Source organism: Amphiura filiformis, unplaced genomic scaffold, assembly GCF_039555335.1.
Source record: "Amphiura filiformis unplaced genomic scaffold, Afil_fr2py scaffold_174, whole genome shotgun sequence".
Classification (NCBI taxonomy): domain Eukaryota; kingdom Metazoa; phylum Echinodermata; class Ophiuroidea; order Amphilepidida; family Amphiuridae; genus Amphiura; species Amphiura filiformis.
This window is the reverse complement of record NW_027305638.1, coordinates 15,001-138,411: the sequence shown is the minus strand read 5'-3', so window position 1 is coordinate 138,411 and position 123,411 is coordinate 15,001. Positions and strand designations below refer to the sequence as shown.

The 123,411-nt window shown below is 37.2% G+C and overlaps 5 protein-coding genes across 7 annotated transcripts; 3 read left to right on the top strand and 2 right to left on the bottom strand.

Annotated features, from left to right (window-relative positions):
* Positions 1-1,050: 1,050 nt before the first annotated feature.
* LOC140145218 (acetylcholinesterase-like) lies at positions 1,051-17,063 on the top strand. 3 transcript variants are annotated; one of them, XM_072166990.1, is made up of 11 exons: positions 1,051-1,127; positions 1,570-1,647; positions 2,024-2,142; positions 3,731-3,907; positions 6,421-6,636; positions 9,061-9,243; positions 11,324-11,338; positions 12,725-12,918; positions 13,458-13,627; positions 13,779-14,595; positions 14,654-17,063. In XM_072166990.1, the coding sequence occupies exons 1-10, from the start codon at positions 1,055-1,057 to the stop codon at positions 13,910-13,912; spliced, it is 1,359 nt and encodes a 452-aa protein (XP_072023091.1). In that variant the 5' UTR covers positions 1,051-1,054; the 3' UTR covers positions 13,913-14,595; positions 14,654-17,063. The 3 variants fall into 3 exon arrangements, with proteins under 3 accessions (XP_072023091.1, XP_072023092.1, XP_072023093.1); XM_072166991.1 differs by having other exon boundaries at positions 13,779-17,063; XM_072166992.1 differs by lacking the exon at positions 11,324-11,338 and having other exon boundaries at positions 9,061-9,258.
* A 7,214-nt stretch (positions 17,064-24,277) lies between these two features.
* On the bottom strand, positions 24,278-32,915 carry LOC140145214 (uncharacterized). Its single transcript, XM_072166986.1, has 4 exons — positions 32,808-32,915; positions 28,578-31,485; positions 26,274-27,476; positions 24,278-24,498 (listed from the first exon to the last, which is right to left on the bottom strand). Exons 1-4 carry the CDS (start codon positions 32,913-32,915, stop codon positions 24,278-24,280), a joined length of 4,440 nt encoding a protein of 1,479 aa, XP_072023087.1.
* A 14,549-nt stretch (positions 32,916-47,464) lies between these two features.
* Positions 47,465-61,646, bottom strand: LOC140145215 (probable pyruvate dehydrogenase E1 component subunit alpha, mitochondrial). Its single transcript, XM_072166987.1, has 9 exons — positions 61,490-61,646; positions 59,620-59,688; positions 59,000-59,173; positions 56,640-56,766; positions 53,043-53,134; positions 52,300-52,548; positions 51,275-51,346; positions 50,054-50,230; positions 47,465-48,942 (listed from the first exon to the last, which is right to left on the bottom strand). The coding sequence occupies exons 1-9, from the start codon at positions 61,535-61,537 to the stop codon at positions 48,781-48,783; spliced, it is 1,170 nt and encodes a 389-aa protein (XP_072023088.1). The 5' UTR covers positions 61,538-61,646; the 3' UTR covers positions 47,465-48,780.
* A 122-nt stretch (positions 61,647-61,768) lies between these two features.
* Positions 61,769-94,245, top strand: LOC140145217 (uncharacterized). Its single transcript, XM_072166989.1, has 5 exons — positions 61,769-61,941; positions 80,803-80,901; positions 81,375-81,584; positions 89,693-89,901; positions 90,762-94,245. Exons 1-5 carry the CDS (start codon positions 61,908-61,910, stop codon positions 90,930-90,932), a joined length of 723 nt encoding a protein of 240 aa, XP_072023090.1. The 5' UTR covers positions 61,769-61,907; the 3' UTR covers positions 90,933-94,245.
* Positions 94,246-100,407: 6,162 nt separating this feature from the next.
* Positions 100,408-109,533, top strand: LOC140145216 (glutathione S-transferase 3, mitochondrial-like). The gene is made up of 5 exons (XM_072166988.1): positions 100,408-100,533; positions 103,494-103,558; positions 106,078-106,135; positions 106,747-106,819; positions 107,897-109,533. Exons 1-5 carry the CDS (start codon positions 100,408-100,410, stop codon positions 107,995-107,997), a joined length of 423 nt encoding a protein of 140 aa, XP_072023089.1. The 3' UTR covers positions 107,998-109,533.
* The last annotated feature ends 13,878 nt before the right edge of the window (positions 109,534-123,411 follow it).

Below are 123,411 nucleotides of genomic sequence, written 5' to 3'. Positions count from 1 at the left end.
TATTATTATTATTATTATTATTATTATTATTATTATTATTATTATTATTATTATTTTTTATTGTTATTGTTGTTGTTGTTGTTGTTGTTGTTGTTGTTTTGTTGTTGTTGTTGTTCTTGTTGTTGTTGTTATTATTATTTGATTATTATTATTATTATTATTATTATTATTATTATTATTATTATTATTATTATTATTATTATTATTATTATTATTATTATTATAGATTATATAAAACAGTCAGTGATATTTGCTAAATGATGAATAGTTCAGTTTTAAGTTTAATCTTAAAGACATTTTGATTGCACTACAGAGGTATTAATGTCATTCGCGATACTAATTTATCCTTTTCTTGCTATTTGCTTGCTTGCTTGTTTATTTGTTTTGTTTAGATAAATAACGCAGCTGTAATGGTATGGATTCATGGTGGTGGTTTTATAAGAGGCTCGGGATCACTGTCCAACTACAACGGGGCACACCGACACCGCCTGGCTAATAATTATTTGGTGCAGAAGGGACACTAAAATGAATACACGGGATCGATACACGTGAATTGCTATGCACGATTTTGATATCAGACGAAAATCTTCTGATACCGGGTTAGAAAATGATGAATATCTCCCGTCATGATTTTTTTCTCAAGAAACCAGATTTGGTCTCATAAACTTGGAAATACGTGTTGAACAGATATGATAGTCGCTAGAATGCGCTTTGAAAATTGGCCGTGCGCTTTGAACTCAAAATTTGACCATTTTATATTGCGTTGGTCCTGTTATGGACTACAGCGTGCAGCGTGTAGTACAGCTGCACTCACTGTAGGCAGTATAAAAGTCGATGACCATTGACCTCAATGGGGTATACAAGCTTAATCACGCACAACCAAGATCGATTACCCGGCTATTGTGAGTAGCCTTAGTTATGTCCCTCGACTAATTATTAGTTTAAAAGAGCTTTAAAGGTTTGAACCAAATGGCTAATCGTGGCTGTGGATTTAACCTACCATGGCGATTCCTGCCATGAAGATATAGGGTCGAAGACACTGTGCGGGGAGCCAATGAGTGCGATTGGTGACGTCATACGCGTCAATATCAATTACCGTCTGGCAACGTTTGGCTTTCTCACCACAGGTATTTCCATATCAAATGAAACAAAATATGCAAAAAAAAAAAAAAAAACAAGTGACAAAGAACCAAATAAAGAACACCGTGGTTTCTATGCTTAGAGACGCACCATTAGATTCTCAGGGTGGGGGTAGGAAGTTTTCAACAAAAAAAAACTTCACCCACTACAAAAAAAACAAACTTTCCCCACCAATACTAAAAAAAAAAAAAAAAAAAAAAAACTTTCCCCACCTAACTGTGTATAATGCATAAAAAAATTTCTTCCCCCGACCCCAACTTCCTACCCCCCCCCTGAGTATCAAATGGTGTGCCCCTTAGTGAGTGACAAAGAACGAAAATTAAGAACACCCTTAAGAACCCCATTGTTTCCCTACATTAATCAGAACATTTCTATTCGAATAGACCTGTGTCACATAACGCCAATGTCTTTGTCATTGTGTTGTAACAGGTGACGATATTTTACCAGGCAACTATGGAATGTTGGATCAAGTTGAAGCCCTCAAATGGATACAAACAAATATCCACGGTAACAGTTTTTCTCAAGAAATAAAATAAAGAAGACAGTAATTCAATTCTTCTTCTTCTCCTTCTCCTTCTCCTCCTCCTTCTTCTTCTTCTTCTTCTTCTTCTTCTTCTTCTTCTTCTTCTTCTTCTTCTTCTTCTTCTTCTTCTTCTTCTTCTTCTTCTTCTTCTTCTTCTTCTTCTTCTTCTTCTTCTTCTTCTTCTTCTTCTTCTTCTGCTCCTCCTCCTCCTCCTTATTATTTTTATTATTTTTATCATTATTATCATTATTATTATTATTATTATTATTATTATTATTATTATTATTATTATTATTATTATTATTATTATTATTACTTTATTTTTCTTATTATTATTACTTTATTTTTCTTTGTATTAAGCATTTGGTGGTAATAGAGAAAAAGTTACGATATTTGGCCAAAGTGCAGGGGCTGTCAGTGGCAACTACCACATACTCTCCAAGCAGAGTAGGGGCCTCTTCAACCAAGTTATAATGCAGGTATTTCATTTATACGGTGTGTCCCAGAATACACACAACATATGTTTCTTTTTGCATAATTCCACGTTCAAGGTAAGGGTAATTCACAGAGCACAGTGCATTTTTTATAGTCACGATAATCGCACGAGAGAAGAATCCATAACGGTGAATAGAAATAGGTACTAGAAGTACAGGCTGAATCAAAAAGAAGTAAACTCATGTTTGAGAGGCTGTAACCCGAGATCTGCAAAGAATCTGCTAAAAATAAACTGCTAAAAAATACCACTGGAAAGAGCAAATTCTACACATCTAAATAAAAAAAGAATTGTTGCAATTGCTCACAGCAAACTAAAGTTATACTCATTTGAATACAACCTCCCATTTTTGTACACGGCTGGTTGATTTCCATCCATTTCAATTTCGACGAATCAGCAAAGTGCAAACAGGATTTATTGTTGAAAAGACAACTGTTGCTTTTAATTAATATTCAACAAAGTCCATGACGGTACTATAGTTTGTAGGGATACCAATTCAAGTCTTTACAAACGATCTGGCAGAAGCTTGATCGGGGAATGTTGGGCACAGGATTGAGTTTGGTCTTGCTGTAACGCATGTCTAACTCTAGCAATGTTCACTTGTGATCTAGCAGTTCGTGGTCTGCCTGAAGCTTCAGGCTCTCTGTTCCTTAGTGAAGTGTCCCATGCACATTGAGCTTGTTCACATTCTTATATACTGCTCCCTTACATGAAACCCGGTTAGCTGTAGGAAATTGAAGACGAAAAAGACGCTGAACTTCAGTGGGACTCTTAGTTTCATGATACTTCGTCGACAGAGACGTGCGCTCCCTTGTGGTAAATTATGGTGCCATGTTGTTATTTGGCCCGTTTTATTATAATGTAGTGCAATGAGGCAATGAGGTAAAATTCATATTGAAAAGAGCCCTTTAACATGTAGGAATTGTTGATCGAAACCACACCTGCCACATAACTTGATTTGCATTTGAACATCGCGCCTTACCAATCAATATGATAGGTAGGCCCCTACTTGGGAAGTGAAACCGTGTGCAGCTACAAAAATGGGTGGTTGTATTCAAATGAGTATAACTTAAATTTGCTGTGAGCAATTGCAACAATTCTTTTTTTTAATTAGACGTGTACAATTGTTCTTTCCAGTGGTATTTTCATTTTTAGCAGATTTCTTACAGATCTCGAGTTACAGCCCCTCAAACATGAGCTTACTTCTTTTTGACTCAGCCTGATTATTTTAGAACAATGTTGTAACATTCCTATATTACATAATGTCTTGACTCTTGTAGTTCTATCTGCTCAACATCCTTTTCAAATGGGAAGAACTAGTTTACAAGTTATTTCGTGATTACACAATACATGTTAGGCAAAACTTCAACCAATTTACGGTAACTCTGCCGAATCAGTACAATAACAATTACATAATGCTTGCAGCATGTGCAGTAGAAATTGAGAAAAAGTTAAAAATCATTGGACCGCCGACCATTGCCTGAAGTTAGAAGCATAGTTAACTAAAGCAATCATCTCTTCCTAACGTATGACTTACTAAACTTAAACCATATATTTTTGGATTCTTTTGACAGAGTGGAGCTGCTGTAGCGCCTAGAAATTTCCAAGAAACCAGTGTAGGACGAGAGATAGCGTTTAAAATTGGAGCTGAATTAGGATGCACTGCCACTGATACTACTCAACTACGTCAATGTCTGCGAGATGCTACAGCAGAGGAACTTAATGATGCTGGAGTAGCTGTAAGCCGGGCTGTAAGCAAATAACACACTTGGCATTTAGTATGGAATTTTTCTTCACAAAGTGTCAAGACTAATCTGAAAGGTGTCTGCATAAACCGGACGGATTAAATGTTTATTGGGGTGTGTCCGGGGATGGTGTAAAATGATTTTTGATAAAAAATGTGATTTCCACGATGTTTTATTGAAGTTTGAGGTGATATGTACTGGACCTAAATACCAATACTGCAATGAACTTGTAAGGTACTAATTGTGAATGTGGGAGGCGCTTTTGAAAACAAATTGCTCTTAAAAGTGGTACGTACTCATCAAGTTAAAATTTTTAAATATTAACAGTGTGAGTTCATTGGACAACCAGTAATCCGTACAGTTGTTTTTGTAACGTAATTCTATAACATTTGACTCCTGTGGCGAACTTTCTGAGTAGGTACCACTATAAGAGCCATTATTTAAGCTCCTCCCATTTGCAACAAAATGGTACATTGCATTTCAGCTCTGATGAATAGCAATTGCTGACGAAGTTTAGGAAATATCACCTCAAACCCAAATAAATTTGACAATAAAAGATCAATGTTGCATAAAGTCTGAAATTGTGTTCCCCCAAAGCTCAAATTCAGCCTCTTTTCAATCCGCCATTTTAGGCAAATACACTGCATTAGAGCACCATATTTTAAACTCGTGGAAAGCATATTTTCTATCAAACTATTATTTTAAACCATCTCCCGACACACCCCAATTAATATTTAGCCCGTGCGGTTTATGCAGAGCCCTTCCAGATGAGTCTTGGCACTGCGTGAAGATTTATTCCATATTAAATGCCAGGTCTGAAGTATACACCTGTAATTTATTACTTGAAGAATTAGAAAGATGATTGCGTGATTACCACCCCAACTACAGCCTGTCTAAAAAAAATTTGTGCAAGTAAAAAGCGCCCTCTATGGCAATTATAAAATACCGTTTTGACATGATGCTCACATTAACGTCAAGGGCGCAGTCTTAGCTCTCAAATACCGTTTGATCTGTTCAATTTGCTTATTTTAAATTTGAGATATGCTTATTTTACAACGAAGGGGTAAAATCACAATTGTGCCACTTTTACTAGGGAAGAGAGCTGTACATGTAAATCAATGATAGCTGATGTTGATGCGTCTAATGCACTCCCCCTTCGGGGCTCGTGCATTAGACGCCTCAACATCAGCGCGCGTGCATGATATTTTGTCTAATTTCTCTTCCAGCAAGTAATACGCGTTCATTGACCTATAAGTGTGCAATATTTGTTTGTAATTTAACATGTCTTAAGTGACTAAGAGAACAGTATTTACCATGATAAAATCAATCATTGACATGCACATGTATTTAATTTTACAGCAGAATGTGAAATATTTATTTATCTTTTAATCTGTTTTAAGTGGAAAAGGAGAATCATTATTCCCGCATCATGAATAAACAGTAAAAACAGTAAAAACAAATTGATACTATCACTGATATACATGTAAAGCCCTCTTCCCTAGTAAGTGGCACAATTGTGATTTTACACTTTCGTCGTTAACTAAACATATCTTGAGATTAAAACGAGCAAATTGAACAGAACAAACGATATTTTGAGAGCTAAGACTACGCCCTTGACGTTGATGCAAGCATTATGTCACAACGATATTTTCTAATTACCAAAGAGGGCGCTTTTCACTTGCACAATTATTTTTGAGACAGGCTGTATAATCTGACTCTAACCATAATATCTTAATCCTGAGCCTAATTTATAATCATAATCCTATAACTCTACAACCTAAAAATGGCCTAACCAGATTTTTTGAGCAGGAAAATGGCCTAACCAGATTTTTTAAGCAGGAAACTGATGGTGCACACTCTTGCGAACACCGCTGTTCAATAATGATTAAAATCATTTAAAAGACTTGACCATCAACACATTTTAATATGCTACTTTGCATGAAAAATATCATATCAAATCTGAAGGAGCCAAAGCTTTTTAAAAAATGACGCTTGAAAACAAATGGATTGTCTGAAACAGGAAATACGTGGATCATGGGAAGAAAAATTGTCATGGAATTAAGCTCAGAGCACAGAGCAATCGGTGTATTTTTAGTTGCTTGCTGCATTGTTAGGTTAATTTAGACTATAGCGTTATTTATCTCCGTAAGATGTGGTTTCATTGTCCACGCTGCACGTCAATAGGAGAAAATAGTCCAAATTTTAAAACCAAATCCGACAGACCGATCCTCTTAATATTTTTCCCTAATTGCGACAACCCCCGCAAAATATTCCGATGGGATCGTGATTTATGAGGGCACACGTGACACATATCCCTACCTACACTTCACCATAATCTCCACCAACTGGCTACGTCACGAAAACCGAGCCCTTATTCTGATTCTAAAACACAATCCTAATATCTTTGGCGGTTTAATACATTTATTCGCAAGTCTTGTTGATGAATTTTCATGAATTCACATTGTTCCAGTAATTTAGTTTCAGTAATTTAAATATATTTAAAAATGTCTTTTCTACAGTCTGGATTCATGTGGGCTCCTTGTATCGATAACCAGATTGATAACAACTTCTTGGATGATTCTCCTCTGAATCTGATACAAAGGCAAGACTTTCAGAGGACTACATTGATGTTAGGATCCAATGCTGCTGAAGGGACACAGCGGATACTACGCCTGTTTCCACCATACGCTACTAGGGAAGATCCGCCATTCGTTAGTGAACAGGTGTACAAGTCGGTAAGGGGTATGTTTTTATACAGCGTACACACAACACTCTGGGATAAGCGTTATAAAGAGTGTGGGTCTGATATATAACTCACCTTAGGTGTAGGCTGTACGGAGTTATTTTTCAGAGAAGAGCAGATAACTCACATCAAAATATATAGGTATCTGGATAGTCTCGGATACTAATACCGGAATTGTAACCGCTAACTAGTGGGATATATCTAAACTGAGCTCAAAAAGAAACTTATAATTTTTCACAAGGTCATATCTTGAAATCCCGTCCATCAAATTGAACCAAAATTACACACAGGTTTACTTCAATACTCTACTCAGTAACCAAGCAGTTATCCAACTGACACAACAGCAAAATGCACTGACATGGAACAGCTTCCTGGACCACATTCACAGCCCAGCCCTGTTTCTTGAAAAAGTGTATGAAAAGCAGAAAGCAGCACCGTTTTATCATCTGTGCAAGGATCTTGTGTGCATTCTCACAGATTTTTTGTGCTGGGTGCCAAATGTTGGGCTGTGAAAGTGGAGGAAGTCCAGGAAGCTGTCCCATGACAGTGCATTTTGTTGTTGTGTCAGTTGGACAACTGCTTGGTTACTGACATGTGTTTTGAGTAGAGTATTAAAGTAATCCTGTGTGTAATTTTGGTTCATTTTGATTGACACTATTTTAAGATATGACCTTGTGATTCACAAGTTGTAAAAAATTATAAGTTTCTTTTTGAGCTCAGTTTATATAGCTCATAAAGAGCTCATTCTTTGACAAGTTGGCTCCAAGCAGAATGGTAGTTATTCTAATTAAGTCATGTGACAGGGTGTAGGAGGGCAGGTTTTGGGAAATGTCCTGGTACTATAATTCCATTGGCTACTGTTCAGGACAATCCCACTATAGCGGCTTCTTAGTGAAACCTGTCCAACTAAGTAACCGTAAGTGGTGCTATTCCGAAACTACATTAGTATAAGACTAGCGCATACAGGTCCCCCACTGTAAAAAACGGACCAGCCAAATTTGCACGCTACAGAGCCTGAAAATAAAATCCCGCGAATCACACGTATGGGAGCTGCCATAGGGTGCTAACGGGTGCTAACGGCAACGCGGGGGTCGCCGGGGTGCTAACGAACGCGTCGCCAGCACAAGCGTCCTACGCGATCAATAACGCGTATAGGGCGCATTCAAGTGCGCCTTTCGCGACCGGTAGTTCCTGATACGCGATGACAGGGTCAATGGCCGCTTCCACGCAGTAACATACTTCTGAACTCACTGTCAGGGTCCTGTTGATACCTGCACCAATACCGATACCGAGGCAACTAGGCATATTTGATAATTTCTAGCAATGTCATACTACATAGTGCTCTCTCCATAGAACATGTAAACACCACAACAATGAACATTAAATAAAAGCACCCTTTGTTTTTTGCTCAAGTGATGTCGTTGCTTCATTTCTAAATTCATTTCCCCCGGGCCAAGCTGTACTGCATACAATGTTCGTTTCGAATACTGCAGTTCACAGAATCTGCTTCTCAAAATATCATTAAGGTAACATCCGAGTTGATATGAATTAATGTGTTTTTTTGTACTTAAGGTGGTACTACATACCCCCTGATAAACATTGGGACTAATTTTGCATTTTTCTCAAAAAATAACTACACACTGGTAGCAAAAGGTATGTGTATTATAGGGGCAAGGAATCCAATTACTTCACTGAAATTTCAGTGATTCAAGACAAGTGGTTCATTATAGGCCTATATGTTAAAAAATAAGATACATTCTAGCGGTACCTCTGTTCTTATCATAAATTATGTACCGCTTGTCTTGAGTAACTGAAATTCCAGTGTAGTAACTAGATTCTTTGCCCCTATAATATACATAACTTTAGCTACCAGTGTGTTATTATTTAATGAGAAAAATGCAAAAATAGTCACAAATTTATCAAGGGTGTAGTACCACCATAAGGTTAGATATTTGGGCTTGAGAGAGATTTACTTCCATTGTATATAGAAACCTGTTCAGATACGGATTTTGGTCCCATTACTTACAAAATTTTCAACTCCCGGAGGGGAAGTGCGTCGGACTCCCCACAGAATGGATGCCAATACACGTACGACTCTACCATTTAGGCGCTGGAGGCGACCTTAAAATGTTTGAAGCTTCCCTCTTTCATAAAGCTGGACCGTAACTTAATTTAATGATAATATTGCTTCATATTTGTCACCTATTTGTATGACAACTTTAATTTAGCGAGACCCTGTTTGTACCATGTTTACTGGTTATATTTCGGACCCAAGATAAGGACCTTTCCTTCGACTGACGTTGATATTTTTATATTTTTCAAACGGTATTTCTTAATAAAACGTCTTATTAATCAATTGTTCTTCTTGTTTCATTAAATTCAAATTTCTGGTATTACCATCTCATTATAACTTTAGTTTGTAAGTGAAGCAATAGGAAATCCCATCATTGAAGATTCAATCTACCAGCACTATTTAGATTGGACCATCCAGGATCAAGACAACGTGGATTTCTTCAGACCTTATGTTGACTTCGTCACAGATCCCTTTGCCGCGAATAATGACATCGTCGCTAGAGCTCATGCAATGGCAGGGGACCAGGTGTACCGTTATCAGGTACGTTGCTAGAGTTCATTCAATGGCAGGGGACCAGGTGTACCGTTATCAGGTACGTTGCTAGAGCTCATTCAATGACAGGGGACCAGGTTTACCGTTATCAGGTACGTAGCTAGAGCTCATTCAATGGCAGGGGGCCAGGTTTACCGTTATCAGGTACGTTGCTAGAGCTCATTCAATGGCAGGGGATCAGGTTTACCGTTATCAGGTACGTAGCTAGAGCTCATTCAATGGCAGGGGCCAGGTTTACCGTTATCAGGTACGTAGCTAGAGCTCATTCAATGGCAGGGGACCAGGTTTACCGTTATCAGGTACGTAGCTAGAGCTCATTCAATGGCAGGGGACCAGGTTTACCGTTATCAGGTACGTTGCTAGAGCTCATTCAATGGCAGGGGATCAGGTTTACCGTTATCAGGTACGTTGCTAGAGCTCATTCAATGGCAGGGGGATCAGGTTTACCGTTATCAGGTACGTAGCTAGAGCTCATTCAATGGCAGGGGACCAGGTTTACCGTTATCAGGTACGTAGCTAGAGCTCATTCAATGGCAGGGGACCAGGTTTACCGTTATCGGGTACGTAGCTAGAGCTCATTCAATGGCATGGGATCAGGTTTACCGTTATCAGGTACGTAGCTAGAGCTCATTCAATGGCAGGGGATCAGGTTTACCGTTATCAGGTACGTTGCTAGAGCTCATTCAATGGCAGGGGACCAGGTTTACCGTTATCAGGTACGTAGCTAGAGCTCATTCAATGGCAGGGGACCAGGTTTACCGTTATCAGGTACGTTGCTAGAGCTCATGCAATGGCAGGGGACCAGGTTTACCGTTATCAGGTACGTAGCTAGAGCTCATTCAATGGCAGGGGACCAGGTTTACCGTTATCAGGTACGTAGCTAGAGCTCATTCAATGGCAGGGGACCAGGTTTACCGTTATCAGGTACGTTGCTAGAGCTCATGCAATGGCAGGGGACCAGGTTTACCGTTATCAGGTACGTAGCTAGAGCTCATTCAATGGCAGGGGACCAGGTTTACCGTTATCAGGTACGTAGCTAGAGCTCATTCAATGGCAGGGGACCAGGTTTACCGTTATCAGGTACGTAGCTAGAGCTCATTCAATGGCAGGGGATCAGGTTTACCGTTATCAGGTACGTTGCTAGAGCTCATTCAATGGCAGGGGACCAGGTTTACCGTTATCAGGTACGTAGCTAGAGCTCATTCAATGGCAGGGGACCAGGTTTACCGTTATCAGGTACGTAGCTAGAGCTCATTCAATGGCAGGGGATCAGGTTTACCGTTATCAGGTACGTAGCTAGAGCTCATTCAATGGCAGGGGATCAGGTTTACCGTTATCAGGTACGTAGCTAGAGCTCATTCAATGGCAGGGGGCCAGGTTTACCGTTATCAGGTACGTAGCTAGAGCTCATTCAATGGCAGGGGATCAGGTTTACCGTTATCAGGTACGTAGCTAGAGCTCATTCAATGGCAGGGGGCCAGGTTTACCGTTATCAGGTACGTTGCTAGAGCTCATGCAATGGCAGGGGACCAGGTTTACCGTTATCAGGTACGTAGCTAGAGCTCATTCAATGGCAGGGGATCAGGTTTACCGTTATCAGGTACCTTGCTAGAGCTCATTCAATGGCAGGGGACCAGGTTTACCGTTATCAGGTACGTTGCTAGAGCTCATTCAATGGCAGGGGACCAGGTTTACCGTTATCAGGTACGTAGCTAGAGCTCATTCAATGGCAGGGGACCAGGTTTACCGTTATCAGGTACGTTGCTAGAGCTCATGCAATGGCAGGGGACCAGGTTTACCGTTATCAGGTACGTAGCTAGAGCTCATGCAATGGCAGGGGACCAGGTTTACCGTTATCAGGTACGTAGCTAGAGCTCATTCAATGGCAGGGGACCAGGTTTACCGTTATCAGGTACGTTGCTAGAGCTCATGCAATGGCAGGGGACCAGGTTTACCGTTATCAGGTACGTAGCTAGAGCTCATTCAATGGCAGGGGACCAGGTTTACCGTTATCAGGTACGTTGCTAGAGCTCATTCAATGGCAGGGGACCAGGTTTACCGTTATCAGGTACGTAGCTAGAGCTCATTCAATGGCAGGGGACCAGGTTTACCGTTATCAGGTACGTAGCTAGAGCTCATTCAATGGCAGGGGACCAGGTTTACCGTTATCAGGTACGTTGCTAGAGCTCATTCAATGGCAGGGGATCAGGTTTACCGTTATCAGGTACGTAGCTAGAGCTCATGCAATGGCAGGGGACCAGGTTTACCGTTATCAGGTACGTAGCTAGAGCTCATGCAATGGCAGGGGACCAGGTTTACCGTTATCAGGTACGTTGCATGCGCGTATTTTTTTTGGGGGGCTTTGGGGCGCCAGCCCCCGGGGTCAAAGTAGGGGCGGCAAAAACGAAGGGCGGCGGAAGAAGATGGGGGCAAAAACAGGGCAGCAAAAACGAAGGGGTGGCAAAAGAATTAGCAATGAAAAAAGGGCGCCAAAAATTGAAAAAGCATAAAAAATTTTGAAAAAAGGTTGCTTTTAGGGCGCTAGCGCCTAAAATCCTTTTTTTTGTTTTTTTTTGCTCTTCACTTTTTCAAACGACCGTGAAAAAAATTGGGTCAACCTTTTCGGGCTGTTAAGGAAGGGGCGGCAAAATTGTTTCTTCTTCAGCCCCCCGGGGTTGGGGCGGCCACGGTACGCCACTGCGTTGCAACGTTTTATTAATTGCTAAGCAACTTGTGTTTTATTTATTGTAACTTCACTTTGATACCTTGGATTGAGTAACCACGATCAAGACAACTTAACCTTCATTTAATCTAACCTCAATAATATCATTCAAAATGATAAATGTACAGTATATGCAGGAAACCCGGCCGTGAGTTATATTGTACGTGTAATGATAATTAAAACAAAGACACGTGGAAGCAAATTAAACATAAAATTGATTAAGGGTGCTTGCAGCCAGTGGCGTACCGTGGCTGCTCCTTCCCAGGGGGGTTGAAGAATATCATAGTTTGCTGCCCCTTCCTCAACAACCCGAAAAGGTTGAGCCCATTTTTTTTCGGTGGTTTGAAAATGTGAAGAGCAAAAAAAAAAAAAGCAAGGTATAGTACCATTTTTTCACAGTTCTTCAAATTTGTTCGCCCTTTTTTCTTTACTAAGTCTTTTTGCCGCCCGTACTTCTTTTTGCCGCCCTTCTTTTTGCCACCCCTTCTTCTTCCGCCGCCCCTTCGTTTTTGCCGCCCCCTACTTTGACCCCGGGGGGCTCGCGCCCCCCCAAGCTCCCCCCAAATACGCGCATGGCAGCTGTGGTACCAATGTAATCCATTGTCCCACTGACGACTCTAACAAGTCAAACAACTATTTGATAAAGAGCTATCAAAGAAAACTTGGAGTTGACTTTTATAGGTATTCCATACTGCATTACTATATACATGTACGTTCTATTGTTTTTAATAGATGACACATGCGCCAACAGTTTCTATTCGCTGGACTCCGCGTGGGAATCCCACGTGGCTCGAAAGTGGACATAGTGAGGAAATCCAATTTGTCTTTGGCTTTCCTTTCATTGAAGGAAAGCCGGAGCTGAGTGGACCGGAGATAGAATTGAGCGTCAAGATCATTCGATTTTGGACTGAATTTGCCAAGACAGGGTAAATCAAGATCTAGTTGTTTCCTTTACCATAGTATGTGTTCACTTAACGACTTCATTGTTTATATTTGAATCCAATAATGGCTGTTATGAAGTTCAACTAGAATCAAATTGAATAGAGGGACATTAAAGGCCACTTTTAGTAATCTCGGTGAGAGTGTAAAAAAAAAAAGTGTGTATAAACTGCCAAAAGGACAGTTTGTCATTAGGTCATTGTGAAATGAAAATATTTGGCAATGCATAGGCCTAAAACTTGTAAAACTGCAGTATTGAAGAAGTTGAAATCCCATTGAAATAAATTCCTCAACAAAATTTTTGAAAGTTTTATCAAACTATCAAACTATTTTGTCAGATTATTTGTGACATATCGTGTTGCATTTCAAGGGATAGCTACTTTCAATATCATTATTCCTCTTCACAGTGACACCACATTTGAAACAATCACTTTTTCTTTGCGCGGATAATATGAAACCCTTCCCTTCTGCTAGTGTTGTCAAAATAATACACTTATTATTTTATTTATACTTTGTAATTAAACAGGACACCGAGTATGTCAAATGACCCAGAGAATGAGATGTATTGGCCTACGTTTACCGTTCCCGAACTCAACTACAAAGTATTGGATCTCAATTTGACTACAGACAGAGCTCTTAAAGCAGACTCTGTACGATTTTGGAATGATCTTGTACCAAAGTTGGAAATTTTCACTGGTAATTACAATTATTGTTTGTAAAAGTTTCTTATGTACGTTGAAGCCGTTACTCAACCTTAGGCCTCGCCTGCGCTGGCGTTTGTTGTTGTTGTTTTGTTTTGTTTTTAGAGATAAAATACTGAGATAAAAAATCTTTTCATCATTTTCAGAGGATCTTCCGGAAGTTGAACGTGAATGGAGGAATGCATTTTTCAACTGGAAATACACTGCTATGACAGACTGGTGGGATGCGTTCAACGCATATAAACGCACTACATGTGATGAAAATGAATGCAATGAATGACTGGTTCGAAACTGAAGTAAACTGTCATGTCAGTCATGTTGGCCATTCGTTTAGACTCAAAGGTCCGATTTCCCGAAGCTTGGCTAGTGGTCTGGCTAAGCCAGTAGGCTAGCCCTATCAATGTGGATCCATTTGATTGATTTATCTTTCTAGGTGATGTACAATGTGAAATTGTAAGCACTGATACATGATATGTTGGGTTCAGGAAGCCTGATCACTAGCCATGCTTCGAGAAACCGGCCCTAAACGAATTGCCACAATCAGACAATAGAGAGGTTGCGATTACAATACTCCTTGATGGTGCGTACGTCTAACTATTTACTCTCCTGTGAGGTTGCGATTACAATACTCATTGATGGTGCGCACGTCTAACTATATTCACTCTCCAGTGAGGTTGCGATTACAATACTCCTTGATAGTGCGCACGTCTAACTATTCACTCTCCAGTGAGGTTGCGATTACAATACTCCTTGATAGTGCGCACGTCTAACTATTCACTCTCCTGTGAGGTTGCGATTACAATACTCCTTGATGGTGCGCACGTCTAACTATTCACTCTCCAGTGAGGTTGCGATTACAATACTCCTTGATAGTGCGCACGTCTAACTATTCACTCTCCAGTGAGGTTGCGATTACAATACTCCTTGATAGTGCGCACGTCTAACTATTCACTCTCCTGTGAGGTTGTAATTACAATACTCATTGATGGTGCTTACGTCTAACTATTCACTCTCCAGTGAGGTTGCGATTACAATACTCCTTGATAGTGCGCACGTCTAACTATTCACTCTCCAGTGAGGTTGCGATTACAATACTCCTTGATAGTGCGCACGTCTAACTATTCACTCTCCAGTGAGGTTGCGATTACAATACTCCTTGATGGTGCGCACGTCTAACTATTCACTCTCCAGTGAGGTTGCGATTACAATACTCATTGATGGTGCGCACGTCTAACTATTCACTCTCCTGTGAGGTTGCGATTACAATACTCCTTGATGGTGCGCACGTCTAACTATTCACTCTCCTGTGAGGTTGCGATTACAATACTCATTGATGGTGCGCACGTCTAACTATTCACTCTCCAGTGAGGTTGCGATTACAATACTCCTTGATAGTGCGCACGTCTAACTATTCACTCTCCTGTGAGGTTGCGATTACAATACTCATTGATGGTGCGCACGTCTAACTATTCACTCTCCAGTGAGGTTGCGATTACAATACTCCTTGATAGTGCGCACGTCTAACTATTCACTCTCCTGTGAGGTTGCGATTACAATACTCATTGATGGTGCGCACGTCTAACTATTCACTCTCCAGTGAGGTTGCGATTACAATACTCCTTGATAGTGCGCACGTCTAACTATTCACTCTCCAGTGAGGTTGCGATTACAATACTCATTGATGGTGCGCACGTCTAACTATTCACTCTCCAGTGAGGTTGCGATTACAATACTCCTTGATAGTGCGCACGTCTAACTATTCACTCTCCAGTGAGGTTGCTTATATAGCTGAATTGAATATTATGCACGTACTAAAGGGAATTTCCATAACCTGACCACCTTTTCTGACTACCTTTTCTGACCCCTTTTCTGACCATCTTTTTTGACAACCTTATTTGACATTATTTGGATGTTTTGCTTCATTGTTATTATCTTTACACTTTGCACATAAAATTGAAATTATCAAGTGAAATTTGTTTTGTTTTTCCATACTTCCATGGTTTTTCACAGGGCAGTTAACTTCTCAGTTTAGAGAGGAGTTATCATTTCAGGTGCTGGGTCAATAATCAATAAAGTAAACACAATTACCACTACACAAGGTCATATTCATGATATTTGTCAAACATGCCCTGCATGATATATTAAGGGTGCAGCATGAATGTGAATATGGGTTTAAGGGTATACGAGGTATTGTTCGTCGAAGCAGATTTTCATTATCTGAATCAATATATTATTGAAAAATAACACTTTGGTGTTTTGCAGAAGTTCATTATACAAATCATATACTTGGGAAAACTTGCTTAATTTTTTGTTAATGAGTTATGTACGTTTTACAAAAGTGTTGTTGTTTCAGCCCTCTCTACAACACTCAGAACCACAGGACCTAATACAAAAGTATATCTGTGATATTTGAATTATTCTACACGCTCGCTATGAATAAGCCCAATCGCCATAACTTTCAGGTTTTTGGGACACTTTGACCTCTGACATATCTGGAAAATTGCTGTAATCATTAATTTATTATTGTAATAATGTTATCATTATAAATAATAAAATAATTAATTTATACAATAATCAAATTTTTGGGATTGTTTTTATTCTAGTAACACGTTTTAAATTATATTTTGTACGCTCAAAACCCCAATTTTTCTGAATTTTCCCGATAGGTCAAAGGACAAAGTGTTCCAAAACTGCAAAATGTGCCCCACAATGCATTGCAAACTTCCAATGCCGATTGGGCTTATTGAGCAATGCAATTTTTGCTAAAGCTCACTACCATTTGCAAGGTGCTGTGAACTACTTTGTTTTCTGCTGCTTCGACCAACAATACATCGTATACCCTTAATTGTCCATCAGACAGACAAAGTCTGAACAGGGAAGTGCTGAGGGTAACACTAGGGAGCACTCGTTCGAATGAAGTCAGGAAAATTGGATGTGTGTGCAAAATTTTATTTTATTTGTTTTAAATAATTTCATTTACAATGAAAGTGATGTAGTTTTTAAGTTTCAAGTTTTTATTAGGAAATTGCTTTTACATCAGTGGCACTCGATCCGATGGTGCATCCAAGACATTAAATATACAAACAAAACTGTATTAAACAAAACAAAATCAAAGGATACTCGACAAGCAAAAGGTACAAATAAATAATCTAAAGTGAGAAAGAAATAACAACCATGTACCCTTAAAAATGTTGTTTATCTATTAACAAGTCCCAGAGAAAAGTTGCAAATTATCACCCAGCAGGACTATCTATGATTATGGTGTAAAACACTAGGATCCAAAACATTCTCATCTATTAGTGCACAGTTCTTTAACTCCGATACATTTGTACATTCATTGAATGACCTTTGAAAATTGGGGTACAAAAACCTCATGCTCTGCAACTTCAGGTCAAATTTTGCACTATGATTGTTTAGTTAATGTTATTGGACTATGGGGTCACTCCATATCAAATCAAGGAGGCGCCCCACCTGACCCCCTCAGATTTGCTTTATATTTTAGTCATATGTTGTACCTGTAAAAATATTAAAACCTGCAAATTTGAGGTCTGTAGCTCTTACGGATTTTCTGTGGCAGCCATTTAAAGTTGGAGTAGGGGGGGTCTACATTTGGACCCAAAAGTTGCCCTTTAAATAAATTTCATCTTTGGGCGTTTGTGCCTTCTTTATAAAAAGAAAGAGAGGTCTGAAACTTTGCATACACACTAACTGCATGCCCAATTTGTCAAAAAATAAAAAATAAAAAATTCTGTAATTGCGCGTTGTGTCACGGGCTCATTAAATATGCAAGCAAAAATGTAATGTTTTGTAAACTGGCAAGTTTAGCCGCCCTAAATTCACATTTTTGTCAGATTAATTATTTTTTGTTGTCACCGATGCTATAAATAACTTAACTACAATGCATATCTATCCAATTGGGGTCACAACTCATTTACATTTCGAACAGCGCCCTCACGAAGATGGAATTTATTGCACATTCAACATTTTCAGGGGCCCAAAGTCGATGTGGTCCACCTTCAAAGTTTATAAAACATCACTTTTATATAACAACAAGTCTTAAATTACAACTTTGCTAAGTCCCAGTAATTGTATAGGTTGACTTCATATAAAATGACAAGCCCAAAGTTAACCATTTTCTTATGATTGCATGTAGTGCAAAAAGGGTGCAAATGTGCCGAATTCGGAAGGTTGAAAGTCAAATTGACCCCAATATTGAAAATAAAATGGAAATAAAAGTAAATAGGGCCAATAACTATGCATCTAGTCATTTATTTTCAATATTGTGGCCATTTTGACTTTTAAACCTTCCGAATTCGGCACATTTGCAGTACATGCAATCATAAGAAAACGGTCAACTTTAGGCTTGTCGTTTTATATGAAGTCAATCTATAAAATTAATGGGATTGAGCAAAGTTGCAATTTAAGACTAGTAGTCATATAAAAGTGATGTTTTATAAATTTTGAAGGTTGACCACATCGACTTTGGGCCCCATGAAAATGTTGAATTTGCAATAAATTTCATCTTCGTGAGGGCGTTGTTCGAAATGTAAATGAGTTGTGACCCCAATTTTTTGGGTATGCATTGTATTTATCCTATATATAGCATCGGTGACAACAAAAAATAATTAATCTGACAAAAATGTGAATTTAGGGGGCTAAACTTGCCAGTTTACAAAACATCTTCGTGAGGGCGCTGCACTCCAACTTTAAATGGCTACCATAGAAAATCTGTATATATTGAAAACGAAATGGAAATACAAGTAAATAGGGCCAATAACTACTCATCTAATCATTTATTTTTAATATTGTGGCCAATTTGACTTTCAAGCCTTCCGAATTCGGCACATTTGCACTACATGCAATCATAAGAAAATGGTCAACTTTAGGCTTGTCATTTTATATGAAGTCAACCTATACAATTACTGGGACTTAGCAAAGTTGTAATTTAAGACTAGTAGTTATATTAAAGTGATGTTTTATAAACTTTGAAGGTGGACCACATCGACTTTGGGCCCCCTGAAAATGTTGAATTTGCAATAAATTTCATCTTCGTGAGGGCGCTGTTCGAAATGTAAATGAGTTGTGACCCCAATTTTTTGGGTATGCATTGTATTTATCCTATATATAGCATCGGTGAAAACAAAAATAATTAATCTGACAAAAAATGTGAATTTTGGGGGGCTAAACTTGCCAGTTTACAAAACATTACATTTTTTCTTGCATATTTAATGACCCCGTGACACAACGCGCAATTACATAATTTTTTTATTTTTTATTTTTTGACAAATTGGGCATGCAGTTAGTGTGTATGCAAAGTTTCAGACCTCTCTTTCTTTTTATAAAGAAGGCACAGACTCCCAAAGATGAAATTTATTTAAGGGGTAACTTTTGGGTCCAAATTTAGACCTCCCTACTCCAACTTTAAATGCCTGCCACAGAAAATCCGTAAGAGCTACAGACCTCAAATTTGCAGATTTTTAATATTTTTACAGGTACAACATATGACTAAAATATAAAGCAAATCTGAGGGGGTCAGGTGGGGCGCCTCCTTGATTTGATATGGAGTGACCCTATGGCATTGGGATAATGCCATTGTGGTCTATAGTGTAAGAATCAAATATCACACGGCTCACTGTAAAAGCTGGTCAGAAAAGGTAGTCAGAAAAGGTAGTCAGAAAAGGTGGTCAGGTTAACACCCCGTACGAAATGAACCTGCAGACGAATTTGTATGATATTAATAGAGCATTTTCTAGTTATATTAAAATATAACACTTGCGGCAAAATTATGTAATATTCATATGCTTTTATTAAATAAATGTTTTAAAACAAAATAAAATAGTTTAATCCTAAACATATACACCTAACGTTACAAGGTAACAATTTATCATTCTGTTTATGTATACAAGCAATTATGATAATATATGTATGAGAATTTATTATACACCTATATATAAAATTATATTTTCTCTTTCCTATAATAATTACTTTTTACGTCGCCATTTTGTTTGTGTTTTGTCTTTTTTACTGTCTACGTTTTAATTATTTAATGCAGGCGCGTATTTGGGGGGCTTTGGGGGCGCCAGCCCCGGGGTCAAAGTAGGGGCGGCAAAAACGAAGGGCGGCGGAAGAAGAAGGGCGGCGAAAACAGGGCGGCAAAAACGAAGGGGCGGCAAAACGAATTAGCAATGAAAAAAGGGCGCCAAAAATTGAAAAAGCAAAAAAAAAATTGAAAAAATGGTTGCTTTTAGGGCGCTAGCGGCTAAAATCCTTTTTTTTTTTTTTTTGCTCTTCACTTTTTCAAACGACCGAGAAAAAAATTGGGTCAACCTTTTCGGGCTGTTAAGGAAGGGGCGGCAAAATTGTTTCTTCTTCAGCCCCCCGGGGTTGGGGCGGCCACGGTACGCCACTGTAATGTATTATTCGCCTTAATCCTCTCCACGCTGGGGTCGACTGCAGATGACATGTTTCAAATTGTCTTTAAAAATTACCATATTTAGAATGTGCAAATGAGTACAAACAAGCCTAGTATTGCTTAAGATGGCTGTTGATATTCTGAAAAAATATCTTAAAACTTTGACTTTTTATATTGAAACCTATGGCTAGCACGCAGAGCACATAACTCCTATACATAATTATAATGTAATGTTCACCCCTTTTATAGTCGAGTATATATACACCCCCCATACACCCTATATACACCCCACCCACCTACACACATACGAGGGGGTATCCAAAAGTTTTTGACATCACCCAGAAGTGAAGGAGCTATATTGATGAAATTTTGTCAGTGTAATTACTGGTCCTTATGTACATTATGGTCCAAAAATGGTCTCATAAGTATGTTTACTTTTTTTACAGGTGGCGCCAGATGACTTTTGTTTACGATTTTACCGTGATAGTGAAAATATTTATGAGGTATAGTAAAACAAATACAACATGTTTTATTTCGGTAAAGTAGTCAAAACTACTGGTCCCTCAGTGTCAGCGGAGGGAAGTAGTCATATCATCCAACACCTCGGGACCAGTAGTTTTGACTACTTCCCCTCAAAACATGTTGTATTTGTATACTGTCAGATATATCCCCTTTTATTTTTGAGCCGAACAACTACGGCAAAGCAAAGAAAATTGGAATTTACTACCAGCGTACATGTCGCCAATACGTACCACTGCTTCGGTCATGTTGTGGTACGACCCTTTGTTGTGTATATCACCGTCCCGCACGCCGTGTACGTACTGTGTGTCATGAACATCGTGTATGCGTTCGACTAATAATTCCATCGTAATAATAAAGTGCCGAATCCGGATTTTGACAAAACTACAGCACCTACAGTTTTGATTTTTGCAGGGTATATTGGTTTAATAAAGTATAATTTAATCGTGTAAAAAAAGGAATTTTAAAAAGTCAGTGAGGGCGTCTTCCTCAGCAAATGTTATAATCAGGCGGCATAGGACACGCAACACGGACGTACGAGGCTGGCGAAGATACAGGGCTGACAGCCCCATTCACAATACACGGTTAGCGATTATAAATGGACAATTAACATACTTGCAGTGGGGTACTTTGCAGAACCCCAACGGTTTTAGAGTAAGATAATTTTGCTTTGACACCACATAACAAATTTAGAATTGTTTGTGAAGATTTCATGATTATGTGTTAATCCAATGGCGACGTCAAAATAGCGATATCGCATCCACCATCATCTGGTTATAATATGGCTTTAACTAAATTGTCCATAAATCGAGCTGGGCAACTGTTGACATTTAAGGGATCGGATTGCAACTTTTGCACAGTATTTGTTGTAGGACATGAGTGCACATAAAATAAATATCAATTGTTAATAATTTGCCATAAAATTTGTATTATATCACCAATTTAAAAAAAAAAAATTTAAAATCAGACGGACATTCCTCGTATTTAGACTACAATTCGATATGCCTGATGTACTCATGTTCCACAAAATACTGTGTAAGCGTTGTTACCGGCCTATATATACCTGAGCCCTTAAAGTCCCATTCATTGATTGGCTCATCCGGACCATCGTAAAAATCATCAAAATTCAGATTTTGGTACATTTGTCATTGTAATAGATGACGTGTTAACATAGCCTGCTATACTGATTTCGACTTTGCAGATGACATAGCACTCCTTCAAATTCAATAAGTTCTGTAGTTGCTGAGCTGAGTTGAGTCTCAATTCATGGTGTACAACTGACAAAAAACCCAGCAAGACCCAGAGCTTGAGGAGGTACAGGAATTCAAAGTATCTTGGAGCCTGGATGGAAAGCTCAGAGAAAAATATTAAGATACGCATTTAAATACTGTGCTTTGCTGTACTATAAGAGGCTGTGTTGCTCTCTGTGGTTGTGAAACATGGACTGACCAAGAAAACACTGTGTTTTGGGCCAAAATAGGGTACAATTGCAAAATAGTCTGAAATTGGCAACTATTTGTGTGCGTCCAAGTAAAACAGGAACAAACATACTGCAGTTACTGTCCGTTTTTCTATAGGCCTACATAATACACAGTACTCTCACCATTGACGCGTGACCTCTACAAACAGTGTATGTTATAGGTATATGGGCATTGCCTAGTTAACGTCACTGTGTGAAAAATAACCGGCCAATATTTAAAGTACTCTCTGAAATTCTAGAAAATATAGTTTTGTAACATGTCCTAAATTTTTAGCTAATTTAGGTGTTTGGAAATATACACACTTTGGTGTTTTAGGAAGGATATGTAAACAACAGCAAAACGATACCAAAAAATATGAAGAAATCATTTCCAAACCGTGTTAAGGTTAGCAAACATTTTAAACTGTTGCAATTTGGTACTTCACAGCATCTTGCGAATGGTAGTGAGCTTTGGGAAAATGCATTGATCATTTCATAGCGAGTGTGTAGGAGAATTCAAATATCACAGATATACTTTTGTAGGTCCTGTGCTTCCTGAGTTATATTGTAAAGAGATCTGAAACAACAACACTTTTGTAAAACGTACATAACTCATTCACAACAATAAATCAAAATAATAATAATGACGATTTAATATAGCGCCGGTATCCGCCTTTCGACGCTCAATGGCGCTTGACACAACAAGTTCAAAAGATCTGAGAAAAGTATATCAACATGGTGAAACAGTTCATTGGAAAAACAGTCAAATACTAATACCAAGATTTGTTTGAATCATTTTATTCATACACTATATCAACTTGCCTATTGTATGCATCATCATTTTATTCATACACTAATGTATATCAACTTGCCTATTGTATGCATCATCTTTTTATAAGCATTTTATTCATACACTATATCAACTTGCCTCTTGTATGCATCATCTTTTTATAAGCATTTTTGCATTTTGACCAATACATCATCATTGTTTACACACATTTTAATTTTCACGCTTTTCTCAACTTTCTTTATACATCATTAACTTTAGAAACAATAGATACAGCTATGAAGACAAATGCAAGGAATCCTTAAATATGTAAATCACCTAATGTTGCCATGTTGTCCAATGTTTCCTATACGACTTATTTTATCTTTGTAAGTACATGTCATTATGAATTCGGCAGACAGCCAAATCCTGATTCAGCTTTTGGTAAATTCAAGTTACGCATGCATTACTTTTGAGAGAACGAAGGATCAATGCTTTACATGATAGAGGGCAGCATATCAAATTTTGTACGGAGATTATTATTTCTTATTTCAGGTATATTTATTAAAACACTCAAATAGCAGCCAAAATGGCTGAATTGCATGGTGAATTACAATAATTACAATCAAATTTATATAAAGAAATGCAAATAATAATAAAAAACCCTTGAATTATTGCACAATACATACTCAAACCAAATCACTAGATGGACAGGAGAACACTAAGCATGATTCAGGAGTTCAGCCATGTATGGAACTGAGCTTTCCTTGAATCTTTTGGTTTTCCACCTGTAACTCTTGACTTTAGGGGGCTTTCTTAGGGTCATTGAGGATGAATAGTCAGTGGCAGGGAACCATCTGGAGAATTTTTCAGATGCATATGCTTTGGAGGCATACTCCTTGCAAATCTGCAGTCTACGGGAGTGTAGAGGCTCAAGATCCAGAGTTGCAAGGGAGTCGGAGTAAGATTTATACTCCTTTCCAAGGAGCAGCTTACATACACGTTTCTGAATTCTCTCCAAACGGTCCTCCTGGCTCTGAGCGAGACCTGCATGCCATAAGGGGCTGCATACTCTAACACTGGTCTCATATAACCTTTGTAGACAGAGAGTATTTCACCTGCGTTGAGACCTGCTTCTTTAAGTTTGCGTAACATGAACATTTTTCCATTAGCTTTGGAATGCATATTGTCTACCTGGCCTTGCCATTTCAAATCATTTTGGATGATAACTCCCAGCAACTTGACTTTCTGGACTACTGCCAGGGAGTGCTCAGAGATGCGTAGATCAACATCTGGGGGATTATTTTTACCAAAGTACACACTCATGGCTTGGCATTTACTTGGATTCAACTTAAGTTTGTTACTGACAGACCACTCATGGAGAGATTCCAAGCACTGCTGTACCTCAGTGACATCATCAATGGCTCTATTTTCACCTATTATAAGGTCGTCAACATACTTCCAAACCTTCATTCTGTTGTCATCAAACTCAGATCATGCCTAAAAAGGCAATAGGGCCAATGATAGTGCCCTGAGGTACACCACCATGTACTTCAACCCACTCAGAGTAAGTGTTTTTGTACTTAACTCTTTGTTTCCTACCAGAAAGGAAGTCCACCACCCACTGCACACGGGAAGGAGAAACACCAAGCTTGAGAAGCTTTGTGACTGTGATCTTATGGTCAATTAAATCGAAAGCCTTTAAAAAATCTGTTAGCACAATATAAAACATGCAAATACAGACAGCAAACAAAATCAGGTACCAGTTATGTTCACCCCTGTATACCCTAAACAAAGACAAATATGTTAAAAATAAAACCAGCAGCCAATTACTGCATCCTTTAGCTCCGATTTAAAACCTCATTTGTTGCAATAGGTTGAGAAATGCTGATTGAAAACCCAATGAAGGAACGGTACCAAAGGTTACATTTAAAAAAATGTTCTAATCAATGGAAAGCATGGCGCTACTTTATGTACAAATCACTAGGGCATCCAACTTTTGAAGTTACATCTTCCTTGTGATTTTGGATCACCATTGAACAATTTCAATGAATGGGGTCTTAAAGCCGAGCTAAATGATGCAGCTGTTGGCTGCTGATTCTACTATGACATATCTGTCTTTGTTTAGGATATACAGGGTGACAATACCTGAATGATATAATGTAACCCTTTTTTGGACACACGGTACCTTAATTCTTTTGCTGTGAATGCTGTCTATATTAATGAAATGGACTACAACATTGTCTCCATTTCATTGTAACAATTTGGTCGTAACCGATTTACAAAATGATTTGAAACACGATCTACAGTAGCATACAGAAATGGATTAAGTACAGAATTAATTGGTAAAATAAATGCTGTGATCCATGGAAACAATTCAGGAGGGAGTTCCTCTACTCCAGTCTGTGCTAGAATACCCAATGTAACTATAGGAAGCCAACACATGAGGTCAGTCAATGCGACCGCGCCCATTTTAATGGCCATTTTCAAATCAGTTTTGAGCAAGGAGAATCCTGATTTACAAATATATACAAATAGGAGTAGATAACATATTGCAATCAACAAACACAACAGAAAGTTGAGCCCAAGGAAAAGTCCAATTGAGAAATAGTTTCCCAGTTTTGAGCCAATTTCTGTAAATGTCTGTAACTGAAGATGGTCATCATATCTGTCAAAGTCATATAGAATTGTAATGTTTTCATAATTGTCCTCATATATTTTAGTTTTAGCCAATGGTAACCCAATACACACATCAGAAAATTGATACAATTTATCATCTTGAAGGGTAATAGTTACAATACTTAAAGCAAAAGCAATAGCCCATGCAATTATTGTCATTAATACTTGTGTCAATTTGCCAAATAGCTTGCGTGTTATAAAGATTTTTCTAAATGTCCAAAGTCTATCTACAGCTATGAGGGTTAGAAAGAGAAGGGATGCTTCACTTGATAAGACTGACAGAAAACCTGCAATTTTGCAAAGTACGCTGTTTCTCCAATGTTCAGCAAATGAAGGAAAATACTCACTGTAATATTGATCTACAGATGCAATAACTAACAAATACACACCCATAAGTAAGTCTGCCAGAGCTAAATTGGTTATAAAACAACTTGTTTCACTTGCTTTTCATCTGTTGATGTAGACTTCATTTTTTCACATCCCCAAATGAATACCACAATGTTGGCAAACAAAGCACAAAATCCAAAAATCCATGTACAGCATTAAAACTGTTGTAGATGGGAGGAGCTGCTTACACGTTAAGTAAGGAGATTTCTCATTTCTTGGAACACACTGAGGCTGACTTACTATTTCAAGAAAACAGCATGTGGCTGGGTTGTCTACTTTGATGTAACTATTATTTTGCAAATTCAATCCCACAAAAGATTTTTTTGTAATTTTTGTTAGATTATTATATTCAAAGTTTATGTATTTTAATTTGGTTAAACCTGACAGTGCTTTATTAGGATTTTGTGTCAATTCATTACTTGACATTTCCAAAAACATCAAATCTGTCAAATTTGCAAACTGATATGGATAAAGTCTGACCAGTTTGTTTGCACTGATAGTTAAAATCTCTAAAGGCATTCCATAAAATTGGTGAAAAACATCTTTTGGTATTTCAGTCAACCTGTTTTCATAGAGATGAAGACCCTTTAAGCTTTCAAGGTCTTTAAAAACAGCAGAAGGCAAAGATTCAATTTCATTGGCACTAAGTCTTAATTCCTCTAACTTGGTCAACCCACTGAAAAGGTCAATTGGAATTACACTGAGTTTGTTTCCAGTCAACCAAAGCTTTTGCAATCGCTGGAGATCTCTGAATACGCCTGATGGTAATGATTCAATGTTATTGTTTTCCAGACTCAATAAACCTATCTTTGTCAAACTATTGAAAAGGTTACTTTGTATCACACTGATTTTGTTCCTATTCAGGTAAAGCTGTTGTAATTGATGAAGATCCCTGAATACACCTGGTGGTAATGATTTGATGTCATTTTCATTCAGAACTAATCCCGCTAGCTTGGTCAAATTGTTGAAAATGTCAATTTGTATCACATTGAGTTTGTTCGCATTCAGTAAAAGCCATCCTAATTGATGGAGATCTCTTAATACACCTGATGGTAATGAACCAATGCTAGTATTACCTAAATCTAATCTCTTTAACTTTTTTAAGTTAGTGAAAAGGTCACTTTGTATTACATTGAGTTTGTTCCCATACAGATAAAGCTTTTGTATTTGATGAAGATCTCTGAATACACCTGATGGTAATGAATCAATGCGATTATTACCTAAATGTAATAGCTCTAACTTTGTCAAGTTATTGAAAAGGTCACTTTGTATCACATTGAGTTTGTTCCCATACAGTGCAAGCACTCGTAATTGATGGAGATCTCTGAATATACCTGATGGTAATGAATCAATGCTATTATTACCCAACTGTAATAGCTCTAACTTTGTCAAGTTATTGAAAAGGTCACTTTGTATCCCATTGACTTTGCTCCCATGCAGATAAAGCTTTTGTAATTGATGAAGATCTCTGAATACACCCGATGGCAATGATTTGATGTTATTTTCATGCAGAGCTAATATCTCTAGCTTTGTCAAACTATTGAAAATGCTACTTTTCATCACATTGAGTTTGTTCCCATACAATTCAAGCACTCGTAATTGATAGAGATCTCTGAATATACCTGATGGTAATGATTCAATGCTATTATTACCAAAATTTAATATCTCTATCTTTGTCACGTTATTGAAAAGGTCACTAATGTAACTATAGGAAGCCAACACATGAGGTCAGTCAATGCGACCGCGCCCATTTTAATGGCCATTTTCAAATCGTTTTTGAGCAAGGAAAATCCTGATTTACAAATATGCACAAATAGGAGTATGTAGCAAATTGCAATCAACAAACACAACAGAAAGTTGAGCCCAAGGAAAAGTCCAATTGAGAAATAGTTTCCTAGTTTTGAGTCAATTTCTGTAAATGTCTGTAATTGAAGATGGTCAACACCCCTGTCAAAGTCATATAGAATTGTAATGTTTTTATAGTTTCCCTGGTAAATTTTAGTTTTAGTCAATGGTAACCCAATACATACATCAGACAATTGATACAATTTATCATCTTGAAGGGTAATAGTAACAATACTTAAAGCAAAGGCAATAGCCCATACAATTGTTGTCATTAATACTTGTGTCCATTTACCAAATAGCTTGCGTGTTATAAAGATCTGTCGAAATGCCCAAAGTCTATCTACAGCTATAAGGGTTAAAAAGAGACGGGATGCTTCACTTGATAAGACTGACAGAAATCCTGCAATTTTGCAAAGTACGCTGTTTCTCCAATGTTCAGCAAATGAAGGAAAATACTCACTGTAATATTGATCCACAGATGCGATTAGTAACAAATATACACCCATAAATAAGTCTGCCAGAGCTAAATTGGTGATAAAAACAACTTGTTTCACTTGCTTTTCATTTGTTGATTTGGACTTCATTTTTTCACACCCCCAAATGAACACCAGAATGTTAGCAAACAAAGCACAAAAGCCAAAAACCCATGTACAACATTTAACTGTTGTAGATGGGAGGAGCTGCTTACACGTTAGGTAAGGAGATTTCTCATTTCTTGGAGCACATTGAGACTGACTTTTTATTTCAAGAAAACAACATGTGGCTGGGTTGTCTACTTTGATGTAACTATTGTTTTGCAGATTCTATGCCAACAAAGATTTTTGTAATTTTTGTTAGATTATTATATGTAAGATCTATATATTTCAATTTGGTTAAACCAGACAGTGCTTTATTAGGAATTTGTTTCAATTCATTATTTGAAATGCTCAAATACATCAAATCAGTCAAATTTGCAAACTGATATGGATACAGTCTGTCCAGTTTGTTTGAATCGATAGTTAATACCTCTAAAGCCATTCCATTAAATTGGTGGAAAACATCTCTCGGTATTTCATTCAACCTGTTTTCAAAGAGATGAAGCCCCTTTAAACTTTTAAGGTATTTAAAAACAGCAGAGGGCAATGATTCAATTTCATTGGCATAAAGTCTTAATTCCTCTATCTTGGTCAACCCACTGAAAAGGTCAATTGGAATTACACTGAGTTTGTTGCCACCTAGCCAAAGCTTTCGCAATTTCTGGAGATCTCTGAATACACCTGATGGTAATGATTCAATGTTATTGTATTCCAGACTCAATAACGCTAGCTTTGTCAAATTATGGAAAAGGTCACCTTGTATCACATTTAGTTTATTCCCATACAGGTAAAGTTGCCATAATTGATGAAGATTTCTGAATGCACCTGATGGTAATGATTTGATGTTATTTTCATACAAAAATAATATCTCTAGCTTAGTCAAGTTATTGAAACGGTCACTTTGTATCACATTGAGTTTGTTCCTATACAGATAAAGCTTATTTAATTGATGGAGATCTCTGAATACACCTGATGGTAATGAATCAATGCCATTATTACCTAAATGTAATATGCCTAACTTTGTCAAGTTATTGAAAAGGTCACTTTGTATCACATTGAGTTTGTTCCCATACAGATAAAGCACCCGTAATTGATGGAGATCTCTGAATATACCTGATGGCAATGAGTCAATGCTATTTTTACCTAAATATAATTTATTTAGCTTTATCATGTTATTGAAAAGGTCACTTTGTATCACATTGAGTTTGTTGTCATACAGATAAAGCTCTTGTAATTGATGAAGATCTCTGAATACACCTGATGGTAATGAATCAATGCAATTATTACCTAAATGCAATAGCTCTAACTTTGTCAAGTTATAGAAAAGGTCACTTTGCACCACACTGAGTTTGTTCCCATACAGATAAAGCTTTTGTATTTGATGGAGATCTCTGAATACACCTGATGGTAATGATTCAATGTTATTTTCATTCAGACCTAATATCTCTAGCTTGGTAAAACTGTTGAAAATGCCACTTTGTATTACATTGAGTTTGTTCCTATACAGGTAAAGGTTTTGCAATTGATGAAGATCTCTGAATACACCTGATGGTAATGATTTGATGTTATTTTCATTCAGAACTAATATCTCTAGCTTTGTCAAGTTATTGAAAATATCACTTTGTATCACATTGAGTTTGTTCCCATACAGATCAAGCACTCGTAATTGACGAAGATCTCTGAATACACCTGATGGTAATGATTCAATGCTATTATTACCAAAATTTAATATCTCTATCTTTGTCAAGTTATTGAAAAGGTCACTTTGTATCACATTGAGTTTATTCCCATACAGATAAAGTACCTTTAATTGTTGGAGATCTCTGAATACACCTGATGCTAATGATTTAATGATATTGTTACTCAGATCTATTAGCTCTAGCTTGTTCAAATTATTGAAAATGTCACTTTGTATCACATTGAGTTTGTTCCCATACATAGAAAATACTCGTAATTGATGCAGATCTCTGAATACACCTGATGGAAATGATTCAATGCTATTATTACCAAAATTTAATCTCTCTAAACTGTAAAGATGACTGAATAAGTCGCTTGCAATAACAGATAAATTATTGTGTGATAGGACTAGTGATATCAATGTAGGTTTACCATATAGTATTGTTTGATTCACAAAGGATAGATGGTTGTTATCTAAGGATAAATGTGTTAAATTCTTTGGCAGACTTGTGGGAAAGCTTGAGAAAATATTTGATGCAATATCCAACAACATAAGTTTATTCGGAAGGTTTCCTGTTTGAGATAAATGGCAATCCGGGAAAGACAAGACCTTTAACATTCGCACCTGTGAAAATATATCTGGTTCTACTTCCTTAATAATATTTCCACCTAAATACAGTATCTGTACATTGACCAACCCATCTAACCAACTATGTGAAATATACTTTAGATTATTTACATTTAATAGTAGCTGTTTTAATTTGTACAAATGTGAAAATGAAGCAGCTTCTATACTTGAGATTTGGTTGAAAGACAAGTCCAATGTATGAATGTTTTCTAAACCTTCAAAAATATCAGGTCCGATTCTTGACATCTTATTGCGGCTCAACAATAAAATGATAACATCTGATCGGTTTAGGAAGCATTGGGGTTCAATGTGAGTGATTTTTCTCTTAGAGAGGTCCATTGCAGTAGAGTTTGCATGAATAAAAACAGAAGATCCGTGTATTAAAAGAATGTTCTTGCTGACATACATATCTGGACAGTCAATATAAAACATTTGGATCTGTAGGGTACAGAAGCACTCATTAGGACATTCTGGGAATTCAGCTAGAAGTATATCATCTGGAAGGCCAAGATCAAATCCAGGTAGCTCATTTGGTTTGAAGTATGGATCACCTTCTAATGTTATCTTGAGAGATGGGTTTAACTCTTGTATTTGTGAAAATATATCTGGTTCTACATGTACTTCCTTAATAGTATTTTCACCTAAATACAGTAACTGTACATTGACTAATCCATCTAACCACCACCAAGGTGTCTTCTTTAGCTTATTTTCATTTGGGCTGAAATACACGTATGGATCACCATCTAAGGTTATATTGAGAGATGGGTGTAACTCTTGTAGTCTGACGTAGGGAATGTCTTGATATGGCCTTTGATAAATCTCATCAACAATGTGAACATTTCTACACTGTTGGAACTTGAAGGTCTCAAATGTACGAAGGTTACCTGTATCAAACCAATTCGTCGGCTGTATTCCATAGTGGCGTATAGTGATTTTTGGTCATTTTTTTGAAAATTGGCACATATGTTTTTAATTATGTTCTCTTTCATTTTTTCTAAGTCTCATTAGTCATAATTAGCTAATTAATTAGTAATTAATTAATTAAATGTGGCGTATAGTTACAAAGTGACATTTTTCGTATTCCATAGTGGCGTATCGACCATACGCCACTTTTTATACACATTTTATAATTATGAAATATCGGCAAAAATGAAAAACATCGTATGTCATAGTGGCGTACACGTATCGGACCTATACGCCACTATGGAATACGAACGACGAAAAGTAACGCCATAGGGATTACACGGCGACCGAGGTGGCGTACGGTTAACGTTAGGTTAGGGTATTGCGTTTTGTTCGTTTTCCATAGTGACGTATAGTTTTATTTTCAGTTTGCCAGCAATAGTATGTATTTATTTCTTTTGAAAAATATATAACAATAAAATCTATTTAGTTTACTACAGAAATTTCACATCATTTACAAAATATAATGAATGTCTGATTTACACAACTCGATTTTAAATTGGCATTTCTTCAAACCCGATTTTCTCGAAAAGTTGTTTATTCGCGGCGCCCCACTATACGCCACTATGGAATACGGACGACGAATTGACATATTCAAACTTAGTTGTTGATGCAATCACGCTGTTCTCCTGTATTTCCAAAATAGACAAAACTCGCATGTTGATATGAATTGTACTACAATTAAGAACTATTGCGCATGGTTGAACTGCCGCCGTAAATCCAATCCAGCCAAAAGATTGATTCAAGCATTCTGCACCCGATTCTACCACGGTAAAATAGTTGAAGATGGACCAAGACGACATCCAAAGAACATTCACAGTAATTCAATGGTAATTAGAGGAGGACACCACAGTGTTGCAAGTTTCGTTATTATATGTATGAATTGTAAGCGAATCATTCTGAGAAAGAATGACATGTTGATTTTGACATCCATCATTCCATCTTATAGTATCACTGGCTTCAATCACCTCAGATGATGCTAAATCAAAACAGATCATCACAAATGAAAGCAGGAGAAGGCACAAATATAATCTGTGTGCCATTGTGATAACTGTCAGATCACAAACAAGATGAATTTAGATCATTGGTTTCAAGAATTGAGTTCACTATAGGTTTTTTTTTTTTTTTTTTTAAGTTCTCTTTAATTCAGTGCCTTTCTTAGCTATAAAAGATGATTAGGTGGTATGTTCACTCCAAGCCTTTAGTACGTTGGACAAGTTAACTTCCACGCTTCCAGCAAAACTCGTATAATGACTACACTTTACAAACAGTATGCCATTGATTCCATCAATAGCCCCATGCATTTGTTGGATACTCTCTGCAGATATGTGAAATCTTGCTGCTGCATTCACTGATCCTGATGTTAACCACATTCCATTCAAACTGGCTGCTTAAAGTAACATCTCTTTCTCCAGTTGGAAACAGTATATAAAATCTTTGATCTCAAAACAAATTTCACAATAACAGTTCCAGCTTTAATATCATTCCAGATCCAGTGTGTTAAATTGTTACTTCCTCGTAAATTATACCTTTCAAATCTGATTCTTGTTTGTGTAGAAACTTTGACTTGCAAAACGTATGTCCTATAGTCTTCTTTACACATCCAATGCAGTCATCACTGCTGTGGTCGGCCCTATAGTCTTCTTTACACATCCAATGCAGTCATCACTGCTGTGGTCGGTCCTATAGTCTTCTTTACACATCCAATGCAGTCATCACTGCTGTGGTCGGTCCTATAGTCTTCTTTACACATCCAATGCAGTCATCACTGCTGTGGTCGGCCCTATAGTCTTCTTTACACATCCAATGCAGTCATCACTGCTGTGGTCGGTCCTATAGTCTTCTTTACACATCCAATGCAGTCATCACTGCTGTGGTCGGTCCTATAGTCTTCTTTACACATCCAATGCAGTCATCACTGCTGTGGTCGGTCCTATAGTCTTCTTTACACATCCAATGCAGTCATCACTGCTGTGGTCGGTCCTATAGTCTTCTTTACACATCCAATGCAGTCATCACTGCTGTGGTCGGTCCTATAGTCTTCTTTACACATCCAATGCAGTCATCACTGCTGTGGTCGGTCCTATAGTCTTCTTTACACATCCAATGCAGTCATCACTGCTGTGGTCGGTCCTATAGTCTTCTTTACACATCCAATGCAGTCGTCACTGCTGTGGTCTACGCACTTCTTGCAATACCCGTTGAGATTCAATATTTTTACAAATTGCTTTCATGTGCACAGTTTCTTCGTACAGTAGAAGTAAGAGACGAGGAAATGTAGATGTTTTATGCCTGTCATTTCAGTTAATATATAGTGGAAAGTCCTCAAAGTCTGGCCTTTACATTCAGCAGATACATTTTGCAAGATTCAGATAATAGTGAATGTCAAAACAGGTGATTTTAAGGGGAATTACGACTGTCTATCTCTAGTAATAAATATAGTGTAAAGTCCTAATCATCAAGATAAAATGTCTGGCCTTTTCATTCAGAAAGATACAACTTGCAAGATTCACTAATCACAGATAATAGTGTATGGCAAAACAGGTGATTTCAAGGGGAATTCCGACTGTCTATCTCTAGTAATACATAGTGTAAAGTTCTAATCATCAAGATAAAATGTCTGGCCTTTTCATTCAGAAAGATACAAATATTGCAAGATTCACTAATCACAGATAATAGTGTATGGCAAAACAGGTGATTTTAAGGGGCATTCCGACTGTCTATCTCTAGTAATACATAGTGTAAAGTTCTAATCATCAAGATAAAATGTCTGGCCTTTTCATTCAGAAAGATACAAATATTGCAAGATTCACTAATCACAGATAATAGTGTATGTCAAAACAGGGAATTTTAAGGTGAATTCCGACTGTCTATCTCTAGTAATACATAGTGTAAAGTTCTAATCATCAAGATAAAATGTCTGGCCTTTTCATTCAGAAAGATACAAATATTGCATGATTCACTAATCACAGATAATAGTGTATGGCAAAACAGGTGATTTTAAGGGGAATTCCGACTGTCTATCTCTAGTAATACATAGTGTAAAGTTCTAATCATCAAGATAAAATGTCTGGCCTTTTCATTCAGAAAGATACAAATATTGCAAGATTCACTAATCACAGATAATAGTGTATGGCAAAACAGGTGATTTTAAGGGGAATTCCGACTGTCTATCTCTAGTAATACATAGTGTAAAGTTCTAATCATCAAGATAAAATGTCTGGCCTTTTCATTCAGAAAGATACAAATATTGCAAGATTCACTAATCACAGATAATAGTGTATGGCAAAACAGGTGATTTTAAGGGAATTCCGACTGTCTATCTCTAGTAATACATAGTGTAAAGTTCTAATCATCAAGATAAAATGTCTGGCCTTTTCATTCAGAAAGATACAAATATTGCAAGATTCACTAATCACAGATAATAGTGTATGTCAAAACAGGTGATTTTACGAGGAATTCCGACTGTCTATCTCTAGTAATACATAGTGTAAAGTTCTAATCATCAAGATAAAATGTCTGGCCTTTTCATTCAGAAAGATACAAATATTGCATGATTCACTAATCACAGATAATAGTGTATGGCAAAACAGGTGATTTTAAGGGGAATTCCGACTGTCTATCTCTAGTAATACATAGTGTAAAGTTCTAATTATCAAGATAAAATGTCTGGCCTTTTCATTCAGAAAGATACAAATATTGCAAGATTCACTAATCACAGATAATAGTGTATGGCAAAACAGGTGATTTTAAGGGGAATTCCGACTGTCTATCTCTAGTAATACATAGTGTAAAGTTCTAATCATCAAGATAAAATGTCTGGCCTTTTCATTCAGAAAGATACAAATATTGCAAGATTCACTAATCACAGATAATAGTGTATGTCAAAACAGGTGATTTTAAGGGGAATTCCGACTGTCTATCTCTAGTAATACATAGTGTAAAGTTCTAATCATCAAGATAAAATGTCTGGCCTTTTCATTCAGAAAGATACAAATATTGCAAGATTCACTAATCACAGATAATAGTGTATGGCAAAACAGGTGATTTTAAGGGAAATTCCGACTGTCTATCTCTAGTAATACATAGTGTAAAGTTCTAATCATCAAGATAAAATGTCTGGCCTTTTCATTCAGAAAGATACAAATATTGCAAGATTCACTAATCACAGATAATAGTGTATGTCAAAACAGGTGATTTTAAGGGGAATTCCGACTGTCTATCTCTAGTAATACATAGTGTAAAGTTCTAATCATCAAGATAAAATGTCTGGCCTTTTCATTCAGAAAGATACAAATATTGCATGATTCACTAATCACAGATAATAGTGTATGGCAAAACAGGTGATTTTAAGGGGAATTCCGACTGTCTATCTCTAGTAATACATAGTGTAAAGTTCTAATCATCAAGATAAAATGTCTGGCCTTTTCATTCAGAAAGATACAAATATTGCAAGATTCACTAATCACAGATAATAGTGTATGGCAAAACAGGTGATTTTAAGGGGAATTCCGACTGTCTATCTCTAGTAATACATAGTGTAAAGTTCTAATCATCAAGATAAAATGTCTGGCCTTTTCATTCAGAAAGATACAAATATTGCAAGATTCACTAATCACAGATAATAGTGTATGGCAAAACAGGAGATTTTAAGGGGAATTCCGACTGTCTATCTCTAGTAATACATAGTGTAAAGTTCTAATCATCAAGATAAAATGTTTGGCCTTTTCATTCAGAAAGATACAAATATTGGAAGATTCACTAATCACAGATAATAGTGTATGGCAAAACAGGTGATTTTAAGGGGAATTCCGACTGTCTATCTCTAGTAATACATAGTGTAAAGTTCTAATCATCAAGATAAAATGTCTGGCCTTTTCATTCAGAAAGATACAAATATTGCAAGATTCACTAATCACAGATAATAGTGTATGGCAAAACAGGTGATTTTAAGGGGAATTCCGACTGTCTATCTCTAGTAATACATAGTGTAAAGTTCTAATCATCAAGATAAAATGTCTGGCCTTTTCATTCAGAAAGATACAAATATTGCAAGATTCACTAATCACAGATAATAGTGTATGGCAAAACAGGTGATTTTAAGGGGAATTCAGACTGTCTATCTCTAGTAATACATAGTGTAAAGTTCTAATCATCAAGATAAAATGTCTGGCCTTTTCATTCAGAAAGATACAAATATTGGAAGATTCACTAATCACAGATAATAGTGTATGGCAAAACAGGTGATTTTAAGGGGAATTCCGACTGTCTATCTCTAGTAATACATAGTGTAAAGTTCTAATCATCAAGATAAAATGTCTGGCCTTTTCATTCAGAAAGATACAAATATTGCAAGATTCACTAATCACAGATAATAGTGTATGGCAAAACAGGTGATTTTAAGGGGAATTCCGACTGTCTATCTCTAGTAATACATAGTGTAAAGTTCTAATCATCAAGATAAAATGTCTGGCCTTTTCATTCAGAAAGATACAAATATTGCAAGATTCACTAATCACAGATAATAGTGTATGGCAAAACAGGTGATTTTAAGGGGAATTCCGACTGTCTATCTCTAGTAATACATAGTGTAAAGTTCTAATCATCAAGATAAAATGTCTGGCCTTTTCATTCAGAAAGATACAAATATTGCAAGATTCACTAATCACAGATAATAGTGTATGGCAAAACAGGTGATTTTAAGGGGAATTCCGACTGTCTATCTCTAGTAATACATAGTGTAAAGTTCTAATCATCAAGATAAAATGTCTGGCCTTTTCATTCAGAAAGATACAAATATTGCAAGATTCACTAATCACAGATAATAGTGTATGGCAAAACAGGTGATTTCAAGGGGAATTCGATTCAAGTTTTAATATCCTTATATTGCACAATACTTACCGGGGTTATATGCTTATTATAAATTTCTTGTAGGGGATAATTTGTCTATCTCCTTCATACTAATAGCTAGTGGAAAGCCCTATTGTCTGTCTTTTCATTCAGCAGATACATTTTGCAAAATTCGCTAATCACAGATAATAGTGAAATGGCAAAACAGGTGATTTCAAGGGGAATTCCAATTCAAGTTTTAATATCCTTATATTGCACAATGTTTTAAGGGTAGACGAGGTATTGTTGGTCGAAGCAACCAAAAAAAAAAATCGATTTTCATTATCTAGGGTATTATCGAAAAATAACACCTTGATGATTTGCAAAAGTCAATTCTACAAATCATACATATATACTTTGAAAACTTGCTTGATTTATTGTTGTTAATGAGGTATGCACGTTTTACAAAAGTGTTGTTGTTTCAGCCCTCTTTACAACATAACTCAAGAACCACAGGACCTACAAAGGTATATCTGTGATATTTGAATTCTTCTACACACTCGCTATGAAATGATCAATGCAATTTTTGCCAATGCTCACTACCATTCGCAAGATGATGTGAACTACCAAATCGCAACATGTTTAAAATAGTTGTTAACCTTAAGGGATGGGGTATGAACGTTTGGACAGTATTTATTGTGGGGCATAAGAGCACATCAGAAATATCGAATTGTAATTCTGAATACGAAGAATGCCCTTCTGATATCAAATAATTTTGATTTTTTGAAATTCGCAATGTATAAATACACATTTTATAGCAAATATTTAACAGTATTCGAAATAAACTTTATAAATCTGATGATTTATACTTGAAGTGTATGTAGGTGGGATGAAAAGCCGACGGTCAATTGAAAATTTTGACCTTTCGTACTGAAGATATGGATTTTTTCCCCAAAACACCAAAAAATATTAGGTCTTTTGGGGAACAAAATCCATATCTTCAATATAAAAGAGTCAAAATTTTCAATTGATCATCGGCTTTTCCTCCCAGCTACATACACTTTAAGAATATATCATTAGATTTATAAAATTTACTTCGAGGACTGTTATATATCAAAAATGATTTTGTCTTGATACCAGATTTTATCTTGACCAGATTTTGTCTTGACCCAATTTTGTCTGGACCAGATTTTTTCTAACACCCGATTTTGTCTAAACTAGATTTTGCTTACACCAGATTTGGTCTAATACCAGATTTTATCTTGACCAGATTTTGCCATTAGGAGATTTTATCTGTACTAGATTTTGTCATGATCAGATTTTGCCTTGATCAGATTTTGTCTTAACCAGATTTTGTCATTACCAGATTTTGTCTTTACCAAATGTTGTCTTACCTGATTTTGTCTTGACCATAGGCGTAGATCCCAGGGGATGGGGGATTTATACCCCCCAATATTTTGCCAGGGGGGATGGCCCATACAATCATCCCCCCAATATTGACGCCTGTATATGGGTTTCTGATCAAATTAGCCCCATATTTGGGGATTTTAACCTAAAAAGTGTACAATATTTCACCAGTTAATAGCTTCAATATTGCAAAAATGTTCGTGCGCATTTGTACCATAAATAACCTTATTTTGTCGCCAAAAGGTTCTCGCTTTTGTGCTCGGGGCCCATGGACTTCGTCCACCCTGTCCCCCCGCTGCTACGCGACCATAACCTTATTTTGTCGCCAAAAGGTGCTTACTTCAAGAACATTTTCCAATCCCATCCCCTCCAATGGCGAAAAGAAGGTCTTGACCAGATTTTGTATTTACCACATTTTGTCTAGACCAGATTTTGTCTTGACCAAATTTTATCTAATACCAGATTTTGTGTTGACCCGATTTTGTATTTACCTGCCAGATTTTGTCTAAAACCAGATCTTGTCTTGACCAGCTTTTGTCATTATCAGATTTTATCTTCACCAGATTGTCTTGACCAGATTTTGCCTATTATCAGATTTTGTCTGGACCTGATTTTGTCTAAACCAGATTTTGTCTTAACCAAATTGTGTCTAATACCAGATTTTGTCTTGACCCGATTTTGTCTTGATCATATTTTGTGTAACACCAGATTTTGTCTAATACCAATTTTTTGTCTTGACCAGACTTTCCAATTAGGAGATTTTATGTATACTAGATTTTGTCTTGAGCAGATTTGGTCATTACCACATTTTTGTCTTTACCAAATTTTGTCTTACAAGATTTTGTCTTGACCAGATTTTGTCTGTTACCAGATTTTGTCTAAACCAGATTTTGTCTAATACCAGATTTTATCTTGACCAGATTTTGTATTTACCAGATTTTGCTTTGACCCATTTTGTCTGGACCAGATTTTGTCTAACACCCGATTTTGTCTATACTAGATTTTGCCTACACTAAATTTTGTCTAATACCAAATTTTTGTCTTGACCAGATTTTCCATTACTAGATTTTACCAGATTTTGTCATTACCAGATTTCGTCTTTACCATATTTTGTCTTACCAGATTTTGTCTTGACCAGATTTGGTCTAATATCAGATTTTGTCTTGAACAGATTTTGTTTAAACCAGATTTTGTCTTGACCAAATTTTGTCTAATAGCAGATTTTGTCTTGACCAAATTTTGTCTATTACCAAATTTTTGTCTTGACCAGATTTTCCAATTAGGAGATTTCATCTCTACTAGATTTTGTCATTACCAGATTTTGTCTTGACCAAATTTTGTCTTGACCACATTTTGTCTTGACCAAATTTTGCCTAATACCAGATTTTGTATTCCCAGATTTTGCCTTGACCAGATTTTATCTTGACCAGATTGCTTTCACCATTGGCATTTGTATAATATAATATTATCACAATGTTCTTTCCAAAAATGCAAAAATCTGAATTTTCAGGTGATCTGGTCTATCAAATCACCGATGTGTCTATCAGGGTATTTATATAATTGTCTGTAACCAATTCAAGCATTCATTTCCTTATATTGCACAATAATTTAACCTGTTGGCACTTGTCTTATTGTCCATCATGATTGTGATTTTTGTGAATTCCCCAATTTTTTGTGTAAAAGGGGTAATGAACTTGCAAAGTGTTTGTGTGTCAACCATGCATGCACTGCAGCAGCCAGGTAGCTTGGTTGGTAACTGATACATTGCATTGTCATGCTATTTCTAATTTAAGTCCAAATAACAGTATTATTCTGGTACAAGTTGCAAGGTCTAAAACCCAAAGACAGTGCTTAAGGGCTCTGAGAGTACATGAGACCCTAAGGTTGCCATAATTCCAGGGTTAAGACCAACCTTAACATGTCCAATATAATCTGCTAGTTGTCCAGCGGTTGGGGGCAGTGGCTAGCTAGGGCTTGTGGCACCCAGGGCAAGGATATAGAATGGCGCCCCAAACTTGTAAAAATATTTTTTGCCAACTGAAATTGTTAACTATTGACCCCAGAAGGGTGGTTTTGGGGCTTTCCTGTTTGTTAAAAAATTAATTTTTTAAAATCAAATATGCAAAATGACCTTGTGACCACTAGATGACCTTTGACCTCACACCTGTTACAGGGGTGTGAGTGACATCTATGAACTTTGTTCAAAAAAGAGGAAAAGCGCTGAAATATGCTCAAAATGGGCTGAAAGTGAAAGAAAAAGATCAATTTTGCCGCAAAGAAATTTCCAAAAAAGAGGAATTCAGCTTAAATGAGGAGATTTCACACCCCTGCTGTTAACATCACACATGTTGTGTACCCAAGGTTGATTGTGTCCAAGTCCCACTGGAAAATCAATCAAAGCATGTGTGAGAAATCAACAAGGTGAGGACCAACATTTTTTTCACAAATGGTTAACATTTTCTACACATACACACCCCCAGTGTGTGTTTGCCGCCAACCGAGGATGCTGTGTATTGCTATCTAACCGCAAATGTGTGTATTGTGTTTTCATCACCTAACCATCAACTGCCGACTGTATTTTTTACACACATAATCCACGGTTTTGAGCAAGTATCGCTCAAATGCATTTAGCATGCATTTCAGGTCTATTGCAGCAGTTTGAGCCCGAGGACTGACTGTTCTCGGTTGCAGGTAAGTTCGCAGTTTAGAGTGAAAAATCTTGTGTGTGTCCTCGTTTGCAGACAAACACAGATGCATCCCCACACAGACATCAGAGCTCATCTTATAGTCCCTTTTCTTTGGCAGGGACAATACGCTGGTTACCCATTTACGCCTGAATTGTCCAAAATAGAACCAGTCAATAACAGAATTTTTTGTACACAGTAAAGTTTTCTGGACTTGCAAAAAAACCCATTTCTTTACAATGTATCAATTAAAATAACAATCTCTTTATTATTACAATTTAAAGACATTCACATCCAGGAAAGCACGTCACAAAAAATCAGGAATACATATTGTTATTAGGTTCGCATACTGACAAAACCAAGATAACTATAAAATGGACCTGTATAAAATGGCTCTATATCAATATGAGTTTGGTAGATGGCAGAATCTGGATTAGTCTTTTGTTAAATTCATGTTACGCATCATATCAAATTCTTTTACATTGATCTGCAGCGACCATGCTGTGCTGTACTGTTAGCTTACCCTGTATGCCATCCTAGTTTGCTTGCTTATCACGCTGAACTACACTAAACTAGAATTACGCGGTTCGTAATTAAGGTGGCCCCCACAAAACTATACACCACATGAGGCCACCATATACTATCACAATACCAAGTTTGATATAATATTGGATGGCTGAGCATGATACCATAACATATTGGATGAGTCATAAAAATATCGGACGAGCCAACGGCGAGTTCGATATTTGTATGACGAATAAGCCATCCAATATTATCATTATTAGGTTTTCTTAACTCCTAATAACCCTGAAAACATAATGAAATTGATCGGTGATTGCGTTTGTGCTGCAGAGTGGATTAATGACAATGTAGGCAAAATATGCTAATGAGCTCATTAAATAAATATGCAAATAATGCAACACAAAACTATACAGCACATGAGGCCACCATACCCTATCTCCGTACCAAGTTTGAAGTTGATCGGTGATAGCGTTTAAGCTGCAGAGTGGATTAATGAATTTGCCTCCGCCCGGACAAACAAACAAAGAAACAAACAGGGGAACAAACAAACAACCATCTGGATGATAACATAAGCCCCACATATATGTGGGGGCCAAAAATTGATATGCTGCCAACTAGAGCTAAAGCACTTGGTTCTTTGTTCTCCAATTCAACATAATTCATGCGTTAAATGAATTTATCAAAAAGATAATCCAGCCGGCCATCTGCAGAATTCATAACGATATCACTTGTGAAATGCCTTACACAATTTACTGAGAGCAGGTAGCGACCACCGTGACAAATATGCCTATGAAGGCATATAATTTGATTAAGTCACCCGCTATTGTAGGCAGTAAAAAATGAAGGGCATTGAATGAACCTGGTGAAGGGACGGATTAAAGCTATCTATGGTTTGTCAGTACGAGAAAACCACAACACATTAGGCTATTCAAGCTGAATTCCATACACCCCTTATGGAAGACATGACCTTAATCTCTCACACATGGGAGTATAGATTTCAACTGGAATCACCCATTCAGGTAACCCCAAATGAAATTCACACTCCTTGTGTGGAATATTAAGATCATGTCTTCCACAGGGGCCATATGGATTTCAACTGGAATAGCCCATTTATCTACACATTTGTATAGTGATGTGCCCTTAAGGTGCAAGCGTTGGATTAGCATGCGCACTACTCAATAAATGGCTGACATTTATGGCTGACCTCGTGACATGAAATACTCATCTTCTTCTATATTTATTGACTCAATTATTGACTCTAATGTTCCCTAGAACATATCGTTAGAACATTTATTAAATTGGTGAGATCATACATGCAAATAAGAACATCAACCAAGGCCAATTTAACATATTTTTTGTTTTGACACAATCATGAATGTAGAACATAATTTTAATGTCATGAGTTTGGCAGAGTTATAGAATATTTACTTCCCTCTGTTAAATTTATGTTCAGCATGAATTCTCTTGATTAGAACAAGGGATCAGCCATACACTACTGCAGTGTTAACTAACCATAGACTTCTGAGCGACCATCCCTAACCACGGTGGTAGGTGAAGCTACATACCCATGGTGAATTTGACAGGATGACCAGAGTTACCATTCGCGGAGAAATAGAAGCACCTCAACACATACATGTCTAAAAAGAAAGTCACATGTCGCTATGCAGTGTCGACTTTACTTCGCACACTTATGTTGGTCTAGGTACTTGTTTCTATAGGTAACTATTCCTATATGCTGTCCTCTTTCGCTCACTTACCACACTGCTATCATTTTTTATGCCATTATTTTAACTTGCTACCAAAACGAGGTTCTCCCTTCACAAAAATGTGCATTTTTGTTTCTTGCGCTTTTCTAGCAATGCGCCAGAAGGCTTTTGCAATGCGTACGTGGTAATTAAAGCATGCGCACGCACACACAGCATGCACTTTGCGGTTAGAACTACAACTCTGGCGGAAATTCGTTGCCACACCAGCACGTTCTGGTGTTAAAAGCACGCAATCGAAGCTAAATATGTGATAGTTCCGTATTATTTTGTATAATAGTTGCAAATGCACATTCAGATTACACTCGCCCCTTCCCCACCCCCCATTTTCCAATGTTGGGAGACTGTAATGTAGAAATGATGACGATTTTGTCCAAATCAACATTGCAATAGGGGGAGCGGGGGAAGGATGTTGGCCAATTAACGCTCAGGTGTGGCAACCTTTTTCGCCAAGGTTGTCTCTGCCGAATGCAAAATATTTCATCTAAATTTCGTTTTTGTCTCATAACTCAAAAACGGAATGTCGTATGATCTTCATATTGCACACGATTTGGGAGTAGATAACATTCTTTTGAATCATAATGACATTTTTGACAAAGTACTTTGTTTATTTAGGGAGTGGTCCCTCAAATCACCATTTATGCTAAATTACACACATTTCGTAATTAGGGCTCTAAACTGCATGATTTTCTGTTAAATATCAGTAACGGAAAATCGTATCAAGTTGCTGCTACACACAGGTTTTTAGTGGATACTGTCCGTTTTATCCATGTTACAATTAAGCGTAAATAACTTTTTTCATATCATTTTCACGCGGACCGGCCTATGTATATTATTAATTATTAAGATGCCAAAATAATGCAAAATGTGTCAAAAAACCTTCTCATTTGCCATTACATGCTGTCTACTGAATATAGTACACGAAAATGTCATCATTTTTGAATGATGATGAAATAGCGCAAGTTTAACTATTAGACCAACAATAATACGAAGGATTAAGAGAGGAAAAATATTAATTTTAACAAAACTAACAGCGGGGTTCGAACCGTGGCCTGTAGTTTAGAAGTCGGCGCCTTTACCGCCGAGCCACGGAGAAGTGAATGAATTCCAAGCCATATCTAATATATTAATGTTAGTTTAAAATTATGCAATGCATATGGTATCAAATTGACCTGAAACGTCTCCAATACACATAATTTCATCGATTTACAACGATTGTATATGTTGGCAATGTATTTAGGGTTATAAAAATAAAGTTGGAATTTCGATTCACCACCTTTCTCCACGATGGACAAATCTTAAATAAAAGAAAATAATCTAAATTTCTTTTAATTTGTTTGTGTCGACCGTCGACCGTTAAATCATCAACCTCATCTCCATATGTGGAATGGGTTACTGATCTTAAATGCATTTGTATGACATGTTAATTCTACTATGAGGTTATAACATCTCTGTATTAGGTTAAACCAACCAGAACGGCATAACAATTGAAATTGTAGGTGAATGAGAATTAAATCCCCTGTTTTACTGTACATATACGCATTGCATAATTTTAAATTAACATTAATACATTAGAAATGCTCACGAATTCAACGACTTCTTCTTGGCTCAGCGGTTAAGTCGCCGCCTTGAAATCTATAGATCAGTGAGATCAGGGTTCGAATCCCTCTGATGACTTTTCTATGATTATAATTTTCCTCTTCTGATCCTTGCTATTATTATTATTAGGTCTAATACTTAAACTTCACGCTATTTCGTCATCATTAAAATAGTTTTAAAATTTTGCGTGTACTATCTTCAGTAGACAGCATGTAATGGCGATTGATGTTTTTCACATATTTTGCATTATTTTGGCATCTTTATAAATAATAGGACACATAGACCAAGCCATGTATAAATTACATGAAAATAATTATATTTAGTACAGAGTACATAAACAGGCTAAGACTTTGTGAAAATTGCACGTGAATCCGGCATTCCGTTCTAAAGATATGAACGAAACGTAATTTCAGATGATTTTTTATGTTATTAGAGACAACTCTGGCGGAAATTGTTGCCACACCAGCACGTTCTGGTGTTAAAAGCACATAATCGAAGCTAAATATGTGATAGTTCCGTATTATTTTGTATAATAGTTGCAAATGCACATTCAGATTACACTTGCCCTTCCCCACCCCCCATTTTCCAATGTTGGGAGACTGTAATGTAGAAATGATGACGATTTTGTCCAAATCAACATTGCAATAGGGGAGCGGGGAAGGATGTTGGCCAATTAACGCTCAGGTGTGGCAACCTTTTTCGCCAAGGTTGTAGTTTTGAGATGACCCTGCAATATCTGATCCCATGTTCACTATTTCAACAGAATTCTTGCATAAAATGACAAACAGATGAATCGATATTTGGCACTCTGTCAAACTCATATCAACAAGTAATAGGTATTCTATTCACATACTAGAACTCTCTGTTCATTAACAGAATGGTCAGATTTGAAAGTATTAATTCCAAAACTAAATCAGTCCGCCCATGGTCTGCCACTCATGTTCCTTGTTAAAACATCGAAGATTGAGCTTTTCAGTTGAAATCCATACACCCCCTATGGAACACATGACCTTATCTTCCAAACAGGGAGTGTGAATTTCAAAAGGTTTATCTAAATGGGTGACTCCATTTAAAATTTACATCCCCTGTGTGGGACATTAACCCTAACCATGCTAAATCTTAAAACAATCTAACAAAGCAAAACTACTTCCCATGCACGCATCCCACGTGATGGGGTAGGCACAGTTGCATTGGCCAGGCCAGCGAAACACCTGTGTGGGCGATGCACTGCTTGGCATGCGAGGCGTTCTTGGGTCAAATACTAAATTGTGACTTCATATTCCAAAAACCCAGGGGTACCAAGCAACTTCTTTGTTTATATTCTCTCCATTTTTGTTCCTTCTTTCCTTTTTGATAGCCCAAAACCACTTGTAGCATTAGGGTTAGGGTTTTTGAATTGGCAAATACTAAATTGTGACTTCATATTCCAAAAACCCAGGGGTACCAAGCAACTTCTTTGTTTATATTCTCTCCTTTTTTGTTCCTTCTTTCCTTTTTGATAGTCCCAAACCACTTGTAGCATTAGGGTTAGGGTTTTTGAATTGGCAAATACTAAATTGTGACTTCATATTCCAAAAGCCCAGGGGTACCAAGCAACTTCTTTGTTTATATTCTCTCCTTTTTTGTTCCTTCTTTCCTTTTGATAGCCCAAAACCACTTGTAGCATTAGGGTTAGGGTTTTTGAATTGGCAAATACAAAATTGTGACTTCATATTCCAAAAGGGAAAATTACAATAACAAATGCTGTCTTTATGTATTTTGTTGCTGGGCCAATGTGACCATTTATTATTGAGATTTCAGGCCCCTGATGATTTATACTTAGATTTTATTTTTAAGTATGCCATGATCACAATGATATATCAAGATCTATTTAATTTTACTCAGTTTACTCAAAATAAGCTTGACAATATCAGGCACCACTTATAGTGAGTTTATAAAGGTTGCTGAACCCTGTTTTGAATAGTTGCTAAAAATTAGAGTGAAACTGAAAGTTGATATATGAAATAAATAAAACATTTTAGGATTGGGTGCACATTTTTTACATATTTGGGGGAATCAGGGGTTTTAAGAATCCCTAGTTTTAAAACCTAATGTTACCCCTGCATGTTAAGTAGTTATTTTACAGTTATCTTTTTCAAATGATGGAATACTCAGCTACTGGGGGGGTGCACCTCACAAGAAGATATGGGCTATTCCAGTTGAAATCCATACACCCCTGACCCCCTATGGAAGACATGACCTTAATTGTCCACACAAGAAGTGTGAATTTCAGATGGGGTTACCTGAATGGGTGACTACATTTGAAGCCCTGTGTGGTAGATTTTTTCTGCCATCCATATCCGTATGGATTTCAAATGCAATAGCCCAATGTATCACCTTAATAATTATTGCATAATTTAAGTCACTACATCACAAACTAACCAACCTGGGGTCAATTTCACTAAACTTTATGAAGCTTTGTAAGTCTTAAAATCAATCATAACTTGCCAACGTATCGTAAGTTCCATTTCACTAACATGACTTACGATCGCTACCCTTCATAAATACAGGGACCCTTCGTAAAGTTATGTCTAGTAAAAGAGTATTCATAACTTACGAATGGTTACTTGAGTTGTGAAGGGTTAACAGTTAAGTGAAATGGAACCCAGATCTCATACACCTTCAGTTTGACTGGTTCATACCGCCTCCTTGACCGGTTGACATTTTGCATGCACCACAGGAATTGTTATGAGCCATGTACGGCCATGTTGTGGACGTACACTGTGCTTGGGGGACAAATTCATTATTGCAACATACACCACAATTTGATACAATCATTACTATATGATCAACTCATAATAGGTGAGAGTTATTCAGTTTTTGTTATTGTTCGAGTCAAAAAGTTCCACCTTATGACAGCGTAAATCCACAAAAGCTGGCGTCAGTCACATACACAAAGCACAGTTCATGTAGGTGATGTGTCCAGCTGTGTGTAAACCATTCTATATCAATCAATAAGCCTTGCCCATTACAAGCTGATCAGAATATAACACCATGCTTACTATGTGACAAAGTCAGACATTATTGCATGAGCAAAGTTACTTTGCCCTCTGACCAGCCTGTGTGATATAAACCACAGAGGATTTTGCCACCAAATGAGTCACAGCCCAGCTGATTTGCCGATCCCAACATGCTTTGCGGTACCATAATAGAACTGCATGTGCCATAGAAAGTGTACACAATATCCATCGTTTCAACTTTCAATTACTCGCTTTAGACAGAGGTACTTACACTTTTGTTTGAAAAGATATGACCTCTGAAGTATTGTGAAACTATCTATAGCTCAATATTTGATCGGCTCTTGCTACTTTTTGTATGTACTTGATATGGAGCAAGCAGATAGATTGCAATGCATGATGGGATACTCCATTCAGATGCTGTGTGCTAGAGTTGATTTAATTTGAGGCATGATATGACATCGCATCACATCCCCTGACAGACATTTCTGGTGTATTATGGTAGATATCATCAAAGGTAGCAGACACTGGTAACTCAGTATCTTTCTTGGCTTTCTTAACAGCATCATCCACTTCTGCTCTCACACCCTGGTCAATCTCCTACAATAAAGGAAACATATACAGCATAATATTTGGCAGCATTTCACCAAGATTGTTGTCAATAGTTAATTAGGAAGTTTAAATACTTAACTTCATTTTGGGCAATAGAAAATTGTAGCAGTATTGACTTCATTAAATTTTCATAACAAGCTCGTTTTTGATTAACACAATCTACAGACTACAGTCTCTGAAGGAAAAAGAAATGTAGTCTTGAAATAAGAACACTGGGTTAAAGAAAATTAACTTCAAATTAATTTATCAGTTTATCAGAAAAATTCATCACATGAAAATGTGTACTCTTCCGGTACTACAAGCGGATCCATACTAACCTTGAATTGTTCTTGAGAACCTCTCTTAAGATCAGTAATGGGAGTGTCATTTGATGTAATGAGGTGATGCATTATGTTGCAAAGGATTCTGGGAAGGGTAAGGTATCTTCTCCTACAAGTAGATCCATACTAACCTTGAATTCTTTGTGTGAACCTATCATAAGATCAGTAAGGCCAAAAAAAAATTGTTTGTTTGTCCTCCACAGCTTTGAAAGAAGGCGATTGGTATGGCGAGGCGGATTAAAAAACAAAAAAAAACAACAAAAAAGCGGATTTGGCGTATTCCTGGACCTTGCTAGAGCTAAATGCTACAATCATTCATGGTGACTTAAAAAAACCAACATTTTGTTTCTTTAATATGCAGTTAAAGTTATAAATTGTGTTCATGTCATAGTCTTTTAATGATTTCAAATCCAATGTATTTTGAAGTCACTAAAAATAATAGACTATGACATGAAGTTATAACTTTGCATATTGAAGACACAAAATGTTTTTGGGGAGCTTTTTTAATTTTCAATCATGAAAGATCTTAGCATTTAGCTCTAGCTAGGTCCAGAGATACTCCAAATCGAAAAAAAAATTGAATTTTACTTTTTATTTAAAAAAAAAAAATAGAAAAAAAAAAAATATTGGTCAGGCCTTAATCTGAGGAGCGGGCGGTGGAGGACAAACAAACAACTTTGGCCTAATGGAGGTGTCATTTGATGTAATGAGGTGATGCATCATGTTGCAAAGGATTCTGGGAAGGGTAAGGTATCTTCTACAAGTGGATCCATACTAACCTTGAATTCTTCTTGTGAACCTATCCCACAACTCATCAGTTTTTCTCTGAAGCTTGTGATAGGATCACGCTGTTGTCTGATTTCCTGTATCTCCTCACGTGTCCGATAGCTAGTACCTGGATCACTCATACTATGGCCGCCATAACGATATGTCTCAACTTCCAAGACTATGGGACCCTGTTATATAAGGGAAATATAAATTAATGCTCTGTATGGTAGCCATAGGCTTCAACATAAAATGTCAAAGTTTAGAAATATATTCTCAAAATATCAAGAGCTATCTTAAGAGCCATTGAACCAATACTAGGGTTGTTTGTACTAATTTCAATGCATTTTTCATTCTAATTCCAAATATGGTCATGAAAATTTACAATTCTGAAATTGAACTTAAAAATGATTGAAACTTGTCTTCTGCAGTCGACACCCATGAGAGATTAAAAACTAATTAACTCTCTCCACATGGGTGTCGACTGTGAAGTGGACGACAAGTTTCAAATTGTTTTAGAAATTCAAAAAGTTCAGAATTATACATTTTTAAGACCATATTTGGTATCAGCATGAAAAATGCATTAGAATGAGTACAAACAAGCCTGGTAAAGGTTCTTAAAAGCAAGATAAACAACCAAAACAAAAACAATAAACATATTGAATGACTTGCAATTTGGTATCAAGTGTGCAATATCAGGACAGATATTTTACACTTCACATAATACATTGTAATTTTTTGTACTGATCGACCAATGTTTAGCCAGTCTATTCTCAACATGAAAACAAAGGGAACCTTTACCAAGTAATACGCTGGCGAAGTTACGTAATTAATCGGATTAACTACCATAGCAATAGGTACAACCATTATTTTGAATATACCGCGCTGCACTACAAGCAGGTTGCACTCATCACCTGTCTTCAATCATATAACAGATTGAATACAATACCGCTCTTTTCAAAGAGACTAATCTTACAGGTGCAAGTGATTAGCATTTCTTTGACATCTATGGTTCAATGCAGAGGTACCGCATGAACGTAGTAGTGCAGCGCGATATAATCAAAAATTGTATGTACCTATTGCTATGGTAGTTAATTCGATTATTACATAACTTCGCCAGCGTATACAAGTGTCATTTCATGTAGTGAGGTGATGCATCATGTTGCAAAGGATTCTGGGAAGGGTAAGAAATGCCCTCTCAGGTGCAATATGATCCTGCTCATGTCAAATTTTACCTTTTCTGAATTGCAGTAGTCAACAGCCCATTTGGTAGCCTCTCGCACAGCCAATACATCCATACCATCAACCTATATGCAAAATATACAGACATCTTTAAAGGACTGTTTAGCTAACATTTCTGGTGCATTCTGGGAACTTTTATCACGCTTACAAAATGTTGTCAATTGCACTTCATTGCATCAAGGTCAATAACTCCCATACTCAATTTACCAGAGAAAATTGCACACATTTCAAAATGAATGTTCTCACAGAAGACAAAAATAAAGGGATAAACATAGGGAAATGTTGGAGAAAAAAAATAGAGGGAAAAAGGGTAAAATTTATAGGAATAATATAGGACTTTCAAGCATTTATCCATATCTGTCACATCGGTAGAGTCTCCTTCATCAGGTAACATCACCAACCTAAGCAACAGATGTAAATCATATTCATTACTTTAACAGTTTTGCTCATATGGTAAGGACAGGTATTTGTCTCTCTCAAGAAGCATGTTGAAGAAATAAAGTTTCTTCAGGTAACCTCATTTGTAATTTACACTCCCTGTGTGGAAGATTATAGTCATGTCTTCCATAGGGGGTGTATAAATGTCAACTGGAATAACCAAATATGGAACAGATGACAATGAATGGGTGGCTCCATTTGAAATTCACACCGCCTGTGTGAGAGATTAAGGTCATGTCTTCCATAGGGAATGCATGACTCACCCAGGTCCCTGGTACATTAAATTCACACCCCCTGTATGGGAGATTAAGGTCGTGTCTTCCATAGGGAATGCATGACACACCCAGATCCCTGGTACATTAAATTCACACCCCTGTGTGAGATTAAGGTCGTGTCTTCCATATGGGATGTATGACTCACCCAGATCCTTGGTACATTAAATTCACACCCCTTGTGTGAGAGATTAAGGTCATGTCTTCCATAGGGAATGCATGACACACCCAGATCCCTGGTACATTAAATTCACACCCCTTGTGTGGGAGATTAAGGTCATGTCTTCCATAGGGGATATATGACTCACCCAGATCCCTGGTACATAGTCTCCTCTTGTGTAGTAATCTGTACTTGCCGATGCTCTTTCTACAGATGTCCCCATACCATACTTGTTGTTCTCACATACAAATATTGCTGGTAGATCCCAGAGCTTAGCGATGTTATACGCTTCAAATAACTGACCCTGATTGGCTGCACCATCACCATAGAGGGCGACACATACATTCTTCTTTCCTTGATTCTTTAAAGCAAGGGCTATGCCAGCACCTAGTGGAACCTGTAGTTCAACAAGAGAAAATTAAACCTATGGTAAATGCATTATTAGGCTAAAAAATAATATTGTTTGTTTTCTGAATGATTTTTTTGTGTTGGCAAACCTTGGGTGTATTCTTGGTGCTGTGGTGGCGCCAGTTTTTTTTTTTTTCGGGGACCATGGGGGGAGGGGAAGTTGAATCTTTCATATATTTTATTACTTTCATGAAAGATTAAGTGACATTGCTTTGTGCATGCCGTCTATTACATGGTATACTGCAGTGTCTGCATTGTCAATCAACAAAGTGTCGCTCAATTTAGAATAAGGAGCATTTCATGACGGTTAGTTTTAGATATTACAGGCATGAGATTGGCTTTACTTCAAAAAAGCGTAAGTAACACATAAAAGCAGTGTGAAATTGGCAAACACAAAAGGCTCAAAATAAATAAAAACATGCCAATTTGAGCAGTCAAAAAAGCTGAATTCAACTGATCAGCTATTGATTATTTTCTAATTACCTGTGCTCCTACGATGCCATTGCCACCATAGAAGTTATTGCCGTACATATGCATGGAACCTCCTTTGCCCTTGGCACAACCAGTTTTTCGACCTGGAAAACAATAAACATTTTCCTAATGTCACAAAAGAGATGGTCAAAAGAACAATGAACAAAACCAAGTAAAGGAAATCAACAACTTGACCATGTAACTAATTTACGATCAACAACTGGACTAATACGAGTTGTTTCTGAGACAATGCCCGTTGATAGTGCATTGAACCAGCTCCTCCTCTGTATTGATAAGCAAATATGACTGTCTATATCTATTGCGCTAACCATTCAGTCCAATAACGCATAACGTCAATTTGAGTTTTGTGGGCTATTTGAAAATGAGTATTGTTCACACCTGTATGCCATTTGTCGAAATAACCTTAACAGACCAAATCCAGAAAACGGGGGGAATCAAAAAGGGACCTGCCCCATCATTCAAAACAAACGGTGACTGCGCCCCATTTATCGAAAAACAGGGACATAGCATACGTACCCGTGAGTTCAGCTAGAATTGAATGAACTGTTATGTTTCTTAAAAATAAGACCATCCATGGGCCCTTTATGCTGTGATGACTACATACAGGGTGTCCCAAAAACAAGAGGCCCCTCATTGTGCCCTCTTTTTCTCCTATTTACGAAAAGTTGATTAAATATATTTTGGTATGTAAAGAAACCTTTACTCATTAGCTTTAATAAACCAAAACAATTATTTCAATCGGCTCACAACTTTTGAAGATATGCCCTTTTGAATAAAAGTACCCTTTTTCACTCTGTCCACGGATAGCAAACAGAGTGGTTGGGATGGCTCATGCTGTGGAGTGGCCTGCACGATCACCAGACCTCACACCAATTGATTTTTTTTTCCTTTGTGCCAAAATCCAAGATCTTATAACGTATTACTGAATGCATTTGCAAGTATCCGGCGCACAAGGATGGTACGCAACGCAATTGATGTAATGAGGACCAGGGCTGAAACCTGTATTCGCCAAGGATGTAACCAGGTAGATGGCAGAGCAGCACAGTATAGGCCCTAAACTCACTTCAGAAGAACCAAAGACAAACCAAACAGCCTTTTAGGGCTACCTTTTATCCTAAAAAGAGAAATGACATATGTTGTAAATAAAAAAAAGAAAGCAAGAAACTACAAAGTAAGAAAGTAAGAAACCTAATAAAACAAAAAGGCATAAATAACCAAGAAAAAATAAGTAATTGAAGTAAAGTCCCATTCGGCATCCAATTTACCCACAAATTAATGACAATATTAACAAAATCCATTGCCCATAAAGCCACCGGTAAATCCCATTCCATAAATAAAGTTATTTTATAAAGTTATCATTGAGGAATGTTTGATATTCATGCATGGTATGTGTACTCCTTTTCAATCTTTAAAGTAGTGAAACCTTCTCCATGGACAGAGTGAAAAACGGGTACATTTCTTTAAAAGAGCATATCTTTAAAAGTTGTAAGCCGATTGATATAATTGTTTTGGTTTGTTAAAGATAACGACTCAGGGTTTCTTTACATACCAAAATATATTTGATCAACTTGTCAGAAATAGGAGAAAAAGAGGGCGCAATGAGGGGCCTCTTTTTTTGGGGACACCCTGTACCTGTGAGTTCAGCTAGAATTGAATGTACTGTTATGCCTCTTAAGTAAGACCATCCATGGGCCCTGTACGCTGTGATGACTACATACCTGTGAGTTCAGCTAGAATTGAATGTACTGTTATGCCTCTTAAGTAAGACCATCCATGGGCCCTGTACGCTGTGATGACTACATACCTGTGAGTTCAGCTAGAATTGAATGTACTGTTATGCCTCTTAAGTAAGACCACCCATGGGCCCTGTATGCTGTGATGACTACATACCTGTGAGTTCAGCTAGAATTGAATGTACTGTTATGCCTCTTAAGTAAGACCATCCATGGGCCCTGTATACTGTGATGACTACATACCTGTGAGTTCAGCTAGAATTGAATGTACTGTTATGCCTCTTAACGCGGCTGTGTACTCAAGACGTTGTTTCTTTCGCAAAATTGAGATTTTTTTGATATTTGTTACTTTGTTATGTTTTTTATTAATACAAGGAAAGAAAATCCAAATTTTTAAACTCCAACTGCGCTATTTTATGGATTTTATTTCACTATTTCATTCGTGTTTGCAATTTTAAAAGAGAGAAAATCTTTGTTGTATCAGCGAGGTACACTTGGCATAACAACGCATCGCTGGCTGCGTATCGCGCAATTTGTTAACGCACAGATACGCTACGCATCACGCTGACGCTTATCTGCATGCGTGGCGCATCCTTTGGAAACACTAATTTCAAGTGGTCAAATGGCTCCGTTTTAGCTGCTAAAATGTGGGTTTTTTCAAGTTCTCTCCCTCGATTTGAATATCAAGTTATGAATGGATTTCGCTCAAACTTCTCAACGGGCTGTGGATTTACCCGATGTTCACGTAATATAAGGTAGAAAAACGAAAACTGCCGCATTCTCCTGTGAGATTCGATGAAAGGGCAAAATGTGACCACTTTAAACTTCAACGGCCATTATTTCAATGTTCATTTTCTCGGTAAAATGACAATTTAGGTACACGATAACTCAATAAATACAGCATCTATAGGTAAGCAAATATGATCATCGTAAAAAGCATGATCGACTCAAGAAACGGTTTTCTCATTTTTTTTTATATTTTGGTCTATTTCCGATTTTAGGCATCATTTTGTGCAAATAGGCGTTTGTGAATTTTAAAAGTTCATTTTGATGCCTTATATGGTCAATATCTCAAAACTAAGGCCAATATCAAAAAATAAAAAACCGTTTTTGGAATGGAGCCTCAAGATTGAGCTAAAAACAAAATAAAATATTTTGGAAAGAGTGTTTTTTGTTATGATGTACCTAACAAATATTGCCAAAAACTCACTTTTTGTGATTTTCTTCATAATTGTTGTTTTTACCCCAAATCTGTATTTATATTAAGATTTATTGATGTCTTGCCTTTATAAAAATGTATACTTTTATATGCCTTGCGCGAATAATTACAAAGTTATTGCACTTTTACTACATGCATGTCTGAGAGTACACAGCCACCTTAAGTAAGACCATCCATGGGCCCTGTACGCTGTGATGACTACATACCTGTGAGTTCAGCTAGAATTGAATGTACTGTTATGCCTCTTAAGTAAGCCCATCCATGGGCCCTGTACGCTGTGATGACTACATACCTGTGAGTTCAGCTAGAATTGAATGTACTGTTATGCCTCTTAAGTAAGCCCATCCATGGGCCCTGTACGCTGTGATGACTACATACCTGTGAGTTCAGCTAGAATTGAATGTACTGTTATGCCTCTTAAGTAAGACCATCCATGGGCCCTGTATGCTGTGATGACTACATACCTGTGAGTTCAGCTAGAATTGAATGTACTGTTATGCCTCTTAAGTAAGACCATCCATGGGCCCTGTATGCTGTGATAACTACATACCTGTGAGTTCAGCTAGAATTGAATGTACTGTTATGCCTCTTAAGTAAGACCATTCATGGGTCCTGTATGCTGTGATGACTACATACCTGTGAGTTCAGCTAGAATTGAATGTACTGTTATGCCTCTTAAGTAAGCCCATCCATGGGCCCTGTATGCTGTGATAACTGCATCATCTGGAGTAATGGATGCTGATATACCAACTGCACATGCTTCCTGTTGAATAAAACACCAGTAAATTGCTATTTTACATATGAAGAACTTTGTTTCAAAACCCCTTACATCTACTTGCCCAATTTTGAGAACACATCAAAAAATCATTGATATAAGGGAGGTTTCAACAAAAGCAGTTTTTGGCTGGATGCTCATCCTACCCAAGCATCCCACCAAAAACTGCTTTCCCCCATCAGTGACTTTTTTTATAATTTTTTGATGTGGTTGAACAAATTCATCAGGATCGGTAGAGTAAAGTCAATCAAAAGGTTCTTATTTCTGATCCAATAAATTGCACTTACTGTGTACGTTTCGATAACCACTCGGTTATCTTTATCAACACTGAATGAAGACTACTACTGTGAACTGGTCATCCAATCACCTATTGATTTCTTGGTGATAGACTTGTTGACTGTGTTGCCAGTTAATCTTTTTCCTGTTGGATGTTTTGATGGATTTTTCACAGGATGTAGCAGTTCATCAAAAATGTGAGAAAGCTGATATTGACCTTCATCTCTGTTCATGGTGGCGCCCCTTCTCTTCCTGATCTCTATAGCCTCCTTGACCCAACGTTTATATCTGTCTTGCTCCGTGCCTATGACCTCTGCCTCCCCCCAACCGATGACATGGTTCCTCTCTGCAACATGATCTCTGATGGCCGATTTATGGATGGTTGTAAGCGATTCTTTCCTGCTTGCTCTGGTGACTGTTTTTCCAAGAACTCTGTTTGACAGGAAAGATCGCATTATAACTGAAGAGGAAGATAAGATCGCAGAAGAAGAGAAGGTCCAGGAAGCGCTGAAAGTATGTGGTTATCCTGATTGGACATTTAAACGGGTGAAAGACCAGATGCAGGCAGTCAAGCCTAAGAAATCCACCAAGAGTACAGAAGAACAGACAAAGAGCAAAGGGATGGTTGTCAAAGGCGCCAGTGAAAGAGTGTCGAGAGTCATGAAATCCTACAACATCTCCACTGCTATGCGTCCACACAGCACCCTTAGGAAACAGCTGGTGCACCCGAAGGATAAACGCGATCCGCTTAATACAACTCAAGCCATATACAACATTCCTTGCTTGAACTGCGATCTCTCATACGTGGGAGAGACAGGAAGGAAATTTGGTACTCGACTAGATGAGCACCGCGCGGAAGCAGAAAAAGAACTAAAAATACCAATCCCATAGAGTTTGTGTGTACCACATCCCCACCACCACATCCCCCACCACCGCCACCCTGCCCATTCTGAATTCTATGAAGCACAGTGTCAGTAATAAAAAGTTCAAGTATTTCTTTTTACAGGGTTGAAAGTGCATTTTATTTAGCAATAAAATGAGACCACAAGCATGACAATACCTTCTTGCTTGACAGAGATATCATCATTTGTTTTGAGTCGACTTTGGCAAAATGTAACGTCGCCACCAAAAGCTCAAGACACACGATCATACGTGTACGCAGCCTGCGTATTACTATATGTGACTTGCTCCAACGAAATGGGCTATTCCATTTAAAACCCACACTACCCCTGTGGAAGATTTTGGAAATATCTTCCTCAGGGGGGACTATGTTTTTCAAATGTAATGAACACATTATCCAGCTCCATTAGAATTTCATACACCTTCTGAGAAAGATTCAACTTGAATCTTTCACAGAGGGAGGGTGAGTTTCAAATAGAGCTGCCTAATGTGTTCATTCCATTTGAAATTCATACTCCCCCTATGTAAGATATTTCCAAAATCTTCCACAGGGGTAGTGTGGGTTTTAAATGGAATAGCCCAATGAGCGTACAGTCGCAAGATGGGAGTTCCGAGAATGTTCCAATTGTTGAATTGGTGTTCTTTGTTCAAAGACACCTGTATAGTCAGTTTTGAAAGTTGCACCTAAACCCACTGAAAATGTTGCTTTTGTTTCTAGAGAGCCTAGATGTTGCAATACAACATCACATAATATTGTACAATGTTACTGTCCTGACATTGTTATCTTCATTATTTGAGTTAAACAATAATGGTGATTCAGTTTTGAATTGATGATAAACTGTTACTTTTGTGAAAAGACTGTGTGTCTTCATGAATAGAGAAGACAGAATCCCTGATCTCTTAGGATTCATAGCGATTACCTCATTTGTGACGTGCTCCCACTAATGAGCATAAATAATTGGTAGTTTCAAGACCTTCTGGCTGCTGAGTTGATGTTCTACCAACTGTTACGGTCATTTTGTGGGAGCAGGTCACATAGGCATACCTGTCCTGAGTAGAGATGACAGAATCCCCTAATCTCCTTGGATTTATAGAGATTACCAGCTGCAGTTTCCATACGTCTTATCACCTGCATTTGTCTATAGTAGGTCATAGCATCTTCCTTAGTCACACTAACTTCTGTGGATGGGCCGGAGTCTAACTTGTGCAATTTGTAATTCTATTGAAAAATTAAAAAACAATATAGTGAATTTTCACATGACTATGCTTAATACACTAACATCACTGAAGTTTGTAATTTAATCAGAGTCTTACTATAACTTACTTTTTCCAAACTTGCTACGTTGTATCTGGAACCTCCAGTATTCATCGGACAACTGACTCCTCTGGACTGGAGTTTATACATGGAACATAGTGAGTTTGCAAATGCTAAGGCCTAAAAAGAAATTGTTGGATTAAATAAAACCATGCTTTCGCAGGCACTTGGGATAGTCAACAAGGACTCATTTTAATTGCCAATTATGGCTAGGCTTTAAACCATTTATGTTCAAACTTGCATTTGCAGATGATCTTATTAATACCCTCCTTGATTGGTTCAAAATTGGACACTATATTCATTTTGGCCAATTGGCAGGTAGTTCTCATAGGGGATATAACAATACTTACAGCAGTGGTAAAAGCAGCTTCTGTTGCGCCACTGGAATATTGTCTACACAACACCAATACATTGCCAGGCTGAAAATACAAACAAACAAAGTCTTACCGATTTAAAGGTGGGTACCCGATTGACAGCCTTATCCCTCACTTAACCCCATCAAAATGCAGATTTTGGTATCTAGGTCAAAGCTCATATTTTTCTCATTAGGCCCTTTACAATTAATTCTTAGTTTCCTGTTTCCCTCGTGCGTCCAAAGTAGAGAATTGCAAAATATTTAATTATTTTATTTTATTTTGGATTTTCTCTTTTAAAATAAGTTTTAATGACTTCCATTTGCTACTTTCTGACTTTGCTTATCAATATAATGATGAATAAACAAAGAACATAACTGTACCATTACTCATGTATAAAATCAAACATAGTTGTAAAATAATTAAATGCATGTTCCTAGTCAAAACTAGTTCTAGTAACTATAACTCAGCATACTGAGTTATAGGGCACTCTATTCATATCTGTACCACAAATAAGAAACATCACAATATGTGGGCTCATTTTGGGCTCCAAGGTCTGCCAAGGATGTAGACGAGGAACTCTCAAGGACAGTTTTGGCCTGCATGGATGATTTTAATCCCCATTGTTGTACCAGAGTTTGGGCGTACATGGATGATTTTAATCCCATTATACTATACTACCATACCAAAGTTGAGATAATTGATCTACATTGATCTCAACTTTTGGGTGGGTTCAACATCCCCTGAGTTGGCAAAACCTGCAATCTTCATGGAGTAATTTACTTAGTGCAAAAGTGGTCACAATATTGCTCTGCAAAATTGCTTTATTTTCATGATTTGGATTTATCATATTGAGCAGCATTCTACTTGTGATGTTTCTACACTGTGTAGAGAGGGTCTACAGCATCTCTGAGGTAAAACTGACAAATACAAGGTATATTTCTTGATGCTTGAAGTTTGTTTTTCTTAAACGTACAGTGCATCCCTATGTACCGCTGCAAGACTTCAGGTCCGTAGATGTCATTATGTTTATGATAAAGACTGAAGTCTTGCTGGCAAGACTAAGTCAAAACAGGTTGATGTAGGATGCCACCACTTGTTTTAAAATAAAGAAAATAATAGATAATTAATAATTAATAATTAAATGTCGCCTCATCCCTTGTTTTCAACCATGAAACAGGAAACTAAGAATCATTTGTGAAGGGCCTTATCATGAAACCATTACCATTACCATTCCAAATCTGCATATTTCTGAAGAAATCATAAAAAAACTGGCTAATTAGTCTCAAATATTACGGTACTGTAATATTACGGTACTGTAATATTCCTTCAACAATCTACCGTACGCATACGGTCATGACGGTATAAATTATTTATACCGTCGTGACCGTACAACCTTATACTTATACATTGTTGGACAGCTAGTATCAGTTTGTGAATGAGGACAATTACGTATAATAAGTTCCTTGTACTAATTTATCTGTATAATTTGGCCTGACTAAAGTTATTTTCAATAAACTTCCGTGGTCCGAGCTGTGCGCCAGGCGTCTACGAGCGTACACACAGAAAAAGTAAGCAATCACGTTAATTGGCTGATCAACGCACTTGACAACACATGAACAAGTCGGTTGATTGGTTGTCTGTTCGGCGCGTAGTAAGCGACCTTGTCACTTTTACGCGATCGCAATTCACCAACGCGTACCCCGACCACGAAAGTAATAAAAAAACAACTTTAACTATGCTATGTCTGGTTCCAATTCCATACAGCAATAATATGCATGACAATGAAAAAAAAGTAAGTAAGCTTACGCTCATCTCATCATGCATGTCATGCGCTGGGTGTCAGACTGTTTATGATCATACTCACATTAGAGCGCCGGGAAGCATTCCCAATACTCCTAATTAAAGACAACATTGTTCTATTACTATTGTGAAAACAATAGTGTGGATGTGATGTGTAAAATGTAGCTGAAATTTGGCACAAACTTGTGCAATGGTGTGATGTCGGCAATGAATGTCATCGACCATTCCCTTTTAATGGAAATTCTTTTATAGTCCCGAAAAAACCTTTGACCTAGCACTGAATCAGTGATGTCATCAGAATGGTTCATGTTGACATCTGACGTCATCAGTTTTGCATGACAGCCTGAAGCGAAAGGAATCGAAAAAGTACGGGAAACAGAACTGTGAAAGTCATGAAAGTTTTAAATATGCATGTATGATGCGACGGATTCCCAGACGGATTTGGCTGTAAATTCCTGTAATGGTCTCCTGATTTTTGAAAAATGAAAATGAGAGACGACAGAGACGAAAGCAATGGTATGTAAAATTGAAAGGCAAAAATCCAAAAATTCTGTAAGCTTACCACTACCAGTTACCAATTACCATTTATTCACCACCAGACATAGACTGTAAGGTACTAATTTCGAGGAGCATAACAAACACCAAATTATATTGGTGTCATAACAAACACCAAATTGGTGTTGTATGACCTGCCATGCATGCATTCTTTTGTCGAGAGTTGACATGCATGGTTTTTCAATTTGTGCCGAGTGTTGGCAGACTTGACTACCGGTATGTGACTAGGTATCCCCAGGCAAACCTTAGTTAACACATTTGCTATTCTGTCGGTCGGACATCCGGGCTATCTCTAGTCTCGGGCCCAATCTGCATGTGGCTCACGATTTGTTATGAACAACAGAAACCGTCTGTGAAGGAGGCTACATAGCGATGTTGCTGGAGTGACCTTCAATTTCGGAAAAAGCGACACTCGACCATGGAATTTAATTTTAAGTTTACATAACACCAATGTCAGAAATCATCAACAAAAATCGAATCAGGGACTTGTTTTCACTCGAACATCATCAACCGGAAGTGACGTGACACGGACCGACAGAATACTTTGATCAGCTCGTAATCGGCGGGAATTTTTAGGCTTTTACCACTACGCCGAAAAGTAGACCCAAGTTAAGAGTGTTAGAGTTGACCTGACTGGTATATATTGTGTTTCTTAAAGAAAGAAGACAATGTATTAGGTTGCATTAATAAGAGGGCGCACCACCAAATCACTCCACGATTTATGTACCAGTGAAATTCGGTTAAAATAGTCCACCGCTTATTTCAGCTTGTTGCGGCTTTATTTTCTATAGATATTGTCAAAATTCGCTCGTTTTCAGCTCATTTGCTTCCGACAAGTGTCTGCATGAAAGAATATGAGAAAAAATCCCAATATTTTATTTCAGAGGTGAAGTTTTGGCTCGAATTTGAACAACGTCCGGTTTCAAAAATTGAGTGATATTTTAGGGTTAAATTTGCACCTTTTTTCTTTGCGGCCAAATAGCAAAAAAAGTAGATGGTCACCAATATATTCTGTTAAAAGAATAATATTCTACACGTGATAAGCTTTAATTTGATACCAAACTTTTGATCTATATTACGTTTTTGCAGTGACAAAACGCCATCCAAACGTCGCGTATTTTCCTGTGTTATCCAATGGCGCAATCATTGGTGGTGCGCTCTCTTATAAGCGGCTTTTAAAGTGTGTTGCTATGTACGCGCATTTTTAAAAAAAAAACATAGAATAAGGGCGGAAATCTTAATAAATCATTTTATTTCATTCGCAAATGCTTGAAATAAAGTTTGTTATTAGTTTTAGCAATAATTTTTTTTTATTTATCCAAAAATACAAGTCTCTGACGTTAAGAAAAGCATCAAAAATCTACTTATATGAGCGCTTTTGCTATAGATTTATACCAAATCAGAATAACGTATAAAACTTGTATTTTTGCTTAAAATGCCAAAATAAAAGTAGGCCTAGTTTGAAGATACAGAACGAGAGGGGGGGGGGGTAATTTGACTCAATTTTGTAAATAGGCCTATGTTTAAGGTATTCAAAATATTTGTACATACATAAAGTACTTTTCACAATTAAAAAAATTAAAATTAAAGACTATCTTTTTGCATAAAACATTCAATTTTATGTCCAACCTCTGCAAACTTCTGCATGTTGATAAACACGTTGAAAATTGGGTCTTTTGGTGATTCGAGCTGATTTTAGAGCATCATTTCTTCCGAGCGGAATGTCGCAGAGGATGAAATCTTGGGAAATGACTAGAAACTGTCTCTAGTTTACTTCAAAATGTAAAAATTGGATTTTGATAACTAATGAAGTTTATAAGAGGGCGCACCACCAAATCACTCCACGATTTATGTACCAGTGAATTTCGGTTAAAATAGTCCACCGCTTATTTCAGCTTGTTGCGGCTTTATTTTCTATAGATATTGTCAAAATTCGCTCGTTTTCAGCTCATTTGCTTCCGACAAGTGTCTGCATGAAAGAATATGAGAAAAAATCCCAATATTTTATTTCAGAGGTGAAGTTTTGGCGCGAATTTGAACAACGTCCGGTTTCAAAAATTGAGTGATATTTTAGGGTTAAATTTGCACCTTTTTTCTTTGCGGCCAAATAGCAAAAAAAGTAGATGGTCACCAATATATTCTGTTAAAAGAATAATATTCTACACGTGATAAGCTTTAATTTGATACCAAACTTTTGATCTATATTACGTTTTGCAGTGACAAAACGCCATCCAAACGTCGTATTTTCCTGTGTTATCCAATGGCTCTATCATTGGTGGTGCGCTCTCTTATAAGCGGCTTTTAAAGTGTGTTGCTATGTACGCGCATTTTTACGAAAAAGACATAGAATAAAAGCGGAAATCTTAATAAATCATTTTATTTCATTCGCAAATGCTTGAAATAAAGTTTGTTATTAGTTTTAGCAATAATTTTTTTTATTTATCCAAAATACAAGTCTCTGACGTTAAGAAAAGCATCAAAATCTACTTATATGAGCGCTTTTGCTATAGATTTATACCAAATCAGAATAACGTATAAAACTTGTATTTTTGCTTAAAATGCCAAAATAAAAGTAGGCCTAGTTTGAAGATAGAGAACGAGAGGGGGGGGGGGTAATTTGACTCAATTTTGTAAATAGGCCTATGTTTAAGGTATTCAAAATATTTGTACATACATAAAGTACTTTTCACAATTAAAAAATTAAAATTAAAGACTATCTTTTTGCATAAAACATTCAATTTTATGTCCAACCTCTGCAAACTTCTGCATGTTGATAAACACGTTGAAAATTGGGTCTTTTGGTGATTCGGAGCTGATTTTAGAGCATCATTTCTTCCGAACGGAATGTCGCAGAGGATGAAATCTTGGGAAATGACTAGAAACTGTCTCTAGTTTACTTCAAAATGTAAAAAATTGGATTTTGATAACTAATGACGTTTATAAGAGGGCGCACCACCAAATCACTCCACGATTTATGTACCAGTGAAATTCGGTTAAAATAGTCCACCGCTTATTTCAGCTTGTTGCGGCTTTATTTTCTATAGATATTGTCAAAATTCGCTCGTTTTCAGCTCATTTGCTTCCGACAAGTGTCTGCATGAAAGAATATGAGAAAAAATCCCAATATTTTATTTCAGAGGTGAAGTTTTGGCGCGAATTTGAACAACGTCCGGTTTCAAAAATTGAGTGATATTTTAGGGTTAAATTTGCACCTTTTTTCTTTGCGGCCAAATAGCAAAAAAAGTAGATGGTCACCAATATATTCTGTTAAAAGAATAATATTCTACACGTGATAAGCTTTAATTTGATACCAAACTTTTGATCTATATTACGTTTTGCAGTGACAAAAGCGCCATCCAAACGTCGCGTATTTTCCTGTGTTATCCAATGGCGCAATCATTGGTGGTGCGCTCTCTTATAAGCGGCTTTTAAAGTGTGTTGCTATGTACGCGCATTTTTACAAAAAAAAACATAGAATAAGGCGGAAATCTTAATAAATCATTTTATTTCATTCGCAAATGCTTGAAATAAAGTTTGTTATTAGTTTTAGCAATAATTTTTTTTTTATTTATCCAAAAATACAAGTCTCTGACGTTAAGAAAAGCATCAAAAATCTACTTATATGAGCGCTTTTGCTATAGATTTATACCAAATCAGAATAACGTATAAAACTTGTATTTTTGCTTAAAATGCCAAAATAAAAGTAGGCCTAGTTTGAAGATAGAGAACGAGAGGGGGGTAATTTGACTCAATTTTGTAAATAGGCCTATGTTTAAGGTATTCAAAATATTTGTACATACATAAAGTACTTTAAAAAAAAAAAAAAATTAAAATTAAAGACTATCTTTTTGCATAAAACATTCAATTTTATGTCCAACCTCTGCAAACTTCTGCATGTTGATAAACACGTTGAAAATTGGGTCTTTTGGTGATTCGGAGCTGATTTTAGAGCATCATTTCTTCCGAGCGGAATGTCGCATGAGAGGGATGAAATCTTGGGAAATGACTAGAAACTGTCTCTAGTTTACTTCAAAATGTAAAAAATTGGATTTTGATAACTAATGACGTTTATAAGAGGGCGCACCACCAAATCACGCCACGATTTATGTACCAGTGAAATTCGGTTAAAATAGTCCACCGCTTATTTCAGCTTGTTGCGGCTTTATTTTCTATAGATATTGTCAAAATTCGCTCGTTTTCAGCTCATTTGCTTCCGACAAGTGTCTGCATGAAAGAATATGAGAAAAATCCCAATATTTTATTTCAGAGGTGAAGTTTTGGCGCAATTTGAACAACGTCCGGTTTCAAAAATTGAGTGATATTTTAGGGTTAAATTTGCACCTTTTTTCTTTATGCCAAATAGCAAAAAAAAGTAGATGGTCACCAATATATTCTGTTAAAAGAATAATATTCTACACGTGATAAGCTTTAATTTGATACCAAACTTTTGATCTATATTACGTTTTTGCAGTGACAAAACGCCATCCAAACGTGCGTATTTTCCTGTGTTATCCAATGGCGCAATCATTGGTGGTGCGCTCTCATAATTTATGAATGCTATTGGGAGATGTCACAAGACAATTCTCGAAATAAATTATATTGATATTAATCCGCGATTTTATAAGTCCCGCCGATTACGAGCTGATCAAAGTATAGTCTGCGAAATTCGCCGAGACCGGGGTCCAAACACAATGCATATTTACATAGAAATTTGAATTTTTTTCAAGAATATGTCGGTGAAGGAAACCTACATAAATATGTTTTCTATACTTCACTTGACCCAAATATATGATTTTTTATGGTGATATTTCAAGTCGCACATGGAATTTTAGAGGATTTTGATAGCAGTTCCATTAAAAAAGCTGCTATCGCCATGAGACTAAGATCTAGAAACACCCCTAAATGCCGTTTTGGGGAATTTTGCTAGCAGAATCTTTTTGATGAAAGTCAATCTTTGACAAGAGTCAAGATGTAACTTTGTTACGGAAAGTGCTATGACAAAAATGTTTTCAGTTTTGGCTTTCTTTACTCAAAGGGCTTTAATTTGATATGTAAAATGATGCAGTTTGATGGCAAATTTGAATTCACCTAGCATTAGGCCTGGCATTTTGGGTAATTTTGTACCGGTACCGCCTCATTTTTCGAGGCGGGTAATCGGTACCAAATTTTTTTAAAAGTTTTTTATTTTTTTGGTTTTGTAGTGTCTCTTGACCTAGACCGAAATGCCAGGATCATTCATGGTTGACCTAAAAAAAAAAATTTAAAAAAAAATTTCAAGATATTTTGTATTTTTAATATGAAAATTGATAATTTGTATTCATGTCATAGTCTATTATTTATTAAGGCGATTTAATACCCTTATTTTCATCAGGACTCATCTTCTTTTTTTTGTTGCAAATTTATAAAGTATATAAATATGTTCATCATCTCATCATTCTCATGTCCTGAACTTATGAAATATCTCTACATACAAAGTAGTTTTAAACCATTTTAGAAAATCATTTTAGCCCTATATATTTTTTTGTTTACTGTATCCTGGTAACTGAGATGTGTGTTTCATAACAAACCATAATTTATTCTATTGAACATGTCCAAGTAGAATACATGAATAGAATACATTAAATCCTTTGTTATACTATCTATAGAAATATACTCACTGATTATAACACTGAATAAATTAAATAAGCCTAAATAATCTCTTCCACATAGACAATTTATACTACACCATGTGTGTATCTTCTATAATATGTTGTTAGGAAAAGAGATTAAAAAAGGCTATAAGGTCATCAAAGGTCAGGTTATAGGTCAATTATTCAGGTCAAATTCAGGCATCAATTCTGAATACATGTGATAGTCAGTGATATCATACATGTCATAATGAGGCATCAATTTTGATATTTTGTCTGTTACTGGATATATAATGGCAATGTGTGAGGTGGATATACTAAAATCCCTTGGGATGTATATGGTGAGTACAATTTAGATTGCCTAGTTGAGTTGGATTGGGCAAATAAATATAAAATAGTTACCAAAATCACAAAAATGAAGCTTACGGACAACTACCTAATATGGTGGTATAGGTGACAAAAAATACAATCTTTTTGAACATTGCTGTAGTGTGGTTGTGGTAACCTGTTACCTATGGCTTAATTAAGTTTCAGTGACATAGTGTTGCAAGTTCAAAATACAAAATATAGCTCGACATTGAAAATAGAAGCATTTTAACCGGTTCGTTTTTTGATAGTTGTGGAGCACCAAGTTCATGAAGTCATAAAAGAAATCAGGGACCACTTATTCACATTTTACATATCAACATTATTTCCCTAATGTGTTAGCAACACATATCCAAAATTTTAACGAAATCTGTTGATAGTAAGCTTTCCAAAATGAAGTGAATTTAAATCATCAGTGATGTACCTCCTTTTGGCTTCTATCTTCAAAAGCATGTAAGCTACATTGATACCGATGCCACCAATAAAACGAGAAGATTTGCCCCTTCATTTTGCATACCTTGACCTACCTTGACCTATGCCGTTCACTCCAACTGGGGGTTGAGTGGTGGCATCCGCATCACAATGTCTCGCCAAACTGTTCTGTCATCTGCTGTACGGCTGGCATTTACTATGGAGTTTAGGTCGGTTCTTTTGCAGTCAGCTAGCAGGCAGTCTCTCCACCTCTTTAGCGGTCTTCCTCTAGGTCTGACTCCCTGGATGTGACATTCAAAGGCCATCTTTGGAAGGCGTGAGGGAGGCATTCTCTGGACGTGGCCAAAATAATGCAGTCTCTTCCGGGTTATTCTGTCCAAGATGGAAAATTCAACACCCAGGGTTTTGCGGATGATGGTGTTTCGGATCCTGTCTCTCTGTGTTACTCCCATTATCTTCCTAAGGCACATCATCTCGAAAGTGAGCAGCCGATTCTCATCCTCTCTCTTCAATGTCCAGGTTTCTGCTCCGTAAAGCAATATTGACAAAACAAGGACCTTATAAAGCTCAATTTTGGTGTTGGTTTGGATGTCCTTAGCACTCCAGATACTCTGTAGTCTCTGCACAGCTCCTAGGGCTTTGCCTATTCGAAGTTTAATATCTTCTGAGCAGGATCCTTTTTGGGTGATCTTTCCTCCCAGATATGTGAACTCCTCTACCTGCAGAAGCAAGGTATTGTCAATTGTGATGTTCAGATGGGTGTCTTCTTTGCATATGGCCTGGACTTCTGTTTTTGCATACCACTTTGTCCAATTTTTTTTGTAATTTCTTCACAAAATGCAAAAAAAAGCAAAAAAAAATCAATGGGTGTAGTACCCCCTTAATGATTTCAAAATGCATTGAATTTGAATGCATTTTGAAATCATTAATAGACTATGACATGAATACAAATTATCAATTTTCATATTAAAAATACAAAATATCTTGAAACTTTTTTTTAAAATTTTTTATTTTAGGTCAACCATGAATGATCCTAGCATTTAGGTCTAGGTCCAGGGACACTACAAAACCGAAAAAATAAAAACTTAAAAAAAAAAAAAAAAATTATTTTTTTATTTTTTATTTGGTACCGGGAAGGGTATTTCCTACCGGTAGCGTAATCTCGGCGGGTACCCGTTTACCCGCCGAAAATGCCAAGCCTTACCTAGCATACCTACTATGTCTATGCTACAGTACAGTGGTCATGAAAGGAGTCAATAGATAACCTCTGCCCCACTAATCCCCAGCTATAGGTGACCCCGGAGTGACGTCACAAGCAGTTGACCTCCGTTGACAACAAATCCGATTCAGAAGTCAAATTTGTAGTTTTCTGTGGTTTGTCCCTTTTCAAATCGGCCAAAATACTACCATTTCTATAACTTCTCGACATGGGGCCTCCAGCCAACAACAAAAATAAAGACTCTCCTCTACATGTTCATGTGTTCAGCTTCACATAAAATGCAATTTTCGCCAAGTATTTAACCTTTATTTTACCGAAATCGGCCGAGAAATTTGCTCGATTCGAGGTCAAAACAGAACGTAAACAACCGAATGAGCTCTGCTACAAGTCTTCAAGTAGTCGCTCAGCTGCACGATCTATTGTGGGTTGAAAAGCAATATGGGAAGGAGGGGGCAGTCAGGATTAGCATATTCATGATATGGGAAGTCAGGATTAGCATATTCATGATATTACTAATTCCACTCGGCTATAGGGGAGGTAATTGACTTGATTGACAAATCACCCAGACCGCGTAGCGCGATCCCTGGGCGATCCCATTACCTCATTCATTTCCAAGTTGTTATCATACCTAAAAGAAGTGGTAGAGTCCACAGAGACCCGGATTGAACGATGTCATCACATGACCATCAGTGTTGAATTATTTGGCAGCTTCGCCGAACACTGCGATCACAGCAAAAATATGAAACTACAAATTCGTGTTTGAACAGAAAGGATTCCGCAGATAATGGTAAATTTAGAATCATTGTACAATGTAGTATAGACTATGAAGTCATTAGATAGTCAATCTTTATGTTTTGGTGTGTTACATGTTGTTACAAAATATAGGAATTTCCTCAACAAAACTCACAAACAATGTCAACAACTTCCACATGGAGTAATTTGTGTTGTTTATCAGGGTCATAGGTCATACGACACCAATTTGGTGTCTTTCCGCGCCTCGGAAAATGGCGTTTACAGTTTATGACTAATCATGACCATGCAAATGATGCATGCATGATTCATGCCACAAATTCATCATTTCATGCCATTCTTCATGTTCTTACACAGTTTTCTTCACACTCATGACACTTCTTTTCTTCTTCACATGTTCATGTTTTCAGTACATGTTCATGACATGTTCTCTATCCTACAACCAGCCTCATCACACTGTTCATCAGTCAAGCCGTTTTAATCATACACACAGTCACATCAAACCAACCGGCAGAAGTGACTACTACATGTATCTTCAATCATATTTTCCACACACCATAAATGACTGGAACTCACTCCCCGAACACATCGTCAATATCAACGACACACTACTTTTCAAGTCAGCCGTGACAAACTACATCTCATCGTCTACTGCATCAAGCAACCAACAAGATTAAATAGCACATGCGCACACCAGGGTTCCCGTTAAGGATTTTAAAATGTGCGTCATGTGTGACGCAAGTTTGCTGACAAGGTTGAAAAAACTTGCATCCAGTGCGTCCATCTGAAATTCACGATCAATCATACCGGGAAACGCAGTGGAATTCCATGATCAGAACGGCAGCCCTGCGGATAAAATCAGCCGCTTCTTTTTAAACATATGTTTAAATCTGTATAAATACTTTATTCAGAGTTTTTTTTCTGTGAACAACAACAGTATACATTCTGTGCATTGAGAATGATTATAGTCCCTTCTCGTAAAGCAGGCATAGTCATTTCATGGCGTCAACTTTTTCTAGGTCAAATCTGTCTCGTTGGAAAGAACTCATCGCTTAAAGCCATATTATAACATTTCTGTAAAAATAGATTAGTATTTATTTTCCATAAAATGTTAGCTTTAATTACTGTCAGATACAATGTATGCCCCCTTTTAATTTTGAGCCGAACAAGTGAGGTAAAGCATAGAAAATTGGAATTGACTACTAGCGCCCATGCATTAGGGTGCATCTATAGCCCCCATAGTTTGCATTATTTTTGTCCATAGCCTTAACATGTTCCACTTGTCCCAAAACTAATCCCTACCAAATTTTGTTGAATTTGGAGTTTGTCTTATGGGGCCACCACAGGCTTAAAGTCCGAAAATGGGCTTGTCCATTGAAACGATGTAGTAAAGTGAACTTTGCACTCTAAAACACACTAATATCCTATAAATGCATGTAATGTGTAAATGGAAAGAAGAGGGCCATATCAAACTTTAACTTTAATACTCTGCTGTGGGATTTGTTTCTTGGATATTCAGATGAGGGTCAAAGGTCAACAGAGTTCAATGTCAACAAAGGTCAAAGGTCAACCAAACAAGGTCAAAGGTCAACAATAAACATATAAATAACAATCAGAGCAAAGTAATACTGCATGTTGTGTAAATCATTGGACTTCTTTTTATCAGTCCTTCCAATAAGATCTTGATCAAGGATTCCACACCTTAGGAAGCGATGATGCAGTAATTGTCAGCTAAATTCAAGCAACCTGGAGCTCTCCACAAAGCCAGGTGGATGGCAAAGCTACTTTACTCAGTAAAGATCTGTTTGCTTGAAGCCCAGATTTCACAGCTGCCACAAGGTACCATAACAGCCGCCCATCAAGTGCCCAAAGTGAGAGAATTTGTTATCTTCGCCACTCTGCTGATCTACAGTTCGTGGTGATTGACCTGCACTTCCGCTGCTGATGCCCATGGCATGACCTCAATCTGTTTCACAAGTTGCTCATGTATGCGGCCCGGGGTATGAGGCTGTGAATCCAGTCATTTCTTCAAGTGCAATTAAAGCTTTGAAGCGTCACCTATGGTACTTGACAGAATGTCAGTATGGTACTTGAGAGATGGTGCCCCTTGCACTGTTTAGTGATATAGTGCCCACAGATGAGCGATGTGTACTCGCTGATAAACTCCTTGCAGTTAAACCTGCAGTAGACATCTTAGCACCTAAGAAGCGGATTGGATTATCCTTTGGAAAGCCTGAGTTTCCAACCAACATCACCGCTGCAACATCTCTTGAGACTTGGTCAATGAAGACTCATGGTTTACTATCCACATCCTGTAAATAAACACTGACTTTCTCACTGAAGATGTTGATACATGGTCAAATTCTTCAGCATATCAAGAATCCTTTGCCAACATTGGAGCCATCAATATGTTATCAACGACTGTGCACTGTGCAGAACGCAGTGCACAGCTTAGCGCGGACTTCTTTGGATGCAGCAAGAATGGAAAAGCACTACCAAAATACACTACAAGTTCTTGAACTAAGCCACAAGAATGAACCAAATCTTGGAAAGTGCAAATCTAACACTAATGATTAAAACCAGACTCCTCAAGAAGCACTGAACTTCTTAATGAATGTAATAGCGAGTGCTGAAAATAGCATTTTAGGATTGTAAAACTCTTTTACGTAAGGCAGCTATTACTTGATACAGCAATCAAGACTGCAAACATAACTGCCATTTACAAAAAAATATGCAAATGCTTTGGAAATGGTCTAAAATATCTTTAAATTGATGCACTTAGCAGTATTGAGAATACAGCAGCTATAATAAAGCACACAAAGTATATGAATCAAAATAGCTGCCTTATGAAATTGTGGTATAGCTTATCATAAATGTTCTGATGGCGGTGGCCCCATAGGACGAGGTCCGATTTGACGAAATTTTGTGTGAGGTATTTATTTTGATAGTGGAACACATTTATGCTATGGACAAAAATCAGGGTTAACATTTTAAAAATAGGGGGGCTATAGATGCACCCTACCATGCATGTTATTCCCGCGGTTGTAATACGGTACGATCAGCGGTCGAATTTGATGGTATCGCATCGCATTTTGCGATGCAATTTCCATCAACTGCTATGCACTTTTCCAAATTGCATCGCTAAAAGTGCTATACATAAATTTGAGCTAAATTTCACGTCGCATTTGCCTCAAAAGTCCCCCAATGCATCGCTATTTGCGAGCCAAATTCCGCGACACGTCGCATTTACCTCAAAACACATCTGGATGATCTGGAATTCCCCGAAAATCAAAAACATCACGCAGTCAGTATTTGCTCATTCTCGTTACATCTAAGATAATTATGCTGTATTCCGTTGCAAAAAATAAGACAAAGCAATGTTGGGTACCATATTGCTGAATCTGTCAAGGTTTATTGCTTATGTCATGCTTATGTTTACTAGCGTTACTCCCCCCCAATTATGCAAGAGAATGTCGCCATTGCACGCACTAACTATACACAAAATCAACATGTTCCTGGTGAAGGGAGTTACCAAAACCATAAGATCAGCGACCTTCGGAAGCTTGCAATATTTTTACGGGGATGAGATAATGTCGAGATAATGTTGAACAAAAATTAATTAGGTGAAGAGTTTACTGAAGACCTAATCTGGTTTTATCGTGTTTGAAGGTTTTTTTCATCAGTGGTATTTTTGCTGTTCTTTATGGTCGTGGAGCGACTTTACCAGGTTTGCAAAATTGCAACATTATTTTTCAATGCTCATTCCTCGCGGTAAAAATATAGCCCTACCCTTTTTTCAAATGCTATGAAATATCTTCCTCAGGGGGAGTATGAATTTCAAATGGAATGAACACATTAAGTAACTCCATTTGAATTTCATACACCCTCTGAGAAAGATTCAACCTGAATCTTGTACTGAGGTAGGATGAGTTTCAAATAGAGCTGATGTGTTCATTACATTTCAAATTCATACTCTCCCTGTGGAAGATTTTTCCAAAATAGTGGGTGTTTTAAATGGAATAGCCCAATTTTGAAAAGTGCAAAGAAATTATCATATGCAATATAAAAATGCTCTCTTGAAATATGGCAGTGAATTTATAATAATTTTTATTTTAAGTGGGTACTACACCCTGGCCAATTTTGTGCCTATTTTTGCATTTTCTCAAAAATTATAGCACATTGGTGACAAGTAAGGTATTATAGGGGCAAGGACTACAACTACTGAACTGAAAATTCAGCAACTCAAGGCAAGTAGTTAATTGATTTATTGATCAAATATTGGTTTCCCTCATTTTTGACTGTAACTCCACAACTGTTGTCTGTGCTGAAATAAAAATTCCAGTGCAGTAGTTGTAGTCCTTGCCCCTATAATATACATATCTTACTTGTCCCCAATGCGCTATAATTTTTGAGAAAAATGCAAAAATAGGCAAACAAAATTGGGCAAGGTGTAGTACCCCTTAATATTTTGCTTTTATTGCTGTACATTATTTTATTATTTATTTTATATTTTATAATATTATAAGGCGCTTTGGTTTTAAATGATGATAATAATAATTAATAATTCAAGTAGATTATGTGGTATTACATATATTTAGTCTAAGAGACCAAAAAATATGTTACAGTATGTTTTTTTTTGTTCAAAATTACGATACCCAAGAACTTATAATGCAGCCAAATCTGCAAATATTCGTTTCTCCCACCCTGTATGTTTTGTACCAACTCATGCATACCATGACAGCCATAGTGCCAAATATTGATAGCGTTTCCAGGGTTACTCAATATCCTTACCCAAGGAAGTATAATAGAATCACCAGTCGGGTATAGACATTTATTGTGTATTGGTTGCCATAGAATCACAAAGCTTTGTTATCGAATTTGGTGTCACTAGGTTCGACAACAAAGGGCACAGTTCTTTAACCCCAATACATTTGTACATTCATTGAATTGCCTTTGAAAATTTGGGTACAAAAACACATACTCTGTAACTTGAGGTCAAATTTTACACTATGATTGTTTATTGAGGTTAAAAACTCAGGTTATTGAACTATGCCATTGGGATGAGGCCATTGTGGTCCATAGTGTTTGATGTAACAAGTGTATTTGTGATTGGTTTCTTAATAGATGATTAAAATATGTTGTGACAACACCACTTGCAATAACTATTGCTACATGTAATTTATTATGTTAGCGCAAGCAACATCACATGTCGATGCCAATTTGCATGCAAATTTCAAAATGAAGCAGGTACAAAAATATAGCTCATTACAGTGTTTGATTTAGTGTAGCAGAGCAAAATGCTCCCCATTTTTGACAACCTGCTACACAAATTTTAGCTTGTACATGTATAGCAATTTTTTAGATTGTAAACATAAGAACATATAAATATTAACATTTTCACTCAAAATTGCTATGCACGTTTTTCAAAGTAAATCAAACCCTATAGCTCAACTAATTTGTAAAATGACTGAATTATGAATGCTTGTATGGTAATTACGCTGTTACCGTAGAGATGGGCAAAATGTAATAAAGATGTAAAATCAATTTCCAATTACCAACCCCAGTCAATTTAAACTGATCAATGCCTTGTCATTCTCTATTGGGTCAGTCCATGTCAAAACAGACTGAGTGTACACCCACCCTCTTGGATTATGCTCTCCTTTGGCTCAGGGGTACCTTTCATGGACCCCTAGGTGAGGTCACAAGAAAAAATTCAAATTCAATTTCGTTTCGAATGGCGTGCCATCTAAGTTTGGCGACCTTGACCAAAATTGGGAATTTAAGGTGTCCAAATGACAAAGCGCTCTCTTTGAGAGGCATTTTCTTCTTAATTAAATCAGTTGTGACCCTCTTTTTGAATGTGGTCACTCACTGGCTGTGTCTGAAATGCCTAATGCCAAAAAGATTGATTTGAATTTCGTTGGGATTTCAGAGGGGTCAAAATCAGCACTTCATACTGTTCAAACAAATTATCTTTGATTTTGAAGGACCCATGATAATGCCACAGTGCACTTATAGGTCCTAATTATGTTCAGAATGGATTAACCATGTGCCAATGTCTATGAGCAATTCAAAAAGAGAAATTTCTAGACCCCCTACAGAATTTTAGGCCCCCCTAAAGTGGTTCAGCCACAAATGGCGCTTAAAATCGGCAAAGTTTGACACCTAATAACTTTAGGTGTACACCAGATATGAATTTCTAGTCTTTTGCATCTGAAAGAATGTAGTCTTATGTTACTAGGAACATAAGATTTGTTTTGTATTTTTTGTGTTTTGATACTTTCAAAAAGGTCGTTGACCTATGAACATTTTTCGTCATAGCGCCCTCCTGAAATGTCTGACACATAACAAACTATACATTTTGGAATCCTCATGACTATCTGAGTAATTTGATATATTACTTGACATAATTGGGAGCATTCTGAAAATTTGACCCCCATAACCTGTACTTTGCATGTGCATCGTTGCCAGGAAGTGCATTTTTGACCCCTTAAAAATCCATACAGAGGATTAGAAAGTAGTTTTTCTTATTACTTGGCTCAAGAGCAACTTGAAATATCAGGATAAATAATACAAATGGCTATAAAGTGATCAAAAATATAAAAAAATATCATACTAAAATTGGCATTTTGTACCGTATCCTGTATGCATGGTATGTTAGGCAAAAATGACTATTTTTGAAAGCGTCAACTTAATACTAAAACACAAAAATACAAAATAAATCTTATGTTCCTAGTAACATTAAACTACATTCTTTCAGATGCAAAAGACTAGAAATTCATATCTGGTGTACACCTAAAGTTATTAGGGGTCAAAATTTGCCGACTTTAAGTGCCATTTGTGGCTGAACCACTTTAGGGGTGGCCTAAAATTCTGTAGGGGTCTAGAAATTTTCTTTTTTTTGAATTGCTCATAGACATTGGCATATGGTTAATCCATTCTGAACATAATTAGGACCTATAAGTGCACTGTGACATTATCATGGGTCCTTCAAAATCAAGATAATTTGATTGAACAGTACGAAGTGCTGATTTTGACCCCTCTGAAATCCCAACTAAATTCCTAAATCTATCTTTTTTGGCATTTTTAGGTATTTCAGACACAGCCAGTGAGTGACCACATTCAAAAAGAGGATCACAACTGATTCAATTAAGAAGAAAGTGCCCCTCAAAGAGAGCACTTTGTCATTTGGACCCCTTAAATTCACAATTTTGGTCGAGGTCGCCAAACTTTGATTGCCCGCCATTCAAAGCGAAATGGAATTTGAATTTTTTTCTTGTGACCTCACCTAGGGATCCATGAAAGGTACCCCTGAGCCAAAGGAGAGCAACATCCAAGAGGGTGGGTGTACACTCAATCTGTTTCGACATGGACTGACCCTATTAACTCTTGGTATTTAAAACAGTATGGCACAAACTGTATCATATTTGCACTGAATTTTTCCCAGGTTCTTCTCTAATATCAAAAACATTTAAATATTTGTACAATGTAAACTGTTTATTTGTTTGAAGCATTCAATCTCAGATACAGGGTGAGTCAAAAAAAGTGCAATGGAGAAAAGAATCCATTTTTATTTAAGAACCGATTTGAACATTTTATAAATGATATATCCATTAGTGACCTTGTGTGAAAAAACCAAGGAGTTAGCATTTAACGTTTTGTTTTTATGACACATTTTATAGCGATACCCAATTTTAATATTTGTCCAAGAAACATCTAAAATTTGAATGTCAGCCCACTCTGTGTAAGGTAGATTTGGAACAACTGCTATTTTCTTAACCTCATTGGCATTGAAATAAAATGGAGCACCCAAATTGTTATTTTACTTGGTCTTGTTTAAGGAAAAGAAACATTATTTGTTGTTATTTTCATTTTACCTTTACTTTAAAGATGTTTATTCTCTATCAAAAACATACACATTTGTAGGCGGATTTTTTTCAAATGTCGAAATGAAATGCGCGCAAATTGAAGTGGAGTGAATTATAAAATATCCAGTAAGTCGGACATATTGGGATTAAAAAAACTGGAGTTGAAGTCGAGTGAGGTATGAAGGACTTAAAGTTTGCTGGAACAGAAAAAAGAAATTGAAATAACGCAAAAATCAACCTTATTTAAGTTAAAGTCAGTTTCAGAGCTGGTGCCTTTATCATGCATTGTGTGCTCTCATTCAAAATACATGGTACCTCGTGGACAAATAATGAAATTGGGTATCGTAGCAAAAGGACTCATAAAAAATTAAACGGTAGATGTGATTAACTTCATTTTTTCACAACGGGTGCGTATTGAGTGTGGCATTAATAGGAACTTTCAATAATTAGAAAGTTTAACTTACATGTAGTTCTTGCATAAATATCGATTCTTTGCTCTATTGCACTTTTTTTGACTCACCCTGTAGTATTTCAGTTCACAATATTTGAATGAAGTTCACATTGGAATGTAATTGTGGCCCCTGAATCCCTGATATTTAAACATGGAACAGAGGAAGCTTATATGCAAAAATAAAAACCCACCAAGTGATATTTCAAATTAAAGTAGACTTTTAAACCCAGGGGGAGGTATTCAGTACAAATGACCATATGGGTACATGCCGTAAACATGGGTAGCATTTTCAGCCTTTTGGCCCCTTTTTCTAGACCAATTTTGATACATGCATATGGATGCCAGGTCCTTTTTTCAAAATTTTCTCAATTTTGTATCAATGGTTCCAAATTTCTTGAGAAATATTGATAGGTCCACTTTCAAATTCTCAGCGGCACACCCCTACCAAAACCAAACTTGAGTAGGCCTTACCCCCAGGCTTTTAAACTGTGGAGGATAATAGTGTGTTGTGCACACACGCATTATATAATTTATACTAGCGCCATAATATAAAAAATATGGTACAACATAAAATATGCATTGTTTCTGTAGCAGAATGAGTGACCACTTTATGATGCTCATTGCTGCATATCACAGCAGCAAATCATCTTCCCATGATGCATGGCAGCATCATGATATTGAACAAAAAAAACACATGGGTCTTGCTAGTGACCTTTTTGGTAAATCCCATAATTCCGTTTGTTTGACGATGTGCGTTCGAGCTTTGACGTAGTCTGTTTATTCTTGTGAATTTAGCCCAACTTGAAATTCCCTTGTGCAGGAAACTAACTGCTGACATTTGTCTCGGTTACCCATAGGACAATTTAGGGAGCTGATCCTGACTGATTGTTTATTTGGTATGTGTGCCCTTCTTGGATGCAAATCCCTGATTGTTAAAATACTTTATAAATACAGGTTGTCTACTTGTCTTGGGCGGGTCTCCCCGTCAGTCCAAAATACCGTCAATCCGAACCCCTGTCAGTCATAATACCCGTTTGGGTTACGGTTAGGGTAAGGGTTAGAATGAGGGTTAGGGTTAACCCTAACCCTAACAGGTTTTTGGACTGAGGTTGGTAGCGTCCGGGGCAAAAAACAAAATTGGCACCCCCTACACCACCACCCTACCCCCCAAGAATATCTTAGACGCGGCCCCCAATTCTTTTTCAATTCAATTTTAGGGAGGCCACTGAGGCCATTGCCTGCCCTTTTTCAGTTTTGGTCTTGGTGCCCCAGATCTTTGTCAACTGATCAAGGCATTCTTCACTACTTCATTCTTCATCACTTGTTGGCCTTGGTGCCCTGCTTTGTTTTTGCCTAGTGGCCTTGCCCCATCAAATCAAATTTCAAGGCCTGATGCACAGAGACTGCACAGATGTATGATGGGATTGGGATAATTCTGTGAACCGTGGTTTGCTTGACAACAGTACTTGATTCAGAATTGATGTTTTGCATTATACATGTACTTGATATTTTTAATATCTGTGTACATGATGCTGTCTACTGAAGACCAGTAGATGAATACACCTTTTTACTCTAGGAATAATTTTATTACCAGTAGATTGGTCTGTCGTGTTATGTTCTCATTGTGTTTTGTTTTATGGATAAATATGAGCAGGTATAGATTAGTAGAGCAACCACCAAATGCTGCTGGTGAGTGAGTTACATACCTGTACATCTATTACCAATGTAGGAGACCTCAGAATATTAACTGCTCTGCTTGTGTGTGGCTTGGAGAGAGGATAAATAAATATTTTTTGGGCCTAACCCAAGCCTTGAAATAAGCGGACTGGAACCAGGAGCAATTTGTTTTTGAACACTGCTCCTGGTTCACTGGGATTTTGCAAAACTGGAACCAGGAGCAATTTGTTTTAGAAAATTGCTCCAGGTTCATGTGAATTTTGACAAAGACCAGGAGCAATTGGTGGCTCTACAAGGGCAAATTTGCTCCCAGCGCCTGCTTATTTCAAGGCTTGGCCTAACCTGTAACTGATACTTGTTTCTGTACTACTGTGATTGTGCTTTTTTTGTAATGTTTTTGTTTTAAATATTTTTGTTTGTTTTTCATTTCAGGGGGTAAAGTGAAGAGATTTGCATATGCCAGTAGTAAAGCTAACAAAGAGACATCAGCAGAAGAATGGGACTTATTTGGGCCCAAGAAGAAACAATCAGGTAAGTATTGTTTAGAGAAAATATCTTACCCTTCCCAGCATACTTTGCAACATGACACACCTGCCACATCCCCTCATTACAATGACAGTACACTCCTTGCGTTGTACAGGTTCCCTTTTGTTTTCATGGTGAGAATAGACTGGCAAATATACATGGGTTGATAGTCAAGAAATAAACATCTTTTGCAAGATCTGTATGTGTTCTGTTCATTGAATTTATATTTAGAGAAAGATTTTCATCGGTGCTGACATTTACTTGGAACTTTTTGATTGTTAGCATATTTCGTGGATAATGGTACTGGAAAAGAAAGTGAAGGGGACACTACATTAGATATTGAGTAGTCCCCAGTTGGCAGTGGGGTCACTTTTTATTTTATCCCACCACTTATTTTAGGCACCTTTTTTCTTGAAAATTCCTAACCAGTTTATGTATACATGGTTAACCCAATATTCCTATGTATTTTCTGTAACCAGATGGTCTTGGAGGATTGGATGATCTAGATGATGTATGGAGTATCAGAAAAAACGTCTCCCTTAGCAACGGACTGAAGACAAATAACACCTCAACCAAACCACCTGTTAACCCTTCTCTGACGTCAAATACAGGGTTTTATTCAAGGCACGGCCAGTATAATGGCAAAAATTCTATGTTATCACCAGCAACTAGTCCATCTGACTTTCCTAGTAAGTGTCGTTTATATATGTGACCATCCACCACGAAGTGGTAGTAAAGTCGGCTCTAGATCTTTTTCTGTTTATTGCAGATATTGAATGCATGCACTTTCAGCTTTAAAATGACACCTCAACCAGCTTTATCGGACACCTGGAAGTAAAGTTATGGTTCACCAAAGGTCAAATTCCTCATATATTTTACATATAAATCCATTTACTGTTTTTGATTGTATCTCAAAATGGAAAATGACGACTTTACGACCAGTTTGTGGTGGATGGACACATATCGTTTTACCGTATTCGTTCCAATAAGTGCCACCCAGGGTATTTTCAATTTGCTAAAGGGTACCATAATGTTGATGTGACGGATAGATGTCAATACAGTGAAATAGCTGGGGGTTAGAAGTCCTGTGTAAACTTTTCAATGTCCATGTCGACAACGAAGAAGATCGCGAAGCGTTCTTGTTCTCCAATTTGCTTCAATCCTTTGGACTCTGCCAGCATATCACTGGTCCAACGCACAAGAAAGGACACACGTTAGACCTAATTATTTCCAGGGATGAGGATGACCTTGTGACATTGCCTTCAGTGTATTGGGATATGCCATCTGACCATGCGGCTGTCAAATGTTACGTCAATATCTTCAAACCAGGTCCTAGTATCAAGCGTGTGGAATCTCGTAGATTGCGCGATATTGACTCTGAAACGTTTATCAAGGGCATTCAAACTTCAGGTTTGCTACAGTCTTCTGCCTCAGATTCCGAGACCTTGGTTGAGCAGTACAATACCACCTTGTTGGACATCCTTAACCAACATGCTCCTGTGGTCCAACGATCTGTTGTACTCAGACCCCACGCACCCTGGTACTCTGATGCCCTGCGTGCTGCTAAGCAAGAAAAACGGCGTCATGAACGTAAATGGCTAAAGACTGATTTAACGGTTCATAAGCAATATTATCTCGACCAATGTGAGCACTACAGGGATCTACTGAATGAAGCCAAGACTTCCTATCATCGATCGCAAGTTGAAGACACTGATCAACGCAACTTGTTCCGCGTCATCGACAAGCTTTCGAAGCCAAAGGTAGAACAAGTTCTTCCATCGCATGAGAGTCCAAAAAAATTGGCTAATAACTTTGCCATGTTTTTTGATGACAAAGTCAAAAAACTGCGTGCTGGCCTTGAAAATAAGATCTTCACACCAGTTTCCATCGAGATTGACGAGAAATGTTCCAGTTCTTTCTCTGAGTTGAGTTAGTCTCAGAGGACGATGTTTTGAAAGTAATGAAGTCTTCATCCGTAACATCTTGTGGACTCGATCCTTTACCATCTAAGGTGTTTAAGATGTGTATGGGAGAACTCGTACCAATCATCACAAGGATAGTAAATACATCATTGTCCTCCGGTAACATGCCTGATACTCTCAAACATGCAAACATTGTGCCACTATTGAAGAAACCTGGACTTGATCGAGACGAGTTTGCCAACTATCGTCCCATTTCCAACCTTTCCTATTTGAGCAAGTTGGTCGAGAGAGTTGCCATTTCCCAGCTTCAATCTTATCTGACGATCAACCACCTCCCCGGACGCACGCAATCTGCATACAGGCGTTACCACAGCACGGAGACTGCTCTTTTAAGGGTACAAAATGACATCCTATGTGCCCTCGACAAACACAAGGAAGCCCTGTTAGTGTTGCTTGATTTCTCAGCAGCGTTCGATACCATCGAGCAAACAACTTTACTTGAACGTCTTGCCACCCGTTATGGTGTAACTGGTACAGCTAGTAAGTGGATCAAGTCTTATATGAGTGACCGAACGCAATCCGTGTGTGTCAGAAATGTTGAGTCTGACAGCTTGCCTCTAGTTTATGGTGTTCCTCAGGGGTCTGTCGCTTGGGACCTCTTCTGTTCACACTATACAGTGCTCCCCTTCAGGACATCATCAACGCTCATGGCATCAGCAACGTTGTTTACGCGGATGATACACAGCTGTATCTAACGTTTGAGCCAGAAGAATGTGACGCTGTACTTTAGAAGATGGAAGCCTGCATCTCTGATATTAAATCCTGGTGTTCTTCAAACAAATTAGTTCTAAATGACAAGAAGACAGAACTCCTGCACTTCTCATCACAATTCAAAAAGTCTACGCTACATCCTACCCTGACTATCGGCGACTCGGTAATTTCTCCATCTCCGCGTGCTCGAAACCTTGGTGTCATCATGGACTCCTCTTTGTGTATGAGCAAACATGTTGATAGTGTCTGCAAATCTGCCTTATTCGCAATCAGGAAAATCGGGCAGATCCGCCAGTACCTGGATAGCAATACCACTCAAACGCTTGTACATGCCTTCGTAACATCCCGACTTGATTCCACCAACTCTCTACTGTTTGGATTGCCACAATGTGAGCTCGCAAAAATACAACGTGTGCAAAATACTGCTGCCCGTCTTGTTTTATGTGTACCCAGGCATGAGCATATAACACCGTTCCTCCGCCAACTGCATTGGCTTCGAGTTGAGTACAGAGCGCTTTATAAGATCTTGCTCGTCACTTACAAGGCTTTAAATGGCATGGCACCCGTGTTCATTACCGATCTTGTTCACCGGTATGCTCCAAAGCGGACCTTAAGATCATCTTCTGAAAACTTGCTTCAAGTTCTCCGTTGGTCCACAAAATCCTACGGTGCTAGATCTTTCACTGCGGCAGCAGCAATCGAGTGGAATAGCCTACCAAGTGAGATTCGACATGCTGAAACATTATCAATTTTCAAATCGCGTCTCAAAACGCATCTTTTTCGCAGTTACTACGCTTGTTAATCCGAATTTGTTGTTAAAACATCAGTTTACCACCATGGTTTTTATTGTGTACATATTTGATATTGGATCTGTGTATCCTTATTTATAGGGTGAAGTGCTGGCAACCTCTCCCCTTTTTAACATGCTCTGTTTTCTGTGTCTGCTTTTTGATGCCATGCCAATTGTATATTTTGGATCTGTGTATCCATAAAGGGTGAAGTGCTAGCAACCTCTCCCCTGTTACCATGTTTTGTGTGTGCAATCTGTTTAGTGCGCGCAATTTTTGATGCCTTGCCATTTATTTATTATTTATTTATTTATTTCTTCTTTAACCTGGGACATGCAATCAGTGACCAGCACTGTTCTCCCTTGCTGCCCAGGATACAACACAGATAAACAACAAACATGAATTTAAAAGTATTTAAAAATATACATAAAAGTCATAAAATTAATACCATATAAATTATACACATACTAGGTACAAGAAATTTAAATAACATATGATAATTATATTTACAGTGTGCTACATAAAAGAGATATTATTGCAAGTTAGTATATATGTTCTTGAAAACATTTGCATTGACAGGAAGGGGATTTTTGATGTTTCGGGAAAGATCATTCCAGGCCTTAGCCCCCCTGAACAGGAAAGTTCTCTTGCCAGTCTCAGTGCGCATCTTATTTATAACCAGATTCCCAGCGGTCGATGATCTGAGAGTATGATTGCTATAAGCATCAATACACTTGGTGAAAATATTGCACAGGTTGGGGGTTACCAGCCCCCCAAGACATGTAAAAGCATTGAGACAGATATGATATTTACGACGATTAGAAAAAGTTTCCCAGTTTAGGGAATCAAAGACAAATTGAGTTGGAGTGCGCATTGGGACACCAATGATTGCTCTACCGAGACGTTTTTGATGGCGATCCAACCTGTTCAGGAGAGTTAAGCCTGCATTTGACCAAATTAGATCACAATAATCAACTTTAGGTAAAACAACAGATGTATACAACAACTTCAGGGTGTCAACAGCTAAAAACTTTCTGATACGGTAAAAAGACCAATATATTTATAAAGTGACATGCAGATTTTATCAATTTGGTGTTCCCAAGTTAACCGCTGATCAAAAATAATGCCAAGATATTTAAAATGTGGGACACACTCAAGGGGCTGATCATTGATATGAACAGTAAGAGGACCAGAGGATGCAAGTTTACGAGCAGATCCAAACAGCATAGTTTTGGTTTTATTAACATTCAATGTGAGCCTATGTTGGTGAAGCCATTTAGCAACACTTTGCATACCAGAATTCAATACATTATTTACTTCATCAATGTTTTTACTGGCAAAGAAAATGGCAGTATCATCAGCATAAAGGTTTATTTTGCAATTCTTGACAACTGTAGGGAGATTATTGATATATATTGTAAATAAAAGAGGCCCCAGGATTGACCCCTGGGGTACCCCAAATGTCACAGGTGCAAGTTCAGAAAGTGAATTACCTACTTTGGTAGCCTGTTTTCTTTCACCCAAGTATGAGGAGAACCAGCATAGTTCCAGTCCACAAACACCAACACTCTGAAGCCTCGAGAGCAAGATCGGGTGATTGACCGTGTCAAGGCCTTTTTCAGGTCTAAAAAATGGCCCCCACATAACTACCACGATCAATGTGATTTAAAATGTAATCTGTTACATCAGCAAGAGTGGTGAGTGTTGAGTGTTTGGGTCTGAAACCACCCTGTTCAGGGCATAAAATGTTATTTTGAGACAAAAAAACATAAAATTGATCGTAGACAAGTCTTTCAAAGATCTTCATGATCACCGGAATAACAGAGATGGGCCTATAGTTGCTGGATACATTACGGGGCCCATCTTTATAGATAGGACTCACTCTACTTTGTTTCCAAACTGCAGGAACAGCACCTGTCTGAAGGCTGAGATTAAAAATATGAGCAAGAGGTGTAACAAGAGCACTAGCACCAGCTTTCAGAAATTAAGTATTGACACCATCAAGACCAGTGGCCTTTTCAGTGGGAAGTGATCTAAGAATCTTTGAAATACTTTCTTCCGTAATAATATTAAAATTAAAACTAGCAACACAATTATTTGTCCTGGTTGGTAAAGGTAAAACATTTGTGTTGGTACCAAAATTATCATCCAATTTCTGCCCAATGGTGGAAAAGAACTTATTCATGACACTGGCAATTTCCATTTTATCACTGACAGTGTTATCTCCGTCAAGCATAGAGGAGATAGTTGACTCTGTGTTCCCAGGAAGCAGGGTTTTGATGGTTTTCCACAGCTTACGAGGATTATTCTGGTTGCTGGATATTGTATTACAAAATAGTTTCTCTTTAAGATATCAGCCATATTATTGAGTTTATTACGCAAAAACCGTGCCTGCTTCCAGTCATCAGTATGTTTAGATTTCTCTGCTTTAGTACGAGCAGACAGGCATTTTCTACGAAATTCCAAGTACTCATTGGTAATCCAATTGGGTTGATTTTGATTGATCTTAATTCTTTTGATGGGAGCATGTGTCTCACAAACAGGGTGAAGTAGACCAAGAAAAATATCCAAAGCTAATTCAGGACAGCTTGCGCAACTAACAGCTTGCCAAGGAACATCAATGAGGTCATTCAGAAACTCGGTCTCATCAAAGCGCCTGAATGATCTAGCCTCGATATAACGAGCATCACGTTTGACTCTACCAGCTTTCCTGGCAGCATAAATTATGGAATGATCACTGAGAAAACATGGGACAACACCATTTTGATGGTACATTTCTGGTCTACTTGTCCAGATGTGGTCAATATATGTTTGACTGTGATTTGTTATTCTTGTAGGATCTTTAGTGATTAGGTTCATATTATGATTCGACATTGTGTTCTGGAGCCTGGACCACTTAGACTTCTCAGCAGATGTTTTGGCATGCGAGTTACAATTAAAATCACCAAGGCAAATCAGCTCAGCATGATTATTTCTGTTGTTAGAAGAGTGAATTTCTTGGAAAGCACTATCAAGGAGCTTTTTTCAAGGAGCCATTTGATGCCTTGCCATTTGTTTTTATAATTTTGGATCTGTGTATCCATAAAGGGTGAAGTACTAGCAACCTCTCCCCTTACTTCTTCTTTATCGCATTGTCATTTTAATATTAGCGTGCAATGTGGAAACCGGGTACTGCGTGTGACGGGCCCACGGATGTTTCTCCTGTTTTTATCGAAAACCCCGGTGGTTTTCTTTTTAACTCTGTTGCATACGTTCATATACATTGATTTTATGATGATATTGATTGCTTGTTTTTAATATTGCTATAATTTTGTTATAATATAGTTTTGGTGTGTATATCATGCTTGCTGTAGTTTTGATGTTATTTGATATGTAATTTTGTATGCTTTGTAAATCGCTATAATCATGTTTGATGCTTCCTGTAGTTTATGTTATTTTGATATGTAAAATTTGTATTAAGGGCCTATATATGCTTTGTAAATCGCTACCGGTATATCATATTTGTTGTACTTGTAATTTGTTGTATAATTTTGTATTAGGGCATACTTTGTAAAGCGCTTAGCGACTTATGTTTTAAGCGCTTCATAAATGTTTCTTTATTATTATTATTATTATTAAATAGCTGGGGGTTAGAAGTCCTGTGTAAACTTGCAATACATTTTCTGCATCAGGAAAGCTACTAGAACGTCAGGACCCTTTTATAACATACGTAAATTTGTCTCTAATAAACGCCTGTTAGGAAAAAATTAGGTAAACCATGTAAAAAATAAGTGCCCACCCAAAATGACTTTAAGTGACCTGGGCGCTTATTGGAATGAATACGGTATGTATTATTGACTCCTGAACATGTTTAAAAGCAAAACCTCCTATGTTACCTCTTGGCAGTTTTTGTTTCATGTTCAAGGGCCCTGGGCCTACCCAATGATGATATGGATTATTTCTGCTCTTGAGTGCAGTCAAGAGCATAAATACCTTATATACAGAGGTGGATCACTTTTGCTGTGCTTGAACACAGAGAATCCACAGTCGCATTTTTTGTGTTTGATCCACAGTCAAAGTTTCTGCACTCGAGCCCACCAGCGAATCTTTGACAACATTTGTGTTAAGTACATCAATGTTTAATATACAAATCGACTGCTTGGTGCCAGAAGTGGGTAAGTACAATAGCTGCCCTGTAAATATTTGGCAATTTACTCACAGAATATTGTACTCACTATACTCATCTACACATGGCTGCTATTGCACTTACCCACTTCTGGCACTGAGCTGGCGATATTCCTTCTGTCAAGAGGTTCTGACGGCTGAAACTCTTGACAGCGGATTATCCACGACTATGGAACATAAGCAAAAATAATCTGTTGTTATTTTCTGCTTTCAAGTGCAAAAACTCAACTAGATTATCAGCACCCGAGTGCAGAAATTATCCACCGCTGTGTATTAGTAACAAGAAAAGGGTGTTTTGCTTTGGAGTGCAAACCTTCAGAAAGTGAATTTTCAGCATCCCAAGCACAGACATTCCACCATTGAAAGTTCTGCAGAGGATGCAGGAGATCACTGCAGGATTACATACATTATACATAACTGCATCAATATGACCCATGTTGCAGATGCCTCTTTTCAGGTTTTAGCCTGAATTCAGGTTTTTTATGAGTCCAAATTCCAGCATTTTCATTTATGTTCAGCCTGTTCTGGGGCTTTTTGGTCTGCATTCACATGCTTTTCAGGTTTTTCTCACCAAGTTTTAGGTTTTTTGAGTGAAACTGAGTTCACAGAACTTTGTCAGTTGAAGTTTTTACAATTTGGCATCTGTCAAAGCCATTAAGATGGGCAATTGATTGGTGGATGGATGTGTAGTTAAGACACTGTAGAATATGTGTTTGAAGATAATTATGTATTTACATGTACCACAGAAATAAAACCAGAGAACCCAGACTCCCTGTACTGCCACATACAATACGCCACCGGATATGGGAGGAAAATTGGGGTATTTGTGTCCTTGCCGATAGTGTGCGGAAGCAAATAAAAACAATTTGGCATCTTATCTGAAGTTTTGAAGTATCACATTCACTCGTTCAGGTTGCATCTAGTGCAACTCTCAAGTACGTTTATTATGCAATAATACAATATTGCACTCACATGACAGCGACTGGACCTTCAGATCATTTCGAGCAAAACGGAATCCCCCAATTTTTGTTTCATGCTTGTATTGAGATGCCAGTCAAGTCCGGGTTCTCTGGTTTTAATTCTGTGGTATTTACTCATGTTTGCGAACTGTCTCTTACACAAAAACTGGTTTTATTCACATTCTGTGCATAGGAAGTAGTGGTTCTGTATGGAACCAACCCCGAGGCGGAGGCTACTCCTACTCCCAACAAGAAGGCAACTCATCACATGACTTCAATGATTCCTCATCACCCAGGGATTACAACCATCAGGTAGAACAGCTAATGCATCATCAGGGGGGTTACAACCACCAGGTAGAACAGCAACTCATGGCAATACAAGAAATATGCAGATGGGAGGAGGTAAGTGCATGAACTTAAAGGAAATTACATTTACTATCCAACCTCCCTCAATATCCAGACTTCTTAACTTTCTCCATGCTAGTGTCGGCTGCAGACAACAAGTGTCAAAAATATTTTGAAAATTCCGAAATTTCAGAATTGTACATTTTCATGACCAAATTTTGAATCAGCATGAAAAATACATTAAAATGAGTACAAGCAGGCCCAGTATTGGTTTGGTGGTTCTTGAGATAGTTCTTGATATTTTGAGAAAATTTGTCAAAACTTGGAACTTTTTATGTTGAAGCCTAGGGAGAGCATAAAAAACAAATCTTTGTTACCAGTTAGACACTGTCTTTTGTGAGGAGTAATAGTGATGCTCCTCTACAGCTTTTTTAAAGTCATATTGTAACATTTCCATAAGAAATAGAACTGTATTTCTTTTCCACAAAATGTTAGTTTTCACTGTCAGATATGTCTCTGTTGGACTGAGGTTGATCTTGACTGAGGTCCCTTCCCTTACGCCATGTGCAAACAGTGTTATGAATATCGTGTATGCGTTTGACTAATATTTTGATTGTAATAATTAAACAACATAATGCGTCTGCGTCAGATTTTGTCGCAATTACAGCACAAAAAGAGTTGATTTTCCAGGGTATGTTAGTTTGCCCCAAATATTTTCAGCCACTTCTCAAGATTTTCTGGGAACTGCGTTCTCATGTTCCTGCCTTTTTCTCTGCCCTGGAACTGACATTAATTATCTATATTGCATACAGCACTCTCATATACCATCTTTCAGGTTATTTTTATGTTCATTTTAGTGCTTTGAATTCATCAAATTACACCCAACTTAACGTAGATTTCTGTATCTTATTCCATAGTTTACCCAAGATCACCAAAGCCAGACCGCCATCATACTCAACATAATGCCAAAGGAAGGCCCAACAATAATTGGCCTAATTACTGAAACTCTGCTGAAGTTGAGGTTAAAACAATGTCTTTATGATTGGAATCAGTATGGTCCACATCGTCAGAGGGAGTACAAGCAATAACTGAAACACTGCTAAAGTCACGGTTACCCAATGTCCTTATTGACTGGAGTGAGCTATGTATTGTCCACATCTTCAGAGGGAGTACATGCAATAACTGAAACACTGCAAGGTTACACCAATGTCCTTATTGACTGGAGTGAACTATGTATGGTCCACATCTTCAGAGGGAGTACATGCAATAACTGAAACACTGCAAGGTTACACCAATGTCCTTATTGACTGGAGTGAACTATGTATGGTCCACATCTTCAGAGGGAGTACAAGCAATAACTGAAACACTGCTAAAGTCAAGATTACCCAATGTCCTTATTGACTGGAGTAAACTATGTATGGTCAGTAACATCAGAGGGAGTAAGTACAAGCAATAACTGAAACACTGCAAGGTTACACCAATGTCCTATAACTGAAACACTGCTAAAGGCAAAGTTACCCAATGTCCTTATTGACTGGAGTGAACTATATATGGTCCACATCTTCAGAGGGAGTACAAGCAATAACTGAAACACTGCAAGGTTACACCAATGTCCTTATGATTGCTGTGACTGGTACACATTGCCAGTAACAGCAATAACATGCACACTGTGCATGTTATTGCTGTTACTGACAATGTGTACCAGTCAGTGTGTACCAGGCATTGCACAGCCACTGAAATACATGTATTGTCACCTAACAACACAATAGGCTAGTCAGCTTTACATCAGGCCACTGCCAACTTTGTGTCTGCAATGTGTTGGAAGCAGCAAGTGTCAGAGATGTCTAACTTTGAAGTGCAGAAAGTTGATTTATACAATGCAAGCTATGGATGTTTTATGGCATATGACAAAATATATATATATATATAATAGTGGATGGCTTTGAGTGTACTATGTGATATGAGAATATACCTTATGAGTCATGAAAATACAGACTGAGCCAAAGACGAGTTCGGTATTTTCATGGCGAATGTGGTATATTCTTGTATCACACGAAAACAAGCCATCAAATATTATTATTATTATATAATATGAAGCTTTTTCGATGCTTTTTCAGTGCCCAAATCGACAGACCGCTGAAGAACCTTGTCGCAAAATATACATGTATTGCTCATGTTTTAATGTGTCATATTCATTGAAGTAACTTTGGCACCTTGATTAAACTTGGATTTGTTTTTGTCGCGGGATCTCCTGGTCCTCCAAGTGTCTCCTGGTTCAGCAGCAAATAACAAGGAGACAATTTTTAAGCCCTTCTGGGAACTTTTAATATTGAATGAATACCCAAGAATGAAAATTAATGATGTACATAAAGTAGGGCTGTTGTTGACAACGCTGTTATTGTTGACAATGATTTTCCTGATTGTCGACAAGCATGGACTAGTCTAATTGTCGACAAGAACTAGTTATTAAAAATATTAGAGATAAGCTTAAGATCAGCATTATTTACCATGAAATAACTTCTAAATTCTAGGTATAAAAAGTAATAATCGAGCGTAAGATGACAATGATATGGTGGATTAATAGACTTCATTTTGTAGTGGTAAGTTTCCGATTTGATTATGCATAGTTAACGGTATAGTATTTAGATGCAATATAAATAAGCAACGCACAATGGGGTCTCTGAAGTTATTATTTGGACCTTATTGATGTACCGTATTTATTCCAATAAGCGCCCAGGGCGCTTAACAAAGTCATTTTGGGTGGGTGCTTATTTTTTACCTTGTTTACCTAATTTTTTCGCAAGGGGCATTTATTAGAGACAAATTTACGAATGTTATAAAAGGGTCCCGAGATGTTCTAGTAGCTTTTCTGATGCAGAAAATGTATTGAAAGTTTACACAGGACTTGTAGTCCTGCAGCTATTTCACTGTATCGACATCTATCTCTCACTTCAACATTAATGGTACCCTTTAGCAAATTGAAAATACCCAGGGTGGGCACTTATTGGGGCATGGGCGTTTATTGGAACGAATACGGTATTGCTTTATCGACAACTTGGCTGACGTCGGATCTTGAGATATGGCGATTGTCAACAATAAAAGTCTACTCGACAGCAGCAAGCTTCAAAATAAACAGGCACCCAAAAGCCATTTACCCACTGGTCATAACATTTTGGCTCCTAGTCCAAAGCAAAATCATATAAACCAGGTTCTACATTTTTTTTTCAAATAGAGCCTGGTAGTTTAAGTAGGTTTTGTATTTAATGTGAAATTTAAATTTAAATGACTCTTGGTTCTTTTAAAATGGCTACTGGTTCACTAGATAATCACAGGACCAGGAAATGTTTTTTCCAAATGTGTGGCTCTTGGTCCAGATCTGCTTATTTTGATGCTTGGACATAAGCAGCCTTAACATTAAGTTGGATGTAGCCAAAATGTAGCAATTAGCAGAGAGCACAATCTTGTTCATAATTGGAAATTGAAATGATGCATTTCAAGTTATCAACCAATCAGAAATGCTGTTACATTAAATAGTGTCCAGGGGGTTAAAACATTTTTAGTGCTATTCTTATATTTGATATGTACAATGTAGAAATGTATATAGCATATAGTATTTTGTGTGCATACATAAGAGTCTATTTTTAATACTTGTGTGATATTTGGATTTGGGCTCAAGCTGTTGAAAGCATTTGATCATGACATTTGTTGATTTTGTTCACTTTGCAGGCAGAGCCTTATTTTGGAAGTAGAAGTAGGCTATAAAAGGTTTTAGTTTGTCTCTTGTTGGTGGCCTGAAAACCAAACTGCAAAATGCAGTTTTATTGTTCATTAATTTTTTTATTTGTAGAATCAGGATTTATGTTAACATATGCCTCTAAAACAATCATTTAATTGTCAAACCAGTGGTGCATGATAGTATAGGTCACGTCACATATGAAAATTATGTGTTGTGGGGACAACATTATTATTGAATTATTGAATTTCATTGATTTATTTCATACTGTTTGTAAACGAAATGTAAGAGAAAAAACTTGTGAAAAAAGTTATTTATATTTTCCTGAAAATATTGTTTTTCACCTGGATTTCTCAATAAAAAGCTCCCAAAAAGGAAATTTTTTTATCTGTAAATTAATAAAACTGACCAAGATCCATTTTGTTTTAGGACAATTCCAAGCGCATCATTATGCAGCATGAAGTTTGCATATGAATTTCTTTTTGATGCAGCAGCCAAACATGTAGGTGAATAGCATAATGGAAACTATTTTTGGTAAATGAATGATTAAGGTAGGAGAAACTTTTCAAAACCACCCAATTTTACTAACTTGCATATGCAAACTTTGCATTGCAGAATGATGCGCTTGAAATCGCTTCTTGGATAAGTTCATTAGTACACATCCCAGTTCAATAACCTCAAACTATAATAGGGCAAAATTTGACCTCAAGTTACAGAGTATGAGTTTTTGTACCCAAATTTTCAAAGGTCATTCAATGAATGTACGAATGTATTGGGTTAAAGAAGTGCACCCTGATAGATGAGAATGTTGTGGTTCCTAGTGTCAGTACACTTTTTATTTGCCTTCTGAACATTCCGTTCCATTAATACTGGTATTTGTCAATGTGTATACTGTATAGCTACAATGTGTGTAAAACTGAAATATTTTTTATAGAAAACTACATTATTCAGATTTCAGATTGTGTTTTGTATTAAGGGGGTACTACACTCCTGCCCAAATTTATGCCTATTTTTGCATTTTTCTCAAAAATTATAGCGCATTGGTGACAAGTAAGATATGCTTATAGGGGCAAGGACTACAACTACTGCACTGGAAATTTTATTTCAGCACAGACAGCAGTTGTGGAGTTACAGTCAAAAATGAGGGAAAATCAATATTTGATCAATAAATCAATAACTACTTGCCTTGAGTTGCTGAGTTTTCAGTGCAGTAGTTGTAGTCCTTGCCCTATAATATACATATCTTACTTGTCACCAATGTGCTATAATTTTTGAGAAAAATGCAAAAATAGACATTAAAATTGGCCAGGGTGTAGTACCCCTTAAAGTTATTAAAAAGTTTGTTTTAGTAACAGAACATAAAAATAACAAACTTTTTAATCTTTGAGATAACCAATCTGTCACTATTAAACATATCTTGATAAGGCTATATTAATTAAATTGTTTGTCTCAAAGCTCCTGCGCACGTTAGTAAATTATGCTCAATGAAAAAGTCATATTTCATTTTGTTTTCAATTTTTTTTTAAACAGTTTCTGTCCAAATTTTCCAAGAAATCAACCAAACCTGTATAAAAGTCAACATCGTATCATCATCGTATTTATTCCAATTCATTTCCAAGAATTCAACCAAACCTGTATAAAATCAACATCGTATCATCATTGTATTTATTCGTGATTCATTTCTGGGTATACCTGTAAACTACGCACATACCCTGTCTACCCACACACAAAAGATAGAACACATTCCGAAGACTAAAGAGCTTTTAGACAAACCATTAAATTAATGACTGTTTTTGAAAGATTTCATGACATACATGTTGAGCTAGCCGAAATACTTTTTCTAAACCGAAATTGTACATGTAAAAAATGGAGAATTTCCAACAATTTGGTGAATAAACTTTTAAATTTTACTGTAATTAAAGCACTTCATGCTTAAGGATATTTAAGTACACCATTAGGTTTTACAATTTTGCAAAAATTGAAAATTAATAAAAAAAACACCTGAGGGTACAATGTTTTAAGCTTACAAATATGGGACAATTGCAAAATGTACCTGCTTCTTATGAGCAAATGTTCTTAGTCATTGAGTACTTGTAAACAAAGTTTGGTAATTAATCTAATACTGGAACTTACTTTTTGCCTGATGGAAGCCTGGTGGATCCAAATGCAACGTACAGGGCGTAGCCAGCTTTCTTGGGGTGGGTTGTTGTGGCTGCACAATAAAAATTTAGGGGACCCGATATTATGCATATTTATTGTGACATTGTGCGTACGTAGCATGGAAAAAATTGCATTTTACACTATTTTGGCCCATGATGGGATGAATTTTGGTGGAAGATGGGCTCCTTGCCCCTTTCTTTTCCTTCCGGATTTTACTCTCATTTTTTTTTTGTCAGAGAGGCACTTTGCTCTTTATTTTCCGGTACTCTGCCCCCTGTCCCCTACCGCCCCCCCACTGGGTACGCTACTGGCAACGTAGTAAGGTTATAAAAAGTAAGTTCCAGTTTTAGATTTATTTCCAAGCACTGTAGCTACTTCTTTGATGTGCTGTGTAACAATTAGATTGTAAATAAATCTATACATAGTTTTTTATATCATTTGTTCAGCTTTATTTTTTTATTGTTGTCTATGTCTAAGTTTGAAATTCTTTGTCCTTAACATGGATAACACAAATAAATTTTTGAGGTCAAACTTTCTGTGGGCAGTGAAAATGGGCGATATACCAGTTGAAATCTATACACCCCCTATGGAAGCCATAATCTCCTACACTGAGGGTGAAAATTTCAAATGTAGTCACTCATTCAGTTAACTCCATTTGAAATTCACACTCCCTGCATGGAAGATTAAGGTCATGTCTTATAGGGAGTGTATGGATTTCAACTGGAATAGCCCAATGGATGCGATATGTTTTATTTTTTTGAATTTTGACCTACTTCGCACTAATTAATGTGCAGTCAGGCGATCAAATATGGACTATATCCTGCCTGGCATAGTACTTGCTCTATTGCACTTTTTTTGACTCACCCTGTACTTGCAAGTTAGTGTGTACATAATAATGCATCAATTGCGCATGGAAAACTTAATCTTGATATTATGTTCAGTGAGATCAAAATTTGTAGAAAAATTTATCATTTATCTAATAATTCCTTATAGGGGCACAATTATTCCTTGCAGGGGCACAAATTAAAGCCATAATGTACGAGCTTATAATATGAAATTGGTTCATTTTTTCAAACCTGATTTTTTGGCATATCTGTAATGTTTACACAGTTTGACATAATGTCGTAATGCAAAGAATTATGACATTATGTCGGTTTTATGTCCTCCTATAGAACTACATGTTAAACAGCCAAAATAGCCAGTAGGGTTTCTTTCACTTTACCTTGTTATTTCAGCTCAAAATGGACAGAAACCCTTCCCGATAATTATTACTAGCATTATTTGAGCATTTTGAGTTTATGATAACAATTTCAAAATTTGAAGGAAATGGTACATTAAGGCTTTAAACATGCTCAAACATGCTTAATTTTCGAGAGCTGCAACATTAATGTTTGGTACCTTGTAGGGTTCAACAGGTCAATGTGCATGTTGTGCAGGGGGTTTAAAATTAAAGTTGCTCCAATTTTCATAAAAATTTAGGTAAATTGTTCCTTAAGTTCAAGGCATTCAGGAAAAGAATAGTCTACAACGCAAAGTTCAGAGAGATAGGCACTCTATCCTGTAAAAAATGCAGGTTCAACTCCTTTGGCTTTTTTTTTTTTTATTTGAACCCAAATTATCTCTTAATTTAGCAAATTTTGGAAAAAATGGATTGTTGCTCAATTTTTTCAAAATTGTCAACCCAGTGACCCCCTTTTCAAGAATTTGTACCCGACCCTTTTTTCATTTGTTTATACCCAGGAACCCCTCTTTTTTAAACAACATTTGTAGGTAACAAACCCCTACAGTAGCATAGCTATAGGAGGGCAAATAGGGCACATGCCCTGGGTGTTGTCTTTGGAGGTGCTGCCTCGACCAATTAGCCACCCCAAGATCAATTCTGTACCCCCAGCTGAAAGTCAAAATTTTTGCATTTCAACAGAAATTGTTATGAAAGACTGAAATGCTCAACTTGATTATAACCAAATTAGTGGTATTTGTGCAAACAGATATTCAGCCTTTTGTAAGTAATTATTTCAGAAATGGGTGGGACAACATTCTGTTTCTATGCCTCAGTGAGCCACAGCCCATACAATATAGCCACTGTACTGTATACCAGTGGCATATCCAGGGGGCTGCAAATGGGGGTGATAAGGGGCAAGCCAACTTTCAAAAGGGGCAAGGCTACCTTTGAGATGGGCAATTTGTCCTCCCCTTAGTACGCCACAGCCCCTACGTCCCAAGCAGTAGTGATGCAGTGTCATGTCATGTGTACGAAGGCAGTTTGTTGCAGTGGTGTCGTAGTGTGGGTCATCATATGGGGGGGGCACCAGGTCTGATTGGGAGGCACAAGCCATTTTTTGGCAATTTTCCTATGAGATTTTCTAAATTTTGAAATTGATTGGAGGCATGTGCCCCTATGATGCTACGCCACTGGTTTGTTGGAACGCTCACAGCTCACAGAACCATGAAAATTAAGGCATTGACATCACTATACATGATCTTGAGGTAAACCACACTTAAGTGGCCCTCCCCCGCCCTCAGATTATTACAGGCTAGGCCTACATAAGATTATGGTAGGCCTACTATAAATTTTATCTGACAAAATGGACATGCATCGTGTCATTCTGGTAGATGGTGGTCTTAGAACAATAAGGCCAAAAAAAAAAATCAGGGTTGGCCCTTTTCAATTTTTTTTTTTAGATTTTAGTTTATAATTTTGATGGTTTTTTTTTGTTACTTTTTCTGTGTGTAAATTTCATTTCAAAGCAAAAGTTGGCCAACAACATTTTGTTAAGAAGAAAATCATTACCGTAAACTCATATAGGCCTAACATTTCATTATTTATTATAACTGTCCTAGATCCATGTTTGCCCCCCCTTTTTGATGTGCCAAGAAACCTTTGCCCCCACTTTTGATGTGCCAAAAATGCTTTGTCCCCCCCTTACACATGCAAGATTTTTGGGAACCTGAATTTAAAACCTATTGTCTTATGCGAGTGCAGCGTGCAGGCATATATTTGAATGTGTTCCTAACGTTTTCCTACACCTTTTAGGGCGTAATATAGAAACGGTGCCCAAACTATCTGTGCCATAATTCGCTTGCCCCCCCCCTTCAACCTGCCAAAATGCTTGACCCCCCTTTTCGACCTGCCAAGAAAATGCTTGCCCCCCCCTTTGACCTGCCAAAAATCTTTCCCCCCCCTATCCTTCCCCCCCCGGGGGGTACACATAATTATTGCACCACCCCTTATGTAGCCAGAGGTTTCCAGTGGTATAAAAATCTCAACTTTTTTTGAGACTAGTGGGGGGGATGAGGCTAGGGATCACGAAATGCCCTTTTAAAACAGCCGATCCGTGTTAAAGGAAGTTCTTGTTTCCATTCATCCAGGGGCGTGTATGAATGCAGTCAGCTGTTTCAGGTCAGAGACCAGAGTGCAGTTGCAACCAGTCAAGTGCTGTTACCGGTGTTCATTTCGTCACTTTCTTGCTTTGCAGAGTCTGATCAAGATTTTATAGTACTCATACCCAACTCTCAAATTGGTAAGCTTGATTAAATGAGAGGGGCATAATCGAATTTTAATCTGGGAGATATGACAAACTCCCCAACTCGATCACTCACTGAGATGGGTGTTGAATTCCACAGACATGACAGACATGATCATGGGCCACTGAGCATGCATGTGGCATTGAATGAATGACTTTGCATTTTAATGCATTTGAATGACTTTGCATTTTGCACTTGAAAGTGCTGAATTTCATTGGTTCCGGGATGTTCGGGCCTGAATGTCATCTACGCGGCGGTAGACGGCAGCCAGTGGCCGCGTCGTTGATGAACACGCTTGTTAAAGGCTTGCCTTGTTTATTTACTATAGTTCACGTCATGATCACTCATGCGCTGCATGACTATTTATCTATAAAGCAATTGATGTTGCGCGTCATACTGCAACATGGTGCGGTGCGTTTCAGAGATATTTTTTGCTGCAACTCAATGCAACTCGCTGCATTTCCAAGTTTCATGGTAAAAATGCAGTATCTTGCAGCACCGGCCCGCAAAGCAATTGGGGCGTAGTATGAACGAACCATTAGGCTAAGAGTGCAGTGCAGTAAAAAACATGTTCCATGTTCAGTTTTTCGAAAAAAGAAGGAAGAGGGTTTTTGAAATTTTTTTGATATTCTCACTCAACATACATGTATAATTGAAGACAGAGATAAAAATACTAGTTTGCGTCTGACGTCACTGTCAATCAAATTCCCTACGATCCTTGATTGGTATCTGGTACCGATCGGAGAAAAAGAATGGCAGAAAATGGTGGAAAATTATACACCTGGGTGGAGAGGAGTAATCGAGATAAAGTAGCTTACTCAAAGGGGATAACACGATGGCGTTGCCGGGGCTTGAACCCGTAACCTTCCGATTATGAGTCGGTGCCCGTTCCGCTCGGCCACCTTTATTAAAAAAGTAATCAATGTTGAATTTCCATTTTTCATTTGCAGACAAGATGGCAGTTTTGTCGGTTCTACCCAAGGAATACGGGTGCGTTATTTTCACTGGTTTATCGAGCTGTGTATTGCTGGGATACCTGACCATTAAAGTCAGCAGAGCCAGGAAAGAGTACGGAGTTGAGGTACATACTGTATGAACATGTTTACTTAATGTTTAATTTCCATTTTTCAAATTTTACAGACAAGATGGCAGTTTTGTCGGTTCTACCAAAGGAATATGGTTGTGTTATTTTCACTGGTGTAACAAGCTGGGTAATGCTTGCATACTTGGGATTTAAAGTCAGCAGAGCCAGGAAAGAGTACGGTGTTGAGGTATTACACTATCATAGCTTGCTCATATCATGCCTCAACATTTCATCAGGAATTGGCTACTCTAAAGTTTGTTCGGTTTATATAAGGCGAAAAAAATAAGACTCATAACACCGTGTATTGATACAGAATGGCATGCACACAGTTGGGGGCAATGCTTACGCTAGTTGTGCGTTGCGTAATGCGTGACTGGCGCACGCCACGCTTATGTGAATTTACGCCAGCATGAGTTGGGACTGTATTGGTGCGCGCAGTAACAAAAGCCAAATAATTTCCACCTTATATGTGACCCCTCGGCACAACTGAGCCCTGATGGCGCCAATCATCATTTTTGAGATATTCAACCAAAATATTCTGCTTGAAATTAGCTTTAAAATGATGTATATCATGTCTATAGTACTTGACATTTAAGAAGTGAAAAATCAATAAAACAGTCAATAAGTCCTTTGTTTCCTCTTGTTTATTGTTAAGTTCGATGGAGCATATCTCAATAGTGGCACTGGCGACATCCGGGCTCAGTTGTGCCGAGGGGTCACATATAAGGCGAACAAACTTTAGAAAAATTTGGCACACTCCTCATGGAAGACATGACCCACACAGGGGGTGTATGGATTTCAAATGGATTTGCCAATGCAAGAAGGTGGTTATATCCATGCAGTTTCAATGCTGTACCACATTATTTCACTAAGAAACCTGCACAGAGGGTGTAGATAACGCCCTTGTAGCAGAAACGGACACTAGTTGCTAGCTCCATTTCCATAATTATTTGATCTCAAAATGCACTCAATGTGAATTAAACCCCTTTTAGAAGGATAGATCTTCAAAAATTGCTTCCAAAGATGTTCAAGCCATTATCACATCATAGATCATATCAATTAGCTATAGGCGCACACTAGGTCTCTTTTACAGGTTTTTTTAGTTATAAAAATAAAATCAAGACAAAGTGGGCTAAAACTTATAGCTTTACTTATAGCTTTACTTGTTTTTCTGAAAAACATTAACACATGTATAGCTTTTTAGATTAGAGAGGCAAACCTTTTTGTTTGATCTTATCGCATGTCATTCATATTCACTACACTATTGGGCTATTCCAGTTGAAATCCATACACCCCATTTTGAAAACATCTTAATCTTCTACAATGAGGGGGTATAGATTTTGAAATGGAGTCACCCACTCAGGTAACCCCATTTGAATTTCACGCTTCCTATTTGGGAGATTAAGGACATGTCTTCCATATAAGATGTGTATGGATATCAACTAGAATAGTCCATTTCATGTCACAATATTCAGCATCATACCATTTTATGCCTTTGTACCTTCAATGGCAAGTTATCCATAATAATACAAACAAACTGTATAAGGCTGGACAAAGTGCAATGTGTTTCCAGCAGCGTTCAATTTACCTGGCATAACAGAGGAAAATGCTCCCCATTTTGGACAACCTACACAAATTTCATCTTTTATTAAAGCATTTTTTTAAACAATGTAAACATATATGCTAATATCATAAGAACATACGTACCTAAATAATGTTTTCCCTAAAAATTGCTGTGCAAATTTTTCAAAGTAAACCGAACCCTGGTTCCTGTACCGGTAACATGATAGTCCTCGCTAGAACACTCTACACTTAGTATGCTATGCTATGGTGCCAGCTTGTGGTGATAACAAAATTTCATGAACATACGCGATGTGTTTACAGATATTGACCTTTAAATATGCGGACACAAATTATTGGCTATAATACAGGTTATTGAAAAAGTATAATGATTGACCATGCCATGTCTTGTGACGGAACATAAGTACGCTTTACAATCACCACATTATGTGACGTATTATGTGATCCAACAATTTAGGCATACACTAGCCACCATTTTTGGACATCGCATGATTGCGCATTTGATATGTGATTGGTTGCTAGCAGTATTTCCTTAAATCAGTTATTCATTTTTAGAGGGGTAATGGAAGAAGATAAAGTAAAATTCTTGTTTTGTTCTCAAATTTAAAAGAAGAAAATGTGTCGCAGATGAAATTAAAAAAGGGAAAAGTGACGGTTATGAATGAGGTTAATGGTTTTGCATCAATTATTTTTTGGGTATGCGCCTCTCGTTTCCAGCTTAGATAATGTCACAATACCCTCAAAATGACTGATGTGCAGTCATTAAAAGAAGGGGCACTTTGTGTTCCACAGCCTCATCTTAGCATAATTAATGCACCCTTGAGTGACTTTAGAGAAATGCATGATTTGAGCCTATATTTTTGTAGTCATACAAGTCTGTGCAGTATTCAGATCAAGACAACATGCTAAATCTGAGGCTACTACGCTTGATACTACGGTTTATTCTGCACAGTACGCGTATAAGACGGCCTACTACGGGCTGTGTGCATTGTAATGTACAAAAAGTAGCCCGGGTTCGGAAGAGTAACCTTAGATCATGCACTGTCTAGATCAAAATCTCTGCATGTACTTCATTGAGACTAATTATAAGGGGTTGTGCGATAATAATGAGCCAGGGGGATTTTAATATGGCGTGCCACAAATCACTTGCCCCCCCTCTCGGCCTGCCAAAAATCACTTCCACCCTCCCCCTCCCCGGCCTGCCAAATTTTTGGGTTCCCAATTTGCAAATGGTCTAGATATATGATGCGAGTGTAGTGAGCAATAAATTTTGCACATTTAATTATTTCTGTAGTTATTTCCTAAGCCTTTTAAGAGCGTGTTATTTAAAAGGTGCCATGTAAATGTGTGCCAAAAATTGCTTTCCCCCTCTCTTGGCCTGCCAAAAATTGCTTGCCTCCCCTCTCGGCTTGCCAACAAATCTTTGCCCCCCCCCCCCAATTTTACCCTCCCCCGGGCTCATACTTATTGCATAGCCCCTAGTATAAGCAATGTCATCTTTATCCTTAAGATCAGTAAGTTAAGCATATTTGTTAAGATGATCACCATCTTTTCTTTTCTTTGCAGTACCCAGCTATGTACAGTGATGAACATAATGTATTCAACTGTGTACAGAGATCCCATCAGAACACGTAAGTGTCATAGGCTTCATACGAAGTCCAAGTCCAAGTTTTGAAATCTACATATGAAGTCCCAAGTTTTGAGATATTTCCTCAAAATATCAAGAACTATCTCAAGAACCACTGAACAATATTAGGCTTGTTTCCTCATTTTAATGTATTTTTGGTGCTGATTCCAAATATGGTGATGAAAACGTACAATTCTGACATTTTTGAATTTTACAAAGAATTTTGGAAACTTGTTGTCTACAATCTCACATACAGAGTGTTAGAGGGGTTGCAAATGAGCAAACAGGAAAATAATTACATCACTTTTACATTAAAACCCCCTGAGCACTACCTGCCAATCTAACATTGCCTCTGATTGGTCAATTACATGATATTTTCATTTTAATCACCAATCAGAATGAAGTTTTGCAAATAATTCATTGCGTGGTGAAATTGAATACCTGAGTGGAAGAAGGGCCCAACTCCATCAAAACTGTTTTTGAGATATTAAGAAAAAACTTCATATTTGGAAAAGTTTTATAGACAGAATGTTTTCATCTTCAGGGGACCTTCAATACATGAACATACAATATTACATACATTCGAAATTATATATGATGTTTCCATGGCAATGGTACAGGTCTTAATACGAGTTGGAGTTGGGCCCTTCTTCCACTAATATACAAGGTACAAGATACAAGATACAGTTCCGTAAGCAGATGTGTTATAAATAGCTACAGAAATTTGATAATTATCCATTAATTGCACAGGTAGAAGCATGTAATATGCTAGCAAGAAAGTTTATTGTAGTAAGAAGCAGATATGATGGATGGACAATACTCCGCTTTGGCCATTATATTTGTGGAAGAAGGGCCCAACTCCAATTTTTTACAAAAATGAGTTAGACCCAGCATTTTATTGCCAGCAGAATGTTCTTCCTTATGGTGAAAGATGAGCCAAAATCCTCTCTCTAAATAGTCTTCCACTGCCACTGAATCATGGTTTTCATGGAAGAAAGGCCCAACTCCATGGAGTTGGGCCCTTCTTCCACAAATATAGGGTTAAAGAGGAATTTTGTTCATCCATGAAATCTGCTTTTCACTACAATAAATTTTCTTGCTAACATATCACATGAGTTCTACTTGTGCAATTAATGGTGATTACCTAATTTCTGTAGCTATTTATAACACAGAACTGGCACTTGCAGCATATTAGTGGAAGAAGGGCCCAACTCCAGCTCAGTATTAAGACCTGTACCGCTGCCATGGAAACATCATATATAATTTTGAATGTATGTACTATTGTATGTTCATGTATTAAAGGTCCCCTGAAGATGAAAACATTCTGTCTACAAAACTTTTCCAAATATTAAGTTTCTTCTTAATATCTCAAAAACAGTTTTGATGGAGTTGGGCCCTTCTTCCACTCAGGTATTCAATTATTCTAACAATGTTGCTGATTGGTCCAATTGATAATGAAAACTTATTTTTGTCCAATCGGCAGGTAGCTCTCACAGGGTTAATTGTTTTAAATACATTGCAGGTGATGAGTTGGTCAAAGATGTTGTTTGGTGAAAAGGAAAAGGCACTCAGAACAAGGACGAGGGGGCCTATTCACTCAACAACATCTTTGACCAACTCATCACACCCTCAACGGTTCCTGTTGCCTATAAAAAAGTAGTCAGATATGATGATTTGCCAGTCTGATGAAACCACTACACAGTGTCAACACCCTGTATTATAATATTTTTTTCCATACAGCTCAATACTCCGTTGAAATCAATATTCTATTATTGACACAGATAAAGAAAGTTTACATATGCATTGTGTTATAGGACGTGCACCTGGAACTTAACTAAATGGGCTAAACGTTTCCTTTATACCTATAAAGTATAATTGTCATTCTCAAAATTAAATATATATCAATTTTTACATTGGATTTCAAATTTTTTACATTAAAAATGCAGTAAAAGATATCCACAGCAAGCTGCAAGGCCCCGCTAATTAGTGGACTGCTTTTCGAGTGAGTGTACTGGAAACAAAACTCAGTGGTTGTACCTGAAAACAGATTTTTTTCTTGTAATAGAAACATCATATGGAGTACTAGAGCATGCACAAATCGTAATATGTGTAGAATATGGAAACGCTGTGGTATCTCATATGATAGTCATGGTATGCTTAGCCTAAGTCGCTTGGCCTATCTCGAACAAAATCGCGATGCGTAGCTGTTAAAAAACGAGAGGATTCGCTGTACTATCACGGCAATTTTTAACTCAAAGATATAGGGATGATGACGATGTGCACTAGGTGTAGTTGTGAAACATTACTAAAAATGTGAGTAGTCAACATCATCATTGGAATTATTTACAATGAACCATGTGAACTGTTTCAAGTACTTCTTTCCAAGATTGAGATATACCTGATATTTGTCTCGCCAGACTCAAAAAAGCAGTTTTGCTGTGATATGGACGTGAAAAGGTGACAACAAGCACCCACAAATACAACATAACTACTGTCATTTTATTTGCTCTTTTAATCTTACAGATTGGAGTACTACCCATCGTTTTTGTTCTTTCTGATGGTATCAGGGCTGAGACATCCTGTAAGTATAACCTGTCGTCAGTTGTAAGCCAAATTTGACGTAACTTTAATAATCAAAGACAGAATTAAAGACTAGTTTGCGTCTGACGTCATCTGTCAATTAAACTTGGGCACAGTTTGTTTAGGAGTGAGGTGATGATTGAGTTTCTGTCCTGTGCATGTAACAGTTGATGTAGTGTGTGTGCTGGCTTCATACACACTCTTATGCCGTATGAGCTGTAAATAGTACTAAATACGTTTTAAAACAGATAAATAGATAAAATTAATAGCCAGGATTTGGTAATTTTGAGGTGTGTTGTCTACCTACTCTGCCAGAATTCATGAAAATTTACAAAACGTCACTGTGTAATACAGCGGACCAGACCTTCATTTTTGAGGAGCTTGATTGCACCAGAGCTCCTACAGCACTCCTTAACAACATTTCATGATTTACTGAGCTCCTCACTACTTGAATCCCTATGTTTAAAATACAGATATTTTAGATTGAGCTCCTTGTTGAGCACCTTAGTAAACTTAGGAGAGTGATTAACAGAGCTCCTGCAATTTTCAAAAAATTGTCCTGGCTCCATAAAAATCTATTATATTTATAATTTTGTTTTTCTCTGTACACAGAGGGCAGCGTCATCTCTGGGTTGCGTTTGGGTGCTAAGCCGATTTGTCTATGCACATGGATACTCCACTGGTGGTAAGATATGAGGCTATTCCAGCTGAAATCTATACACCCCATATGGCCTTAATCTACCACACCAGGGGGTGGGGGGGGGGGAAGGGTATATTTCAAATGGAGTCACCCATTCAGTTAATTCCATATGAAATTCACACTCCCTCTTTGAAAGATTAAGGTCATCATGTCTTCCATGGGGGTGCTTGGATTTCTATCAGAGTTCTCTCACATTTAATTACCATCAGCATTGTTTCATACTCATTGCCGAATGTGTAGAGTGTGCACAGCCTACACACAGAAGTGAGTTTATGATATGGCTAATTGTCATGAATTATCTGCACCTTCTTTAAGGAACAAATTATGTCGCGCTCATCGTGTGACCTGACCTTGACTAATTAGCAGAGCAAAATGTCACGTGAAATATCAAAAGCGTTATTCTTAATAAGAACCACTGAGCCAATTTAAATGTTTGTTTTCACTGTGTGATCACATTATCCCCTTTTAATTTCAAGCCAAACAAATGAGGTATAACAAAGAAAATTGCGATTTCATTCCAGCGCCTACAATGTGCGTACATGTAATACCGTGCTGCACGGAGCATCACGCTCGACGTGTGTACACATAAGCTAACATGACATCAACGGGACATGTTAGCAAGCACTCGATCGGTGAACTCTGAATAAAACCGGGTCTCCCCGGTTTTAATATAAAAAGTTAAATTTTACTATTAAAGTACTTCAGGCTTAGTCTTTTACGTGGTATTTTAGTACACCACTGGGCATTATAATTGATAATTATGCAAAAATTAGAAATCCAAGTAAAATTGAGGGCGTCGCTGTGAAGCAAATCACACATTATAACTTCATACGCATTTTTCACGCCGATGCCAAATATGGTCATAATGCAAATTTACATTTCTGAAATATTGAATTTTTAAAAACAAAATTTGAAACTTGTCGTCACCCATGTGGGGGAGTTAACCAAGGTGTAAATAGCATGATGTGATGATATTGGACCATCCTTCTTGAGGCATGTGTTCATAAATTGTTGTGTCAAGTGTTTTTATCATATCAAAATATTATCTTTTTGTTGTTACAGATCCGAAGAAACGCAACAGAGGAGCATTTGGTGTTCCAGCCATCCTTGGCTTGATGGGTTTGACCGCATACACAGCTTTGGCCCAACTTGAAGTGGTTTAAATCAATAAAAACAAAACAAAAAACCCACACATACAATCATTATGTTAAAACCATAGACTGAAAAATATACAAACCATTCACCAACAGTATTCCCTGTGCTTTGTATGCTAATAATTATCACCTATTCATATGGGCTAATTGCTTGGACGCCTGTGTCAAACAAATAACATAATACGTTTGTGTCTTGGGAGGTGTATTAGGTTTATTATAAGCCCTGCGGTGCCTATGTACGTTTGCGGGAAATCTACAGGGTACAGGCACAGAACAAGTGAGCGTTTTTGTGCATATGCTTCATGGAACGATTGACCCTCATTAACAGATAACGCTGGACTTTGCCTGTTGGGGAATGTTCTACATATTTTCTTGTTTATGGTTAAAACTGCTCACCATATACTACATGACTAGATCAAGCTGTCATTTCTAAATGATTAATAACTATTTTAACAAGTTGTTGAAAATTAGGATTTCTCCCTCACAAGACGTGACTGAAGAATAGCATCACCCATCTATTTATATCATTTAATAGAAAATGACTTTGCATCGGTTATTTTTCTGGTATTGTGAAAATTATAAACATTTTGTCTTTGGAACCGAGGAATATTCCGAGGTCCAAGCAACATGTTCAGATTTTTCACAAACCCAAAATTAACTGATGCAAAATCATTACCATCAGCTTTGAGAAGATTGTTGGGTCATTAATAAAAAGAAGTATTTTATCAGCCAGCCTTGTTTTTCATGAACTTCACCCATGGTATAATGATATACATAGTGGTAAATGTAAATAGAAAGCAAATTTATACTTCTACGCTACTCAAATTTGGTACACTCACCGGAGCGCTTTTACCGGGTCAACAGGCGTCTTCAGCAATAACATCTGTTGACCCGGTGAAAGCGCTCTGGTGAGTGTACCAAATTTGAGTAGCGTAGAAGTATAAATTTGCTTTCTATTCATCCATGGTGTTGTCTTTTTTAAAGACATTTCTTGTTTCAGTTACCTAACCTGAAACTACTGTACCTCTTGCAAGACTATCATTCATGCTGTGTGGTGAGAAAAAGTCACTAGTTGATGTAATCTAAGCAGCGGAGGAAAATGTGATTTGGGAAGCCAAAAAACGTACCATGATTTTCAAATAAATGCAAAAAAACAATTTCCTGAAAAACACACGCACACACACCCCCACAAAAAAAATTTACAAACACAAAATTACTTCTTATTCAAGGTTAGAACCAGTGAAATACTGCTACTTTTTTAGCAGTAACAGTATTTCTCTGGTTCCAACCTTGAATAACAAGTAATTTTGGGTCCATGACTTTTTTTTGTTCAATTTTTGTAAAAAAATTTTTTTAAACACAATTGCAGCCGCAAAAACCGCAATCATGTTTTCCTCCAGTGCTTAATGTAATCCAACTTACCATTTTAGTTTTTGTACAAAACAAGCAAGTTGTCTTAAGGTGACCAAAAAATTATTAAAAAAAACCCTGTTCTATGGGCCTGACCGGCCCAGAATTGATGTTGTGTAGAATTTTCCTTTTTTTTTTTTTTCCGATTTGTCAGATTTTGGTGATATTTAGGGTAATTTTAGGTTTTTTGATCGCCTGAACTAAAATATACAAAAGAATGGTGAATCATGTTATTGATGTTATCAAATGTTTTCTGTTGACATCTACATAGGGGCAATATTTCAAGGATTTTATGCCTTTAGTGAGTGATTATTATTCCAAATACCAAATTATAGAAATTAGGTAAGAATATATATATTTTTGATGCGATCTGATCTTTAAAAGTAGTCAAGATTCAGCAGGTGCTTATTTAAGCAGTTGGACCTAGTCAAGATTCAACAGGTGTTTATTTAAACAGTTGGCTCTAATCTTGCATAACTTTCCCCTTAAAGGAGTATTTTGTGATCCTTGCATCCTCTTTTTATTGCATTTTTCAGTAGATATTCACAAAAAAGGCTTATTCCCAAAATTTCAGTTGATTCCGATTTTGCGTTTGCGAGTTATGCATGATTATGTGTATTACACTGCTCCATAGACAATGTGTTGTAATTTCGTTCTGGCTCACGATATCTTTAATAACCGAATTTATCTGCAAGAATTTTTTTATAAATAAACATTATGTATTCAGCGGTTTCCAGTGATATAAAAATCTCAACTTTTTTTGAGAAAAGTGGGGGGATGATGCTGTGGATCACGAAATGCCCTTTTAAATTACACCATTAACAAGTGATACAGTTTCTATATCAAAGTTTTATGTATACAGAGTATCAAAATAATTGGTACCCATCGGTATTGAAAAGGCCTGTTTCTTCCAAATGTTACATTGATTCATATTGAAATGACCGGAATTTATAGTTTTATGACCGTTTATAACATTTATCCATAAACTAGGTGGCTCTGATGTTGCATTTTGATGTGGCAGTCTTGTCCAAAATCACTAGGGATTACCAATCATTTTGATACAGCCTGTACAGTATGAGAATAGAAAAAGTTAAACATAATATTTTTTATTAAATGTTCTAAATTATTACAATGAAATATAATTATAAACATCTTTTGCAGCTGTCAATGGAGCCAATATGTGCCATTTGGCAAAGCTTTACGGTATATCCCTTTAACCCCCTGGACACTGCTGGTCATCTAACAGCATTCCTGATTGGTTGATAACTTGAAATGCTCATTTCAATTGCCAATTATGACTAGGCTTTCAAACTTGCTTTTGCAGATGATCTTGTTAATACCCTCTCTTAAGGTTGGTCTGAACCCTGGAATTATGGAAACTTTCGGGCCTCATAACTTCTAAATTGTTGGTCTAAAGTATATAAAAGTATACATATTTAGAATGGCAAAGACTTGATAAGTTCATCTGTGAGGTCAAATTTGGGCCAAAATGGCACTTTTGGCCCAAAATCTAAAATAATGTTTTTGGCCCACTTCTTTTTTGTGCATCGTAACAAAAAAATTCTTGGGCCAAAATTAGTTTTTTCTTAATTTTTTAAAAACTAGATCAAAATATCTGGGACACTTTTTTCATTTTTTGAATTTCAACTAACTTTGAGAAATTTGCCAAAAATGGTCAAAAAATGCTGATTTTTCAAAAAAATCATAAAAAAGCCCGATTTTGGCACAAATTTCAAATATTTTTGGTGAAATTGGTCAAAATTCAAAAAATGAAAAACGGGTCCTAGATATTTTGATCTAGTTTTTAAAATTAGTTTCAAAAAACTTTTGGCTCAAGAATTTTTTGTTACGGTGCACAAAAAAGAAGTGGGCCAAAAACCGTTATTTTTGGGATTTTGGGCCAAAAGTGCCATTTTGGCCCAAATTTGACCTCGCAGATGAACTTATCAAGTCTTTGCCATTCTAAATATGTATACTTTTATATACTTTAGACCAACAATTTAGAAGTTATGAGGCCCGAAAGTTTCCATAATTCCAGGGTTCAGACCAACCTTAATTGGTTCAAAATTGGACACACTATTCATTTTGGCCAATCGGCAGGTAGTTCTCATGGGGTAATAACTTACAGGTTGGAAACTATTGTTGGCTGGCTGTTGGATCTAATCTTGCATACCTTTAAATACACCATGCGGTTTCCTTGAACAAGTTATACAGTTTATATATGTTCAAAGTTTTATATAAATTTATATGAGTATAGAAAAAGTAAAAATATGTAATATTTGTTAATGTACAAAATCTATTGTGATAAAGTATATAATTATAAAAATCTTTTGCAGCTGTACACATAATGGTTCTTGGCCCTCTGCAGGGACAGGGTTTGAATATAGCCCACTGCATTCCCAACATTATTTGGGCTATTACATTTGAGTTATTAGACAGGGGTGTAAATTCCAAATGGAGTTACACATTCAAGAAACCCCATTTGAAATTTGCGATCCATGTGTGAAAGATGGGGGTGTATGAATTTCAACTGGAATATCCTATTTTGGGACAGATGACACTGAATGGGTGGCTCCATTTGAAATTCACATTCCCTGCGTGGAAGATTAATAAAGTCATGTCTTCCATAGGGGGTGTATGGATTTCAAGTGGAATAACCCATTTTGGAGCAGACAACACTGAATGGGTGACTCCATTTGAAATATCCACCCCCTGTGTGAGAGATTAAGGTCATGTCCGCCATAGGGGGTGTATGGATTTCAAGTGGAATAGCCCATTGCAGTGAATCTGGTGTAGAATGGAAACACAAACATAACATTGTTGCAATTTTAATGCGACTAATTCTAACAGTTATCATCATGGAGGTTAAAAAGGTAGTCATAATTATCTATGCTGAATTGGGAGAAATGTTTTTGCAAAGGTGAATAAATTTGATTTGTATAATAAATAGACTCACTGAATAGTGTTGGTGCTGCATTCATTTCGATTATTATCTTGTCCGGACACAGTTTTCAGTGACCAGTTTAGTCGTGGTAATATAGTAGGACTATCATAGAGCGCCATATATTGTCCATACACAGCAAAAAGTTACAAAGCAATGTTGAAATTTTTGGGTCACTTTATTCTGTCCTTAAACAGGTCAACAACTGTTTCCTTGCTAACACTTAAAGGTACTTCGCCAACAATTTCATTCAGGGGCATGTTAGTAAAAAGAATTAAAAAATACTAAAATTCACATGAGGGTTCGAACCACTGCCAAGGCACTATGAATGCTAAAGAGTAACAGGCGACGATGCCACGGTGCCCGTGGTTAATGTCTTTTTCAATTTTGGTGATTTTCAAAGATATACATATCAACACGTTTCTAGTGAATTGAAAATCAGATTTTGGTAGGAATACAGTCATAGTAAGACATATGACTCTTATTTGTCCATTTGCTACTGAAGATAGCATTGGTAATGGCATCACATGCTGTCTACTGAAGATAGCATTTGCAATGACATGAGATGCTGTCTGCTGAAGATAGCATTGGTAATGACATTAGATGCTATCTACTGAAGATAGCATTGGCAATGACATCAGATGCTATCTACTGAAGATAGCATTGGTGATGACATGAGATGCTGTCTACTGAAGATAGCATTGGTGATTACATGAGATGCTGTCTGCTGAAGATAGCATTGGTAATGACATCAGATGCTGTCTACTAAAGATAGCATTGGCAATGACATGAGATACTGTCTACTGAAGATAGCATTGGTAATGACATCATTTGCTGTCTATTGAAGATAGCATTGGTAATGACATCATATGCTGTATACTGAAGATAGCATTGGTAATGACATAAGATGCTGTCTACTGAAGATAGCATTGGTAATGACATCATATGCTGTCTACTGAAGATAGCATTGGTAATGACATCACATGCTGTCTACTGAAGATAGCATTGGCAATGACATTAGATGCTGTGTCTACTGAAGATAGCATTGGCAATGACATGAGATGCTGTCTGCTGAAGATAGCATTGGTAATGACATCTGATGCTGTCTACTGAAGATAGCATTGGCAATGATATGAGATGCTGTCTACTGAAGATAGCATTGGTAATTACATTAGATGCTGTGTCTACTGAATGCCATGAGATGCTGTCTGCTGAAGATAGCATTGGTAATGACATTATATGCTGTCTACTGAAGACAGCATTGACAATGACATGAGATGCTGTCTGCTGAAGATAGCATTGGTAATGACATCTGATGCTGTCTACTGAAGATAGCATTGGCAATGATATGAGATGCTGTCTGCTGAAAATAGCATTGGTAATGACATCTGATGCTGTCTACTGAAGATAGCATTGGTAATGACATCACATGCTGTCTACTGAAGATAGCATTGGCAATGACATGAGATGCTGTCTGCTGAAGATAGCATTGGTAATGACATCTGATGCTGTCTACTGAAGATAGCATTGGCAATGATATGAGATGCTGTCTACTGAAGATAGCATTGGTAATGACATATGCTGTCTACTGAAGATAGCATTGGTAATGACATCACATGCTGTCTACGGAAGATAGCATTGGCAATGACATGAGATGCTGTCTACTGAAGATAGCATTGGTAATGACATTAGATGCTGTCTACTGAAGATAGCTTTGGTAATGACATCACATGCTGTCTACTGAAGATAGCATTGGCAATGACATGAGATGCTGTCTGCTGAAGATAGCATTGGTAATGGCATCAGATGCTGTCTACTGAAGATAGCATTGGTAATGACATCACATGCTGTCTACTGAAGATAGCATTGGTAATGACATCACATGCTGTCTACTGAAGATAGCATTGGCAATGACATGAGATGCTGTCTGCTGACGATAGCATTGGTAATGACATCTGATGCTGTCTACTGAAGATAGCATTGGCAATGATATGAGATGCTGTCTACTGAAGATAGCATTGGTAATGACATCATATGCTGTCTACTGAAGATAGCATTGGCAATGACATGAGATGCTGTCTGCTGACGATAGCATTGGTAATGACATCTGATGCTGTCTACTGAAGATAGCATTGGCAATGATATGAGATGCTGTCTACTGAAGATAGCATTGGTAATGACATCACATGCTGTCTACTGAAGATAGCATTGGCAATGACATCACATGCTGTCTACTGAAGATAGCATTGGTAATGACATCTGATGCTGTCTACTGAAGATAGCATTGGCAATGATATGAGATGCTGTCTACTGAAGATAGCATTGGTAATTACATTAGATGCTGTGTCTACTGAATGCCATGAGATGCTGTCTGCTGAAGATAGCATTGGTAATGACATTATATGCTGTCTACTGAAGACAGCATTGGCAATGACATGAGATGCTGTTTGCTGAAGATAGCATTGGTAATGACATCTGATGCTGTCTACTGAAGATAGCATTGGCAATGATATGAGATGCTGTCTGCTGAAAATAGCATTGGTAATGACATCTGATGCTGTCTACTGAAGATAGCATTAGTAATGACATCACATGCTGTCTACTGAAGATAGCATTGGCAATGACATGAGATGCTGTCTGCTGAAGATAGCATTGGTAATGACATCTGATGCTGTCTACTGAAGACAGCATTGGCAATGATATGAGCTGCTGTCTACTGAAGATAGCATTGGTAATGACATATGCTGTCTACTGAAGATAGCATTGGTAATGACATCACATGCTGTCTACTGAAGATAGCATTGGCAATGACATGAGATGCTGTCTACTGAAGATAGCATTGGTAATGACATGAGATGCTGTCTACTGAAGATAGCATTGGTAATGACATTAGATGCTGTCTACTGAAGATAGCTTTGGTAATGATATCACATGCTGTCTACTGAAGATAGCATTGGCAATGACATGAGATGCTGTCTGCTGAAGATAGCATTGGTAATGGCATCAGATGCTGTCTACTGAAGATAGCTTTGGTAATGACATCACATGCTGTCTACTGAAGATAGCATTGGCAATGACATGAGATGCTGTCTGCTGAAGATAGCATTGTTAATGACATCATTTGCTGTCTACTGAAGATAGCATTGATAAACATATGCTGTCTACTGAAGATAGCATTGGTAATGACATCATATGCTGTCTACTGAAGATAGCATTGGTAATGACATGAGATGCTGTCTACTGAAGATAGCATTGGTGATGACATCACATGCTGTCTACTGAAGATAGCATAGGTAATGACATCTGATGCTGTCTACTGAAGATAGCATTGGCAATGATATGAGATGCTGTCTACTGAAGATAGCATTGGTAATGACATCATATGCTGTCTACTGAAGATAGCATTGGTACCCAGCAAACACAAAAACGTTTTAAAATAAGTTATATTTTGGCTTTTGGTTTAGGTAAAAACGTTTTAATAACATTAAAATGTCGGGTTATATAAAGGTCATTTTAACGTTTTAAAACGTTTTGTGTGAAAACACACTACAACAATATTTTTTAATGTTTTCAAAAAATGTTATTGTAAACTATTTTTGCAAACATTTTTGCCAAATATTGTGTCAATACTTTAATAACATTATGTTAAAATATTTGAACCCAGCAAACACAGAAATGTTCTTAAAATGTTTTTTCAAAACCTTTTAATAACATTTAAATGTCGGGTTATATAAAGGTCATGAAAACGTTTTTAAAACGTTATTGAAAATATTTTGGGCAAACATTTTTCGCAAAATATTTTTCAACCCCAAAATAACATTCTGTTTAGAATGTTTTGTTTGCTGAGCAGTAGATTATCAAAAATGTTTTTAAGGTTATGAAAACGTTTTATACTCTTAATATACCCTTTATATAACCCGACATTTAAACGTTTTCTGACAACCTTTTATAACCTTTTGCGAATGATGTCGAAAACGTTTTGTGTTTGCTGGGTAATGACATCACATGCTGTCTACTGAAGATAGCATTGGCAATGACATGAGATGCTGTCTACTGAAGATAGCATTGGTAATGACATCATATGCTGTCTACTGAAGATAGCATTGGTAATGACATGAGATGCTGTCTGCTGAAGATAGCATTGGCAATGATATGAGATGCTGTCTACTGAAGATAGCATTGGTAATGACATGAGATGCTGTCTGCTGAAGATAGCATTGGCAATGACATGAGATGCTGTCTGCTGAAGATAGCATTGGCAATGACATGAGATGCTGTCTACTGAAGATAGCATTGGTAATGACATGAGATGCTGTCTGCTGAAGATAGCATTGGCAATGACATGAGATGCTGTCTACTGAAGATAGCATTGGTAATGACATCATTTGCTGTCTATTGAAGATAGCATTGGTAATGACATCATATGCTGTCTACTGAAGATAGCATTGGTAATGACATCATATGCTGTCTACTGAAGATAGCATTGGTGATGACATCACATGCTGTCTACTGAAGATAGCATTGGTAATGACATGAGATGCTGTCTGCTGAAGATAGCATTGGCAATGACATGAGATGCTGTCTACTGAAGATAGCATTGGTAATGACATCATTTGCTGTCTATTGAAGATAGCATTGGTAATGACATCATATGCTGTCTACTGAAGATAGCATTGGTAATGACATCACATGCTGTCTACTGAAGATAGCATTGGCAATGACATGAGATGCTGTCTACTGAAGATGGCATTGGCAATGACATGAGATGCTGTCTACTGAAGATAGCATTGGCAATGATATGAGATGCTGTCTACTGAAGATAGCATTGGTAATGACATTAGATGCTGTCTACTGAAGATAGCATTGGTAATGACATTATATGCTGTCTACTGAAGATAGCATAGGTAATGACATCAGATGCTGTCTACTGAAGATAGCATTGGTAATGACATTAGATGCTGTCTACTGAAGATAGCATTGGCAATGACATGAGATGCTGTCTACTGAAGATAGCATTGGTAATGACATGAGATGCTGTCTACTGAAGATAGCATTGGTAATGACACCAGATGCTGTCTACTGAAGATAGCATTGGTAATGACATCACATGCTGTCTACTGAAGATAGCATTGGTAATGACATTAGATGATGTCTACTGAAGATAGTATTGGCAATGACATCAGATGCTGTCTACTGAAGATAACATTGGTAATGACATCACATGCTGTCTACTGAAGATAGCATTGGTAATGACATTAGATGCTGTCTACTAAAGATAGCATTGGTAATGACATTAGATGCTGTCTACTGAAGATAGCATTGGTAATGACATCATATGCTGTCTACTGAAGATAGCATTGGCAATGACATGAGATGCTGTCTACTGAAGATAGCATTGGTAATGACATGAGATGCTGTCTGATTTGATTTGATTTGATTTTGATTTTATTTTATTCAGCATGTTAAAATGGATACACATTACAAACATTATATTGCACTTACACTTACAGGTAAAATACATATTATAAACATACAAATTATTTTACATACAGAATCCATAACACCATGCCAAGGATAACCCTTTAGGCTTAAAAACTTATTTCCAAAGGGGTCCTAAAAAAAAAAAAAAAAGATAATAAAAGTTAAGACTGGTAAAAAACACCAAAAATCAAAGCATTGGAGCAAAATACAACAAACTAGACATTCATTTGATTTAAAAGGTTAGCTTTGACATCTTTTTTTTAAACTTGTATTTCAGTGAGACAGATTTAATATCTTCCGGCAAGCTATTCCAGTTTTTGATAGCATTAAAATAAAAAGAACCAGAACTAAAAGACTTGATCCGTGGAACTTGAAAATTAAAGTCCCTTCCCCTTGTGCTGTAATGATGCACACTTGATAGTCTAGTATAATTCTCATTCATGTAGTCAGGACAAGTATTGTGAAAAATATTAAAAACATGATTTAAACGGAGCTGCTCAGCTCTGTTATTTATATTTAAAATGCCAAGATTTTGAAAGTCAGAGTGACTGATGTGATACCGAAAATCCTTATTCAGGATGAAACGAATGATTTTGTTTTGAGCACATTGAAGCCTTTGCGCGTGATATTTGGAGATGCCTGCATACCATGAAGAGATTGAATAGTCAAAAAGGCAAAGAACAAGAGCTGAGCAGATCGTTTTTTTGATGCTATGATTAAAAAAGTTAGCTTGCCTATAAAGAAATTTTTGGCGAGAGTTTACTTTCCCAATTATATTAAAAACAATTTGAAGATAGCATTGGTAATGACATTAGATGCTGTCTACTGAAGATAGCATTGGCAATGACATGAGATGCTGTCTACTGAAGATAGCACTGGCAATGACATTAGATGCTGTGTCTACTGAAGATAGCATTGGCAATGACATGAGATGCTGTCTACTAAAGATAACATTGGTAATGACATCAGATGCTGTCATTGGTAATAAAAACAATTTGAAGATAGCATTGGTAATGACATTAGATGCTGTCTACTGAAGATAGCATTGGCAATGACATGAGATGCTGTCTACTGAAGATAGCATTGGCAATGACATGAGATGCTGTCTACTGAAGATAGCATTGGCAATGACATTAGATGCGGTGTCTACTGCAGATAGCATTGGTAATGACATCATATACCGTCTACTGAAGATGGCATTGGTGATGACATGAGATGCTGTCTACTGGAGATAGCATTGGTAATGGCATCAGATGCAGTCTACTGAATAAGATAGCATTGGTAATGACATCATATACCGTCTACTGAAGATAGCATTGGCAATGACATGAGATGCTGTCTACTGAAGATAGCATTGGCAATGACATTAGATGCGGTGTCTACTGAAGATAGCATTGGTAATGACATCATATACCGTCTACTGAAGATGGCATTGGTGATGACATGAGATGCTGTCTACTGGAGATAGCATTGGTAATGGCATCAGATGCAGTCTACTGAATAAGATAGCATTGGTAATGACATCATATACCGTCTACTGAAGATAGCATTGGTAATGACATGAGATGCTGTCTACTGAAGATAGCATTGGCAATGACATGAGATGCTGTCTACTGAAGATAGCATTGGCAATGACATGAGATGCTGTCTACTGAAGATAGCATTGGCAATGACATTAGATGCGGTGTCTACTGAAGATAGCATTGGTAATGACATCATATACCGTCTACTGAAGATGGCATTGGTGATGACATGAGATGCTGTCTACTGGAGATAGCATTGGTAATGGCATCAGATGCAGTCTACTGAATAAGATAGCATTGGTAATGACATCATATACCGTCTACTGAAGATAGCATTGGTAATGACATGAGATGCTGTCTACTGAAGATAGCATTGGTAATGACATCATAATAAATAAATAAATTTTGGATTTATAAAGCGCCTTTCTCCAGATCTTAGAGGACTCAAAGCGCTGTAATTTCGCTGCAATGGTGAATCATCACAATCGGATCGCATCAACTTGGTTGCTGCCGAACGGCGCACACCTATCCGCATTTAGATTGTAACATCCACCAATTATCTGTGCAGCTACCCAAATTCCATTGGGTGAAGGAAGTTTTTGATAACCAAACAATTAATCACCGATTTTTGCGATACAGGAGGAAACCGGAGATCCCGCAGAAAACCTGCGAGAGCGAGCATGGAATCGGGATAAACCAAGTGCACAGGAGTCCTTGGGCCGCGCCGGGGCTTGAGCATTGGTAATGACATCATATGCTGTCTACTGAAGATAGCATTGGCAATGACATTAGATGCTGTCTACTGAAGATAGCATTGGTAATGACATCATATGCTGTCTGCTGAAGATAGCATTAATAATGACATCATATGCTGTATACTGAAGATAGCATTGGCAATGACATCATATGTTGTCTACTGAAGATAGCATTGGTAATGACATCATATGCTGTCTACTGAAGAAAGCATTGGTAATGACATCAGATGCTGTCTACTGAAGATAGCATTGGTAATGGCATATACTGTCTACTGGAGATAGCATTGGTAATGATATTATATGCTGTCTACTGAAGATAGCATTGGGAATGACATCATATGCTGTCTACTGAAGAAAGCATTGGTAATGACATATACTGTCTACTGGAGATAGCATTGGTAATTATATCATATGTTGTCTACTGAAGATAGCATTGGTAATGACATCATATGCTGTCTACTGAAGAAAGCATTGGTAATGACATATACTGTCTACTGAAGAAAGCATTGGTAATGACATCAGATGCTGTCTACTGAAGTAGGGCCGGACATAAAAATATACAATACAAATCAAACAGGAAAAAATAAACTTAATTATACAAAAAAAAGAGTTTATAATACAATGAATTAAATATACCTAAATAAAATGGGTATAACCATGTTTACTAGGAAACAACCTTAGATGTGACTAAAAGCTTGAAAGCCATGTAGTTTAGGTGTAATGGGAAGCTGTTATAGGGGTAGTCACAGTTGTTGTTCTGATGGACCCTGCGCCACTTGTAGGCTGCAAACGTAGTTCCGACATATTCTAATGACGGCGGAACAAATGTAAAGCGCTTTGAGGCTGTTTACGGCATAAAGCGGTATATAAATAACCCTTCGTACATAGGCCTATTGTGTACAATTGTACACATGGACTTCTATTGCTCCCTGTATGCCAGGGGAAGCCTATTACTGCAAAGAAACACCATGTGCACAATTGTGCATTCATGTGCTATCCTCCAGTGCAGAGCTCCCTCGCCTAGCTGAATGTCACTTTTCACAATCTAAGAGGTCATCACCCACTACAGCATGTTGCCAAAAGACTGGTACTTTCCCGTTTTAATTTTATATGAAATAACTTGTGGACAAGCTAAATTCTAGTCAGGGGTTAGTATAAGACCTGTAGAACACATGAAACACTATTTTTGATCAAATGCCTCAAACATTTGTGGTGTAGAATTTTTTTTAAATGGTGTGTACAATATTATTGTACACAGTGTGTCTCACCTTGTAAATATAAGACTAATATATTGTGTTCAGTTGTACACAGTGTGACTAATCTTTTTATATAGGAGTTACTAGTATTTAGTATAGTTTGTACATCATTGTCAGTAATTTTTAACTCTTTTGTTAATACTTCAAATCAGTTTATAATTTGCTCTGGATATATTGTTTGGCAATACCACTCTGTAGGCCTATTATTACAGAGATAGTTAGGAGTAACTGGTCGGTGATTGGCCCGAAAATGGATCGTGTAGGGTGGAGTAACAAATTTAGTCTCAGAAATCAAGTTTATTAAGTGTGATGTCTTTCTCGGTCTCTCCAAAGACAAGAACTGTTTATTAGCATTTTATACCAAATTACTGACAGTTAGGGGCCTACAGATACGGACGTATAAAGACAACAGAAAAAAGAAACAGGGGCTTAATGTTTGTTGCTTCACATATGTTACCAAGTTTTACCGCCATTACTTAGTCATAATGTGTACAATTGTATCCAAAATATCATTGTAAACGTCGTCACTTAGTTACAATGTGTACAATTATACATAGGCCCTAATTTGCATAATTGATGAGGTCATTACAGGGTTCGGTTTTTGCCGGCAAAAACCTGTTTTTGCCAGCAAAGTGGCAAAAACCTGGCCAAAACTGTTTTTGCCAGTTTTTGCCTGGTTTAAACCGGCAAAAATGGCAAAAACTCATACAGGGTGTCCCAGAAAAAATTACCGAGTGAATAAAATTGAACGTAAGTCGAGAAATAGACATCAGAATCAAACAACTTAAAATGTAACGCATAGCCTATTTTATTATGCATCACATACGAAAATTTTATTTGATTCGGTTGAATGGTTGCGAAGAAATTAACGATTACATAATGCGCTCATCAATGCAGTTCATTCCAAGTTTTATCAACAGGCGCTTTTTTCATACTCGCTCATCGATTCCTAAAGTTTGTGTATCTCATTAATTTTAGTCCACGTTATCTATCTTCTAATCCGACGGTGGTATGTTATCCGTGCTTTCGCAGAAGAGTTTGTCCGAGAAAACTTTGATTTCTGCAATTGGAAGCCTTTTCACATTAATTCTTTAGGTTGTGCAAATATGTTATATTTTAACTTTCCAAAGAATATTTGAGCCAAGAATGACAATGGTCAAGTGCTTACAGCTTTACATGTGATGTTTGATACCATGCAACATTAATGTTGACGTTTTAAAAGATTTAATCTTTGCATTACAATGTCTTGGAAATATTTCAAAAACATTAATGTGTGTGAGAATTTTTTTAAGCCAGCTGCAATTCTTTATGCAATAATTCTTTATGCAACATTTACATCAACATTAACGATAAAAGATATTTACAAGTACCGAGCATCATCTTACATACAAGCTTTCATTTTCAATATCGATTTTTTCAATTTGAACAAAACCTAATTTAATGAAATGTTTTGAAAGAAACAAATTGTTTAAAAAGAACGAACAGGATTTCACAGAACAAAATATGAAGCCCATCGACAGTTAACCACTAATGCGCATTGTGTTGAATGATCTTTCTTTCAAACTTGGAATGAAGTGAATAAACGCATGCGTTATGTAATCGCTCATTTCTTCGTAATCAGTCAACCGATTCCAGTAAAATTGGCATATAAGATGCAGAATAAGATGGGCTACACGCTGATGTTTAGAATTTTGGATTGTTATGTCTATTTCTCGACTTACGTCTAAATTCATTCCCCCGGTATTTTTTTCTGGGACACCCTGTATATAGTCACTCAAATATTAAAAAGTGACACAGAAAGCTCATAAACAGTAACACACAACTTTTAACGAATCATTCAACATATTTTTTGTCTCATCAAGTCCTCAAAATCAAAATGTTTTGAATTTGATACATGCCACATTTCGATTAAATGCACTTGGGCAATGAAAACGCATGCCTTTAATTTCTTAGTATATTGTTTATAATTACAAAATCTGGCCTTGTTACACTCTGGAACTTATTTTTGTAACTTAATAATTTGTTTTGAGATGAAAAAACTGAACTATAAATCACTT

Excerpts from the sequence above, each read along its gene's own strand:
- LOC140145218 (XM_072166990.1), top strand. The coding sequence starts at position 1,055 with ATGAGTGCGATTGGTGACGTCATACGCGTCAATATCAATTACCGTCTG. Across the intron at positions 1,648-2,023 it reads GATACAAACAAATATCCACG|CATTTGGTGGTAATAGAGAA; the intron begins GTAACAGTTTTT and ends CTTTGTATTAAG. Across the intron at positions 3,908-6,420 it reads GAGTAGCTGTAAGCCGGGCT|TCTGGATTCATGTGGGCTCC; the intron begins GTAAGCAAATAA and ends TCTTTTCTACAG.
- LOC140145214 (XM_072166986.1), bottom strand. The coding sequence starts at position 32,915 with ATGTGGTTAACATCAGGATCAGTGAATGCAGCAGCAAGATTTCACATA. Across the intron at positions 31,486-32,807 it reads GAATCAATGGCATACTGTTT|CCGACGAATTGGTTTGATAC; the intron begins GTAAAGTGTAGT and ends TATGGAATACAG. Across the intron at positions 24,499-26,273 it reads GATGTTTTTGGAAATGTCAA|ATTTTTTAAAGGCTTTCGAT; the intron begins GTAATGAATTGA and ends TTGTGCTAACAG.
- LOC140145215 (XM_072166987.1), bottom strand. The coding sequence starts at position 61,537 with ATGTTGTCTTTAATTAGGAGTATTGGGAATGCTTCCCGGCGCTCTAAT. Across the intron at positions 51,347-52,299 it reads ACTATGTACCAGGGATCTGG|GTTGATGGTATGGATGTATT; the intron begins GTGAGTCATATA and ends TTTTGCATATAG. Across the intron at positions 48,943-50,053 it reads GTTCACAAGAAGAATTCAAG|GAGATTGACCAGGGTGTGAG; the intron begins GTTAGTATGGAT and ends CCTTTATTGTAG.
- LOC140145217 (XM_072166989.1), top strand. The coding sequence starts at position 61,908 with ATGAAAATGAGAGACGACAGAGACGAAAGCAATG. Across the intron at positions 80,902-81,374 it reads GCCCAAGAAGAAACAATCAG|ATGGTCTTGGAGGATTGGAT; the intron begins GTAAGTATTGTT and ends TTCTGTAACCAG. Across the intron at positions 81,585-89,692 it reads TAGTCCATCTGACTTTCCTA|GAAGTAGTGGTTCTGTATGG; the intron begins GTAAGTGTCGTT and ends TTCTGTGCATAG.
- LOC140145216 (XM_072166988.1), top strand. The coding sequence starts at position 100,408 with ATGGCAGTTTTGTCGGTTCTACCAAAGGAATATGGTTGTGTTATTTTC. Across the intron at positions 103,559-106,077 it reads CAGAGATCCCATCAGAACAC|ATTGGAGTACTACCCATCGT; the intron begins GTAAGTGTCATA and ends TTAATCTTACAG. Across the intron at positions 106,820-107,896 it reads ACATGGATACTCCACTGGTG|ATCCGAAGAAACGCAACAGA; the intron begins GTAAGATATGAG and ends TTGTTGTTACAG.